The 144,179-nt window shown below is 42.6% G+C and overlaps 2 protein-coding genes, 1 long non-coding RNA gene and 3 pseudogenes across 3 annotated transcripts in view; 4 read left to right on the top strand and 2 right to left on the bottom strand.

Moving 5' to 3' along the window:
- The first annotated feature begins 16,061 nt into the window (after positions 1–16,061).
- Positions 16,062–85,113, top strand: si:dkey-220o5.5 (actin filament-associated protein 1-like 2). The gene is made up of 22 exons (XM_034169622.1): positions 16,062–16,110; positions 22,114–22,299; positions 23,087–23,161; positions 23,311–23,372; positions 35,861–35,966; positions 36,049–36,275; positions 43,328–43,504; positions 43,580–43,665; positions 44,435–44,588; positions 50,790–50,894; positions 50,981–51,035; positions 51,085–51,206; positions 58,278–58,457; positions 58,533–58,619; positions 64,471–64,543; positions 67,979–68,217; positions 74,675–74,772; positions 74,901–75,006; positions 80,095–80,152; positions 80,575–80,720; positions 81,904–82,014; positions 84,413–85,113. Exons 1-22 carry the CDS (start codon positions 16,095–16,097, stop codon positions 84,437–84,439), a joined length of 2,496 nt encoding a protein of 831 aa, XP_034025513.1. The 5' UTR covers positions 16,062–16,094; the 3' UTR covers positions 84,440–85,113.
- A 1,141-nt stretch (positions 85,114–86,254) lies between these two features.
- Positions 86,255–98,569, top strand: LOC117511332 (annotated as a pseudogene).
- A 1,590-nt stretch (positions 98,570–100,159) lies between these two features.
- On the top strand, positions 100,160–100,809 carry LOC117511334. Its single transcript, XR_004560932.1, has 3 exons — positions 100,160–100,236; positions 100,373–100,378; positions 100,786–100,809. It is a non-coding gene; the product is annotated as an uncharacterized LOC117511334 (long non-coding RNA).
- A 1,665-nt stretch (positions 100,810–102,474) lies between these two features.
- LOC117510016 lies at positions 102,475–109,994 on the bottom strand (annotated as a pseudogene).
- Positions 109,995–112,727: 2,733 nt separating this feature from the next.
- Positions 112,728–120,680, top strand: LOC117511333 (annotated as a pseudogene).
- A 4,095-nt stretch (positions 120,681–124,775) lies between these two features.
- The window catches only part of mak16 (MAK16 homolog (S. cerevisiae)), a 19,817-nt gene continuing 413 nt past the window's right edge, over positions 124,776–144,179 (bottom strand). The window contains 11 exon segments of the mRNA XM_034171360.1: positions 124,776–124,964; positions 125,013–125,317; positions 125,662–125,727; positions 125,814–125,906; positions 126,955–127,029; positions 127,106–127,135; positions 127,137–127,161; positions 130,653–130,804; positions 130,884–130,948; positions 131,496–131,605; positions 143,594–143,643. Of these exon segments, the coding sequence (XP_034027251.1) occupies positions 125,102–125,317; positions 125,662–125,727; positions 125,814–125,906; positions 126,955–127,029; positions 127,106–127,135; positions 127,137–127,161; positions 130,653–130,804; positions 130,884–130,948; positions 131,496–131,605; positions 143,594–143,643 (882 nt within the window). The 3' untranslated portion in view covers positions 124,776–124,964; positions 125,013–125,101.

Raw genomic sequence — 144,179 nt, forward strand, 5'->3', positions numbered from 1 at the left:
CACATTCACCCCGATGTCAGGGTGCTGCCATACAAGGCGCTCACTACACACTGGGAGCAATAGGGGATAAAAGGTGTTGCCCAAGGGCCCTTAGTGATTTTCCAGTCAGCCGGGGATTTGAACCCATGATCTTCTGGACTCAAGCCCAACATGTTAACCAGTAAACCATCACCTCTGTTGGGGAAAGTGTAGTGACACGGACCCACAACAGGGGGCGCAAATGAACGGTCAATAGATAATTTAATTTTTAATTTATTAATTTATATAGCGCCAAATCACGACAAAGTCGCACCAAGGCGCTTCACATAATTCACAACACAAATTAATCTAAATTCAAAATTAAAAGCAAGAAAAGCACAGTTAAAAGATAAAACACAGTAGAATAAAAAGAAATTACAAAGCAAACACAAACAGATTAAAAAATTAATGATAAGACAGTCTAAAAAAGTGGGTCTTCAGTCTTGATTTAAAAATCTCCACCGTGTCAGACTGCCGAATAACAGCAGGTAGATCATTCCAAAGAGCCGGACCACGGTAGGAAAAGGTTCTATAGATGAGCCAAAAGGTAACAATTTAATGTTGTGAATGTGCACAACGAACATACAGACAATCACAGAATCTGATAACAGTCAATACACAAAGGTGACGTGTGGGCAGGCTCGAGGATAGAAGACGTCTGTCCTGAGAAGAGCCGGAACCATACGACTTCCACCGCCACAGAACCCGGTGAATACTGGAGCCGCCAAGTCCCGAATTCCCAGGTGATCACCGTCCCTGACTGTCGGATCTGGTACTGCTGGCGAGGAGCACAAACAGTGAGATGTGGGTGTGTGCACACCCAGTAACCAAAACAGTCAGAAGGTGGAAAGTCACCTCCACCTCTAATCACACATTCGTGCAGCTCCTGTTAAACCACTTATCTGAATTGGGTGTGAAGCGTAGCCGTCGCTGTTCACACCAAACGCCAATCCCGCAGATAAGGCACACCACAGGAAAACGGCTGCAAAAGAAGTTCAGACTATTACACAAGGTTTTGTTCAGCAGAGAAAATTACCTTCACAGGTAGATGATATCTCGGCAGCGAGGTGGAGATGACGTCCGGCTTTTATGGAGTGGATTGATGAAGTGGAGATGGGTGACAGCTGTCAACCCCGGCTGTGTCCGTGGCGGCAGCGCCCTCTCGTGCCTCTCGTGTTTCTTTGAGGAAAAAGGGTTAGGGGTTAGGGTTAGGGTTAGGGTTAGATTCCAGTTCCACTCTTCGTGCTTTTTCGGAATTTATCCGGACATTTGAAACAGCTGACATCTCCAGAGTTTAGATTTGTGCTCAGAAAATAAAGAAAAATTCACTGTTTGGAATGAAACAGTCCTTTAAAAAAAAATCTATTTCAAAAGGCCTGGAAATGATCCTTCCCCCAAACTCAATTCAGTTTAAAAACACTCAAAAATATCCAGTGTTTTGAAAGGCTCAAAACACTAAATGAAACAAATCAGAAATGATTTGTTTCAAACACTAAATGAAACAATTCCTTCAAAATAATAATAACAGTAAAAATCATTGTTTCAAAAACACCCCAAAATGCTGAGTGAAACAATTCTTTTAAAAAATGGTTTAAAAACACCCCAAAATGCTGAAACATTTTTTCCTAGAAAATGGACCAGTTTTAAAACACTTAAAAGTGCTGAGTGACACATTACTTCAAAAAAAAAAGGAAAAAAAAGACAAAATTCAGTCAGAATTGAGTTGTTTCAAAATGCTGAGTGAAACAATTCTTTTAAAAAATGGTTTAAAAACACACCAAAATGCTGAAACATTTTTTCCTAGAAAATGGACCAGTTTTAAAACACTTAAAAGTGCTGAGTAACACATTACTTAAAAAAAAAGGAAAAAAAAGACAAAATTCAGTCAGAATTGAGTTGTTTCAAAATGCTGAGTGAAACAATTCTTTTAAAAAATGGTTTAAAAACACCCCAAAATGCTGAAACATTTTTTCCTAGAAAATGGACCAGTTTTAAAACACTTAAAAGTGCTGAGTGACACATTACTTCAAAAAAAAAAAAAAAAGACAAAATTCAATCAGAATTGAGTTGTTTCAAAATGCTGAGTGAAACAATTCTTTAAAAAAAAATGGTTTAAAAACACCCCAAAATGCTGAAACATTTTTTCCTAGAAAATGGACCAGTTTTAAAACACTTAAAAGTGCTGAGTGACACATTACTTCAAAAAAAAAAAAAAAAAAAGACAAAATTCAATCAGAATTGAGTTGTTTCAAAATGCTGAGTGAAACAATTCTTTTAAAAAATGGTTTAAAACACCCCAAAATGCTGAAACATTTTTTCCTAGAAATGGACCAGTTTTAAAACACTTAAAAGTGCTGAGTGACACATTACTTCAAAAAAAAAAAAAAAGACAAAATTCAATCAGAATTGAGTTGTTTCAAAATGCTGAGTGAAACAATTCTTTAAAAAAAATGGTTTAAAAACACCCCAAAATGCTGAAACATTTTTTCCTAGAAAATGGACCAGTTTTAAAACACTTAAAAGTGCTGAGTGACACATTACTTCAAAAAAAAAAAAAAAAAGAAAAATTCAATCAGAATTGAGTGTTTCAAAATGCTGAGTGAAACAATTCTTTTAAAAAATGGTTTAAAACACCCCAAAATGCTGAAACATTTTTTCCTAGAAAATGGACCAGTTTTTAAAACACTTAAAAGTGCTGAGTGACACATTACTTCAAAAAAAAAAAAAAAAAAAAACAAAATTCAATCAGAATTGAGTTGTTTCAAAATGCTGAGTGAAACAATTCTTTTAAAAAATGGTTTAAAAACACCCCAAAATGCTGAAACATTTTTTCCTAGAAAATGGACCAGTTTTAAAACACTTAAAAGTGCTGAGTGACACATTACTTCAAAAAAAAAAAAAAGACAAAATTCAATCAGAATTGAGTTGTTTCAAAATGCTGAGTGAAACAATTCTTTAAAAAAATGGTTTAAAAACACCCCAAAATGCTGAAACATTTTTTCCTAGAAAATGGACCAGTTTTAAAACACTTAAAAGTGCTGAGTGACACATTACTTCAAAAAAAAAAAAAAAGACAAAATTCAATCAGAATTGAGTTGTTTCAAAATGCTGAGTGAAACAATTCTTTAAAAAAAAAATGGTTTAAAAACACCCCAAAATGCTGAAACATTTTTTCCTAGAAATGGACCAGTTTTAAAACACTTAAAAGTGCTGAGTGACACATTACTTCAAAAAAAAAAAAAAAAAAAAGACAAAATTCAATCAGAATTGAGTTGTTTCAAAATGCTGAGTGAAACAATTCTTTTAAAAAATGGTTTAAAAACACCCCAAAATGCTGAAACATTTTTTCCTAGAAAATGGACCAGTTTTAAAACACTTAAAAGTGCTGAGTGACACATTACTTCAAAAAAAAAAAAAAAAAAAAAAGACAAAATTCAATCAGAATTGAGTTGTTTCAAAATGCTGAGTGAAACAATTTTTAAAAAATGGTTTAAAAACACCCCAAAATGCTGAAACATTTTTTCCTAGAAAATGGACCAGTTTTAAAACACTTAAAAGTGCTGAGTGACACATTACTTCAAAAAAAAAAAAGACAAAATTCAATCAGAATTGAGTTGTTTCAAAATGCTGAGTGAAACAATTCTTTTAAAAAATGGTTTAAAAACACCCCAAAATGCTGAAACATTTTTTCCTAGAAAATGGACCAGTTTTAAAACACTTAAAAGTGCTGAGTGACACATTACTTCAAAAAAAAAAAAAAAAAAGACAAAATTCAATCAGAATTGAGTTGTTTCAAAATGCTGAGTGAAACAATTCTTTTAAAAAATGGTTTAAAAACACCCCAAAATGCTGAAACATTTTTTCCTAGAAAATGGACCAGTTTTAAAACACTTAAAGTGCTGAGTGACACATTACTTCAAAAAAAAAAAAAAAAAAAGACAAAATTCAATCAGAATTGAGTTGTTTCAAAATGCTGAGTGAAACAATTCTTTTAAAAAATGGTTTAAAACACCCCAAAATGCTGAAACATTTTTTCCTAGAAAATGGACCAGTTTTTAAAACACTTAAAAGTGCTGAGTGACACATTACTTCAAAAAAAAAAAAAAGACAAAATTCAATCAGAATTGAGTTGTTTCAAAATGCTGAGTGAAACAATTCTTTAAAAAAAATGGTTTAAAAACACCCCAAATGCTGAAACATTTTTTCCTAGAAAATGGACCAGTTTTAAAACACTTAAAAGTGCTGAGTGACACATTACTTCAAAAAAAAAAAAAAGACAAAATTCAATCAGAATTGAGTTGTTTCAAAATGCTGAGTGAAACAATTCTTTAAAAAAAAAATGGTTTAAAAACACCCCAAAATGCTGAAACATTTTTTCCTAGAAAATGGACCAGTTTTAAAACACTTAAAAGTGCTGAGTGACACATTACTTCAAAAAAAAAAAAAAAAAAAAAGACAAAATTCAATCAGAATTGAGTTGTTTCAAAATGCTGAGTGAAACAATTCTTTTAAAAAAATGGTTTAAAAACACCCCAAAATGCTGAAACATTTTTTTCCTAGAAAATGGACCAGTTTTAAAACACTTAAAAGTGCTGAGTGACACATTACTTCAAAAAAAAAAAAAAAAAAAAGACAAAATTCAATCAGAATTGAGTTGTTTCAAAATGCTGAGTGAAACAATTTTTAAAAAATGGTTTAAAAACACCCCAAAATGCTGAAACATTTTTTCCTAGAAAATGGACCAGTTTTAAAACACTTAAAAGTGCTGAGTGACACATTACTTCAAAAAAAAAAAGACAAAATTCAATCAGAATTGAGTTGTTTCAAAATGCTGAGTGAAACAATTCTTTTAAAAAATGGTTTAAAAACACCCCAAAATGCTGAAACATTTTTTCCTAGAAAATGGACCAGTTTTAAAACACTTAAAAGTGCTGAGTGACACATTACTTCAAAAAAAAAAAAAAAAAAAGACAAATTCAATCAGAATTGAGTTGTTTCAAAATGCTGAGTGAAACAATTCTTTTAAAAAATGGTTTAAAACACCCCAAAATGCTGAAACATTTTTTCCTAGAAAATGGACCAGTTTTAAAACACTTAAAAGTGCTGAGTGACACATTACTTAAAAAAAAAAAAAAAAGACAAAATTCAATCAGAATTGAGTTGTTTCAAAATGCTGAGTGAAACAATTCTTTTAAAAATGGTTTAAAAACACCCCAAAATGCTGAAACATTTTTTCCTAGAAAATGGACCAGTTTTAAAACACTTAAAAGTGCTGAGTGACACATTACTTCAAAAAAAAAAAAAAAAAAAGACAAAATTCAATCAGAAATGAGTTGTTTCAAAATGCTGAATGAAACACATGATTTATGAAGCGATTCAATGTCTCGGAATGTTCAATACACAAAATGAAGGAATTCCTTAAGAAAAAGATTCTCTGATTTGATACATCAAGAACACACGCAATGAGCACAGCCGGACACACCCACATGGATCCGTGGCCACACCCCTGACTTTATTGCATCATGTCACTGGCTATTGGTCTCAGCTCTCGTTGGCTGAGATCAAAGTGTTCAGCCAAGTCCACTGCCGTGTTTTATCCACAGGACACCCCCCCACCCACCTCCACCCCTGGCATCACCTGGTGTTGCTTAGTGACCAAATGATGTGCAGCTATTTTTAAAGTAATGTGTTTGTTATTCAAATATAAACATTATTATGACATGAATGTGAGAAAACAACGAAAGACTGAAAATGACAAAATGGATTTTTTTAAAGCTTTTAATTTTCTTTATTTCCGAGTGATGCTAAAGTTTACAACATTCAAATAAACCACGTGAGGACAGAGGGATGATGGGAAAATTACTCAGCACAGATATTCAAATTTCACAAACCATCTCCACTGTATCACGGCGGTACGTCGATACTTTCTAATGATTTGCTTATTAAACGGTAATTCTAGCAACACCAATAATCAATCACCTGATCGCCAAACGATGCAAAAACTCTGCTGATTCTTATTTCAGGGAGCAGTTTGTAGTTCGAGTGTCACTTTAATAGTCGTCACTATGCAGCACAGTGTGGGATTAGGTTTGTGTCAGATGGGGAAATAGTTTGTGGGGTGTTAAATGAAATAAAACAAATTGTAAAATGTTTTACAGAGTTGACCTGAAAGATCACTGTGTCCTGGTACATTTTAATTAGCCGACACAAAAACTGAGCAAAATCCACGAGTGTCAAAACTACTGTGAGCACTGCATGCTAGCCTTAGCTGCGAATGCTAACTGCGAAATTGTCCAAAATCAAACTGAGAGCATTAATACAAAGTATTATGTATAATGTGATTCAAGTTACCCGTTGGTTTCTTCTTGTTTGGTTCATGTTTGTTTCGTTTAATGCCCCCAAAATGTGTTCAGATCTAACACCTTCTTTCTTTGTTGGACCTCTTGTCCTGTGGAGACGAACTGGAATCACATCAGGAACAACATCTCTTTGTTTATTTGGAGATTTTGTTATTTCCCTGTTTCATTCATTCCTAGGTAACACACAACGTAAATGCAACGTTGCTGGAAGGTTGCTGACAACGTAACAACGTGAATTTGTAGACTCCCCACAACATTGTTACAGCGTTGCAGCACAATGTCGTTGCAACTTCTGTGCAACGTTCCGGCAACATTGTGGCAACGTCAGATTGTTAGCTGGGTTGTGACTAATCTAATCCCATTCAGGTGACTCGCCTTCATCTTTGCTTCATAAAACCCACCAATCATTTTGTGTCAGAACTGAAAAAAAAAGTCTGATCAGAAGAAACTTTTCATCAATTAAAACAAAACGAAAAATGCTGAAATCAATTCAGGATTAAGAAAATTATTTTCTTCATTTGACATTATAAGCAGTGCAGTCTTTGACACAGATCTAATCCCATATCGCTGCCTGACCACGACTGTAAACAAACGACAGCTTTAGGATTTAAATCCACACCCATAGTTTTACAAAAAAAGTCATGAAAAATCAGAACATTTTAAAGTTACAATTTGAAATTTATGAAGAAACTGCAGAAAGTTTGCCAACCATCAATGTTAACTTTTTCATTAAAACTTGAGTTTCTTTTGGAAAGGTATTTTTGATTCAAGAAATATTTCATTCTCAGAACATAAATTACTTTATTTTTTAATAGTTTTGTTCAGTTTTCATCTACTACACCTACTAAATTTTGTTGGTTATTTTTAAACTTGTCTGAGGCTTTATTTAGCTGTGTAATGTCTGACTACACAGTTATTATAATAAGTAAATTTAATTTCTAAAGCACATTGAAACACAGCTTCCACTGACCAAAGTGCTGAACAAAAAGTAGATGAAATAGTAAAACAACTAAAAACATAAAAATAATTATTAATTAATATTAATAATGAAGATTTTCAGATAATTTGGAATTGTGATGTGTAACTTCTAAAGATTCATAAAGCAGAATTCTCTGCAGATTCACTTTAACAGCTTATTCCGATATTCACAGTCACTGTATTCCAGGAGTGACCACTAGGGGCTGCTGTTGGACAGAAATATTGATTTTCAAAGCACATACTGTTAAGAGAACATCGAGAAACCATCTTTATTTAAATTTTTACAGTACTATGAAGAAAATATTGGGGGGGTTTTTTTCAAGGAAAAAAGAAAATGCTAAAAACAGAAAATTACAAAAGAAATATTGGAATGTGTGATTCCACAAAAAGCTGACAGTTTATATTAAGAATGAGCTTTATTCTGGTAATATGTTTTTTTTTTCTTATGGTTTCTGTTTTTATTCTTATGCTGTTCTTTTTTCTCACAAAAGTTTGACATTCTTTTATTTGAATTATTTTTCTCCTTAAAACACGATGACACCATTCTGTGAAATCTGATCTGACCATACAAGAGGTTTTTCATTTATATCTTTTTTTTAAAGTTGTTTTATAAGATTATTGTTTCTCAAATTGTAACTGTTTTGTTTGTTGGTGTTTCAATGAGTCTCGTGGTGCGTTAAGGGGAATCAGTTTTTGTCAGCGCTTCCTGTGAGGCGTAACGGCCTTGGATTCACTGATGTCACTTCCTGTGTCTGGAAAATAACCTGGTATTTTTTAGTTTTAGTGTTTGATCACTTTCTGATGAGATAATCTCCTTTTTATTCTCTTTACTTGAGGAGAGACTGTGAGGCTGTTTCAGTGTGAGACGTGTGCTTAGTTCTGATTGGTCCTGTACAGTTGCTATGACTACTAACTCCATGACAACACAAAGATTGTTCTCTCTTTACTTTCTTTTGTACATCTTGAAGGTATTTTCTTTTTCTTTCTGATTTAGTTTTGACGCGCAGGTTGTCTTCGTGGAAACGCTCCGCTGCCAACACGTCTCATATTTTAGATTTTTTTTTTTTTTTAACTTGAAGTATGATGTCATCACGCAGTCACATTTGATTGGCCTGTGTTCCTGCGTTGGCACCAGTAGGTTCAGGTTCAGGCTCAGCGGCTCTGGGGAATCGAACCTGTGACGCGTTTAGCGCTGAGTGACGATCTTTGTATGTTTTAATATGACGTGACAGATGAATGCTGAAGTGATTAACGAGCTACAATAAAAACAAACTCTTTTCATTTGCTTGGATGCTGCAGATGTGTTTTATTTTATGATCATGTTTGCAATCAGTTGTACCCCAATCAAAGCTGAGGGGGCGTGGCTTCATTCATGTGCAGGAAAAAAATGCCATTTTTACTGATTGATATTTATTTCATATTTATTTACTGTCAAAGTCAAGAACTAAATTAGCAGTGTTTAATTAATTAATTAATGATTAAATTAATTGTTGACCCTTGACAAAAAAAAGTCATTCTTGTATCTTAAAAGTCAAATGTTTTGGTTGTGTCACAGATCCAAGCAACCACATGTTTGTGTTTGTTTTTCGTGAGTGCAGTCGGAGCGGGGCAGCGGTCAGCCCAGGGTCGGACTGGGAACAAATTTTGGCCCTGGCATTTTTCCTCTCGACCAGCCCACTATTGGCCTGACGAATCCACCCCAAAACACGCACACCCACCCGTCCATACCGAACCCCCAATGAACAAATACTATACACCTAAACACCATGAACACACACCTAAACACACACTTTCACTGTCATTTCACCTTGATCATAGTACAAAACGTGTTCCCGGCGCCATGAGGGGGCGTCCTGATAACATTAAAGGCAATTACATGTTTTGACGAAATTACAAGTTTAAATGACTATATATAAATATATATGTATATATATATATATATATGTATGTATATATATATATATATATATATATGTGTGTGTGTAAAACATCATGAGGTTTATGTCACAGAAATCCTACTTTACAATCACACTGCAGTCAGTTAAATTATTTCCTTTTGCATTTATAATAAACATTTGTATTTATTTAGTGTTTTCTGGTTGAAATAAGATATAACTAATCTACCAGACTTCAAAAAATATACAAGTTTCCATGTTATTTTATTTGTCTAAAAATAAATGTCTGAGGTTCCTTATGTTAAGAAATTATCTAATCTGCAATAACAGGTGGTTTTAATACAGATGAAAGGTTTCTAAATAACCATTTATTGATTTATTTACCTATTTTAATTACAAGTGTTCTAAACTTTTTTTAACAGTAATCAGAAATTTTGAGGTAACAACAACAGAAAAATTTCCAATGATTTCTTCAGAAAACTACTCTATAAATGAGCAGTCCTGTCACACGTTAATGTTTTGTAGAGATCAGTGGTTTCTGCCACGAGTCTTCCGTGTTTTGGCCCGACGCGTCGTTCCTATTGGACAATGCGAAGGTACGTCACAGCTCAGATTGTCGAAAGTTGGCGCACCTCATCTCGACAGAACACCGGTTCTGTGGAATGCAGGAGATCACTTGACCGAGCGTCTATACGTTCAAATAATAATAAAAAAAATACTGTCATCACTCTTCACTCTTAGTCAGTCTCTTACAACGCTGCAGCGTAAATACACGAGCTTTCCAGGAGCGCACGTCTCCTCCGGTGCGCCCTTTTTTTGGGGGGGGCTGATGATAAACTCATTGCCCCCTTAATATTTTTTTTTTCTCCGGGTCCGACAAAACGGAAGCAAAAGCAGCACACAAGGGGAAAAAAGTTTTTGTGTCTCCAAAGTGTGTGTGTGTGTGTGTGAGAGAGAGAGAGAGAGGTAATGTGTAACCACTGCTAGGATTCACACAGCAGCAAATTAAGGAGCTGAAGTCCGTAGCTGTTGCATTTAAAGATTAACAAAAGTAAAGCACATTTAATTAGGATAAAACAAACGATTCCGACCTTGTAATCAGTAGGAGAGTGGAGAGAAGTCCAGTCCATTCACAGGGACGGGACTAGCCGCCTGCTCTTCTTGCAATCTGATTGGCCACCCGGTATGCTTCCCCAATTGTCATTGGCTGTTGATCATGTCAATCATTGTGCTCGACGTATCTCTCCGTTGTGTGATCAAACGGAAAGAAAACTGAAACCTAGAATATGACTGCGCCGTGTATGAAACACTACAGAACTTTTATTTTGACACAAATTCAGGAAGTGGTTCTGCAGCTGCGCCGATAAAATGCTGTAGCTTCACCGATCACGGATTTTCCTCGTGTTGACAGCAGCGCGCGGTTCGAGAACACTGTATATTTCCATAATCTCTATAAATATGGGACGGCCGGCCCACGCACGTGTAAACGTGCAGCGGCCCACCGGGCAAATGCCCAAAATCACAGATTATCAGTCCGAGCCTGGGTCAGCCTGAACTCAAAAAGACGTGGGTTTGATCCTCTGTGTGCACATTTCCTCAGACATACAAACGGGCACAACAGGTTCATTTCTAGCATTACTGGAACTCAAATCACCATGACAACGGTCTCCGGGTTCCAAACTACATGAAGGTGGAGTTTGATGACTGATTCGGACAGTTTTAGCCGACTGGTCAAAACTTGGGTTTTAGCCACTCAGACCAGAACCCAGGTTTTAGCCCACTGGTCATAAGTGGGAAGAGTCAAAACAACAACACAATGTAGAAGCAGAGAAAATACAAGACATGATCCAATAGCTCCCCCTGGTGGTCTTTTTTTTTAACTCATCACCAATCCATTTTTGGAAACAAAAAACTAAATGATTTGCCTTTTGTTTGTTCTTCGATGTTTCTATGTAGGCTCTCAGTTGTCCAGGTGGTTTCCATAGTAGAGAAGCTTGAATCTTCGACTGGACTGGGTTGCTTGACGCGAGGACGCTTCGCTTCAAATCGCAGAAGCTTCCTCAGCTAAAATTCTTGCTCTGGTGTTCTGACTTCTGTCTTGACTCTTGTAGAGAAGAATAATCAAGAAGTCACAAAAGCTGGAGTTTTAAACCTAACCAGACCCCTCCTACCGAGAGGCAGACTGCTATAGGCTAGTGACTAAACAATAGCTCTAATTAGCACCTATTGTGCTCTAGTTCGCACCCTCCTAATGACAGGGCAGCTGTCCCTCTCCTGATAGCTCCCTTGACGACTCTCCTGATGACGTGAATGACTCATTATCATGACCAAAAGACTGAAACTGCTTTGACCTGAGTACCCCATTGTAAACAGGGGATAAAGCGTGTCTCAGACCCCCTCCCGTCGTGGGTACCCACATACTGTGAGGGCTTTCCGGACAAGTTGGTTGCGTGAGGATGCCAGAAACAACCATTTAGCCTTCTTGGACTGTGATGTTACGATTGGAGAGAACAGGCAGCTCCGGACAGGGGTTTACAGAAAACCAACTCACACTGACCAATATCTGTTCTTTGGCTCAAACCACCCCCTTGAACACAAGCTCGGGGTGATCAGGACGCTTCAACACAGAGCCCTACAGGTGACCACAACTGCAGAGGGACGGGCTAAAGAACAACAACTTGTCCGGAAAGCCCTCACAGTACGTGGGTACCCACGATGGTCCCTGGACAAAGTGCAGAAGTCCCAGAGAACAAAGAGACCAGATAGACAGGAGATGGAGACAAGAAGAAGAGGAGTGTCTCTCCCTTATTTAGCAGGAGTAGGGGAAAAACTACAGAAGATCTTCAGACAGCACAAAATCCCAGTTTACTTTAAACCGGTTAACACCTTGAGACAGAAATTAGTTCACCCTAAGGACAGGATCCCTAGTTACAAACAGAGCAATGTAGTGTATTCTATCAGATGTCAGGAAAACTGTAACGAACACTACATAGGTGAGACTAAGCAACCTTTACACAAAAGGCTATACCAGCACCGCAGAGAGGACGCCAGTGGACCTCAGTCTGCAGTTCATCTCCACCTTAAAGACACTAACCACACGTTTGAGGACAAGGAAGTTAAAATATTAGCCAGAGAGAAGAAATGGTTTGAAAGAGGTGTCAAGGAAGCATTCTTTGTGAAATGTCTGAAACCCAGCCTTAACCGGGGAGGGGGTCTGAGACACACTTTATCCCCTGTTTACAATGGGGTACTCAGGTCAAAGCAGTTTCAGTCTTTTGTTCATGGTAATGAGTCATTCACGTCATCAGCAGAGTCGTGAAGGGAGCCATCAGGAGAGGGACAGCTGCCCTGTCATTAGGAGGGTGCGAACTAGAGCACAATAGGTGCTAATTAGAGCTATTGTTTAGTCACTAGCCTATAGCAGTCAGCCTCTCGGTAGGAGGGGTCTGGTTAGGTTTAAAACTCCAGCTTTTGTGACTTCTTGATTATTCTTCTCTACAAGAGTCAAGACAGAAGTCAGAACACCAGAGCAAGAATTTTAGCTGAGGAAGCTTCTGCGATTTGAAGCGAAACGTCCTCGCGTCAAGCAACCCAGTCCAGTCGAAGATTCAAGCTTCTCTACTTTGTTCTTCGATGCTGAAAGTTCAAGTAAAACACGAGTTTGAGCGTCTTTGATGTGACTAAAACATGACGTCTGCACGATGCTGAAGTCAGCAGTGATTTGATTGATGGTTGTAAAGTGGGTGTGGCTTAGACAGCACAACAGGGACGTTATCCTCAGGGGTCTAAGTTATGGTCTGTGGTCCAAACATGTTCCTGATGACTTTAGATCTAACAGAACCAATCAAAAGCTCACTGTTTGTTTGTTTGCACACAAACAAGTCAATTTGCAAACTGTTGTAAAATCTCTTCTTTGTGTTGCCTGAGGATCTGTTTTAGGTTGTGGCTGAACTCTGCACTCTAATGACATTTCCCATCACTTCCTGCTGCACCACAGCGAGGTCACAGTCAATCTCAAAACATTTAGCAACGTTTTCAGGCCAGTCAGTACCAAAGTGTGCATAAGGTGGAATCAAACCCCAGACTTTCTTATGGTGAGTCCACAATGGTAACCGCTGAACCATCATGATCAGCTTTAATGAGTGCAGGACAGAGGACGTCTTCCAACCATTTTCTAAACCCAGTCGTTCCAGTTCAGGGCCGTGAGGTGCTGGGGTCGATCCCACTGGACGCCATGTTTATATCAAATAAAAATTCTTTAAGCGTTTTCAGATAAATATGCAGCATTTATTAAATCAGCTGGTCTGGACTGTGCACCAGGTGTGCAGAGGTGGAGGTGTCGGTCTCTTTTCTGTGGTTTTATATTTCTGTTTGCAGGGTCATCTGTCACAGGACACATCATTTATCCAAAAATGATTACAAATGAACCTCAGTGTAAGTTTATATTGTCCATCATCTGCTGACAGACTGTGGTCAATTAATAAGATTTACTTTTAAACTGCAAGAAACAAGAAGACAAAAACATTGTCCTCTTAATTAAAATCAGTTCTTTGTCCTAAACTGATGCTTTTGTTGAACTGACTGTATATTGAAAAAGCCTGTTTCTTAACATTATTTTATATAATATTCCCCTGATTGCCATGACAACCATTTTATAACCTGCACTATACATTACACTAACTATGGTTCAAATCAAAGAAATCTTTATTTACAGTTTACAATGTCACATTTTGTGTGTATATGTACACAAATTCATCTGAAATTCAAATGTATGTGCACATGTGACACAGATGTCAACAAGATTTTGAAGAAAACTAATTGTGTTAATTTGGTGTGCAGCTTTGACAAGAACCAGCAGCACTGCTTATCATATATATATATGTATATATATATATATATATATATATATATATATATATATATATACACGAGGTCTGTCAAAAAAGTATCAGACCTTGTGATATGGATTTGAATCATGTGTGCTTGCATAAGCCAACCTTGAACCTTCATGCACATGCGTGATTTTTTTCACGCCTGTCGGTTGCGTCATTCGCCTGTGAGCAGGCTTTGAGTGAGCACTGGTCCTCCCCCCTCGTTGGATTTTCATTGCGAGGAAAATGTCTGAACGATTTGGAGCTTTGCTGCATCAAATTTTCCCAGAAACTGTGAGAGACAGCCAGGTGGAAACCATTCGGAAGATTCAGACAGCTTTCGGTGACGATCCTATGGGCATCACACACATTAAGGAGTGTTACAACCGGTTTAAAGACAGCGCACAATGGCAGAGGGTGCGCCGTGCTCCGAGTGGCGATCGACAGGCTGAAACGACCAGATCATTTCCAAAGTGAACGCTGTGTTGATCCGGGATGTCGTCTGACTACCAGAGAAATTGCAGAAGAGGTGGACATCAGCACTTTTTCGACACATTCCACTGTTACAGGAGATTTTGTAATGAAAGACGTGCGGAAGTTGGAAGTCTCACAGGACATGTTGTGACATGTCCAGCTCTTACACAATTCCTCGGATACTCACTCGACTGAAAAGCCACCAAAAGCCGTCTGAATCTTCTGAATGGTTTCCACCTGGCTGTTTCTCACAGTTTCTGGAAAAATTTGATTCAGCGCTGCTCCAATCGTTCAGATATTTTCCTCGCAATGAAAATCCAACGAGGGGGGAGGACCAGTGCTCACTCAAAGCCTGCTCACAGGCGAATGACGCAACCGACAGGCGTGAAAAAAATCATGCATGCGCATTAAGGTTCAAGGTTGGCTCATGCAAGCACACGTGATTCAAATCCATAAGGTTTTTGAAAAAATAAAAAGGTCTGATACTTTTTGGACAGACCTCGTATGTATGTATTGATTTTATTTCATGGTAATTTTATGAAAAGATTTAAGAATCAAGGAAACTCTTCCCAACTGGGGTAATTTCAAGACGTTATTCATTGTTCACGCCTTGGGGCAACTGTTGTTGTGATTTGGCACTATATAAATAAAATTGATTTGATTTGATTTTGATTTGATGTTGTATTTAAACTGTTGCTTAAATAAATTTATTATATCCTGCATGGTGTTTTTGGTCCTTTTGTAAACTATAACTATTACTATTATTATTGTTGTAAATGTCTCTCAACAGCCAGAACGATGTTTCAAAGTGTAATTTGTCTGTTGGTAGTTTTATCAAATAATGTTCTGGTCATTAATTAAGGCTTCCAGAAGGGAGGATTTTACTATTGAATAGACATTTAAAAAATGGTTATAGTGAAAATACACTGAAACTGGTTTAAAAGTGAACATTTATTCAGCATCATTGAATAAATGTTGAATATCTGATGTTGAATATTTACTCATTGTACAAGTTGAAAAGTAACACTATTTAAAATCACAGTGAAAACAGTCTGAACAGTGGAAAAAAAAAACATTAAAATTTTTCAACAGAAAACTGCTGACTGAGATATTTGGAGACGTGAGGTTTTTATTTAAACGTGACCTCGAGTGCTGACCTTTTTTGTGACCTTTTGTAACTGCAGCACGTGAACAATTAAATAATTAATGTTCGTGACATTTTTGAACGTAGCGCTGAATATCTAACGCGGGTCTCCCTCAGCTCCTGATTGGTTATGATAAGAGGCTATGGGCGGAGCTAATCGGCTGTGGGCGGGTCTGAGGACCAGCACTCTAACAAGTGTCTCTGTAGTTTGACTGCTGTCTCATGTGTGTCTCCTCCCCTGATGATGTCACAGTGAACAGAGGCAGGACTGCGAGCCAGGGGGCGGAGCTGAGGAGAAAATCAGTTTCTGTCTTCTGTGTTTTTCACACAGACTGAAGCGGATCAGAGGACAGACATGGACAAACACAAAGGTACTGTCTCAAAATAAATATATATATATATAAAATCACAGTTTGTTTGTTTGTTTCAGCAACACTAAATGTGTTTGCTCAAACCAAACGCAGGAATAACAAAAAATTGCCGACTCCAAAAACATCAAGAAGCTTATTTTCAAAAGTATGTGGACAGGAGACGATGAACAGTCAGATTTTACTTTAACAAACCCAAAGTGTTAATTTACTGACAGATAAAAAGCTGCTGACACCAGCTAAGACGAGTGAGGGAAGCCACCAAACTCCCATTACAAGCCTCAGTGGCTGTGATTGGAGAGACTTTTATCAGGTGCTTCTCCAGTCAGAGACAGAAACATTGTTAAACAGAAGAAGAAGAAACTTCAGCTTCAGGTTTCCATACAGTAGACGGTCCTGAGCCTAGATTCAGCAGGTGCAATTGGAGAGACTTTTATCAGGTGCTTCTCCAGTCAGAGACAGAAATGCTGTCAGTGTTCAGTGTATATTTCTACCTGCCGCAGCTCAAACCGAAGTCAAATTCCTTGTATTCTGTGGATACTTGGCAAATAAAAGCTATTCTGATTCTGTTCAAAAGAAGAAGAAGAATCTTCAGCTTTGGGTTTCCATACAGCACGTGGTCCTGAGCCGAGATTCAGCAGCTGTGATTGGAGAGACTTTTGTGCTGCTTCTGCAGTCACAGCTTCATGACGGAGCTTAACATGTTGCTGATTAGAAGATGTGAACTGTAAGTTCATCTTTCATGTAGATTTCATATGTTTTCTTTAAAGCTGTGACTGGTGAACCATCAGGGGGACAAAAGTCTCTCCAATCACAGCCACTGGAACCTGGACAAAAGTCTCTCCAATCACATCCACTGAAGCCTGGACAAAAGTCTCTCCAATCACAGCCACTGGAGCGTGGACAAACGTCTCTCCAATCACATCCACTGGAGCCTGGACAAAAGTCTCTCCAGTCACATCCACTGGAGCCTGGATAAAAGTCTCTCCAGTCACATCCACTGGAGCCTGGATAAAAGTCTCTCCAATCACATCCACTGGAGCCTGGATAAAAGTCTCTCCAATCACATCCACTGGAGCCTGGACAAAAGTCTCTCCAGTCACATCCACTGGAGCCTGGATAAAAGTCTCTCCAATCACATCCACTGGAGCCTTGACAAAAGTCTCTCCAGTCACATCCACTGGAGCCTTGACAAAAGTCTCTCCAGTCACAGTTTGTGACTCCTTCAGAGCTGTCCTGAGTGTCTTGGTGGCTTCCCTCACCAGTGTCACTCTTCACACTGAGATGTAATTGATGGACTGACACCACTAAAGAGAAACGTTTCCAGTCGCGGTCCGTGATGGTTACCTGCACTGAGACGGCGGCTCGTTATCTCCCCGGTGGAATGTTAACGACAGGAAGCTCCTCTTCATCATCCTGTTTGTGTGCTGGATGAGTTAATGCAGCGTGAAGACGTGTTTGACTCCATCATGTTGTTGGCTTGTTCTCAGATGGACACTGTGTCCACCAAAGGACATTTTAAAAGGTCAACGACTTTCTTCATGACTTTTTATGAGAGTTAATTTGTGTTAATTTGTTCCCTTCGTGCCAGGACGCCATTCAAATCAGATTCATGAAACTTTAATCTGTTACAGAGAGCCTGTTTGTTTGTTTGTTTGCTTTTATCTCTTTGCTGTATATTTGCTTTTGGCCCTGTGGTGGCAGCTCTGTAGTGCTGGGCCTGTGTTGGTGGCCTTGTGGTGCTGGCTCTGTGTTGGTGGCCCTGTAGTGACAGCTCTGTAGTGCTGGGCCTGTGTTGGTGGCCCTGTGGTGCTGGCTCTGTGTTGGTGGCCCTGTAGTGACAGCTCTGTAGTGCTGGGCCTGTGTTGGTGGCCTTGTGGTGCTGGCTCTGTGTTGGTGGCCCTGTAGTGACAGCTCTGTAGTGCTGGGCCTGTGTTGGTGGCCCTGTGGTGCTGGCTCTGTGTTGGTGGCCCTGTAGTGACAGCTCTGTAGTGCTGGGCCTGTGTTGGTGGCCCTGTGGTGCTGGCTCTGTGTTGGTGGCCCTGTAGTGACAGCTCTGTAGTGCTGGGCCTGTGTTGGTGGCCCTGTGGTGCTGGCTCTGTGTTGGTGGCCCTGTAGTGACAGCTCTGTAGTGCTGGGCCTGTGTTGGTGGCCCTGTGGTGCTGGCTCTGTGTTGGTGGCCCTGTAGTGACAGCTCTGTAGTGCTGGGCCTGTGTGGTGGCCCTGTGGTGCTGGCTCTGTGTTGGTGGCCCTGTAGTGACAGCTCTGTAGTGCTGGGCCTGTGTTGGTGGCCCTGTGGTGCTGGCTCTGTGTTGGTGGCCCTGTAGTGACAGCTCTGTAGTGCTGGGCCTGTGTTGGTGGCCCTGTGGTGCTGGCTCTGTGTTGGTGGCCCTGTAGTGACAGCTCTGTAGTGCTGGGCCTGTGTTGGTGGCCCTGTGGTGCTGGGCCTGTGTTGGTGGCCCTGCGGTGCTGGCTCTGTGTTGGTGGCCCTGTAGTGACAGCTCTGTAGTGCTGGGCCTGTGTTGGTGGCCCTGTGGTGCTGGGCCTGTGTTGGTGGCCCTGTGGTGCTGGGCCTGTGTTGGTGGCCCTGCGGTGCTGGCTCTGTGTTCGTGGCCCTGTGGTGCTGGCTCTCTGTTGGTGGCCCTGTGGCGCTGGCTCTGTGTTGGTGGCCCTGCAATGCTGGCTCTGTGTTGGTGACCCTGTGGTGACAGTTCTGTGGTGCTGGCTCTCTGTTGGTTGACCCTGTGGTGACAGTTCTGTGGTGATGGGCCTGTGTTGGTGGCCTTGCGGTGCTGGCTCTGTGTTGGTGGCTCTGCTGTGCTGGCTCTGTGTTGGTGGCCCTGTGGTGACAGTTCTGTGGTGCTGGGCCTGTGTTGGTGGTTCTGCGGTGCTGGATCTGTGTTGGTGGCCCTATGGTGCTGGCTCTGTGTTGGTGGCTCTGTGGTGACAGCTCTGTGGTGCTGGCTCTGTGTTAGGGGCCCTGTATTGGCAGTATTACATTGATGGTCCATGTCTAACTCCTGTGGATGAAGTTGCTCAGCCTCAGGGCGGGTCTAACTCCCCTGGAGGAGGTCTTTTCAGAACAGGGCAGGTCTAACTCCCCTGGAGGAGGTCTTTCAGAACAGGGGGTGGGCCTAACTCATGGAGACGGTCTATGAGACTGGGTCTAATGATGACCTGAACCCACTGATTGGAATGAATGAATGACTGAAGAACATGGGGGGGGCTCCAGTAGGACTTCGTGGTTGGTGAGCGATGAGCTTGCAGCCGGCTTGTGATTGGAGGAGACGGCAGCCGAGTAACTGTAACTGTTTCTGTAGTTCTATGTTTGGCCTGCAGGGGCTGACAGTGATTGCTGCTCCACGCCCTGCAGTGTGGGCCAGAGTTCAGGACACGTGCACGAACCCTTCAGATATTTTCAAGATTTTGTTTTTTTGTTTTTTTTGTTGTTTTTTTTTGGTCTTTTTCATTCACAACTGTTTGGGCCAAAAGTCACAAAAGATTCAGAGATATAGATTATTGATTATTACAGTATTTGTGGGTTTGTTGGTGTTTTTTTGTGGGGGGGGGGGTATATTTTACCCTGGTGATAAAATTCAGATGTTTCAGTCGATTTGCCGGATATAAACTGTTGTGTATCAGTTTTAGGTTTTGGGTAAAGTTAGTGTTTGAAGGTCTTGAGGGTCCAAAGCGGCACAGCAAGTGTTTGTTCATCTTCAGTCTGGAGACAGGAAACAGCGTCTGATGGTCCGATAAGATGTTTGACTGTGTTTCTGTCTCTGTGAAGTCGGGTTCTGGGTTTTTGTTTTAGTTTCTGAGTTGCGTTGTTGTGCTGTTGTGGGTGTGCTCGGCATGCGGTGGTATGTGTTTAAAACAGCAGCCGTCAGATAAGCAGAACCTTAAAACCAGCAGAGATGAGTTAATCAGGAACTTTTAACCTCGAGCTCCCACTCGCCGCTCCGTCAATGGAGCCTGTGTCATCGCGACACACAATCCACGCCTGTGTTTTAGTCATTTACAGCAACACGGCAGATTAAAAGCTCTGTCTCAAAAACACAAATTCAACTCTGGATTTATTGATTTTAATCAATAAGTCATTGACTGATTGATAAAACATGTCGGCCGTTTATCGTTTTCAAAACACTGAACCGTTTGTTTTATCCTGACAAATATTCGACCTTCACAGGTTTGTGATGTCAGCGTCTGAATAATGATTAACTCCAACTAAACACTGTTTATTTCTCTTTTCATCCAGTTAAACTCAGTAAAACATCTGCATTATCTGTTACCGTTAAATTCTGTCACCATCTTTCTGTAAATCATCTTCGTTTTCTGTCTTTATTTTATGTAATTAAAATAAAAATCACACCACTAGTAAAGAATTACCGGCAACATCCCAAACTTTAATCTGCGGGAAATAAAAGTAAATCCATGATACCGCGTGTTAGCGTGACTGCACACATTTATTTATTTTTCTAAAACATTCAGATGTTGCTTTTATAGCTCAGATTGTCAAATGCATTGTTGATTAATTTTACTAATTTACAAACTAATAGTCTAATATTCCATGATGATCACATAGTAGGAGAAAATTGTTTTTATTTTTGAGCTGTGATTCAAGTTAGCCAAATGCTAGATGCTAGGCTAGCTGTACTAGCTGTTGAAGTACAAACAGCTCAGCTAGTTAAACTTTATGAAATATCACTTTTCTCCTCTTTTTTTAAACAAACTGCACCAAGTCAGATTAAAGTGTTGTTTGCCCCCTGGTGGTCGGGAGTATAAATAGGTGGTGTGTGTTCAGAGTGGTGATCATTGAATGGAACATTCCATCTTTCACCTCATGAAATATTCATTCCATTGAAAGAACAGACAACAGAAAAGGGACTTACATTTTGGTGTTCGTCACTGGTGCTTAACAGTCCAACACGAACTTTAAAACTGGAGTTCAAAATTGTGATCATGTAGTTAAAAAAAAAGGCTTTGTGTAGTTCCTCACTCCAGCAATAATCACATCAGAAATTCATCCAGCTTTTCACCCTAACAGCTCTTCATGCCTCCAGACGGCTTACAGAGTAGTAGATTTGTTTTTTTGTGTTACAAGAATAAGCTACTTCAAATCGTCATCCGCCAGCAAAGAAACTCTGCCATGTCTAGCTAAAGGCCCCCGGTAGTGTGAACACGCACGCAGTGGTCGGGGCGTGCAATAGCACATTTCATATAGCACAAAATTTGCACAGTCAAAAAACTATTGCACGGCCAATGAAACACAACGGCAAATGGTACGAATAATCCATGTCACGTGACACACAACCCACCAATCAAATGACAAGGATCCACTCAGCCGTTATATAAAGGCTGAGTTATACAAAGTGAAACTGTGGCGGGTTAGATGTAGACGGTAAATCAGAAAAAAAAAAATCACATCTTCATACTACTTGTACTAACGTATCCGTATTTTTATAAAAGTGATGTGTTCACATTATTTCACTGATGTTTTCAGTTCAAATCTCAGTAAATCAACACATTTCTTTCCCTTTTTTAAGGCAAAGAATTTAAAATATTTAAAGTTTATACATGTTAAGTTCACAGTCTGTGTCTTCCCACAGCGCACAGTAAAACACAAGTTGTCCTTTTTATGCCACATACACACATTCTTTAAATAGTGAATCTGCTCATGCTAATTTCATGCTAATTTCTGCAGCCTGTGTGTTTTTTTGTGAACATGAGGCGTGTATTAACAGGACTAAACTCCAGAGCTGTCCACCGCAGCACTCAGATGTGTCTTACATCAGCAGGTTCATCTCATACACACACACACACACACACACTGAGCACATAAAGCAAAAGTACATTACAGACACTGTTCACACACAGAACAGAAGAAGTAGAAAGAATTTAGCACATTTAGCTTTTGCATCCACCCTCAAGCTGGAGCCTTCAACGCCTCGATTTAGTTTTCTGATTTTGATGTTTTTTTGGTTTCAGTCTCTGTGTGTCTGTTTTCAGCGCTGTCCAGGCTCATGTGGGATCTGCAGTCCTTTCTGTCTGTTCTGGACTCGGAAAACTTGAGTTACATCGCTCAGGCTCAGAAGAAATCCATCTCAGAACTGCTGACCAAGTTACACCCGCTCCACCCGCCGAGTAATCAAACCACTGCCAACAGTACCGCCGCTACTACTACTACAGCTAAAGGTATTCTGACTGGTGATGCTAATCCCGTCGTTAGTGCTAGTATTTGTAATACTTTTCTACTGATAGAACTAGTTACACTTGTAATACTTCTGCTCATAATGTTTGTAGTACGCCTACTACAGTGTTAGAGTTTAACATGACCAATACTACTTTTACCGCTATAACAACTCCTACTCCTCCACTTACTCCAGTTAAGGGTCACGGGGGGCTGGAGCCTATCCCAGCAGTCATAGGGCATGGGGCGGGGCTCACCCTGGACAGGACGCCGGTCTGTCACAGGGACACATACAGACAAATGAAGACATTCCCACCTACAGACAGTTTAAAGTTCCCAGTCCACCTGCGTGTCTTTAGATGTGGGAGGAAGCCGGAGCACCCGGAAGGAACCCACACCAACATGAGGAGAACACGCAAACACGCAAAATAACTATATAGAAATAAAAATACTGTACTTCTGAGACTTGCGGCAACAAATACTCTGAATATTTTATGCATCAGTGACATCTGACGGTCACTGAGCAGGTTTGAGGCCAAATGTGAAGCAGCTGGGATGAGGATCAGCTACAGGGCTTGTTCTGCTGCCACCGTGACCCGGATAAACAGCTGAAAATGAATGAATGAATGAATTTTTGCAATTACTGTTATGATTATTAGAAACTGCTGTTGCCAATGGTTAAGGCTACTACTACCTTTACTACTTGTGTACATAGATTGTGTGAAGTGTGTAACTTACCTGGTGATGGTACTGCAGTGGTTCCTTCACAGTACTATGTTGTTGTGGTTCTAGTGGAGGATGCTGAATACATGATAATGAGCTGTCCATCCTCATCTCCTAAGGACATGACAGAAGCACCTGACTCAGGTACTCTGACAACTATTTGATTCTCTTTTAATAACATGTTGAGGATCAAATGACGACTGTTTTGAAAACCACCCTGTTTCTAGATTATTATTTTTTGTGTGTTCTGATTCTTTTTATGATTCTTTTTGTGTATTGTGATTTGTTTCCAGAAGGCGCCCAGCCCTGTGAGTTGGACTTAAAGCAGGACTCCGCTGCGTGGCTGAAAAATGTGGTGAGTTACCAAAGACCTGCAGGTGATGATAAGTTTTTCTTGCAGGTTTCTGTTCTTCCTTCGAACGAACACAAACAAGGGTTTTTTTTGTTGGTCCATCACTATGATGTATTTATTTTCCAACCACACAGTGTAACATTTGTTACTATGCAGACGATATGATGCACTTTAATAATAACCATCATTATAATTTTTGAATATTAGAGGCCACGTTTAGATGATGTATTTTAGGACACTGTCACTCATTTTCACTGAAAATAAACTAAAACACCTTGTGGGATGAACCTATGTCATCAAAATTCACAAGACTGAAGTGTAATATTATTATTTTTTCAGGGGGTTTTAGAAACCGTGTGCACAGAAGAGAACTGAAAAATTCAAACTTGGTCCACAAAAAATGAAAGACAATATATCTATAGTTTTAGTTTTATTAGATGCAGAGTCACTAGGAACATGTGGTGGTGGTGGTGGTGGTGGTGGTGGTGGGGGGGGGGGGGGGGGTTTGCTGTTGCGTCCTCCTGAGGTTTGGATGGAGGTGGTGAGGAGGTTACTTCCTGTGTGTGTGTGTGAGTCCACAGGATGTACAGTGTTTATGCATGTGGCCATCTGCCATCTGATTGGCTGAGAGCCCTGCAGGGGGAGGATGTGGTCACTGATGGCAGCTGATTAGCGGCAGGTCTACGTGACGGACACGCACACGTCGATGTGTCCTGGGAGTCTGGGCTCCACCTCCGAGTCTTTTATGCAGCATTAAACAGAACTGGAAATGTCTTATGTGCACATTTGAGGGACACATGCACGTTAGTGCGGGTGGTTGCGGGTGGGTTAGGGGTCAGTTACACATTTACAGGCTTTTTCCACCAACAGGGACCCGGTTCTTGAACCAGTACAGTTCAGAGTTACTTGGACTTTGGTGTCTTGGTTCCACCAGTTTTAATCACAAAAACCGATCAAGAAACAGTCAAGAAACAGTTTATCTGAACTTTAAAGACTCCAAGTGGTTTTATGTTTGTGGTGTGACCCAAAATGGAGCTGGTTCCCTGTTTAGACCGTTAGCCAGCGGGGTTGGTTGTTACTGAAAAAGTGACAAAGGCTGTCGTACGTCTTCTGAAAGGCTGGAATATGACATGAAGAGCAGCTGTTATCTCACAGAATGTAATGAACCAAAGAATAACACGGAGACCACTGAAAATCTAACAAGTGACACATGAATTCCTGTGTTTTTGGGTGTGAAAATCCCAATTATGACATTGGCATTGCTGTAAGAGGTCAAGGTCATGACCTTTTGGCATGGTCAATGACATTTTTGACATTTTTCCCAGTAATCATTTTGGGATTACTGGGAGTGCCCTTGCATGGTTTATGTCATACTTGACCAGTCGTTCTCACTGTGTTTTGTACAATAACTGTCATGTATCATGTTAATGTTGGGGTTCTTGTTTGTTCCCTTTTGTGGCTGGGTGGTTTGTGTTTGGGTTTTTTGAGTCTGTATGTCTCTTGGCTGCCTTCACTGTGCTTGGTGGGGGGCGGTGCTCGGTGAGTGGGTCACGCCCTGTTCTGGGTCTTTCTACACTTGTTCCGGGAGTATTTAGACGCCACTAGTTGCACCGGGTGTTGCCTGATCGTTGTGCCCTGTGCCAATGCTTCAAGAAGCTCAGTACCACGTTTTGTTAAGCTGTCTCTTGGTGTTTGACTGCCCTGCCTGTGTTTTTTGTCTACGCCTCTGCCTGATGTTTCGGTTTTGGTTGCTCTTCTTGGACTGTCTGCTTGTGTACCGAACCTTGCTAAGCACCTCAGTAAAAGCCTCTCTGAACCAGAACTGTTCCAGTGAGTCCTGCATTTGTCTCCTGCCTTCCTCGTCTGACAAGCGTGATAGTAACACTACCTCTAACCTTAGTGACATGAAATTTGGGGTTCCACAGGGGTCCGTCTTAGGCCCCCTGCTTTTCTTCCTTTATATAGCACCCCTTGGGCACATATTGTGGCGTTTTGGGATTACCTTTCATTGCTATGCTCATGATACTCAGTTATACATGCCGATAACTGCTGGTAATCTTGTTCACATAAAATCCTTAGAAGATTGCCTTGCATCAGTGAGAAGCTGGATGTCTAGAAACTTCCTACTTTTAAACTTTGATAAGACTGAAATGATGGTTCTTGGTCCAGTGAGACATCACCATCAATTTGACCAGTTAACGCTCAGCCTAGGCTCGTGTGTCATACATCACACTGACAAAGTGAGGAACCTTGGTGTAATTTTTGATCCTTCGTTGTCCTTTGGCCTCCACATTAGAAATATTATGAGCCTGCTTTCTTCCACCTGTGAAATATAGCGAAGATTCGTCCCATCCTGTCTATGGCTGATGTTGAGACCCTGATCCATGCCTTTGTCTCTTCTAGATTGGACTACTGCAATGTTCTATTTTCTGGTTTACCGCAGTCTAGCATTAGGGGTCTCCAATTGGTTCAAAATGCTGCTGCCAGACTTTTGACACAAAGCAGAAAGTTTGACCACATTACACCCATTTTGGCGTCTCTTCACTGGCTTCCTGTCCCAGCGAGATCAGATTTTAAGGTTCTGCTACTAGCCTATAAAATTATTCATGGACTGGCACCTCCCTACCTAGCTGACTTAATTAAACCTTACATACCAGCCTAGGCTGTGCATTCTCAGGGTGCAGGACTACTTTGTGTCCCTAGGGTGAATAAAAAGTCTGCAGGTCATAGAGCTGTCTCTTATCGTGCCCCTGTTCTGTGGAATGATCTCCCTGCATCAATAAAACAGTCAGATTCTGTGGAGACTTTCAAGTCCAGACTTAAGACGCACTTATTTTCCCTTTCATATGGCTAGCATACTGGTATAGTATGTTTCTATGGTTTATTCATTTTATTAGTAAACTGAGCATGTCACAGCCTCAACTTTATCTAAATTCTGAGGCTTTTAGTGAAGTTTAGGGCTAGTGGCCGGTGATCACCTTAGTATTTCTTCTGTTTTTCTTGTTGTTTAATGCTGACAAATTATACAGTATTTCTTGTCTTTCTGATGCCTGATTGTTTTTTTTTTTTCTCTCTGTTTGAGGTGCAGCTCCATCCAGAGATGGGTGTGGTGTCTGTTCTGTAACCCTCCTGTCCTGTGCAAAGGCAACATTTCCTGCATATTCTTTTTGTGAATTGTTTTGTAAATTGTGTCTGTAGCATGGCCCAAGCAGAGGGTCACCCCTTTGAGTCTGGTCTGCTTGAGGTTTCTTCCCAAAATCATAGGGGGAGTTTTTCCTTACCACTGTCGCCTGTGTGCTTTCCCCTTGGGTTAGTAAGGCTAGACCTTACTTGTGTGAAGCGCCTTGAAGCAACTTTGTTGTGATTTGGTGCTATATAAATGAAAATAAATTGAAATTGAAATTGCTGAGTCCAGCCTGGAGAGGTGGAGATATGCTCTGGAGAGAAGGGGAATGAAAGTCAGTCGAAGCAAGACTGAGTTCATGTGTGTGAATGAGAGGGAGCCCAGTGGAATAGTGCAGTTACAAGGAGTAGAAGTGGTGAAAGTAGATATGGAGAGTGTGGTAGAGGGGTGAAGAATAGAGTCCAGGCAGGGTGGAGTGGGTGGAGAAAGGTGACAGGAGTGATTTTTGACTGAAGAATATCTGCTGTAGTAGCGTAGTATGAGTTTCCTACCTGTAGTAGCGTAGTGTGAGTTTACTAGCTGTAGTAGCGTAGTGTGAGTGTACTAGCTGTAGTAGCATAGTATGAGTTTACCAACTGTAGTAGTGTAGTGGCAGTTTACTAGCTGTAGTACCGTACTATGAGTTTACTAGCTGTAGTAGCGTAGTGTGAGTTTACTCTGTAGCAGCATAGTATGAGTTTACTTGCTAGTAGCGTAGTATGAGTTTACTAGCTGTAGTAGCATAGTGTGAGTTTACTAGTTGTAGTAGCATAGTTTGAATTTACTAACTGTAGTAGTGTTGTGTGTGTTTACTAGCTGTGGTAGCATACTATGAATTTACAAACTGTAGTAGCGTAGTGTGAGTTTACTAGCTGAAGCAGCGTAGTGTGAGTTTACCAGCTTTAGTAGTGTAGTGTGAGTTTGCTAACTGTAGTCGCATAGTATGAATTTACTAACTGTAGTAGTGTTGTGTGTGTCTACTAACTGTAGAAGCATAGTTTCAATTTACTAACTGTAGCAGTGTAGTGTGAGTTTACTAGCTGTGGTAGCATAGTATGAATTTACGAACTGTAGTAGCATAGTGTGAGTTTACTAGCTGTAGTAGCGTAGTGTGTTTACTAGCTGTAGTAGTGTAGTGTGAGTTTTCTAACTGTAGTAGCATAGTATGAATTTACTAACTGTAGTAGCGTAGTGTGAGTTTACTAGCTGTAGTAGCATAGTATGAATTTACTAACTGTAGTAGCGTAGTGTGAGTTTACTAGCTGTAGTAGCATAATATGAGTTTACTAACTGTGGTAGCGTAGTGTGAGTTTACCAACTGTATTTGTGTAGTGTTAGTTTGCTAACTGTAGTCGCATAGTATGAATTTACTAACTGTAGTAGCGTAGTGTGAATTTATTAGCTGTAGCAGCATAGCATGAATTTACTAACTGTAGTAGCGTAGTGTGAATTTATTAGCTGTAGCAGCATAGCATGAATTTACTAACTGTAGTAGCGTAGTGTGAGTTTATTAGCTGTAGCAGCACAGCATGAATTTACTAACTGTAGTAGCGTAGTGTGAGTTTATTAGCTGTAGCAGCACAGCATGAATTTACTAACTGTAGTAGCGTAGTGTGAATTTATTAGCTGTAGCAGCATAGCATGAATTTACTAACTGTAGTAGCGTAGTGTGAATTTATTAGCTGTAGCAGCACAGCATGAATTTACTAACTGTAGTAGCGTAGTGTGAGTTTATTAGCTGTAGCAGCATAGCATGAATTTACTAACTGTAGTAGCGTAGTGTGAGTTTATTAGCTGTAGCAGCATAGCATGAATTTACTAACTATAGTAGCGTAGTGTGAGTTTATTAGCTGTAGCAGCATAGCATGAATTTACTAACTGTAGTAGCGTAGTGTGAGTTTATTAGCTGTAGCAGCATAGCATGAATTTACTAACTGTAGTAGCGTAGTGTGAGTTTATTAGCTGTAGCAGCATAGCATGAATTTACTAACTGTAGTAGCGTAGTGTGAGTTATTAGCTGTAGCAGCATAGCATGAATTTACTAACTGTAGTAGCGTAGTGTGAGTTTATAGCTGTAGCAGCATAGCATGAATTTACTAACTATAGTAGCGTAGTGTGAGTTTATTAGCTGTAGCAGCATAGCATGAATTTACTAACTGTAGTAGCGTAGTGTGAGTTTATTAGCTGTAGCAGCATAGCATGAATTTACTAACTGTAGTAGCGTAGTGTGAGTTTATTAGCTGTAGCAGCATAGCATGAATTTACTAACTGTAGTAGCGTAGTGTGAGTTTATTAGCTGTAGCAGCATAGCATGAATTTACTAACTGTAGTAGCGTAGTGTGAGTTTATTAGCTGTAGCAGCATAGCATGAATTTACTAACTGTAGTAGCGTAGTGTGAGTTTACTAGCTGTAGTAGCATAGTATGAATTTACTGCAGTAGCTAGTGATGGGTTTATGAGGCCTCATGAAGCGTTTCAACACATTGCCAAACTGTATTGATACTGTGTCACTGAATACTGACACCTGCTGGACCTAAAAAATCCCTACAGGCACCCGAGTTGATAGACTCAACTGACACTGATTTCATGGCCTCGTATATACAATTATATAATCTAAGTCATTGTATTTCATTTTATCATTTCCTATCTTCAGTTAAATTTAAAATCTTTAACAATAAATAATGTGAACATGTATCATTACGTGAAAAATCTAGTGAACATGTTGTGAATGAGGATGCTTGTGGTCTGGGATTTCTTCTTCTTTTTTTTTTTTTTTTTTACAAATTTTTATTTAAAAAAAAGAAGTTGTTCCAAAGTCTTGAATTTGAGTCTGTTATGCTTGTTTGATGCAACGTCTCCAGCTTTATAAAACACCTGCTCACAGGGCACAGATGAGGCTGAGTGCAGAGAAACTGGAATGACAGTTGGAAGAGGTTTGGATATACTGTCTTCTGGTTGTCCCAGTATCTCAGAGGCTCCTGGGACCCTCTGCCAGGTACCTCTGCACCTCCTGGATGGAATCAAATGTGGCACCTTTGGTCTGCCTGCCCCCTTCGATGTTGAGATGTTGCCAAAGGTCATCTAAAAACAACAATGTGGCATTTCAGGACATGATTTCCAAACAACAACAAACAAATAGTGCTGAATATGAGGGCTGAAGGACCTGAACCAGTTCCCTGAACCCATCACTCTCCACAGTGCTGAGGGGCTGGCAGACCTTCAGGATGAACCTCAGCAGAGCCTCATCCAGCATCTGCTTCCTGGAAGCTTGATGGTTAAAAATGAGGTACAGAATAAATTAATAGGAATTAATTATCAATAAATGAACTGTGAGTAAGTTGTAGACTGGCTGTGTACCTGAGTTCATCCTGGGTGTATCTGGGACTTCATTCTCATGTCTGGTCCTATAATGTCTCAGCATTGAGGAGGTGGTTTTGTTTAAATAGGAAAGTTCTACTGAACAAATGCGACATTTAACCTGTAGAAAATAATATAAATGGTAAATTAAGTTACTTTGAAATTAATACGAATTCAAATAGCTCATGTGAAAACTCTGAGAGGAGCTGGATGAAGCAAAATTAAAACATACCTTATTTTCCGATATGACATCAAAATTATCCCACACGGCGGAAACGTTCCTTTTTGTTTGCTGCTGCTCCATGACGTTTGGTGAATTTGATGATATCATCAATTTCATCAATCATCAATTTTATTTATATAGCGCCAAATCACAACAAACAGTTGCCCCAAGGTGCTTTATATTGTAAGGCAAGGCCATACAATAATTACGTAAAAACCCCAACGGTCAAAACGACCCCCTGTGAGCAAGCACTTGGCTACAGTGGGAAGGAAAAACTCCCTTTAACAGGAAGAAACCTCCAGCAGAACCAGGTTCAGGGTACACCGCAAAAGATCTGAGATTCTTTTGACAGATCCCGTTGACAGATACTTTTCCTTATAAACACAGTTTGGCCACTTTGGCACGTCAGTGTCAGTTTGAAACAGTTACTGTATCGGTCACGTGACTTTCACAAAGCGATACGCCCACCGACACGGGGTTTCACTTTATGAGCTTGACGCATGCGCCAACGCATCGGTGTTGCCGGACCCATCACTAGTAGTAGCATAGTGTGAGTTTACTAACTAGTAGCGTAGTGTGAGTTTACTAGCTGTAGTAGCATAGTTTGAATTTACTAACTGTAGTAGCGTAGTGTGAGTTTACTAGCTGTAGTAGCATAGTTTGAATTTACTAACTGTAGTAGTGTAGTGTGAGTGTACTAGCTGTAGTAGCATAGTTTGAATTTTCTAACTGTAGTAGTGTAGTGTGAGTTTACTAGCTGAGTTTACTACAGCTAGTAAACTCATAGTACGGTACTACAGCTAGTAAACTGCCACTACACTACTACAGCTGGTAAACTCATACTATGCTACTACAGCTAGTAAACTCACACTACGCTACTACAGGTATGAAACTCATACTACGCTACTACAGCAGATATTCTTCAGTCAGAAATCACTCCTGTCACCTTTCTCCACCCACTCCACCCTGCATGGACTCTATTCTTCACCCCTCTACCACACTCTCCATATCTACTTTCACCACTTCTACTCCTTGTAACTGCACTATTCCACTGGGCTCCCTCTCATTCACACACGTGAACTCAGTCTTGCTTCGTCTGACTTTCATTCCTCTTCTCTCCAGAGCATGTAGTAGCATAGTGTGAGTTTACTAACTGTAGTAGCATAGTGTGAGTTTACTAACTGTAGTAGTGTAGTATGAGTTTACTAACTGTAGTAGCGCAGTGTGAGTTTACTAACTGTATAGTAGCGTAGTGTGAGCTTACTAACTGTAGTAGTGTAGTATGAGTTTACTAACTGTAGTAGTGTAGTATGAGTTTACTAACTGTAGTAGCGTAGTGTGAGTTTACTAACTGTAGTAGCGTAGTGTGAGCTTACTAACTGTAGTAGCGTAGTATGAGTTTACTAACTGTAGTAGCGTAGTGTGAGTTTACTAACTGTAGTAGCGTAGTGTGAGCTTACTAACTGTAGTAGCGTAGTATGAGTTTACTAACTGTAGTAGTGTAGTATGAGTTTACTAACTGTAGTAGCGTAGTGTGAGCTTACTAACTGTAGTAGCGTAGTATGAGTTTACTAACTGTAGTAGTGTAGTGTGAGCTTACTAACTGTAGTAGCGTAGTATGAGCTTACTAACTGTAGTAGTGTAGTATGAGTTTACTAACTGTAGTAGTGTAGTGTGAGTTTACTAACTGTAGTAGCGTAGTGTGAGCTTACTAACTGTAGTAGCGTAGTATGAGCTTACTAACTGTAGTAGTGTAGTATGAGTTTACTAACTGTAGTAGTGTAGTATGAGTTTACTAACTGTAGTAGCGTAGTGTGAGTTTACTAACTGTAGTAGCGTAGTGTGAGCTTACTAACTGTAGTAGCGTAGTATGAGTTTACTAACTGTAGTAGCGTAGTATGAGTTTACTAACTGTAGTAGCGTAGTGTGAGCTTACTAACTGTAGTAGCGTAGTATGAGTTTACTAACTGTAGTAGTGTAGTGTGAGCTTACTAACTGTAGTAGCGTAGTATGAGCTTACTAACTGTAGTAGTGTAGTGTGAGCTTACTAACTGTAGTAGCGTAGTATGAGCTTACTAACTGTAGTAGTGTAGTGTGAGCTTACTAACTGTAGTAGTGTAGTGTGAGCTTACTAACTGTAGTAGCGTAGTATGAGCTTACTAACTGTAGTAGTGTAGTGTGAGCTTACTAACTGTAGTAGCGTAGTGTGAGCTTACTAACTGTAGTAGCGTAGTATGAGCTTACTAACTGTAGTAGCGTAGTATGAGTTTACTAACTGTAGTAGTGTAGTGTGAGCTTACTAACTGTAGTAGCGTAGTGTGAGCTTACTAACTGTAGTAGCGTAGTATGAGTTTACTAACTGTAGTAGTGTAGTGTGAGCTTACTAACTGTAGTAGTGTAGTGTGAGCTTACTAACTGTAGTAGCGTAGTATGAGCTTACTAACTGTAGTAGCGTAGTATGAGCTTACTAACTGTAGTAGTGTAGTGTGAGCTTACTAACTGTAGTAGCGTAGTGTGAGCTTACTAACTGTAGTAGCGTAGTATGAGTTTACTAACTGTAGTAGTGTAGTGTGAGCTTACTAACTGTAGTAGCGTAGTGTGAGCTTACTAACTGTAGTAGCGTAGTATGAGTTTACTAACTGTAGTAGCGTAGTGTGAGCTTACTAACTGTAGTAGTGTAGTGTGAGTTTACTAACTGTAGTAGCGTAGTGTGAGTTTACTAACTGTAGTAGCGTAGTGTCAGGTTTGACCTCGCCTAGACATACAAGAATTGACACTTGAGACAAGACCTCAGACAGAGAGTTGAGATATCTTTTGTGAGTTTTGCAAAAGGGAGACACAGCAGAGCTGGCAGCTTGTAAGTGTAGTTCTTCAACTGTGTCATTCTCTGCGAGGCCCTTTTATTGTGTGTAAAAAACAAAGATAAGGGTGGGGGCTACATGAGTCCACGGTTACAACATGTCAATAGTCAATCAATCAATTTATATAGCGCCAAATCACAACAAACAGTTGCCCCAAGGTGCTTTATATTGTAAGGCAAGGCCATACAATAATTACGTAAAAACCCCAACGGTCAAAACGACCCCCTGTGAGCAAGCACTTGGCGACAGTGGGAAGGAAAAACTCCCTTTTAACAGGAAGAAACCTCCAGCAGAACCAGGCTCAGCGAGGGGCAGTCTTCTGCTGGGACTGGTTGGGGCTGAGGGAGAGAACCAGGAAAAAGACATGCTGTGGAGGGGAGCAGAGATCGATCACTAATGATTAAATGCAGAGTGGTGCATACAGAGCAAAAAGAGAAAGAAACAGTGCATCATGGGAACCCCCCAGCAGTCTACGTCTATAGCAGCATAACTAAGGGATGGTTCAGGGTCACCTGATCCAGCCCTAACTATAAGCTTTAGCAAAAAGGAAAGTTTTAAGCCTAATCTGAAAAGTAGAGAGGGTGTCTGTCTCCCTGATCTGAATTGGGAGCTGGTTCCACAGGAGAGGAGCCTGAAAGCTGAAGGTTCTGCCTCCCATTCTACTCTTACAAACCCTAGGAACTACAAGTAAGCCTGCAGTCTGAGAGCGAAGCGCTCTATTGGGGTGATATGGTACTACGAGGTCCCTAAGATAAGATGGGACCTGATTATTCAAAACCTTATAAGTAAGAAGAAGAATTTTAAATTCTATTCTAGAATTAACAGGAAGCCAATGAAGAGAGGCCAATATGGGTGAGATATGCTCTCTCCTTCTAGTCCCCGTCAGTACTCTAGCTGCAGCATTTTGAATTAACTGAAGGCTTTTCAGGGAACTTTTAGGACAACCTGATAATAATGAATTACAATAGTCCAGCCTAGAGGAAATAAATGCATGAATTAGTTTTTCAGCATCACTCTGAGACAAGACCTTTCTGATTTTAGAGATATTGCGTAAATGCAAAAAAGCAGTCCTACATATTTGTTTAATATGCGCTTTGAATGACATATCCTGATCAAAAATGACTCCAAGATTTCTCACAGTATTACTAGAGGTCAGGGTAATGCCATCCAGAGTAAAGATCTGGTTAGACACCATATTTCTAAGATTTGTGGGGCCAAGTACAATAACTTCAGTTTTATCTGAGTTAAAAAGCAGGAAATTAGAGGTCATCCATGTCTTTATGTCTGTAAGACAATCCTGCAGTTTAGCTAATTGGTGTGTGTCCTCTGGCTTCATGGATAGATAAAGCTGGGTATCATCTGCGTAACAATGAAAATTTAAGCAATGCCGTCTAATAATACTGCCTAAGGGAAGCATGTATAAAGTGAATAAAATTGGTCCTAGCACAGAACCTTGTGGAACTCCATAATTAACTTTAGTCTGTGAAGAAGATTCCCCATTTACATGAACAAATTGTAATCTATTAAACAAATATGATTCAAACCACCGCAGCGCAGTGCCTTTAATACCTATGGCATGCTCTAATCTCTGTAATAAAATTTTATGGTCAACAGTATCAAAAGCAGCACTGAGGTCTAACAGAACAAGCACAGAGATGAGTCCACTGTCCGAGGCCATAAGAAGATCATTTGTAACCTTCACTAATGCTGTTTCTGTACTATGATGAATTCTAAAACCTGACTGAAACTCTTCAAATAGACCATTCCTCTGCAGATGATCAGTTAGCTGTTTTACAACTACCCTTTCAAGAATTTTTGAGAGAAAAGGAAGGTTGGAGATTGGCCTATAATTAGCTAAGATAGCTGGGTCAAGTGATGGCTTTTTAAGTAATGGTTTAATTACTTATAACTAATGAAAATAACTCAGACAGAACAATCGGAGAGAAAGAGTCTAACCAAATACCGGCATCACTGAAAGCAGCCAAAGATAACGATACGTCTTTGGGATGGTTATGAGTAATTTTTTCTCTAATAGTTAAAATTTTGTTAGCAAAGAAAGTCATGAAGTCATTACTAGTTAAAGTTAATGGAATATTCAGTATGTGTTTACTAACTGTAGTAGCGTAATATGAGTTTACTAACTGTAGTAGCATAGTATGTGTTTACTAACTGTATAGTAGCGTAGTATGAGTTTACTAACTGTACTAGCGTAGTATGTGTTTACTAGCTGTAGTAGCGTAGTATGTGTTTACTAACTGTATAGTAGCGTAGTATGAGTTTACTAACTGTAGTAGCGTAGTATGTGTTTACTAACTGTATAGTAGCGTAGTATGTGTTTACTAACTGTATAGTAGTGTAGTCTGTGTTTACTAACTGTAGTAGCGTAGTATGTGTTTACTAACTGTATAGTAGCGTAGTATGTGTTTACTAACTGTATAGTAGCGTAGTATGTGTTTACTAACTGTATAGTAGTGTAGTCTGTGTTTACTAGCTGTAGTAGCGTAGTATGTGTTTACTAACTGTATAGTAGCGTAGTCTGAGTTTACTAACTGTATAGTAGCGTAGTATGTGTTTACTAACTGTATAGTAGCGTAGTATGTGTTTACTAGCTGTAGTAGCGTAGTATGTTTACTAGCTGTAGTAGCGTAGTATGTGTTTACTAACTGTAGTAGCGTAGTGTGAGTTTACTAACTGTATAGTAGCGTAGTATGTGTTTACTAACTGTATAGTAGCGTAGTATGTGTTTACTAACTGTATAGTAGCGTAGTATGAGTTTACTAACTGTAGTAGCGTATTGTGAGTTTACTAACTGTAGTAGCGTATTGTGAGTTTCCACAAAAGCATTTTCTTTGTCATGGCTTCCCTTTTCCTGTGATGTCATTTTCAGGGCCCTACAGTGGCCCTCCCACCAGGAGGTCTTGGAAGTGACGATGATGAAGATACATATGAGGAGGCGGAGCCTTTCATACCTGACACAGCCACTACAAACACAGGTGTGAACATTCTCACAAACTTACGTTTTTACTTTCCAGTTCCAGATTTTCAGAATAAAATCATGAAAACCTCTTCGTGCAGAGAAAGGCGAGTCGGACAGCAGCCACTATGAGTCGTACGGGGAGGATGATGAGGATGGCGAGGGGGAGGAGCTTGTGAAGGACAGAGCTCACTATATCCAATGGAGTGCCTCTCAGCCCTGCCTAAGACCCGCCCTGGAGTCCCGCCTCTGTGGCTACCTGTGGAGGAGGAAGTGGCTCGGACAGTGGACCAAGCAGCTGTTCATCATCAGGAACGACGTCCTGCTGGTCCGTTACCTCAGAAAGTACTGCAGTGTTTATTACACATGTAACTACTGTTTCCAGATTAAAGGGGTCACATGTTGACCAGAGTGACATGCCCCCACCGAGGTACAGGAAGACGCTAAACTACGCTAACGCCAAAAACAACTGTTGACCAAACAAAGCATTATTCATATTATTTAAAAAAGTGTTTGACTGTTTATTTACCTCACTGATGTTGTAAACAAAGCTGTAAATATGTGGTATTGGTAACATTAACTTAGGTGTGCAGTTGAGGTGGACATTTGATGACCTTGATGTGAATTCAAGTAGGGGACTGCCTGATGGGGTGACATATGGTGTGCCTCGTGGTTGCTACGGTATCCAGGAAGACCCAACAGGAACCTTGAACATTTGACATCTAACAGAACACGTGACAGCTATCAGGACACATGACAGCTAACAGATCACTAGGGTAGAATCCACGCAGGGTCCCGCTGGCAGACATCAATTTGCGTATCCCACAGGGGCACTGACGGAATTACACAGGAAACTCAGTATGCACGGTTCTGCGTGGTAACATATGCAGGACATGAGACACTGTGTTTCATGTCCTGCATGTGTTAACAGACAGGGGATCACTTGGTTATGGTGAATTTTGTGCAAAATGTGATGAAAGATCACTACAAGAATTCATTCACCATAACGAAAATAATAAATGTTATGGAGGGGCGGGCGAGTAATCCGGCCACACTGAGTCATCCGTACCGGGGTGTCAGAGGCATGGTGGTGTAATAGAGCGGTAGACCTCCACTGTGGGGGCACCTGTTGAGTCGGGCACACCCCCGTGGAGGAGAATGGGTACACTCCATGAGTCTGTTGAGCTTGAGGCGGTCAGCTGAAGAGCGCCCAGCTTCGCCGCCTGTGTTGACCACAAAGTCTTTGTCCACCATTTCAATATGTGAAACAGGCCGTCACAGGGAGGCTGTTGTGGTCCTCCGTGAGCATCACGGTGGTATAAAGCCTATTCCGCTGGGGCGCGGCAGTTGGGGCAGTGCGAGCAGGCATGAGAGTCAGGGGAACTTTGGAGTGGCAGTGGATCTTAGAGTGCTGACAGTCACCACGGGAGTCCATCAACGATGAACAGGTGTGGCTGTCTTGTGGAGGCATCGTGGAACAGCCTGTCATGTCTGTGAGGTGAGGACGAAGCGAGGCAGCTGTCCAGTGCAAATGATGTGGAGCAGTCTGTGTGGCATGAACATTTTTGTTTTGCTGTCTTTGTGGTGTTTGGGGGGTTCTTGTTGCGTGTTTTGGGTTTGTTTTTGTTTTTTTTGCTGTCTTTGTAGTGTTTGGGGGGTTGTTTTGCTGTCTTTGCAGTGTTTGGGGGGTTGTTGTTGCATGTTTTGGGGGGTTGTTTTGCTGTCTTTGCAGTGTTTGGGGGTTGTTGTTGCGTGTTTTGGGTTTGTTTTTGTTTTTTTGCTGTCTTTGTAGTGTTTGGGGGGTTGTTACGTGTTTTGGGCAGGTTGTTTTGCTGTCTTTGCAGTGTTTGGGGGGTTGTTGTTGCATGTTTTGGTGGGGTTGTTTTGGTGTCTTTGCAGTGTTTGGGGGGTTGTTGTGTGTTTTGGGGGAGTTGTTTTGGTGTCTTTGCAGTGTTTTGGGGGTTGTTGTGTGTTTTGGGGGGTTGTTTTGCTGTCTTTGCAGTGTTTTATGGGTTGTTGCATGTTTTGGGGGTTGTTTTGTTGTCTTTGCAGTGTTTGGGGGGTGAGTGCACCAGTCAAGTGCACCTGCTTGACTGGTGCACTTGACTCTTGCTTGCCTCTACTGGTGGTTGGCTCTCACTGCGGTATTGTATCACTTCCTGTTCCGGAGCACAGCGGTGTTTTTCTGTATCTGTTAGCTGTTTAATCTGCGCAGTTAGATTGATCTAGTTATCTAGATTACGATTTGTTTCCCAGTGTAATCTTTACGTGCCTTAACTAAAGCACTCCTTCTGCTGAATCACCTCTAAATTATTTACACATTATTCACTTTGCGTGTTTTTAGGAATCCGCTAGCTTAGCGTAGCTACTAGCTCTTAGCCGATTTAGCATGGCGGCTTCTCCTGTCTCTCCCGCACTTTTCTGCTCTGGGTGTGAAATGTTTAGTTATTCCTCGGCCTCCTTTAGCAGTAACGGTACTTGTAATAAGTGTAGCTTATTCGTAGCTTTGGATGCCAGGCTGGGCGAACTGGAGACTCGGCTCCGCACCGTGGAAAATTCTACAGCTAGCCAGGCCCCTGTAGTCGGTGCACACCAAGGTAGCTTAGACGCCGTTAGTTACCCCCTGGCAGATCCCGAGCAGCCGGGAAAGCAGGCCGACTGGGTGACTGTGAGGAGGAAGAGTAGTTCTAAACAGAAGCCCCGTGTACACCGCCAACCCGTTCACATCTCTAACCGTTTTTCCCCACTCGGCGACACACCCGCCGAGGATCAAACTCTGGTTATTGGCGACTCTGTTTTGCGAAATGTGAAGTTAGCGACACCAGCAACCATAGTCAATTGTCTTCCGGGGGCCAGAGCAGGTGACATTGAAGGAAATTTGAAACTGCTGGCTAAGGCTAAGCGTAAATTTGGTAAGATTGTAATTCACGTCGGCAGTAATGACACCCGGTTACGCCAATCGGAGGTCATTAAAATTAACATTAAATCGGTGTGTAACTTTGCAAAAACAATGTCGGACTCTGTACTTTTCTCTGGGCCCCTCCCCAATCAGACCGGGAGTGACATGTTTAGCCGCATGTTCTCCTTGAATTGCTGGCTGTCTGAGTGGTGTCCAAAAAATGAGGTGGGCTTCATAGATAATTGGCAAAGCTTCTGGGGAAAACCTGGTCTTGTTAGGAGAGACGGCATCCATCCCACTTTGGATGGAGCAGCTCCCATTTCTAGAAATCTGGCCAATTTTCTTAAATCCTCCAAACCGTGACTATCCAGGGTTGGGACCAGGAAGCAGAGTTGTAGTCTTACACACCTCTCTGCAGCTTCTCTCCCCCTGCCATCCCCTCATTACCCCATCCCCGTAGAGACGGAGCCTGCTCCCAGACTACCAATAACCAGCAAAAATCTATTTAAGCATAAAAATTCAAAAAGAAAAAATAATATAGCACCTTCAACTGCACCACAGACTAAAACAGTTAAATGTGGTCAATTAAACATTAGGTCTCTCTCTTCTAAGTCCCTGTTGGTTTCTTTATGTTCTCTAATGCCATATACCAACACAGTGCAGAGTAGCTACCTAAACTCTGTAAGTGAGATAGAGTATCTCATCAATAGTTTTACATCCTCATTGAAGACAACTTTGGATGCTGTAGCTCCTCTAAAAAGAGAGCTTTAAATCAGAAGTGCCTGACTCCGTGGTATAACTCACAAACTCGTAGCTTAAAGCAGATAACCCGTAAGTTGGAGAGGAAATGGCGTCTCACTAATTTAGAAGATCTTCACTTAGCCTGGAAAAAGAGTCTGTTGCTCTATAAAAAAGCCCTCCGTAAAGCTAGGACATCTTTCTACTCATCACTAATTGAAGAAAATAAGAACAACCCCAGGTTTCTTTTCAGCACTGTAGCCAGGCTGACAAAGAGTCAGAGCTCTATTGAGCTGAGTATTCCATTAACTTTAACTAGTAATGACTTCATGACTTTCTTTGCTAACAAAATTTTAACTATTAGAGAAAAAATTACTCATAACCATCCAAAGACGTATCGTTATCTTTGGCTGCTTTCAGTGATGCCGGTATTTGGTTAGACTCTTTCTCTCCGATTGTTCTGTCTGAGTTATTTTCATTAGTTACTTCATCCAAACCATCAACATGTTTATTAGACCCCATTCCTACCAGGCTGCTCAAGGAAGCCCTACCATTATTTAATGCTTCAATCTTAAATATGATCAATCTATCTTATTAGTTGGCTATGTACCACAGGCTTTTAAGGTGGCAGTAATTAAACCATTACTTAAAAAGCCATCACTTGACCCAGCTATCTTAGCTAATTATAGGCCAATCTCCAACCTTCCTTTTCTCTCAAAAATTCTTGAAAGGGTAGTTGTAAAACAGCTAACTGATCATCTGCAGAGGAACGGTCTATTTGAAGAGTTTCAGTCAGGTTTTAGAATTCATCATAGTACAGAAACAGCATTAGTGAAGGTTACAAATGATCTTCTTATGGCCTCGGACAGTGGACTCATCTCTGTGCTTGTTCTGTTAGACCTCAGTGCTGCTTTTGATACAGTTGACCATAAAATTTTATTACAGAGATTAGAGCATGCCATAGGTATTAAAGGCACTGCGCTGCGGTGGTTTGAATCATATTTGTCTAATAGATTACAATTTGTTCATGTAAATGGGGAATCTTCTTCACAGACTAAAGTTAATTATGGAGTTCCACAAGGTTCTGTGCTAGGACCAATTTTATTCACTTTATACATGCTTCCCTTAGGCAGTATTATTAGACGGCATTGCTTAAATTTTCATTGTTACGCAGATGATACCCAGCTTTATCTATCCATGAAGCCAGAGGACACACACCAATTAGCTAAACTGCAGGATTGTCTTACAGACATAAAGACATGGATGACCTCTAATTTCCTGCTTTTAAACTCAGATAAACTGAAGTTATTGTACTTGGCCCCACAAATCTTAGAAACATGGTGTCTAACCAGATCCTTACTCTGGATGGCATTACCCTGACCTCTAGTAATACTGTGAGAAATCTTGGAGTCATTTTTGATCAGGATATGTCATTCAAAGCGCATATTAAACAAATATGTAGGACTGCTTTTTTGCATTTACGCAATATCTCTAAAATCAGAAAGGTCTTGTCTCAGAGTGATGCTGAAAAACTAATTCATCATTTATTTCCTCTAGGCTGGACTATTGTAATTCATTATTATCAGGTTGTCCTAAAAGTTCCCTAAAAAGACTTCAGTTAATTCAAAATGCTGCAGCTAGAGTACTGACGGGGACTAGAAGGAGAGAGCATATCTCACCCATATTGGCCTCTCTTCATTGGCTTCCTGTTAATTCTAGAATAGAATTTAAAATTCTTCTTCTTACTTATAAGGTTTTGAATAATCAGGTCCCATCTTATCTTAGGGACCTCGTAGTACCATATCACCCCAATAGAGCGCTTCGCTCTCAGACTGCAGGCTTACTTGTAGTTTCCTAGGGTTTGTAAGAGTAGAATGGGAGCAGAGCCTTCAGCTTTCAGGCTCCTCTCCTGTGGAACCAGCTCCCAATTCAGATCAGGGAGACAGACACCCTCTCTACTTTTAAGATTAGGCTTAAAACTTTCCTTTTTGCTAAAGCTTATAGTTAGGGCTGGATCAGGTGGACCCTGAACCATCCCTTAGTTATGCTGCTATAGACGTAGACTGCTGGGGGGTTCCCATGATGCACTGTTTCTTTCTCTTTTGCTCTGTATGCACCACTCTGCATTTAATCATTAGTGATCGATCTTGCTCCCCTCACAGCATGTCTTTTTCCTGGTTCTCTCCCTCAGCCTCAACCAGTCCCAGCAGAAGACTGCCCCTCCCTGAGCCTGGTTCTGCTGGAGGTTTCTTCCTGTTAAAAGGGAGTTTTTCCTTCCCACTGTAGCCAAGTGCTTGCTCACAGGGGGTCGTTTTGACCGTTGGGGTTTTACATAATTATGTATGGCCTTGCCTTACAATATAAAGCGCCTTGGGGCAACTGTTTGTTGTGATTTGGCGCTATATAAAAAAATTGATTGATTGATTGTTGTTGCGTGTTTTGGGCGCATTGTTTTGCTGTCTTTGCAGTGTTTGGGGGGTTGTTGTGTGTTTTGGGGGTTGTTTTGCTGTCTTTGCAGTGTTTTATGGGTTGTTGCATGTTTTGGGGGTTGTTTTGTTGTCTTTTGCAGTGTTTGGGGGTTGTTGTGTGTTTTGGGCGCATTGTTTTGCTGTCTTGCAGTGTTTGGGGGTTGTTGTTGCATGTTTTGGGGGGGTTGTTTTGGTGTCATTGCAGTGTTTTGGGGGTTGTTGTGTGTTTTGGGGGGTTGTTTGCTGTCGTTACAGTGTTTTGGGGTTGTTGCATGTGGTTGGGGGTTGTTTTGCTGTCGTTGCAGTGTTTGGGGGTTGTTGTGTGTATGGGGGGGGTTGTTTCGCTGTCTTTGCAGTGTTTGGGAGGGTTGTTGTTGCTTGTTTTGGGGGGGTTGCTGTCTTTGCAGTGTTTGGGGTTGTTACGTGTTTTGGGGTTGTTTTGCTGTCTTTGCAGTGTTTGGGGGTTGATGTTGTGTGTTTTTGGGGGTTGTTTTGCTGTCTTTGCAGTGTTTGGGGGTTGATGTTGTGTGTTTGGGGGGTTGTTTTTGCTGTCTTTGCAGTGTTTGGGGGTTGTTGTTGTGTGTTTTGGGGGGTTATTTTGCTGTCTTTGGGGTTGATGTTGTGTGTTTTGGGGGTTGTTTTGCTGTCTTTGCAGTGTTTGGGGGGGTTGATGTTGTGTGTTTTGGGGGTTGTTTTGCTGTCTTTGCAGTGTTTGGGGGTTGATGTTTTTGGGGGGTTGTTTTGCTGTCTTTGCAGTGTTTGGGGGTTGTTGTGTGTTTTGGGGGGTTATTTTGCTGTCTTTGCAGTGTTTGGGGGGTTTTGTGTGTTTTGGGGGGTTGTTTTGCTGTCTTTGCAGTGTTTGGGGGTTGATGTGTGCTTTGGGGGGTTGTTTTGCTGTCTTTGCAATGTTTGGGGGTTGTTGTTGTGTGTTTTGGGGCGTTGGTTTGCTGTTTTTGCAATGTTTGGGGGTTGTTGTGTGTTTTGGGGCGTTGTTTTACTGTCTTTGCAGTGTTTGGGGGGTTGATGTTGTGTGTTTTGGGGCATTGTTTTGCTGTCTTTGCAGTGTTTGGGGGTTGTTGGTGTTTTGGGGCGTTGTTTTGCTGTCTTTGCAATGTTTGGGGGTTGATGTTGTGTATTTTGGGGCGTTGTTTTGCTGTCTTTGCAGTGTTTGGGGGGTTGATGTTGTGTGTTTTGGGGGTTGTTTTGCTGTCTTGGCAGTGTGGTTCTGGTCCTGGTCTATGTGTGGTTCAGTGTGTTGTGTTGTGTGTCTGTCAGTGTTATAAATGTGCTCAGGACCTGTTGCCTCAGCTGGAACTGAACCTGCTCTGTCAGCTGGTCTACAAGGCCAAGAACAACAGGAAGATCCAGCACCAACTCAAACTGCTGCTGCTGGGCGCTGACACTCTGGTTCTGGGCTACGGCAGCTTCCAGCAGGCCGAGGAGTGGAGGAGGGTCAGCATCAACTCAGCTCACTTATTTCTGGTTGTTTTACTCATTCTTTGTGTTCATTATGCACTGTGTGTCCAGGTGATTGAGGAGGGAGTGCCGGAGGGGACGTGGTTCACGCCGGTGGTTCGTGTCCAGTCAGGGCGGAACAGTCGCTGTCCTGCGTGGTGAGGCTGGAGCAAACACTCTGTGTCCATTCTCACTGACACATTCCTGAGAGTCCTTCATGTGACCTAAACCCAAATGACTATGTGACAGGAAGTCCCCCCCGATTATGTTCCCTCAGGCTGACGCTGGAGTTAGCGTAGCATCAGACTGATTAAGTTACTTTTCCTGATAATGGTTTTCAGACTTCAGATGTTTAACACCATACAGTTTGTATGGTACATTCACACTCCGATGGAGCCCAGTGTTTGCCGACAGATAGTGAAAAATTAATTAACGTCAACCAGCGGTGAAGTCTTCCAGACTGCACAGGAGCTAAGTCAATGTCAGTCGAGCAATGCTGACATTCATCACGGTCCTGGAAAAATTTTCTACATGCTTAAAATTTTTGACGTTCAAGCTAAAATGCAGGCAAGAGTTGAGCTCCGCTTCAACTACGTCACCTCCGCTAGTCACATGTGATAGAATGTGCACCTAAAGGACTTCTGAAAACACACACTGAAGATGTTTATATATATTTCTGAAAACCTTGATGTCAGCTAAGTCCTGTTTTCTTGTTAATGATAGTGATGCAAATGAGACTATGAATTTCTTAAAAAAAATGATGATGTCGAAAAGCTTTTATTGTGAAATACTTTCAGGAAAATGTGGGTTACAAGTAGCAGCTTTACACATTTCCCCTGAAAAGGAAAACAACAGCAAACTGTCTGCAGCTGTTCTTTGCTTACTCGGGTTACTAACTGTAATTTCTGAGTATTTCGGGTTCACTAGGACACTAAACCCTGAAAAGACTCGAGAGTTTTTACTCGATGTCACCGAAACTGTAGAAAAACAGGAATTGACCAAACTAACCTGGGAGCAGTTCCACCTTCATACTTCTCCCTCAGCTGCCAGAGAAATTGAAGTTAATTGTCGCCCCCTACTGGTGATTGTTGAACACCGGATCCAGAAAAGCCAGATTTGGATTCTGTTGATGTCAGTTTTGTTGGGGAAGTGTAATGACACGGACCCACAACAGGGGGCGCAAATGAACGGTCAATGGGTAGTCAAATAAATACAATTTATTGTGGCAAATGTGCACAACAGGTCGAATACTATTTTTAGACAGTCAATTACAAATATCAACAGGTGACGTGTGGGCAGGTCCGAGGGTAGGAGACGCCTATCCAGAGAAGAGCCGGGGCCCACAAGGTTCCGCCGCCAACGAAGACCTGCAGCAAATCGAAGCCGCCATGTCCCGAGTCCCCAGGTGGCCTCTACTTCAGCTGTCAGATCCGGTACTGCTGGCAGTGTTGTGGCTGGCGTGCCTGGCTGGCTTTTGTGTGTCTTCTGTTTCTGTCTTTTGGTTTTCCTCCCAGGTGGTGCGCATTTGGGACTGAGTGGCTGTGTAGCTGAGTTTATCAGGACCTCACCCTGATCACCTGAGGCTGATCACGTGCAGCTCGTCAGGACTCACAGCTGTGGTGCATCTACACGGATTGGAACATGGTGGCATTTAAGTCTGGAGTGCACAGTGTGTTTGCCAGAGACTCGACCTTGTGACCAGACGGTGAGATCGTCGTCTCTAGAGCCATCTCCCATCAGTGGATGCAGAGAACGTCCAGGTTTGATGCATGGTCTGTGAAAGAGGAGGGGGTGAGGTCTCACGCTCGTCAGCACACTTCCTGAGGTACGTTTGGTTTTGTGACTAACATTTATACAGTCAGTAAATGTGTGTCCCTCACACCTTATATATTGAGCTGTATGTTAGTCGTTTAAATCAGCTTCCACTGCAGTGGAGTTTTGTGAACGGGGTGTTCTATGCCTGCAGGGTGGGAAGCTGATTTGCAATTAAGCCAGGAAGTGTTTGCTGTTTGTACACCTTTGAGCGGTCTCTCTGTGTGTGGAGTGTGGACTCACATAATGATTTCTTCTTTCACAGACTCGGTTTGTCGCGGCCACCTGGGGGGTGTCGGCGGGGTCCTTGGGTCAGAACAGTTTTCTGGCTCCGGACCGTTAGCGCTGCTGGGAGCGCACTGTAATCCACCACGCCAGACCGCACACTCTTTTGTTGTTTCGTATCACTTCACTGTTATGTTTATTAAACTCAGTTATCCTTTGTACCGTGCTCTGCTTATTTCATACTGGGTCCTTCAAACGCTGGTCGGTTCTCGGGCTGCGTCCGACACATAACAGTAGTCTTTGGCCAAACATCACGGACCCAGCGGTAGCAGAGACGGTAACGCGCCGGGAAGGCGCAGCAGACGTTCAGAAGTTATCCGGATCAGTTGCGGGTGCTCTCCGCCCGGATGGTGCGCGTTGGAGAACCCATTACTGAATACTGATTTGAGCGCTCATGCAGCCGTGTTCCTGTGTGTGCCTTATCCGTGGGTCGTGGTGGAGTGTGACTGGCGACGGCTTCGCGTCACACTTCGACCGGATAAGAGGTTTAAACGGGAGCTGCAGGAGTGGGTCTGTAATGGGTGAACACGCACGGCGGAGCTCTGTGGCACGGGTCGCGGTGCTTCCTGTGTTACAGTCGTAGCCCCTTTCCCCGGGTAATGATAGCTACTGCGTCTGTTGTGTCAGCTCTGGTGTATTTAGTTGAATCACATTTTTGGTTGTGTGTTGCACACAGCTGCGCACAGAAAAGCAGCTCGTTTGTTTTCTCTGTCACCAAAGGGGGTTTTTCATTTTTAGCACTCTGGCTCCCTCTGTTGGTGACTGAGTCACATTACCGTCAAGCTCTTAAGTTGGAACAGGTGTGTTCCATTTGTTTGAGCTTGACGGTATAAATCACTTATTAGTTTTGTGTTAGTTCATTTTGTGTGGGTGTTTTTTGAGTTGGTTTTTGTGTGGGATTATTTTTTACACTATTTAGTGTCTGGGGTCGTGACCCTGCAGTTCTGTTTGGAGCATGAAAAGGACCCGCAACTTTATGTTAGTCTGTTGGTCTTTCTTTTTGTTTCTTTTGGTTTCGCCTCCCGGGGTTTGATGGGACGGTCCCCTGGGGGTGATGGGGGGGGTAATTGGGTTGTTTTTTCTTTTTTTTTGTTTGTTTTTTGTTATGCCCTCTCTTCTCCTCTGACTCCAGCCGGGTGAGCCGTAGAGTCGGCGTTGCTGGAGTGGTGCAGTTTGGTTATGCTGGACGTTTCCCAGGTAACCTCTGCACCCGGGAGGGGAGGGGGGGGGTTTGGGGTATTTTCTTGTTATTCCCTCTCTTCTCCTCTGGCTCCAGCCGTGTGAGCCGTAGGTTGTCGGCGTTGCTGGAGTGGTGCAGTTTGGTTATGCTGGGCATTTCCAGGTAACCTCTGCACGTGGGGGGGGGGGGTGTTTTTGTTTGTTGATTCCCTGTTCCACCTCCGGCTTCACGCGCCTTTGAGCCGTCTGCCATCGGCGTGGCTGAGGTTTGGGGCAGTGGGATATACCCGCAGCTGGTGGCTGGTTTGGAAGTCGGAGGAGTGGCGCCGTTTTGTGCCGTCTGCCATAACCGCTGTTCCACTCCTCCCGGTTGGCTTCTGGGGTATAGTCATGGTTGGTGACGCTGGACGTGCTTCCAGTTTCCACTGCGCCAAGGGGGTGGGGTTGGGGTTGTTTTGTTTGTATGTTTTTTTTCTTTCCTTTTGTTTTTACCCCCAGTTTCCGCCCTCAGGGTGTGACTGTGGTGTCCTCTGGGGGGGAAAGGGCTGTGGGTCCATCTAGCCATAGACGGCCCGGGCTGGGTCCGTTGGTCATGAGGGGAGGCATCTCCTGGGTTGATGGAATGGTCCTCTGGGAGGCGCTGGGAGTCCCCGTGAGTGACGTTGGATCCCAGAGGGAGCTCGGCTGTGGTTATTACTCCTGGAGCTGGCAGGATGTCCTCTGGGGGGGTTGGTCCCTACATGTCGTTGGGGGGGGGGGGGTGTTAGTATTTTATTTGCAAGCTTAAGTTTGGGTTGTTTTTCTTTTCTCCCCTTCCCCGGGGTTTGATGGAACGGTCCTCTGGGGAGGGGGGGGGGGTATTAGCATTGTTATTTGCAAGCTTAAGTTTGGGTTGTTTTTCTTTCTCCCCTTCCGGGGTTTGATGGGACGGTCCTCTGGGAGGGGGGGGGTTTGGTTTTGTGTTTGTCTTTTTTGTTTTATGACTAATCAGACTGAACATGGTTGGACAAAGGCTGACGCACAGGTTTAAGAACTCCTGGCCACACCTGTGCTAAGTGACTGACAGAAACAAAGGCAAAGATGCAGCCAGAGGAGAAGACATCAACCGTTCTGTTAAATGAAGATTCTGTTGGAAGACGAATGCAGATACGGTTTCCAGCCATGGTCCCTGGAGGGGGTGTTTCTCCTGGGCCAGGTTTGTGTGGTCGCGGGAGGCTTCCCGTGAGGGTGGGGTGCTGTTGTGGCTGGCGTGCCTGGCTGGCTTTTGTGTGTCTTCTGTTTCTGTCTTTTGGTTTTCCTCCAGGTGGTGCGCATTGGGACTGAGTGGCTGTGTAGCTGAGTTATCAGGACCTCACCCTGATCACCTGAGGCTGATCACGTGCAGCTCGTCAGGACTCACAGCTGTGGTGCATCTACAGGATTGGAACATGGTGGCATTTAAGTCTGGAGTGCACAGTGTGTTGTTTGCCAGAGACTCGACCTTGTGACCAGACAGGTGAGATCGTCGTCTCTAGCGCCATCTCCCATCAGTGGATGCAGAGAACGTCCAGGTTTGATGCATGGTCTGTGAAAGAGGAGGGGGTGAGGTCTCACGCTCGTCAGCACACTTCCTGAGGTACGTTTGGTTTTGTGACTAACATTTATACAGTCAGTAAATGTGGTGTCCCTCAAGCAAAAAGGAAAGTTTTAAGCCTAATCTGAAAAGTAGAGAGGGTGTCTGTCTCCCTGATCTGAATTGGGAGCTGGTTCCACAGGAGAGGAGCCTGAAAGCTGAAGGTTCTGCCTCCCATTCTACTCTTACAAACCCTAGGAACTACAAGTAAGCCTGCAGTCTGAGAGCGAAGCGCTCTATTGGGGTGATATGGTACTGTGAGGTCCCTAAGATAAGATGGGACCTGATTATTCAAAACCTTATAAGTAAGAAGAAGAATTTTAAATTCTATTCTAGAATTAACAGGAAGCCAATGAAGAGAGGCCAATATGGGTGAGATATGCTCTCTCCTTCTAGTCCCCGTCAGTACTCTAGCTGCAGCATTTTGAATTAACTGAAGGCTTTTCAGGGAACTTTTAGGACAACCTGATAATAATGAATTACAATAGTCCAGCCTAGAGGAAATAAATGCATGAATTAGTTTTTCAGCATCACTCTGAGACAAGACCTTTCTGATTTTAGAGATATTGCGTAAATGCAAAAAAGCAGTCCTACATATTTGTTTTATGCGCTTTGAATGAATATCCTGATCAAAAATGACTCCAAGATTTCTCACAGTTACTAGAGGTCAGGGTAATGCCATCCAGAGTAAAGATCTGGTTAGACACCATATTTCTAAGATTTGTGGGGCCAAGTACAATAACTTCAGTTTTATCTGAGTTAAAAAGCAGGAAATTAGAGGTCATCCATGTCTTTATGTCTGTAAGACAATCCTGCAGTTTAGCTAATTGGTGTGTGTCCTCTGGCTTCATGGATAGATAAGCTGGGATCATCTGCGTAACAATGAAAATTTAAGCAATGCCGTCTAATAATACTGCCTAAGGGAAGCATGTATAAAGTGAATAAAATTGGTCCTAGCACAGAACCTTGTGGAACTCCATAATTAACTTTAGTCTGTGAAGAAGATTCCCCTTTACATGAACAAATTGTATTAAACAAATATGATTCAAACCACCGCAGCGCAGTGCCTTTAATACCTATGGCATGCTCTAATCTCTGTAATAAAATTTTATGGTCAACAGTATCAAAAGCAGCACTGAGGTCTAACAGAACAAGCACAGAGATGAGTCCACTGTCCGAGGCCATAAGAAGATCATTTGTAACCTTCACTAATGCTGTTTCTGTACTATGATGAATTCTAAAACCTGACTGAAACTCTTCAAATAGACCATTCCTCTGCAGATGATCAGTTAGCTGTTTTACAACTACCCTTTCAAGAATTTTTGAGAGAAAAGGAAGGTTGGAGATTGGCCTATAATTAGCTAAGATAGCTGGGTCAAGTGATGGCTTTTAAGTAATGGTTTAATTACTTATAACTAATGAAAATAACTCAGACAGAACAATCGGAGAGAAAGAGTCTAACCAAATACCGGCATCACTGAAAGCAGCCAAAGATAACGATACGTCTTTGGGATGGTTATGAGTAATTTTTTCTCTAATAGTTAAAATTTTGTTAGCAAAGAAAGTCATGAAGTCATTACTAGTTAAAGTTAATGGAATATTCAGTATGTGTTTACTAACTGTAGTAGCGTAATATGAGTTTACTAACTGTAGTAGCATAGTATGTGTTTACTAACTGTATAGTAGCGTAGTATGAGTTTACTAACTGTACTAGCGTAGTATGTGTTTACTAGCTGTAGTAGCGTAGTATGTGTTTACTAACTGTATAGTAGCGTAGTATGAGTTTACTAACTGTAGTAGCGTAGTATGTGTTTACTAACTGTATAGTAGCGTAGTATGTGTTTACTAACTGTATAGTAGTGTAGTCTGTGTTTACTAACTGTAGTAGCGTAAGTATGTGTTTACTAACTGTATAGTAGCGTAGTATGTGTTTACTAACTGTATAGTAGCGTAGTATGTGTTTACTAACTGTATAGTATGGTAGTCTGTGTTTACTAGCTGTAGTAGCGTAGTATGTGTTTACTAACTGTATAGTAGCGTAGTCTGAGTTTACTAACTGTATAGTAGCGTAGTATGTGTTTACTAACTGTATAGTAGCGTAGTATGTGTTTACTAGCTGTAGTAGCGTAGTATGTTTACTAGCTGTAGTAGCGTAGTATGTGTTTACTAACTGTAGTAGCGTAGTGTGAGTTTACTAACTGTATAGTAGCGTAGTATGTGTTTACTAACTGTATAGTAGCGTAGTATGTGTTTACTAACTGTATAGTAGCGTAGTATGAGTTTACTAACTGTAGTAGCGTATTGTGAGTTTACTAACTGTAGTAGCGTATTGTGAGTTTCCACAAAAGCATTTTCTTTGTCATGGCTTCCCTTTTCCTGTGATGTCATTTTCAGGGCCCTACAGTGGCCCTCCCACCAGGAGGTCTTGGAAGTGACGATGATGAAGATACATATGAGGAGGCGGAGCCTTTCATACCTGACACAGCACTACAAACACAGGTGTGAACATTCTCACAAACTTACGTTTTTTACTTTCCAGTTCCAGATTTTCAGAATAAAATCATGAAAACCTCTTTCGTGCAGAGAAAGGCGAGTCGGACAGCAGCCACTATGAGTCGTACGGGGAGGATGATGAGGATGGCGAGGGGGAGGAGCTTGTGAAGGACAGAGCTCACTATATCCAATGGAGTGCCCTCTCAGCCCTGCCTAAGACCCGCCCTGGAGTCCCGCCTCTGTGGCTACCTGTGGAGGAGGAAGTGGCTCGGACAGTGGACCAAGCAGCTGTTCATCATCAGGAACGACGTCCTGCTGGTCCGTTACCTCAGAAAGTACTGCAGTGTTTATTACACATGTAACTACTGTTTCCAGATTAAAGGGGTCACATGTTGACCAGAGTGACATGCCCCCACCGAGGTACAGGAAGACGCTAAACTACGCTAACGCCAAAAACAACTGTTGACCAAACAAAGCATTATTCATATTATTTAAAAAAGTGTTTGACTGTTTATTTACCTCACTGATGTTTGTAAACAAAGCTGTAAATATGTGGTATTGGTAACATTAACTTAGGTGTGCAGTTGAGGTGGACATTTGATGACCTTGATGTGAATTCAAGTAGGGGACTGCCTGATGGGGTGACATATGGTGTGCCTCGTGGTTGCTACGGTATCCAGGAAGACCCAACAGGAACCTTGAACATTTGACATCTAACAGAACACGTGACAGCTATCAGGACACATGACAGCTAACAGATCACTAGGGTAGAATCCACGCAGGGGTCCCGCTGGCAGACATCAATTTGCGTATCCCACAGGGGCACTGACGGAATTACACAGGAAACTCAGTATGCACGGTTCTGCGTGGTAACATATGCAGGACATGAGACACTGTGTTTCATGTCCTGCATGTGTTAACAGACAGGGGATCACTTGGTTATGGTGAATTTTGTGCAAAATGTGATGAAAGATCACTACAAGAATTCATTCACCATAACGAAAATAATAAATGTTATGGAGGGGCGGGCGAGTAATCCGGCCACACTGAGTCATCCGTACCGGGGTGTCAGAGGCATGGTGGTGTAATAGAGCGGTAGACCTCCACTGTGGGGGCACCTGTTGAGTCGGGCACACCCCCGTGGAGGAGAATTGGTACACCTCCATGAGTCTGTTGAGCTTGAGGCGGTCAGCTGAAGAGCGCCCAGCTTCGCCGCCTGTGTTGACCACAAAGTCTTTGTCCACCATTTCAATATGTGAAAACAGGCCGTCACAGGGAGGCTGTTGTGGTCCTCCGTGAGCATCACGGTGGTATAAAGCCTATTCCGCTGGGGCGCGGCAGTTGGGGCAGTGCGAGCAGGCATGAGAGTCAGGGGAACTTGGAGTGGCAGTGGATCTTAGAGTGCTGACAGTCACCACGGGAGTCCATCAACGATGAACAGTGTGGCTGTCTTGTGGAGGCATCGTGGAACAGCCTGTCATGTCTGTGAGGTGAGGACGAAGCGAGGCAGCTGTCCAGTGCAAATGATGTGGAGCAGTCTGTGTGGCATGAACATTTTTGTTTTGCTGTCTTTGTGGTGTTTGGGGGGTTCTTGTTGCGTGTTTTGGGTTTGTTTTTGTTTTTTTTTGCTGTCTTTGTAGTGTTTGGGGGGTTGTTTTGCTGTCTTTGCAGTGTTTGGGGGGTTGTTGTTGCATGTTTTTGGGGGGGTTGTTTTGCTGTCTTTGCAGTGTTTGGGGGTGTTGTTGCGTGTTTGGGTTTGTTTTTGTTTTTTTGCTGTCTTTGTAGTGTTTGGGGGGTTGTTACGTGTTTTGGGCAGGTTGTTTTGCTGTCTTTGCAGTGTTTGGGGGGTTGTTGTTGCATGTTTTGGTGGGGTTGTTTTGGTGTCTTTGCAGTGTTTGGGGGGTTGTTGTGTGTTTTGGGGGAGTTGTTTTGGTGTCTTTGCAGTGTTTTGGGGGTTGTTGTGTGTTTTGGGGGTTGTTTTGCTGTCTTTGCAGTGTTTATGGGTTGTTGCATGTTTGGGGGTTGTTTTGTTGTCTTTGCAGTGTTTGGGGGGTGAGTGCACCAGTCAAGTGCACCTGCTTGACTGGTGCACTTGACTCTTGCTTGCCTCTACTGGTGGTTGGCTCTCACTGCGGTATTGTATCACTTCCTGTTCCGGAGCACAGCGGTGTTTTTCTGTATCTGTTAGCTGTTTAATCTGCGCAGTTAGATTGATCTAGTTATCTAGATTACGATTTGTTTCCCAGTGTAATCTTTACGTGCCTTAACTAAAGCACTCCTTCTGCTGAATCACCTCTAAATTATTTACACATTATTCACTTTGCGTGTTTTTAGAATCCGCTAGCTTAGCGTAGCTACTAGCTCTTAGCCGATTTAGCATGGCGGCTTCTCCTGTCTCTCCCGCACTTTTCTGCTCTGGGTGTGAAATGTTTAGTTATTCCTCGGCCTCCTTTAGCAGTAACGGTACTTGTAATAAGTGTAGCTTATTCGTAGCTTTGGATGCCAGGCTGGGCGAACTGGAGACTCGGCTCCGCACCGTGGAAAATTCTACAGCTAGCCAGGCCCCTGTAGTCGGTGCAGACCAAGGTAGCTTAGACGCCGTTAGTTACCCCCTGGCAGATCCCGAGCAGCCGGGAAAGCAGGCCGACTGGGTGACTGTGAGGAGGAAGAGTAGTTCTAAACAGAAGCCCCGTGTACACCGCCAACCCGTTCACATCTCTAACCGTTTTTCCCCACTCGGCGACACACCCGCCGAGGATCAAACTCTGGTTATTGGCGACTCTGTTTTGCGAAATGTGAAGTTAGCGACACCAGCAACCATAGTCAATTGTCTTCCGGGGGCCAGAGCAGGTGACATTGAAGGAAATTTGAAACTGCTGGCTAAGGCTAAGCGTAAATTTGGTAAGATTGTAATTCACGTCGGCAGTAATGACACCCGGTTACGCCAATCGGAGGTCATTAAAATTAACATTAAATCGGTGTGTAACTTTGCAAAAACAATGTCGGACTCTGTACTTTTCTCTGGGCCCCTCCCCAATCAGACCGGGAGTGACATGTTTAGCCGCATGTTCTCCTTGAATTGCTGGCTGTCTGAGTGGTGTCCAAAAAATGAGGTGGGCTTCATAGATAATTGGCAAAGCTTCTGGGGAAAACCTGGTCTTGTTAGGAGAGACGGCATCCATCCCACTTTGGATGGAGCAGCTCCCATTTCTAGAAATCTGGCCAATTTCTTAAATCCTCCAAACCGTGACTATCCAGGGTTGGGACCAGGAAGCAGAGTTGTAGTCTTACACACCTCTCTGCAGCTTCTCTCCCCCTGCCATCCCCTCATTACCCCATCCCCGTAGAGACGGAGCCTGCTCCCAGACTACCAATAACCAGCAAAAATCTATTTAAGCATAAAAATTCAAAAAGAAAAAATAATATAGCACCTTCAACTGCACCACAGACTAAAACAGTTAAATGTGGTCAATTAAACATTAGGTCTCTCTCTTCTAAGTCCCTGTTGGTTTCTTTATGTTCTCTAATGCCATATACCAACACAGTGCAGAGTAGCTACCTAAACTCTGTAAGTGAGATAGAGTATCTCATCAATAGTTTTACATCCTCATTGAAGACAACTTTGGATGCTGTAGCTCCTCTAAAAAAGAGAGCTTTAAATCAGAAGTGCCTGACTCCGTGGTATAACTCACAAACTCGTAGCTTAAAGCAGATAACCCGTAAGTTGGAGAGGAAATGGCGTCTCACTAATTTAGAAGATCTTCACTTAGCCTGGAAAAAGAGTCTGTTGCTCTATAAAAAAGCCCTCCGTAAAGCTAGGACATCTTTCTACTCATCACTAATTGAAGAAAATAAGAACAACCCCAGGTTTCTTTTCAGCACTGTAGCCAGGCTGACAAAGAGTCAGAGCTCTATTGAGCTGAGTATTCCATTAACTTTAACTAGTAATGACTTCATGACTTTCTTTGCTAACAAAATTTTAACTATTAGAGAAAAAATTACTCATAACCATCCCAAAGACGTATCGTTATCTTTGGCTGCTTTCAGTGATGCCGGTATTTGGTTAGACTCTTTCTCTCCGATTGTTCTGTCTGAGTTATTTTCATTAGTTACTTCATCCAAACCATCAACATGTTTATTAGACCCCATTCCTACCAGGCTGCTCAAGGAAGCCCTACCATTATTTAATGCTTCAATCTTAAATATGATCAATCTATCTTTATTAGTTGGCTATGTACCACAGGCTTTTAAGGTGGCAGTAATTAAACCATTACTTAAAAAGCCATCACTTGACCCAGCTATCTTAGCTAATTATAGGCCAATCTCCAACCTTCCTTTTCTCTCAAAAATTCTTGAAAGGGTAGTTGTAAAACAGCTAACTGATCATCTGCAGAGGAACGGTCTATTTGAAGAGTTTCAGTCAGGTTTTAGAATTCATCATAGTACAGAAACAGCATTAGTGAAGGTTACAAATGATCTTCTTATGGCCTCGGACAGTGGACTCATCTCTGTGCTTGTTCTGTTAGACCTCAGTGCTGCTTTTGATACAGTTGACCATAAAATTTTATTACAGAGATTAGAGCATGCCATAGGTATTAAAGGCACTGCGCTGCGGTGGTTTGAATCATATTTGTCTAATAGATTACAATTTGTTCATGTAAATGGGGAATCTTCTTCACAGACTAAAGTTAATTATGGAGTTCCACAAGGTTCTGTGCTAGGACCAATTTTATTCACTTTATACATGCTTCCCTTAGGCAGTATTATTAGACGGCATTGCTTAAATTTTCATTGTTACGCAGATGATACCCAGCTTTATCTATCCATGAAGCCAGAGGACACACACCAATTAGCTAAACTGCAGGATTGTCTTACAGACATAAAGACATGGATGACCTCTAATTTCCTGCTTTTAAACTCAGATAAAACTGAAGTTATTGTACTTGGCCCCACAAATCTTAGAAACATGGTGTCTAACCAGATCCTTACTCTGGATGGCATTACCCTGACCTCTAGTAATACTGTGAGAAATCTTGGAGTCATTTTTGATCAGGATATGTCATTCAAAGCGCATATTAAACAAATATGTAGGACTGCTTTTTTGCATTTACGCAATATCTCTAAAATCAGAAAGGTCTTGTCTCAGAGTGATGCTGAAAAACTAATTCATCCATTTATTTCCTCTAGGCTGGACTATTGTAATTCATTATTATCAGGTTGTCCTAAAAGTTCCCTAAAAAGACTTCAGTTAATTCAAAATGCTGCAGCTAGAGTACTGACGGGGACTAGAAGGAGAGAGCATATCTCACCCATATTGGCCTCTCTTCATTGGCTTCCTGTTAATTCTAGAATAGAATTTAAAATTCTTCTTCTTACTTATAAGGTTTTGAATAATCAGGTCCCATCTTATCTTAGGGACCTCGTAGTACCATATCACCCCAATAGAGCGCTTCGCTCTCAGACTGCAGGCTTACTTGTAGTTCCTAGGGTTTGTAAGAGTAGAATGGGAGGCAGAGCCTTCAGCTTTCAGGCTCCTCTCCTGTGGAACCAGCTCCCAATTCAGATCAGGGAGACAGACACCCTCTCTACTTTTAAGATTAGGCTTAAAACTTTCCTTTTTGCTAAAGCTTATAGTTAGGGCTGGATCAGGTGACCCTGAACCATCCCTTAGTTATGCTGCTATAGACGTAGACTGCTGGGGGGTTCCCATGATGCACTGTTTCTTTCTCTTTTTGCTCTGTATGCACCACTCTGCATTTAATCATTAGTGATCGATCTCTGCTCCCCTCCACAGCATGTCTTTTTCCTGGTTCTCTCCCTCAGCCTCAACCAGTCCCAGCAGAAGACTGCCCCTCCCTGAGCCTGGTTCTGCTGGAGGTTTCTTCCTGTTAAAAGGGAGTTTTTCCTTCCCACTGTAGCCAAGTGCTTGCTCACAGGGGGTCGTTTTGACCGTTGGGGTTTTACATAATTATTGTATGGCCTTGCCTTACAATATAAAGCGCCTTGGGGCAACTGTTTGTTGTGATTTGGCGCTATATAAAAAAATTGATTGATTGATTGTTGTTGCGTGTTTTGGGCGCATTGTTTTGCTGTCTTTGCAGTGTTTGGGGGGTTGTTGTGTGTTTTGGGGGGTTGTTTTGCTGTCTTTGCAGTGTTTTATGGGTTGTTGCATGTTTTGGGGGGTTGTTTTGTTGTCTTTGCAGTGTTTGGGGGGTTGTTGTGTGTTTTGGGCGCATTGTTTTGCTGTCTTTGCAGTGTTTGGGGGTTGTTGTTGCATGTTTTGGGGGGGGTTGTTTTGGTGTCATTGCAGTGTTTTGGGGGTTGTTGTGTGGTTTGGGGGGTTGTTTTGCTGTCTTTACAGTGTTTTGGGGGTTGTTGCATGTGTTGGGGGTTGTTTTGCTGTCTTTGCAGTGTTTGGGGGTTGTTGTGTGTATTGGGGGGGTTGTTTCGCTGTCTTTGCAGTGTTTGGAGGGTTGTTGTTGCTTGTTTTGGGGGGGTTGCTGTCTTTGCAGTGTTTGGGGTTGTTACGTGTTTTGGGGGTTGTTTTGCTGTCTTTGCAGTGTTTGGGGGTTGATGTTGTGTGTTTTTGGGGGTTGTTTTGCTGTCTTTGCAGTGTTTGGGGGTTGATGTTGTGTGTTTGGGGGGTTGTTTTTGCTGTCTTTGCAGTGTTTGGGGGGTTGTTGTTGTGTGTTTTGGGGGGTTATTTTGCTGTCTTTGGGGGTTGATGTTGTGTGTTTTGGGGGTTGTTTTGCTGTCTTTGCAGTGTTTGGGGGGGTTGATGTTGTGTGTTTTGGGGGTTGTTTTGCTGTCTTTGCAGTGTTTGGGGGTTGATGTGTTTTGGGGGGTTGTTTTGCTGTCTTTGCAGTGTTTGGGGGGTTGTTGTGTGTTTTGGGGGGTTATTTTGCTGTCTTTGCAGTGTTTGGGGGGTTGTTGTGTGTTTTGGGGGGTTGTTTTGCTGTCTTTGCAGTGTTTGGGGGGTTGATGTGTGCTTTGGGGGGTTGTTTTGCTGTCTTTGCAATGTTTGGGGGTTGTTGTTGTGTGTTTTGGGGCGTTGGTTTGCTGTTTTTGCAATGTTTGGGGGTTGTTGTGTGTTTTGGGGCGTTGTTTTACTGTCTTTGCAGTGTTTGGGGGGTTGATGTTGTGTGTTTTGGGGCATTGTTTTGCTGTCTTTGCAATGTTTGGGGGTTGTTGTGTGTTTTGGGGCGTTGTTTTGCTGTCTTTGCAATGTTTGGGGGTTGATGTTGTGTATTTTGGGGCGTTGTTTTGCTGTCTTTGCAGTGTTTGGGGGGTTGATGTTGTGTGTTTTGGGGGGTTGTTTTGCTGTCTTGGCAGTGTGGTTCTGGTCCTGGTCTATGTGTGGTTCAGTGTGTTGTGTTGTGTGTCTGTCAGTGTTATAAATGTGCTCAGGACCTGTTGCCTCAGCTGGAACTGAACCTGCTCGGCTGTCAGCTGGTCTACAAGGCCAAGAACAACAGGAAGATCCAGCACCAACTCAAACTGCTGCTGCTGGGCGCTGACACTCTGGTTCTGGGCTACGGCAGCTTCCAGCAGGCCGAGGAGTGGAGGAGGGTCAGCATCAACTCAGCTCACTTATTTCTGGTTGTTTTACTCATTCTTTGTGTTCATTATGCACTGTGTGTCCAGGTGATTGAGGAGGTGAGTGCCGGAGGGGACGTGGTTCACGCCGGTGGTTCGTGTCCAGTCAGGGCGGAACAGTCGCTGTCCTGCGTGGTGAGGCTGGAGCAAACACTCTGTGTCCATTCTCACTGACACATTCCTGAGAGTCCTTCATGTGACCTAAACCCAAATGACTATGTGACAGGAAGTCCCCCCCGATTATGTTCCCTCAGGCTGACGCTGGAGTTAGCGTAGCATCAGACTGATTAAGTTACTTTTCCTGATAATGGTTTTCAGACTTCAGATGTTTAACACCATACAGTTTGTATGGTACATTCACACTCCGATGGAGAGCCCAGTGTTTGCCGACAGATAGTGAAAAATTAATTAACGTCAACCAGCGGTGAAGTCTTCCAGACTGCACAGGAGCTAAGTCAATGTCAGTCGAGCAATGCTGACATTCATCACGGTCCTGGAAAAATTTTCTACATGCTTAAAATTTTTGACGTTCAAGCTAAAATGCAGGCAAGAGTTGAGCTCCGCTTCAACTACGTCACCTCCGCTAGTCACATGTGATAGAATGTGCACCTAAAGGACTTCTGAAAACACACACTGAAGATGTTTAATTATATATTTCTGAAAACCTTGATGTCAGCTAAGTCCTGTTTTCTTGTTAATGATAGTGATGCAAATGAGACTATGAATTTCTTAAAAAAAATGATGATGTCGAAAAGCTTTTATTGTGAAATACTTTCAGGAAAATGTGGGTTACAAGTAGCAGCTTTACACATTTCCCCTGAAAAGGAAAACAACAGCAAACTGTCTGCAGCTGTTCTTTGCTTACTCGGGTTACTAACTGTAATTTCTGAGTATTTCGGGTTCACTAGGACACTAAACCCTGAAAAGACTCGAGAGTTTTTACTCGATGTCACCGAAACTGTAGAAAAACAGGAATTGACCAAACTAACCTGGGAGCAGTTCCACCTTCATACTTCTCCCTCAGCTGCCAGAGAAAATTGAAGTTAATTGTCGCCCCCTACTGGTGATTGTTGAACACCGGATCCAGAAAAGCCAGATTTGGATTCTGTTGATGTCAGTTTTGTTGGGGAAGTGTAATGACACGGACCCACAACAGGGGGCGCAAATGAACGGTCAATGGGTAGTCAAATAAATACAATTTATTGTGGCAAATGTGCACAACAGGTCGAATACTATTTTTAGACAGTCAATTACAAATATCAACAGGTGACGTGTGGGCAGGTCCGAGGGTAGGAGACGCCTATCCAGAGAAGAGCCGGGGCCCACAAGGTTCCGCCGCCAACGAAGACCTGCAGCAAATCGAAGCCGCCATGTCCCGAGTCCCCAGGTGGCCTCTACTTCAGCTGTCAGATCCGGTACTGCTGGCAGTGTTGTGGCTGGCGTGCCTGGCTGGCTTTTGTGTGTCTTCTGTTTCTGTCTTTTGGTTTTCCTCCCAGGTGGTGCGCATTTGGGACTGAGTGGCTGTGTAGCTGAGTTTATCAGGACCTCACCCTGATCACCTGAGGCTGATCACGTGCAGCTCGTCAGGACTCACAGCTGTGGTGCATCTACACGGATTGGAACATGGTGGCATTTAAGTCTGGAGTGCACAGTGTGTGTTTGCCAGAGACTCGACCTTGTGACCAGACGGGTGAGATCGTCGTCTCTAGAGCCATCTCCCATCAGTGGATGCAGAGAACGTCCAGGTTTGATGCATGGTCTGTGAAAGAGGAGGGGGTGAGGTCTCACGCTCGTCAGCACACTTCCTGAGGTACGTTTGGTTTTGTGACTAACATTTATACAGTCAGTAAATGTGGTGTCCCTCACACCTTATTATATTGAGCTGTATGTTAGTCGTTTAAATCAGCTTCCACTGCAGTGGAGTTTTGTGAACGGGGTGTTCTATGCCTGCAGGGTGGGAAGCTGATTTGCAATTAAGCCAGGAAGTGTTTGCTGTTTGTACACCTTTGAGCGGTCTCTCTGTGTGTGGAGTGTGGACTCACATAATGATTTCTTCTTTCACAGACTCGGTTTGTCGCGGCCACCTGGGGGGTGTCGGCGGGGTCCTTGGGTCAGAACAGTTTTCTGGCTCCGGACCGTTAGCGCTGCTGGGAGCGCACCGTAATCCACCACGCCAGACCGCACACTCTTTTGTTGTTTTCGTATCACTTCACTGTTATGTTTATTAAACTCAGTTATCCTTTGTACCGTGCTCTGCTTATTTCATACTGGGTCCTTCAAACGCTGGTCGGTTCTCCGGGCTGCGTCCGACACATAACAGTAGTCTTTGGCCAAACATCACGGACCCAGCGGTAGCAGAGACGGTAACGCGCCGGGAAGGCGGCAGCAGACGTTCAGAAGTTATCCGGATCAGTTGCGGGTGCTCTCCGCCCGGATGGTGCGCGTTGGAGAACCCATTACTGAATACTGATTTGAGCGCTCATGCAGCCGTGTTCCTGTGTGTGCCTTATCCGTGGGTCGTGGTGGAGTGTGACTGGCGACGGCTTCGCGTCACACTTCGACCGGATAAGAGGTTTAAACGGGAGCTGCAGGAGTGGGTCTGTAATGGGTGAACACGCACGGCGGAGCTCTGTGGCACGGGTCGCGGTGCTTCCTGTGTTACAGTCGTAGCCCCGTTTCCCCGGGTAATGATAGCTACTGCGTCTGTTGTGTCAGCTCTGGTGTTATTTAGTTGAATCACATTTTTGGTTGTGTGTTGCACACAGCTGCGCACAGAAAAGCAGCTCGTTTGTTTTCTCTGTCACCAAAGGGGGTTTTTCATTTTTAGCACTCTGGCTCCCTCTGTTGGTGACTGAGTCACATTACCGTCAAGCTCTTAAGTTGGAACAGGTGTGTTCCATTTGTTTGAGCTTGACGGTATAAATCACTTATTAGTTTTGTGTTAGTTCATTTTGTGTGGGTGTTTTTTGAGTTGGTTTTTGTGTGGGATTATTTTTTACACTATTTAGTGTCTGGGGTCGTGACCCTGCAGTTCTGTTTGGAGCATGAAAAGGACCCAAGCAACTTTATGTTAGTCTGTTGGTCTTTCTTTTTGTTTCTTTTGGTTTCGCCTCCCGGGGTTTGATGGGACGGTCCCCTGGGGGGTGATGGGGGGGGTAATTGGGTTGTTTTTTCTTTTTTTTTGTTTTGTTTTTTGTTATGCCCTCTCTTCTCCTCTGACTCCAGCCGGGTGAGCCGTAGAGTCGGCGTTGCTGGAGTGGTGCAGTTTGGTTATGCTGGACGTTTCCCAGGTAACCTCTGCACCCGGGAGGGGAGGGGGGGGGTTTGGGGTATTTTCTTGTTATTCCCTCTCTTCTCCTCTGGCTCCAGCCGTGTGAGCCGTAGGTTGTCGGCGTTGCTGGAGTGGTGCAGTTTGGTTATGCTGGGCATTTCCCAGGTAACCTCTGCACGTGGGGGGGGGGGGGTGTTTTTGTTTGTTGATTCCCTGTTCCACCTCCGGCTTCAGCGCGCCTTTGAGCCGTCTGCCATCGGCGTGGCTGAGGTTTGGGGCAGTGGGATATACCCGCAGCTGGTGGCTGGTTTGGAAGTCGGAGGAGTGGCGCCGTTTTGTGCCGTCTGCCATAACCGCTGTTCCACTCCTCCCGGTTGGCTTCTGGGGTATAGTCATGGTTGGTGACGCTGGACGTGCTTCCAGTTTCCACTGCGCCAAGGGGGTGGGGTTGGGGTTGTTTTGTTTGTATGTTTTTTTTCTTTCCTTTTGTTTTTACCCCCAGTTTCCGCCCTCAGGGTGTGACTGTGGTGTCCTCTGGGGGGGGAAAGGGCTGTGGGTCCATCTAGCCATAGACGACCGGGGCTGGGTCCGTTGGTCATGAGGGGAGGCATCTCCTGGGGTTGATGGAATGGTCCTCTGGGAGGCGCTGGGAGTCCCCGTGAGTGACGTTGGATCCCAGAGGGACCTCGGCTGTGGTTATTACTCCTGGAGCTGGCAGGATGTCCTCTGGGGGGTGTTGGTCCCTACATGTCGTTGGGGGGGGGGGGGGGTGTTAGTATTTTTATTTGCAAGCTTAAGTTTGGGTTGTTTTTCTTTTCTCCCCTTCCCCGGGGTTTGATGGAACGGTCCTCTGGGGAGGGGGGGGGGGGGGTATTAGCATTGTTATTTGCAAGCTTAAGTTTGGGTTGTTTTTCTTTTCTCCCCTTCCTGGGGTTTGATGGGACGGTCCTCTGGGAGGGGGGGGTGGTTTGGTTGTTTGTGTTTGTCTTTTTTGTTTTATGACTAATCAGACTGAACATGGTTGGACAAAGGCTGACCGCACAGGTTTAAGAACTCCTGGCCACACCTGTGCTAAGTGACTGACAGAAACAAAGGCAAAGATGCAGCCAGAGGAGAAGACATCAACCGTTCTGTTAAATGAAGATTCTGTTGGAAGACGAATGCAGATACGGTTTCCAGCCATGGTCCCTGGAGGGGGGTGTTTCTCCTGGGCCAGGTTTGTGTGGTCGCCGGGAGGCTTCCCGTGAGGGTGGGGTGCTGTTGTGGCTGGCGTGCCTGGCTGGCTTTTGTGTGTCTTCTGTTTCTGTCTTTTGGTTTTCCTCCCAGGTGGTGCGCATTTGGGACTGAGTGGCTGTGTAGCTGAGTTTATCAGGACCTCACCCTGATCACCTGAGGCTGATCACGTGCAGCTCGTCAGGACTCACAGCTGTGGTGCATCTACACGGATTGGAACATGGTGGCATTTAAGTCTGGAGTGCACAGTGTGTGTTTGCCAGAGACTCGACCTTGTGACCAGACAGGTGAGATCGTCGTCTCTAGAGCCATCTCCCATCAGTGGATGCAGAGAACGTCCAGGTTTGATGCATGGTCTGTGAAAGAGGAGGGGGTGAGGTCTCACGCTCGTCAGCACACTTCCTGAGGTACGTTTGGTTTTGTGACTAACATTTATACAGTCAGTAAATGTGGTGTCCCTCACACCTTATTATATTGAGCTGTATGTTAGTCGTTTAAATCAGCTTCCACTGCAGTGGAGTTTTGTGAACGGGGTGTTCTATGCCTGCAGGGTGGGAAGCTGATTTGCAATTAAGCCAGGAAGTGTTTGCTGTTTGTACACCTTTGAGCGGTCTCTCTGTGTGTGGAGTGTGGACTCACATAATGATTTCTTCTTTCACAGACTCGGTTTGTCGCGGCCACCTGGGGGGTGTCGGCGGGGTCCTTGGGTCCGAACAGTTTTCTGGCTCCGGACCGTTAGCGCTGCTGGGAGCGCACCGCAATCCACCACGCCAGACCGCGCACTCTTTTGTTGTTTTCGTATCACTTCACTGTTATGTTTATTAAACTCTGTTATCCTTTGTACCGTGCTCTGCTTATTTCATACTGGGTCCTTCAAACGCTGGTCGGTTCTCCGGGCTGCGTCCGACACATAACAGGCAGGAACAGAAGACAGGTTAATGGTGGGTGTGTGCACACCCAGCAGAACAATCAGCAATTCAGTTCAGTTCCTTTTGTGGGAGAATCTCCACCTCCGACACAAAAACACAGTAGTGCAGAGCCTGTGAGCTACTTATCCATTTTGGCGTGAGGGGTGAAGAACGTCACTCCTACACGGACCACAAAACTCAGCACCAGCTGAAAGCAGTCACCAGGATCTCCTGCAAACACTCAGAAAAAGATCACGTGCATACGGCACAGTCAAAAACGGCTGAGAGGTTACCTGAGTGGTAAACTGATATCTCGGCAGAGATGTGGTGTCTCCTCCAGTCTTATATGGGATGGGATGATGATGAGAGATGTCTGACAGCTGGTAGTCCTGGCTCCTGGGTGGTGACTGCGCCCTCTGGTGCCTGAAACCCGACTACAGGCAGGGCACCCTCTGGCGTTGGCCAGCAGTACCTCCTCTTTGGGCGGCCCACATAACAAGTTTGAAGCTGCTCTGTTTCAGTATCAAAGTCTGGACCGAAAGCCTGAAGTGTTTGTTGTGTCTCTTCCCGTCAGTCCAGTGTGATCCAGATGAACGAGGACGAGGACAAACCTTCAGCTGCCTGCAGCCGGAAAAAGAACCACAAAGGTGCTGAGACCATCGCAGTCAAACAGGGTCAGACCTGGTCACGTACCCAGTCTGACTCTTATGTATACAGACTCCTCCCTCCTGTGATTTCAAACTCTGTTAGTGTTTACTCAAAACCTGTGGCTGATCCTCACACCAACCCAGCAGCATGACGTCTGCAGGCTGAGGACAAAACACGTTGCAGACATGCAGGTCCCCGTCACTGACTGGACAACAGCAGGCTCCATCCACAGAGCTCCGCACTAATCAAGTAACGAGGGAAGGCCATGTAGTCCACGAGCCAGACAGTCTTGACCTCATCAGAACCGCTTAAGGGAACTAAACGGCACTTACATTCCAGCCTCAGTGAGACATGACCTACATGAAAGGTATGGTGGCCATCCAGGGTGGCATCTGTAGTCAGGTAGGGGTCAATGAAGACTTAGACAGGGGTCAACATATAAAAAAAACTCTAATCATATTGAAAAATATAACGCATTATTTGTCTGATCATAAAGATTCCAAAAAGCTATAGTTTGGACAGCCTAGTGTCACGGGTTTTTTTCATGCTCACGTGACGAAATGAGTCAAATTTTTGTGACAGGGTTTTTTTTAACTCACCCTACTACCACCCCCAACCCTAACCTTAACCACCCCGACTTCCCCGCTTTACTTTTAATTTCGTGCAGCCGTCACAAAATGAATTAGAATGAATTCATGCTGCAGTGACGAAAATGAGGCGCTTTTCGTCACAATATCATGAACCAATAGATTAATGTATATTTCGTGCTGCTGAATCAAGACTTGCTGTGAGACTAGATTGAGTTTGGACTATCTGTGACTGAACGTTGTGGAGTTACGGGGTTAAAAACAGCAAAACAAATGGTGACAAAGGTCAAATTCACTTTGCACAGGGGTCAAAAGTTAAAGTTGCTCCAATTTTGGTGAAGAGACACAAATCATTGTTTGAGCTACTATGGTTATTAATTGGCATAGTTTTGACTGTGTTCAGTGTTTAGTCTCCAAAGTAAAGGTCAAACATATCAGGCTGGATGGTCAGGAATTGTAGGACACAAATGCACGGCTCACACAAACGGCACTGGTTGTAAAAAGGTTTTACTCGGGTGCATAGCAGAGGTCGATACACAAGTAGGCAGTCCAGAAAAACCAGCAGTACAAAAATGATCAGACTTAAGGTGTGGTCGATCAAACAGGCTGGAGGTCAGGAACACACAAGGAGGCAGGGAGGACAAAGGAACACAGGAACAGCGCTGGAATGAAGGCACAAGGCACAACAAACTGGCAAAGGACTAACACACCCAGTGAGCTTATATCACCCCAGCTGATGATCAGCAAATCATGAACAGGTGTGCATGGAAAGCACCAGAACAAGGGCGTGGCCAGAGAGGGAAACACCCACCACCAAGAACCAAGAGACAGACAAGAGAGATAGAGACAGGCAGACCCAAGCAGAAAAAAACCCAGCAAGAGAATAAACAAACAAAAACCAATGACTTAGAAAAAATAACAAACAGACCAGAGAAAATAAAAAAAAGATAACTAAACAAACTCCAACCCTGACAAAACAAGGTCAATGTCCACTGGATTCTATGACATATGACATATGTTATCCTGTAATGTCATGGCTAAACAAGACAGACCTTTTTGGAATCTTTATGATCAGACAAATAATGCTTTTCAGTATGATTGGAGCATTAAATGTTGACCCCTGTGTAAGTCTTCATTGACCCCGACCTGGCTACAGCTACTACCCTGGATGGCCACCATTGTACACTGAGGCTGGATTGTAAGTGTTGTTTAGTCCCCTTAAGTGGTACCAAAACCCTGCTTGGCCCATGAACTAATGGACCTGTCTGAGGAAGAGTTCAGCTGAGAACTGTCCAGTTACTTTTGGTCCTGTGTGTGTGTGTGGGGGGGGGGGGGGGGAGTGCACCCACATACTTTAACAAAATAATTATACTTCCTAAACTGTTCACCAGTTTCGATGTAATGACCCTCAAATTACAGCTGACAGTCTGCAGAGTTTATGTGAATGATATAATTCTGTAATTGTTAAAATAAGAAAAGTAAAATAAGCTGATACAGGGGATAAAATAAGTATTCAACACGTCACCATTTTTCTCAGTAAATATATTTCTAAAGGTGCTGCTGACATGAAATTTTCACCAGATGTCAGTAACAACCCAAATAATCCACACACAGAGACACCAAAACAAATAAGTACAGAAATGAAGTTATGTGTAATAAAATGGAATGACACAGGGAAAAAGTATTGAACACACTTACTGAAATTTAATACTTGGCACAAAAGTTGGTAATGAAGTAATAGTTGTTGGTAATGAAGCTTCAAGACACCTCCTGTGTGGAGAAACTAGTCACATGCATTGATCAGGTGTGATTTTGGTCCATTTTTCCACACAATCAGTTGGAACAATTGTACCTGCTAATTCCAGGTCCTTGGCTCTTGGAAAACTCTTCTGATAATTCTTCTCCATCAGAAATCTTGTGAGGAGCACCTGGTCATGACCGGTTTATGGGTGAAATGATGTTCTTTCTACTTCCAGATTATGACACCAACAGTGCTCACTGGAACATTCAGAAGTTTAGAAATCCTTCTGTAACCAGTGACATCAGTATGTTTTGCAACAATAAGAAAGCTCTTTGGTTTTACCCATCGTGAGGTGTTTCTTGTGTGACAGTTTGTTATAGGCCATCAGTTGTGACTGAACAACTCTCATCTTCTTCATCTTCAACCACTTAGTCCAAGTAAGGGTCGCAGGGGGCTGGAGCCTATCCCAGTTGTCATAGAGCGCGAGGCGGTGTTCACCCTGGACAGGACGCCAGTCTGCCGCAGGGCCACATATAGAGAAACAAACACATACACACCCGCACACACACCTATGGACAATTTAAAGATTCCAATCCACCTAACCCGCAGGTGTTTGGACATGGGACGAAGCCAGAGCACCCGGAGAGAACCCACACAAACACGGGGAGAACACGCAAACTCCACACAAAAAGGCCACAGGTGGGAAGCGAACCCTTGACCTTCTTGCAGTGAGGCAACAGTGCAAACCACTAAGCCACCATGCTAACCATTAAGCCACCAGACTGAACCAGCTGATATTAATTTGCACTGACAAGGGTCAGGACTGCTTTATAATTACTGATAGATTTCAGCTGGTGTCTTGTCTTTCCATGCGTTTTTGCACCTCTCTTACTTCAGATGTTCAATACTTTTTCCCTGTGTCATTTCAGATTATTACACATAATTTATGGACATGTATGGTTTGACTTTTTTGTGCTACTTGTGTTGTTACTGACATCTGGTGAAAACTTCATGTCAGTAGCACATTTAGAAATATATTTACTGCTGTACTTTTGGGGCATCGGTTCCCTCAGTGACCTCTGACCTCGGGTGTTGTTGACTGACAGGGTTCCTGAACGTACTGATGAACTGCCAGTGGCAGAACCTGCTGTGTCAGGTGGAGGACGACCTCCTGAAGATGTTTGGGGATGACAGGAAGGAGGAGGAGAGCGACAAGGTGAAGAAGGACCACTCGCCTCAGTACTCCGTGCCGCTCCGAGGCTGTGAGGTCCAAGCGGGTCCGGACACTGACAGCTCCTTCAGGATCACGCTCAGCTTGCTCGGTGACCCCGTGGCTGTGCTGGAGGTGAGACACCGATTCCAGGATGCACGTGGCTGATTTGTTGGATGCTGGCTCCACCCACATAGAACCCAGAGTCCTCGTTTCTCAAACTGAAAAGCTTTTGTACAAACAAAATTTTTCATAAATATCAGCTGTTGATAAATCCCACATGTTCCTGTTCATTTGCACTTGGAAACTCCCTCAATTAACCATGTGTGATAATAAAACACCCATTTGTTGCTCGTGTTCCTCACCAGAATAACGGAAGAAGAGAGCAAAGAAAATCTGCTTTTGTGAAATTGAGACTGAGGCGTTTGTGTGACATCACAGCATTGAGATGACAAAAATAAATGCAGCAATTGGCAACACAAGTCTACAAGTATTATTGAGCCCAGCCATTGGTGACAACCGTTTAACGTGTTTCTTAACGTAGACATAATCATTCGTGGACATAATTTTAATGAGCTTTAACAAACTCACCATAAGAACCAGCATAAGACCTCCCAAATAACGGAATAAGTCGGCAATTTTTCATCGTTAGGTGGTGTCTTTATTAAGATAAAATCTCTCCCAACTAAATCTGAGCAGCAAACATAATGTGGGTCCATTTTTAGTATAAATCGCAGGCAGGAAACTACACTGAATAAAAATGTAAAGGCAGCTCTTTTGTTTTTGCTCCCATTTTTCATGAGCTGAACTCAAAGATCTAAAACATTTTCTGTATACACAAAAGAGCTGTTTCTCTCAAATATTGTTGACAAATCTGTCTGAATTTGTGTAAGTGAGCACTTCTCCTTTGCAGAGATAATGCATCCCACCTCACAGGTGTGGCAGATCAAAATGCTGATTAGACAGCATGATTATTGCACAGGTGTGCCTTAGTGTTGTTTCCTGGAGTCATTGGGTGTTTCTGGTCTTGTACAGACACCCTCCTCCAGGCAAACCAACCAACCGAAGTCTGATCAGACCTTGACCTGTGTCCAAGTGATGATTCCCACTTGCAGCTGATGCCACTCTGATGTTTCCTGGCCAGAAGACACCCTCAGACTGAACTTGCTGTAATAGTTCAAAATGAGTTCTTTTACCTTCTGGGGTATGTGATGCCGATCCAGAGCTCCTTCAACCAGTCTGTGCGGTATTGAACCGTAGGCATTGGTTGGGTCCAGCCACAGTGCAGCCAGGTCCCCTCTGCCTTCTCTTACCTCCCTGATGAGCTGGGTCACCACGCCTGTGTGTTCAAGGCAGCCAGAGACTCCAGGTTTGCCTCCCTTCTGCACCAACATGTCAATTCACCCTATTGACGTTAGAGGTGGGCGGATCGATCCTAATATCGATAATATCGATACCAACGCTGGTATTGATATTGAACGATCCTTGTGTAAAAAGATCGATACTCAAGCTTTTTTCTCTCCCGCACGCACTGACTGCTGCGCACGCAGATTCATCACAGTCTACTGTCTGTCTGTAAGAGCAGCGCTGCGCTGTGTCACATAACATGGAGCAGTGCACCCTCCCCCCTCTGGTCTTTTGTTGTTGCGCCATCACGTGGCTCAGCAGCGGCAGACAATTTTGTTGTGGTGTGTTAATTTTGTTGTTGAGAACTGCATTGAGACGCTCTGATCACGCTGCACTTTAACCTCTGCACACAGACAACACCATTAACATCGCAACATAAAACTATTTTTATATTGTGTCTAAAACTCTCATGAATATATTCTCTGGGTTTATAGACGTTGTTATTGTGTTTATTTTATGTAAACATGTGAGAATCACAGTCTGTCTCTCAGTTATTTTCAGTGGGAGCTGCTGTGAGCTACAATCGCTTCCTGATCATGTCGTTCTGAGGGAAAGTGAAGTTTGCTCTTTAACATCTTGATTATTGTTCTTTACAACACTGTTTGTCCTCTTTGTTCCAGACTAATATATATAATATGTCTGAAATTCGGTTTGCGTTTATTAAATTCCACGCAGATTAAACGTAGCAGACACGGATTATTTGTTATATTTGTTTTAGCAAGTTTTCAGGGTGTCATGCAGCAGTCTCTTATTAACGTGATGAAAAGCATAAAAAATGACATTTTTGTAGATTAATATTCATTTACAATTGTCATCATGTGGATTCTCTATGTTGTTTGACTGCAGCGACTCTCTGGCGCGCAAGGGATTATGGGATACGTCATTAGGGTGAATGTAGTTGTTACTCAACAAGAATTTGGAGAGTCACTTGTCCACAACACTGAGGAGGATTTTACTCTCCACACTGAGCAAAGAGATGATCTGAAATAAGCTGATGTTCTCACATTCCTCCTTGACTTCCTCCTCTCCCTTTAGGCTGAGCTCCCTTTAATTACCTTTTTAAGTTGCACATCGTTCAGACGTCACTGTACAAAATAACAACAACAGCAGTAATAAGAGCAGTCCAGGAATTTCTACTTTTGTTGTTCTCTTCCACTGTTGTGTTTTGTAGTACATTCGATCATGGAAGTTGGACCATATTGGACATTTTTGTGCTCCTGAATCTGGTGCTGTGTTCTTCTGGAATTGGAACATGGGGCTCTAAGATGACGTCTGAGCTGCATGACGACCTTTAAGATCACTTCCTTTTAAAGGGATTAGAGATAGGTTTAGGATTCGGGCTCACATTAGGGTTGGGGTTCAACCTGGGGTTCTAAGATCTAAAGTGGGCTCTAACCGAACAGTAACAGGCCTGTAATTACTCAGTTAACAGCAGAACAAGCCGGGAGCTTACAGCGGCTAACTGTATAACCGCTCATTTTAGGAAAGTTATTTACAGTATTTTCTGAACTATAGCTCATGGTTTTTTACTTGTTTGGGAGGTCCTGTGACTTATACTCCAACACAACTTATACACTGAAAAATCACACATTTGTTAGGAAGGGCATCCGGCATAAAACTTACAGGTCCACCTTGGATCCACCACGGCAACCTCGAAGGAGAAGCTGAAATGACTCACTGACTATTTACATTTAGCGAGGTTAGCATGTGCACGGTTTCCGCCACAGGGATCCCGCCTGTGCCACAGACATGTTTGATGCAACCTCAATCAATCAATCAATCAATCAATTTTTTTATATAGCGCCAAATCACAACAAACAGTTGCCCCAAGGCGCTTTATATTGTAAGGCAAGGCCATACAATAATTATGTAAAACCCCAACGGTCAAAACGACCCCCTGTGAGCAAGCACTTGGCTACAGTGGGAAGGAAGAGAAAGAAACAGTTCATCATGGGAACCCCCCAGCAGTCTACGTCTATAGCAGCATAACTAAGGGATGGTTCAGGGTCACCTGATCCAGCCCTAACTATAAGCTTTAGCAAAAAGGAAAGTTTTAAGCCTAATCTTAAAAGTAGAGAGGGTGTCTGTCTCCCTGATCTGAATTGGGAGCTGGTTCCACAGGAGAGGAGCCTGAAAGCTGAAGGCTCTGCCTCCCATTCTACTCTTACAAACCCTAGGAACTACAAGTAAGCCTGCAGTCTGAGAGCGAAGCGCTCTGTTGGGGTGATATGGTACTATGAGGTCCCCAAGTTAAGATGGGACCTGATTATTCAAATCCTTATAAGTAAGAAGAAAAAATTTAAATTCTATTCTAGAATTAACAGGAAGCCAATGAAGAGAGGCCAATATGGGTGAGATATGCTCTCTCCTTCTAGTCCCCGTCAGTACTCTAGCTGCAGCATTTTGAATTAACTGAAGGCTTTTTAGGGAACTTTTAGGACAACCTGATAATAATGAATTACAATAGTCCAGCCTAGAGGAAATAAATGCATGAATTAGTTTTTCAGCATCACTCTGAGACAAGACCTTTCTGATTTTAGAGATATTGCGTAAATGCAAAAAAGCAGTCCTACATATTTGTTTAATATGCGCTTTGAATGACATATCCTGATCAAAAATGACTCCAAGATTTCTCACAGTATTACTAGAGGTCAGGGTAATGCCATCCAGAGTAAGGATCTGGTTAGACACCATGTTTCTAAGATTTGTGGGGCCAAGTACAATAACTTCAGTTTTATCTGAGTTTAAAAGCAGGAAATTAGAGGTCATCCATGTCTTTATGTCTGTAAGACAATCCTGCAGTTTAGCTAATTGGTGTGTGTCCTCTGGCTTCATGGATAGATAAAGCTGGGTATCATCTGCGTAACAATGAAAATTTAAGCAATACCGTCTAATAATACTGCCTAAGGGAAGCATGTATAAAGTGAATAAAATTGGTCCTAGCACAGAACCTTGTGGAACTCCATAATTAACTTTAGTCTGTGAAGAAGATTCCCCATTTACATGAACAAATTGTAATCTATTAGACAAATATGATTCAAACCACCGCAGCGCAGTGCCTTTAATACCTATGGCATGCTCTAATCTCTGTAATAAAATTTTATGGTCAACAGTATCAAAAGCAGCACTGAGGTCTAACAGAACAAGCACAGAGATGAGTCCACTGTCCGAGGCCATAAGAAGATCATTTGTAACCTTCACTAATGCTGTTTCTGTACTATGATGAATTCTAAAACCTGACTGAAACTCTTCAAATAGACCGTTCCTCTGCAGATGATCAGTTAGCTGTTTTACAACTACCCTTTCAAGAATTTTTGAGAGAAAAGGAAGGTTGGAGATTGGCCTATAATTAGCTAAGATAGCTGGGTCAAGTGATGGCTTTTTAAGTAATGGTTTAATTACTGCCACCTTAAAAGCCTGTGGTACATAGCCAACTAACAAAGATAGATTGATCATATTTAAGATCGAAGCATTAAATAATGGTAGGGCTTCCTTGAGCAGCCTGGTAGGAATGGGGTCTAATAAACATGTTGATGGTTTGGATGAAGTAACTAATGAAAATACTCAGACAGAACAATCGGAGAGAAAGAGTCTAACCAAATACCGGCATCACTGAAGCAGCCAAAGATAACGATACGTCTTTGGGATGGTTATGAGTAATTTTTTCTCTAATAGTTAAAATTTTGTTAGCAAAGAAAGTCATGAAGTCATTACTAGTTAAAGTTAATGGAATACTCAGCTCAATAGAGCTCTGACTCTTTGTCATCCTGGCTACAGTGCTGAAAAGAAACCTGGGGTTGTTCTTATTTCTTCAATTAGTGATGAGTAGAAAGATGTCCTAGCTTTACGGAGGGCTTTTTTATAGAGCAACAGACTCTTTTTCCAGGCTAAGTGAAGATCTTCTAAATTAGTGAGACGCCATTTCCTCTCCAACTTACGGGTTATCTGCTTTAAGCTACGAGTTTGTGAGTTATACCACGGAGTCAGGCACTTCTGATTTAAAGCTCTCTTTTTTAGAGGAGCTACAGCATCCAAAGTTGTCTTCAATGAGGATGTAAAACTATTGATGAGATACTCTATCTCACTTACAGAGTTTAGGTAGCTACTCTGCACTGTGTTGGTATATGGCATTAGAGAACATAAAGAAGGAATCATATCCTTAAACCTAGTTACAGCGCTTTCTGAAAGACTTCTAGTGTAATGAAACTTATTCCCCACTGCTGGGTAGTCCATCAGAGTAAATGTAAATGTTATTAAGAAATGATCAGACAGAAGGGAGTTTTCAGGGAATACTGTTAAGTCTTCTATTTCCATACCATAAGTCAGAACAAGATCTAAGATATGATTAAAGTGGTGGGTGGACTCATTTACTTTTGAGCAAAGCCAATAGAGTCTAATAATAGATTAAATGCAGTGTTGAGGCTGTCATTCTCAGCATCTGTGTGGATGTTAAAATCGCCCACTATAATTATCTTATCTGAGCTAAGCACTAAGTCAGACAAAAGGTCTGAAAATTCACAGAGAAACTCACAGTAACGACCAGGTGGACGATAGATAATAACAAATAAAACTGGTTTTTGGACTTCCAATTTGGATGGACAAGACTAAGAGACAAGCTTTCAAATGAATTAAAGCTCTGTCTGGGTTTTTGATTAATTATAAGCTGGAATGGAAGATTGCTGCTAATCCTCCTCCTCGGCCCGTGCTACGAGCATTCTGACAGTTAGTGTGACTCGGGGGTGTTGACTCATTTAAACTAACATATTCATCCTGCTGTAACCAGGTTTCTGTAAGGCAGAATAAATCAATATGTTGATCAATTATTATATCATTTACCAACAGGGACTTAGAAGAGAGAGACCTAATGTTTAATAGACCACATTTAACTGTTTTAGTCTGTGGTGCAGTTGAAGGTGCTATATTATTTCTTCTTTTTGAATTTTTATGCTTAAATAGATTTTTGCTGGTTATTGGTAGTCTGGGAGCAGGCACCGTCTCTACGGGGATGGGGTAATGAGGGGATGGCAGGGGGAGAGAAGCTGCAGAGAGGTGTATAACTCTGGAACTTTCACTCACAGCTTTACTGAATCTTTGTTATGACTGTGATCTGACGTCTGTCGATGTTTTCTGTCTCACTCCTTTGTTTCCTTCCTTTCTTCTTTCCTTCCTTCCTTGATTCCTGCAGACGAGCACTTCGGAAGAGAAGCAGCGTTGGCTCCAGCTGCTGCAGGATGAAGCTGCCAATCACGGTCACTGTGATGACACCACAGGTGGAGCGCTCAGGTAAAGGGGCGTGTCTGTTTATCCGTTATTCAGTCAAACCAACCTGCAGGTTGCCATGGAGACAGACCATATTTTATTTGTTTTTACTGTGATGATGTTGGTGTTTCGTTGATGTAAATCTTCAGTAGGCTACAGACACGGCGATTTCCCGCCGACAACACCTACATGGACGACCCGTTTCACCTGGTCCAGAACCAGCCCATCTACTCCAACATGTCCATCCTGGACCACATGGTACGGCTCAACCACAACCCAAAGAACCAACCCACAAATGCCTGTTCTTCATTACATCCAGCCCACTTTCAATCAGTCAAATCAGGGCCAAACTAAGGTTCATGAAAAATCTTGCTACATTTGAAAAATGATGTCGTAAAATTTAGAAACACTCAAACCCCCCCCCCCCCCCCCCCCCCCCCCCCCACCACCACCACCACCAACCAGCCATGCTTTAAAAAGTAGTTTCATATTTTTTTATGAAAACCGCAGGGAGGCCTTCTTTATTTTTGTCCCTTTTCAGCTTCCATCCCTCTGGCAGATTCTGAGTATTGATGCTTAATTACATTTAGTAGCATTTTTCACAGTAGAGTGTCCAGTTCAAACAAATCAGATCGAATCACGTAAAATGTCACAATTTTATGATAGTTTTTGTTTGTCTATAAAACACTCTGACATCATTTATCCCAAAATTTAGAATTTGCAAGAAAACATTTCATTTGTAAAACATGAGAACTAAATTAAAGTTTGCAATAAAGAAGGTAAAAATTTTGAGTTGTGACCTCATCAGTTTGTTATTCAGAAAAATATTCATAATCAACTACAGAAATACAAACAGTAAGTTATGGATATGGCAGTGCCACGCTCCTTATTCTCTGCTTACGTTTGTTAGGGCCCCTTCACACATAACACAAAGACGCAGAAACCGGAAGAAAATCCACAAACCAAACACAAAACGGGGAAAAACAAACAATTGTGTGCGTGCACGAACACAGTGCAAGCAGCTGGGACGTGTTGCACCACATCACACCACTGAAGTGGAGAAAAATAAAATAAAAACCAGCTGTATATTTAGTGAATATCACTGTGTTGATATAAATAATAAATAAAAGGGGACACAATACAGAACCCTGTGGTTAAATAAAAAATAAATGCCACTTACGGTGTTATGGGTAGAGATCTGGACAGGACCGGGCCAGTACAGGCTATGGACCCAAACGCTGGGAGCAAGAAAACAGTGCTGGTTGTGAATGAAAAGATATTTATTTACAATAAATAAATAATACTGTTGTGCTGGGGTGCCTGCAGAGTAGAGAGTCAGTCCTCGCGTAGTGGTGGAAAATAGGGAGCTGCAGGTTCCTGAGCCAGGCTTGAAAGTGAACTGAGATCTTGAAGTGCATGGATTCTGGGGCAGGGACCACGTGGGACGTACAGAGCCAAGAATAGGAACTAAGAGAACGGAGGAGAGAGGAGGTGAGTGATTTCACTTGTAACACTGGAAGCCTTTAACAACAGACAGTTCACTGAAGGCTTAAAACAGAAATGTTCACAGTTCTGGAATTAATGTTCTCTGTTTAGGAAATAAGGTTTGCTGTTCAGGAATCATTCACAGTTCATGAATCATCTTCAGAGGTCAGAGGTCATGTGCTGCACGTCTGTGACGCATTTCCAATTTAAGCAGGACTTGACTTTAGAAACGACTTGGAAAGTTCTTAGTAGTTCAGTATCAGAGTTCATACAGTTCTTAGAAAACAGCTCTTGGATATAGTTCTTGGTCATGTACAGTCACATACAGGAGATGGGTGAGAGCAGAATCTCACCGAACATGAGGGAACTTAACTGAAGACTTAGGAACTTAACTCTCAGAGCTACGCGCTCTGAGAGCCGGAGATTTCTAAAGTGTTGTAGAGCCACATTCCTGACACTCTTAGTTGTCTCCCTGCTCCAACACACCTGAATCCAATGAAAGACTCGTTAGCAGACTTTTAATGAGCCTTTCATTGGATTCAGGTGTGTTGGAGCAGGGAGACAACTGAGTGTCAGGAATGTGGCTCTTGAGGACCGAACTTGGCCACCCCTGAACTAGGGGATTAAGGACCTTGCCCAAGGGCCCTTAGTGATTTTGCAGTCAGGCTGGGATTTGAACCAAGGATCTTCTGGTGTCAAGGCAAAAGCCTTAACCACTAGACCATCGCCTCCCCTTACCCTGAGATGAGCTGTGGAAAGCTCAGATGTCAGAGCGCATGGAAGCATCAGTGTAGACAAGGTCATGGATTTCTCATGGAGCGTCAACATGTAGAATCCGACAGTCACTGAGCTCACTGAGTAAGGTTTAAGTAACGCACTTCTGATGAGACACAGATGAGCCTCAGGTGCTAGTAGCTGGAGCAGTAAGTGTTCCTCAGCTCTACAGTGCGCCACCTGGAGGGAAAACAGATAAACTACACACAAGAAGTTAAAAAGGAGAGAGAGGCACCCAAAAGGCTGGCCACAACACATGGAATTCAAACCTGCAAATTACAAAAGTTCTGATTACCAGATGGAAACTTTACCACTGTGCTACAATCACTGTCTTGTAGCAGGAGTGTAAAATGGCTAAAATCAACAAGGAGATAAACATATTTAAAAAAAAAGAGAAAAAAGTGCCGTGATAACTGACTAAACAGTGTTTGTTACGGCGTATTTCTGCTGATATATAATAATAATAATAATAATAACAATACATTTTCTTTATAATGCACTTTACATTTATGCAGTCTCAGAGTGCTCCAGTACAGACTTAATTAAAAAGAGACACAAGGCAAAATTAATTAAAAAAATAATAACAAAAAAAAAACAGTAGAAGGTGTACTAAAATTTAACAGAAAGCTTTCTTAAATAAATACAGTGAGGAAAATAAGTATTTGAACACCCTACGATTTTGCCAGTTTTCCCACTTAGAAATCATGGAGGGGTCTGAAATTTTCATCTTTGGTGCATGTCCACTGTGAGAGACATAATCTAAAAAGAAAAATCTGGAAATCACAATGTGTGATTTTTAAATAATTGATTTGTATGTTACTGCTGCAAATAAGTGTATGAACACCTACCAACCAGCAAGAATTCTGTCTCTGACAGACCTGTTAATTTTTCTTTAAGAAGCCCTCTTATTCTGCACTCTTTACCTGTATTAATTGCACCTGTTTGAACTTGTTACCTGTATAAAAAACACCTGTTCACACACTCAGTCAATCACACTCCAACCTGTCCACCATAGCCAAGACCAAAGAGCTGTCTAAGGACACCAGGGACAAAACTGTAGACCTGCACAAGGCTGGGATGGACTACAGGACAACAGGCAAGCAGCTTGGTAGAAGCCAACAACTGTTATGATTATTTATTAGAAGGTGGAAGAAATATAAGATGACTGTCAATCTCCCTCAGTCTGGGATTCCATGCAAGATCTCACTTTGTGGGGTAAGGATGATTCTGAGAAAGCTCAGAACTACACAGGAGGACCTGGTCAATGACCTGAAGAGAGCTGGGACCACAGTCACAAAGATTACATTAGTAACACATGATGCTGTCATGGTTTAAAATCCTGCAGGGCAGCAAGGTCCCCCTGCTCAAGCCAGCACATGTCCAGGCCCGTTCGAAGTTCACCAGTGACCATCTGGATGATCCAGAGGAGGCATGGGAGAAGGTCATGTGGTCAGATGAGACCAGAATAGAGCTTTTTGGAATCAACTCCACTTACCATGTTTAGAGGATGAGAACAACCCCAAGAAAACCATCCCAACCGTGAAGCATGGGGGTGGAAACATCATACTCTGGGGGTGCTCTTCTGCAAAGGGGACAGGATGACTGCACCGTATTGAATGGAGGATGGATGGGATCATGTATTGTGAGATTTTTGCAAACAACCTCCTTCCCTCAGTAAGAGCATTGAAGATGGGTCATGGCTGGGTCTTCAGCATGACAATGACCCCAAACACACAGCCAGGGCAACTAAGGAGGGGCTCCGTAAGAAGCATTTCAAGGTCCTGGAGTGGCCTGGCCAGTCTCCAGACCTTGAACTCAATACAAAATCTTTGGAGGGAGCTGAAACTCCAAACCTGAATTATTTGGAGAAGATCTGTATGGAGGAGTGGACCAAAATCCCTGCTGCAGTGTGTGCAAACCTCGTGAAAAACTACAGGAAACGTCTGACCTCTGTAATTGCAAACAAAAGCTACTGTTCCAAATATTAACATTGATTTTCACAGGTGTTCAAATACTTATTTGCAGCAGTAACATACAAATAAATTATTAAAAAAAATCATACATTGTGATTTCTGGATTTTTCTTTTTAGATTATGTCTCTCACAGTGGACACGCAGCTAAGATGAAAATTTCAGACCCCTTCATGATTTCTAAGTGGGAGAATTTGCAAAACCGCAGGGTGTTCAAATACTTATTTTCCTCACTATATGTCTTTAAGTTTTGGTCACAGGACACATGTGTCGGGCCGGGCCTGCATGCGTGTCTAGCCCGACACACGTGTCCTGTCAGACAGACGTGACATTCAGATCGCATGCTGCGTGTCCACATGAACTGACAGTCCATTTCTCCAGCCCGTCACAAAAGCGATATATGTTTTTATGTATTTCCACATGAGGACAGCAAGCACACACATGCGCGTGTCCGTCAAAACACGGTACATGTTCTGCAGCTGTGACATCCACAACCAGAGATGTCAACAGCTGCTGCTGTTAGCAGCCAGCCACGCCCCCTGTCCAGTCAGCACACAGACCAAGGTGTCAGATGAGAGGTGCCTTGTCTCTCATGGTTCGGTTGCGAACCATACGCACACCATGTGCTGCGGGGGGGGACACACGCATAGACCCATACTTGTTGTGGGGAGAGCTGACACTCTGGCACACCACACTTGTGGGGCACATAGACAAATTTCACAGCCAACTCAAAAGTGATTGCCTGCTCACCATTTTAGTGCTAACAGTGCGTATAGTTACACATTTCCTAAGTGCTCCGCGAGCAGTATTAGATATTTATGTGTATCACCTGGAATTTGGCCGACGCCTGCCGTGAGAGGGATCGAATCGGCTCTCACAGGGCACACTCTGTCTTTCAGCCGCTTGTGCGCACGAATGGTTGTAGCGACAGGTGTATGACGCGTTGGAGGCAGTTCCGATTATTCGTGACTGGCATGCAGTTCCTCCTTTGTGCGCTAGTCGACTTCAGTCATGTTATGTGTGAAGGGGCCCTTAAGTATGTTCTTATGTTATTATTAGAAAACATGACGTCTGATTGTTTTGGTGAGTTTGAACCCATTTGTGTTGAACTCCACAGATCCACGGCACTCAGGATCCAGACGTGACGTATGGGAACACCGTCTTCAGCAGCCGCAGTGAGTCACACGTTACACCCGACCACTGTGAATGCACCACGAAAAAAATACAGTTATTATTCTGTTGAGTCATTTAAATTTAAAGATCAAACGTCTTTTCACAATCAACCATCAGGAATAAACTGTCTTATTTTATTTTACTTCATTTGTGGTTCTATAATTATGCCTTATATTTAAATCATCAATGCTAATATTTTTGCTTTTCTTAGTCACATGACCATTTATTAATACATTTCTTGATTAATTATATATATAAACATATGTGTGTGTTAATTATTTGTATGGATGTTTGAAAAGTGCTGTGCAAATATAATAATCCTAATTGTTATTATTGTTGTTGTTGTTTTTCATGTTCACAGTTGGTTCCTGACAGGTTTTGTGGTGTGTTTGTGTGTTTGTGGTTGCGACGTCGGGTTCGGCAGAACAAGGAGTTCAGAAGCTGGAACTGACCGGAAAGGAGAGGGTTCCCCTCAGGGCGGGGTCAGAGGTCAACCTGGCATCAGCAGGGAAGCCAAACAAGCGCATGTCTTTCCGGCAGTCGCTGGCCGTGTGCACGGAGCGAGCTCAGGTGGGACAAACAGCCGCTGATGATTGACAGTAACCGTAGCAACATTAGAAATCACGACTTTAGGGATGTGAGGCGTCGTGCATGCCTACTGTGCACGCTGAGGCCATGCCTCTTTTTTCTAATTAGAGTTGAAACAATCAGTTACTTAATCAATTAGCAACACAAACAGCAACTAGTCTCATAATTACTTATTTAATATGATTTGATCTGTATTTTTAATGGGAGAATATAATTTTTCTTAAAAGTGATTTGAATCCAAAAAAATAGAAAAAACAGGATAAAGTGTAAATTTGTGTGAAACTTCATGTGTGTTTTAATCAGGTCTGAATTTCTTTTTTTTCCAAACTGTAAATGAAAGATAAACAAACACTGAAATATGTCGAAATAACTCAAATCCAGTTTAATTCCAGAAAAAAAAATTTCTGCATCAACAAAGCACCTCAAAGTGCTTTTATATTATTCCACATCTGTTTTTTTAAATGGTTTGGTTCACTTTACAACTGTGTTCTCAATCTTTTTCAGAACTCTTAAGCAATAATAAAAGATAATATAACAATCTCACAGATCGCTGAACTCCCCAAATATAAAAAACCTCCTCCAACAGTATTTTACAAATTACCAGCTAAAAGCTGTGCTCGCGTCACAAAACGAGGAAATTCACATTAAAATGTTTGGATTTACAAAGAATTTGAGTTAATAATGAAAATAATACATGTTAATATCAATTAGACTTTGGAGATGTTCCTAAACAGTTTGAGAAACACTTTAAATTCGAAAACATCAGTTTAAAATGTGACATTTCACCAGTATACTTACCGACCACTAGAGGTCACTGACAATCCACCAGTGGTCTGCAGAACGCTGATTAAGAACCAAAATGTTCTTAAACCAAATTTTTTTTAACCCTGGCAGAGGTGATACAATTCAAATAATGTTAAATCTGGAGTGAAATAATTCGCTCTCATGGCTGTCATGACTTTTATTTATGCAAACAGAGTGATGAGACGTAAAGAAAAATTCAGATTTCTAAACAAAACAAAACAAAACAGGAAGCAGTTTGATGAATACAGAAGAAGACATAGATTTTTTTTCCAGTTGATTCTTATTGCGTCTGAGATGTTGCTGAGAGTCTTTAAGTGGCTGCAGGAGGAATCATGTTCTGTCCTGGTCTCTTCTGGTCCAGGCTGGTTTCCTGAACCCGCTGCTGCGACGGACGGCCTCAGCTAAAACCTCACTGAGGAAAGCTCCTTCAGCGCTCTTCATCGAAAATGGAAAGGTTTTCCAGAGCAGGAAGGTCAGATTTTCCCAGAAACACAACGGGCCAGATTACAGATTATTTCACAGTTCATACAGACATTTGTAGTTTCACTCTTCATCTGTAAATATGATCCACCAGCCAGTGACCCAGATCCACGTAACACACTGACAAAGTGCTCAGAAACAGAAAGCAGATTTAACACATTTTAAATTTGAAATCTCAAACTCGTCTTTCTCATCAAACTGAAGTTTAGTTTCCAGCCGTCCTGCTCCCCTGAATTAGAAATACAGAATTTAAAACACTTTCAGAAATCATCAGCTCAGGGAGGACGCGCTGGTACCGTCTCATCCTTACAACTGGTCCATTCCCACCTCTCCAAAGGAATCAGTGAAATGTGGGCGTGTCCTTCTCTAGGTAAAATGTGCATGTGTCCTTGTCCAGATGAAATATGGGCATCTCCTTGTCCAGGTGAAATGTGGACGTGTCCTTTTTGAGGTGAAATATGGGCATCTCCTTGTCCAGGTGAAATGTGGGCGTGTCCTTGTCCAGATGAAATATGGGCGTCTCCTTGTCCAGGTGAAATGTGGGCGTGTCCTTTTTGAGGTGAAATATGGACATCTCCTTGTCCAGGTGAAATGTGGGTGTGTCCTTTTTGAGGTGAAATATGGGCATCTCCTTGTCCAGGTGAAATGTGGGCGTGACCTTGTCCAGGTGAAATATGGTCATCTCCTTGTCCAGATGAAATATGGGCGTGTCCTTTTTCAGGTGAAATATGGTGGGGTCTCCTTGTCCAGGTGAAATGTGAGTGTACCCTTGTCCAGGTGAAATGTGGGTGTGTCCTTGTCTAGATGGTAATGTGGGTGTGTCCTTGTCCAGATGAAATATGGGCGTGTCCTTTTTCAGGTGAAATATGGGGGTCTCCTTGTCCAGGTGAAATGTGGGCATGTCCTTGTCCAGATGGAAATGTGAATGTGTCTGTGTCCAGGTAAAATGTGGGCATGTCCTTGTCCAGGTGAAATATGGTCATCTCCTTTTCCAGGTGAAATATGGTCATCTCCTTGTCCAGGTGAAATATGGGTGTACCCTTGTCCAGGTGAAATGTGGGCGTGTCCTTGTCCAGGTGAAATATGGTCATCTCCTTGTCCAGATGAAATATGGGCGTGTCCTTTTTCAGGTGAAATATGGGGGGTCTCCTTGTCCAGGTGAAATGTGGGTGTGTCCTTGTCTAGATGGTAATATGGGTGTGTCCTTGTCCAGATGAAATATGGGCGTGTCCTTTTTCAGGTGAAATATGGGGGTCTCCTTGTCCAGGTGAAATGTGGGCATGTCCTTGTCCAGATGGAAATGTGAATGTGTCTGTGTCCAGGTAAAATGTGGGCATGTCCTTGTCCAGGTGAAATATGGTCATCTCCTTTTCCAGGTGAAATATGGTCATCTCCTTGTCCAGGTGAAATATGGGTGTACCCTTGTCCAGGTGAAATATGGTCATCTCCTTGTCCAGGTGAAATATGGGTGTACCCTTGTCCAGGTGAAATATGGGTGTACCCTTGTCCAGGTGAAATGTGGGCATGTCCTTGTCCAGGTGAAATATGGTCATCTCCTTGTCCAGATGAAATATGGGCGTGTCCTTTTTCAGGTGAAATATGGGGGGTCTCCTTGTCCAGGTGAAATGTGGGTGTGTCCTTGTCTAGATGGTAATGTGGGTGTGTCCTTGTCTAGATGAAATATGGGCGTGTCCTTGTCCAGGTGAAATGTGGGCATGTTCTTGTCCAGGTGAAAAGTGTTTCCTTGTTCAAATAAAATGTGGGTGTGTCCTTGTCTGCATAAAATGTGGGTGTATTTGTGTCCATGTAAAATGTGGGTGTGTCTATGTTTAGGTAAAATGTGGGTGTGTCTATGTTTAGGTAAAATGTGGGTGTGATATTGAACCCAGGTCTACATATTGGCAGGCCAGCTCCTTATCCACTGAGCTACCTGCTCTATGCTGTAAAATTGATGAATGACAGCAAATTCACCAAAGGGGCCCAAAAACGGTCACTGACTCTGACTATTTTTTTTTTTTAATTTCATGACATCAAATTGTTTGTTGTTGTTCAGTAACTCGGAACATTTTATGAAATATTTTGATGATATAAAATGACTTAGTTTAATTTCTGAACATATTTAAAATTCTGTACTTGAAGCTGACGGTGGCAGTGATGATAATAATAATAATATTAATAATAATAATAATTCTGATAGTGATTCTGAGTAAAAGTTTAACCTCTGTAATTTTGTCCCTGACTCGGCCGACACGTTGATCTCTCCAGTCACAGACGAAATCAGCGTAACACCAACCTCACACACATCGACCTGACCCCAGTGTGTGCATGTCAGCCTGACAGATGTGAAATAAAGTTGTAAATATATATATATTTGTCCTCTGTTTTCACAGGAATGGGAGACAAAAGCTGCTTTTTGATTCTGGTTCCTCCAGTCACAGACCACAGAGTCACCGCAGTCCTCAGAACTGAATTCACTTCAAATTCACAGACTGTAACATGTTTCTGAGTTTGGTTGTAGTGTTTTATTTGTAATTGTGTGATGCTCTGAACAGAAATCTACAACAAACCAGGAAAGACTGAGTTCTCTCTATTTTGAGAATAATTGTGTAATTTTGACAATAAAGTCATAATGTTCCAAAAATATCTTCAAATGAAACTTTTAATTATGAAATGTTGTGCTACTAAGTAAAGAAATGACAATATTATGAATCTTATATATAAAAGTCAGATATATGTGGGTATGTACGTCCTCCTATGACTGGCCTGTTGCTGAGGAACCAACCAACCAACCCCCCCCACACACACACACACACACACACACACACACACACACACACACACATACACATACAGACACAAAACCCCCTGTACATGGGTATGTGTATGACTGGCCTGTTGCAGTAATCACGGCAACTGATTCATTATGAAGAAAGCTATGGTTCAGGAAATGTCCAAGTACTTGTCCCCATCAATACGTCACATGACCCCATCAATGTGTCATGTCATGACCTTATAAAGACAAATTACTGAGGAAAGCAGCTGCAAACATTACAAAAAAAAAAAACAACAAATCAGATTGTTAAAATTTGTGTTGCTGTCCGTTCATTTGGAATCACCACAGTGGCTCCAGCACAGATCCTCACTGGATTTGGCAGAAGTTTACACCGGATGCTCTTCGTGACTTAACTCCAGTTTCACCTGTACAAACCATTGGTTTGAATAACATGCTTTTATTGTACGTGTGTCATAAGAATCAGTTTTGTCATTGTTGTGTTTGTATCAGCAAAATGTAATACTTTTTGTGTCATGACTTCATATGTATTGTTGAATTTCTATGTTTGTTAGGCTCCAGCCCTCTGTGACCCTTAACTGGAGTAAGCGGGTTTAGAAAAAGGATGGATGGGTGGATTTCCATGTTTGTATAATTTTTGTATCTTTTTTTTTGTAATCTCTGGAGATTTTTGTTTTCCTTTCAGATTCAACACTGATCTTTAACATGATTCTATAAATAAACTTTTTTTTACTTTCACATATTTTGCTTTTATTTGGAGGTTATTTTGGTAATTTGTTGTTGCATACATAAAGTTATTAAGGATACAACATAAACCTCAATTATTATTTTTAAATTTTAAATTCCAAATTCCATTCTTTCAAAACTCATAAATATGATGTTCACAATATGAACACAAACCATAAAACAGGAAGATTAATGTTTCTAGGCTGAATAAATAAATAACAGCGGCAGCAATAACAGTTAAATGTTTGAAAAAAAATGTCCTGATGTAAAATTAACAAGAAGAAAAGGTCAAATAATGAACTACTTTTAAATGTTCAAGTCACTTGTATTTATATTGTTTAATTTACAAATAACAGCTGGAAAATTATGTTGAACAATAAGAAATATTATATTATTATTCTAAATAAGAAGTATGTATTATTTAGAGTTTATAAAACTTTAATAATTTATCTATTTTAAATTTTCATTTCATTTCTGTTCATTTTAAATGCCAATAAATACAGAAACATAAAACAAAATTCTTCAAAATGTCCCTAGTTACAGCTTTTTATATTTAATGTATCTTGTTTGCACAATTACACAAAAACGTTAATACAAATACTCCGTTTTTGTTGTCCTGTTCCATTCTTTGATTGCGATAGATCCCTACACCGTACCAGGTGGTGGCAGTAATGCACATGTCTGTTGTTTTCAAACCGCCATAAACATCAAGAGGAAGAAGAAAAATGCGGAAGTGAGGAAGGCTTCCTGACAGGTCAGCAGCAGGCTAACAAGCTAATCTGGATCTGAATTTGTCTGAACAACACGATTTTAGTTTAAATCCGAGTTTGATCGACACTTGGAGTGAAGGTAAATCAAAACTCCATCAGCTTAAGTTTGTGCTTTGATTATTTTTGAGAAAAATTGGGTGTTATCTTACCGGTTAGCTACACGGCTAATGTATCTTTAAAGATTATTAATGTTATTAAAACATTTGACTTGACGTCATAAAGTCAGATTTTTAAAGTCTGTTAGTCCGTTAAACTGGTACCGAGAGAATTAAATCCATTTTCAGGTGTGAGACACAGGGTGTGGACACTAAATCAGTGTTCACACTTCAGATCAGGATTAAATCAGGGTTCACACTTCAAATCAGGATTAAATCAGGGTTCACACTTCAAATCAGGATTAAATCAGGGTTCACACTTCAAATCCGGATTGAGTCAGGGTTCATACTTCAGATCAGGATTAAATCAGGGTTCACACTTCAAATCCGGATTGAGTCAGGGTTCACACTTCAGATCAGGATTAAATCAGGGTTCACACTTCAAATCCGGATTGAGTCAGGGTTCATACTTCACATCAGGATTAAATCAGGGTTCACACTTCAAATCCGGATTGAGTCAGGGTTCATACTTCACATCAGGATTAAATCAGGGTTCACACTTCAAATCCGGATTGAGTCAGGGTTCATACTTCACATCAGGATTAAATCAGGGTTCACACTTCAAATCCGGATTGAGTCAGGGTTCATACTTCACATCAGGATTAAATCAGGGTTCACACTTCAAATCCGGATTGAGTCAGGGTTCATACTTCACATCAGGATTAAATCAGGGTTCACACTTCAAATCCGGATTGAGTCAGGGTTCATACTTCACATCAGGATTAAATCAGGGTTCACACTTCAAATCCGGATTGAGTCAGGGTTCATACTTCACATCAGGATTAAATCAGGGTTCACACTTCACATCAGGATTGAGTCAGGGTTCATACTTCACATCAGGATTAAATCAGGGTTCACACTTCAAATCCGGATTGAGTCAGGGTTCATACTTCACATCAGGATTAAATCAGGGTTCACACTTCACATCAGGATTGAGTCAGGGTTCATACTTCACATCAGGATTAAATCAGGGTTCACACTTCAAATCCGGATTGAGTCAGGGTTCATACTTCACATCAGGATTAAATCAGGGTTCACACTTCACATCAGGATTAAATCAGGGTTCACACTTCAAATCCAGATTAAGTCAGTGTTCACACTTCACATCAGGATTGAGTCAGGGTTCATACTTCAAATCAGGATTAAATCAGGGTTCACACTTCAAATCTGGATTGAGTCAGGGTTCATACTTCACATCAGGATTAAATCAGGGTTCACACTTCAAATCCGGATTGAGTCAGGGTTCATACTTCACATCAGGATTAAATCAGGGTTCACACTTCAAATCCGGATTGAGTCAGGGTTCATACTTCACATCAGGATTAAATCAGGGTTCACCACTTCAAATCCGGATTGAGTCAGGGTTCATACTTCACATCAGGATTAAATCAGGGTTCACACTTCACATCAGGATTGAGTCAGGGTTCATACTTCACATCAGGATTAAATCAGGGTTCACACTTCAAATCCGGATTGAGTCAGGGTTCATACTTCACATCAGGATTAAATCAGGGTTCACACTTCACATCCGGATTGAGTCAGGGTTCATACTTCACATCAGGATTAAATCAGGGTTCACACTTCAAATCTGGATTGAGTCAGGGTTCATACTTCACATCAGGATTAAATCAGGGTTCACACTTCAAATCCGGATTGAGTCAGGGTTCATACTTCACATCAGGATTAAATCAGGGTTCACACTTCAAATCCGGATTGAGTCAGGGTTCATACTTCACATCAGGATTAAATCAGGGTTCACACTTCACATCAGGATTAAATCAGGGTTCACACTTCAAATCCAGATTAAGTCAGTGTTCACACTTCAAATCAGGATTAAATCAGGGTTCATAATTCAAATCAGGATTAAATCAGGGTTCACACTTCAAATCCAGATTGAGTCAGGGTTCACACTTCACATCAGGATTAAATCAGGGTTCACACTTCAAATCTGGATTGAGTCAGGATTAAGTCAGGGTTTGGACTTCAAATCAGGATTACATCGGGGTTCACACTTCAAATCCAGATTAAACCGGGGTTCAAACATCAAATCTGCATTAAGTCGGGGTTCACACTTCAAATCAGGATTAAATCAGGGCTCATACTTCAAATCTGGATTAAGTCAGGGTTCACACTTCACATCTGGATTGAGTCAGGGTTCACACTTCAAATCCGGATTGAGTCAGGGTTCACACCAAATCAGGATTAAATCAGGGTTCATACTTCAAATCAGGATTAAGTCAGGGTTCATACTTCAAATCGGGATTAAATCAGTAGTCACGTTACGGCTATACTAAAATACGAAATGTAAGGAAATGGGGACAGTAAACGTTAATTTCATGAAATGCGTACCTGAATCGCCCGTCCAAACCCAGGTAAAGCCATAAGACTTTATCAGACTATAATACTCCTTTAAAGACACAAGACAGTGCTGCCACCTGACGTAAATAGCAGCTGTCTCTGCTTAAAGCAGGGAACCCACGATAACCTGATGATCGGCGACAACATGCTAAATAGGATTAAATGTGCTGCCACCACCTAGTGACAGTTACCAGTAATCTGTGGGAAATGGGTTGATATGTTTATAAATTAAATGATTTGATATAAAGAATGGACGTGAAGAGACCCAAAGAATCGTTTTTAGTGGCAGTCCTGTAAATTGTGTTTTTAATGACTAGTGTCATTTGAAAACATCATGCTGGGATTCTGAAAACTAAAAGGAACTGTAGTATTCACTGTAGTATTCACAGCGCTTCACTTTTCCACATTTTATGTTACAGCCTGATTCCAAAATGGATGAAATTCTTTTTTTTTCTTTCTTAAAATTGTACACATAATACCCCATAATGACATTGTGGAAAAATATTTTAAGATTTTTGCACATTTAATAAATAAATAAATAAACTAAGAAATCACATGTACTTAAGTATTCACAGTCTTTGCCATGAAGCTCAGCATTGGGCTCAGGTGCCTCCTGTTTTCACTGATCATTCTTGAGATGTTTCTGCAACTTAATTGGAGTGCACCTGGGGTACATTCAGTTGATTAGACATAATTTGGAAAGACACACACCTGTCTACATATAAGGTCCCACAGTTGACAGTCAGAGCACAAACCAAGCATGAATTCAAAGGAATTGTTGTAGACCTCTGAGACAGGATTGTCTGGAGGCACAAATCTGAGGAAGGGAACAAACATTTCTGCTGCTTTGAAGGTCCCAATGAGCACAGTGGCCTCCATCATCTGTAAATGGAAGAAGTTCAGCTCCACCAGGACTCTTCCTAGAGCTGGTCCCCCGTCTAAACTGAGCGATTGGGGAGAAGGACCTTAGTCAGGAAGGTGACCAAGAACCTGATGGTCACTCTGTCAGAGCTCTAGCATTCCTCTGTGGAGAGAGAAGAACCTTCCAGAAGGACAACCATCTCTGCAGCAATCCACCAATCAGGCCTGTGTGGTAGAGTGTCCAGACAGAAGTCACTCCTTAGTAAAAAGCACATGGCAGCCCACCTGGAGTTTGACAAAAGGCACCTGAAGGACTCTCAGACTCTCTTTGTATATTTAACTTAATGGGAGTTTAAAAGTGTGTTTTCATTTTAATGTAAAGAGCTTTTAAATCCAAAAAAAGTGGCGAGTAGAATGATTGAATTGATTCAGGTTTTATTTTGGTTTCTTGTCCAACAGGAAGATGACAGCTGCTCCGTACAACTACTCCTACATCTTCAAGTACATCATCATTGGTGAGTCTTGAACCTGGACCCTGGAGTTCCCGCTGTGAGTGTGTTGGACTGTGGCAGAGGTCTGAGTGTGGCTTTGTCTTCCCGCAGGTGACATGGGAGTGGGGAAGTCCTGTCTGCTGCACCAGTTCACTGAGAAGAAGTGTGAGTACTTCACTCTCACGTCTTTTCTTCTCCCTCAGAGTATTTTTTTTTCTTGCCGAAGTAGAACGATGGTCCACTGTCACGCAGTGTGTCCCTGCTGCTGACCACGTGTCCTGGGACCTGTTGAACTTCTGCAGATCCTTTCATGAGCTGCTCGTTTGAACGTTTTTAAGACTGTGGCTGCTGGCTTTGATCTTTGCCGTGTGTCGCCGTGCGTTGTCGATGGTGTGTGTGTACTTTGTGTGCGTTTGTCTCACAGTCATGGCCGACTGCCCTCACACCATCGGCGTGGAGTTTGGGACCCGGATCATGGAGGTCCACGGTCAGAAGGTGAAGCTGCAGATCTGGGACACAGCGGGTCAGGAGCGGTTCAGGGCTGTCACTCGATCGTACTACAGGGGGGCCGCCGGGGCCCTCATGGTCTATGACATCACCAGGTACCGCCGCCCACAGGCCTGCTCAGAGTTATGGACTCCGGAAAATTATAATGACATGACATGAATTTATTAAACAACAACAAAAGCGCTTTTATGTAGTGGAGCCCTGAGGAAGGTCTGTCGACCGAAAGTTTGTCCTTTAAATAAATATATAAAGGATTTAAGTGTGCAGACATTTTTCTTTCTTATGTAGTGGAAATAAAAAAAATGATATAAAATTAATTTACAGCAAATCATCATTTTATAGCCAGTTTAATTTAGACAGTCAAGGGATGAAGACATGAACATTTCCATCACCCCGTCATTAACACAGACAGTAGACCTGTTCAAAATGTCAAATGTTACAAAATCTTTTGGGCCACGTTGTTCTTGTTCCACTAATAAAATAAAAGATCTGTGCCAAATTTTATTGTAATGGGACATTGTTTAGGGTCCCCCACAAAGCAACAACTTTCTCTAAACAAACAATGTAGTAATCCAGTAATTCCAGTAATGTTCTCCTCTAGGTGACCAGTCAATCACCACTTTTTGTGATTAGAAGCCATCAGATGTACCTGTAAGTGAAAAATAATACCATCAGAGTCTTCTCCTGTTAGGGTGACGTTGTCTTGCCAGTGGAGGCAGAAGAACATGTGTCACTCTGGGGGACCTTTAAATCTTATCTGATTGAGTTCAGATTTGGTCTGAACCTACAAAACCCCAAGTGGAACCAAAACAACATGTGGCCCAAAGTCTCTCACAACTTCTATTTTTCACTATATAACATGAACAGCCCTAACAGACAGTACGGTAAACCTAAGAGTGAGTGACTGTGCAGGGAGGAGACTGATGAGGGAAGCCACCAAGAAGCCCCAGCGGCTCTGAAGGAGATACAGTCATCTGTGGCTGTGATTGGATGAACTGTGCAAAGTTTGTCTGTTGCATCAGCAGTTAACGGCTTCATGGTGGGACAGACACGGATTTTCATCCAAGGGGAAAAGACATTTTGGGTTTACTTGTTTTGCTATAAATAATTATATATTTGCAGTAAAATCCCTTCAGGTTCTCCCTTGTGATCCCTTGTGGGTTTGTCGCAGCAGATCCGATCTGCATGTAATTAAATTAGTGGGATCTAAAAAAAAAAATACAATAAAATTAAATTAGTGAGATTTAAAAAAAAATACAATAAAATTAAATTAGTGACATATGAAAAAAATACAATAAAATTACTCACTCATCTTCAACAGCTTATCTGGGATCAGGTTGCAGGGGCTCCAGCAGGGGACCCCGGACTTCCCTTTCCCAGGCGACATTGACCACCTCTGTCTGGGGGATCCAGAGGTGTTTCCAGGCCAGTGTGGAGATATAATCTCGACACCTAGTCCTGGGTCTTCTCCGGGGTCTCCTCCCAGATGGACGTGCCTGGAACACCTCCCTAGGGAGGTGCCCAGGAGGCATCCTTACCAGATGCCCGAACCACCTCAGCTGGCTCCTTTCAACGTGAAGGAGCAGCGGCTCAAGAGTTGGTCGGTTGTTCCATGACCAGGACGGAACCCACATTGTTCCTCTTCAATCAGAGGTTCGACTATTGGCCGAACCCTCCTTTCCAGCATCTTGGAATAGACTTTACCAGGGAGGCTGAGTAATGTGATGCCGCTGTAGTTGGCAAACACTCTCTGGTCCCCCTTTTTAAATATGGAGACCACCACCCCAGTTTGCATCTCATCCAAGACAGTCCCTCCACTCCCAAAGCCTTCAACATTTCTGGACAGATCTCATCAATCCCCGGGGCCTTGCCACTGCGGAGTTGTTTGACTACCTCAGTGACTTCCACCAGGTAAATTGATGAGAATCCTCCATCAGCTTCCAGTTGTGCCCCTACTACAGAGGGCGCTCTAGTCTGATGCAGGAGATCCTCAAAGTGTTCCTTCCAGCAGCCGATTACCTCCTCAGTTGACATCAACAGAGTCCCATCCTTACTGTAGACAGCTTGGATGGTTCCCTGTTTCCCCTCCTGAGGTGCCTCACAGTTTGCCAGAAGCACCTTGGTGCTGACTGAAAGTCCTTCTCCATGGTTGCTCTGAACTCCTCCCACACCTGCTGCTTTGCCTCCCTCTTTGCCTGTAGGTACCTTGCAACTGCCTCAGGAGTCCTCTGAGATAACATATCCCGGAAGGACTCCTTCTTCAGTCGGATGGCTTCCCTGACCACCGGTGTCCACCACGGTGTTCGAGGGTTGCTGCCCCTTGAGGCATCTAAGACCTTCAGCTCCCCACTGCAGCTTCAGCAGTGGAAGCTTTGAGCATTGCCCATTCTGGTTCAATGACCCCAACCTCCACAGGGATGCTAGAAAAGCTCCACTGGAGGTGTAAGTAGAAGATCTGTTGGACAGTGGGCTCCTCCAGAGGCTCCCAGTTCACCCGCACTATCTGTTTGGGCTTACCAGGTCTGTCTAAAGTCCTCCCCCCACCCTCTGATCAAACTCACCAACAGATGGTGATCAGCTGACAGCTCTGCCCCTCTCTTCACCCAAGTGTCCAGAACATGCAGCCTCATATCAGATGATATGATCACAAAGTCAATCATTGATCTTCTGTCTAGGGTGCTCTGGTACCATGTACACTTATGAGCATCCTTTTATGTTGGAACATGGTGTTCGTTATGGACAGTCCAGGACTAGCACAAAGGTCAAATAACAGACGACCTCTTGGGTTGCGATCAGGTAGAACGTTCCCCCCAATCACGCCTCTCCAGGTGTCTACTGTCATTGCCCTGGTGTGCGTTGAAGTCCCCCAGTAGAACAATGGAGTCCCCCACTGGAGCCCCATACAGGACTCCAGTCAGAGACTCCCAGAAGGCCGAATACTCCAAACTGCTGTACGGTGCATTCGCACAAACAACAGTCAGTTTCTCCCCCGCTACCCGAAGGCACAGGGAGATGACCCTCTCATCTAACTCCAACGTAGCGGCGCTCAGCCGGGTACTCGTGAGTTTCCCCACACCCGCCCAGCTCCTCACACCCTGGACAACCCCAGAGAAGAATTCATTCCAACCCATCAAGGAGAGTGGTTCTGGAGCCGAGGATGTGCGTAGAGCCGAGACCCAGCAGATCTAACTGGCAACGCTCCACCTCCTGCACAAGCTCCTGCTCCTTACCCCACAGTGTGGTGACGTTCCACACCCGAGAGCTAGCCCCTGCAGCCCGGGTCTGGTCCACCGAGGCCCTTGACTTTCACTGCCACCCATGGGACAGCGCACCCGACACCAGCGGCTCCCTGTGCAGGTGGTGAGCCCACAGTGTGGGAGATGGAAGGTCCATGTTGCCTTTTTGGGTTGTGCCCGACTGGGCTCTGTGGCAAGCCCAGCCACCAGGGGTTCAGTGACGGGCCCCACATCCAGGCCTGGCTCCATAAAGGGACCCTGGGCTTCCTCCGGGCTGGGTCACATTTCCTGTACCTCGTTCTGTCATGGTGTCTTATGAACCACTGTTAGTCTGGACTCTCGCCTGAGACCAATTTGCCATAGGAGACCCTACCAGGAGCACAAAGGCTCCAGACAACACAGCTCTCAGGTTCATAGAGGCACACAAACCTCTCCACCACGATAAGGTGATGGTTCCCGGAGAAGACACCAAAATTAGTGAGATTAAATAATAATAATAATTTTAATTGTGAGATAAAAAAATACAATTAAATTAATGACATAAAATGAAATTAGTGACATAAAAAATACAGTAAAACTAAGACAATCAAATAATTGTACAAGAAAAAATGCTGTAAAAAAGGAATAGTACAAAGTTATCAGGAGAACGTGGCACATTTATTTCCACAGTGGACATTTGGAACAAAGTTCTAACTTAACAGATATACACAACGTGATATTAAACACACATTACTATGAAAACTTAAATTATATCACAAAGTCACTAATCTCTGTCAGTTTCATCCTGTCCTGTTAATAATGCTGATATTTCTCTTTAAATGAATCCGTTTATATCAACATTGTGTTGTCTTGTGCTGCAGGAGTTTAGAACTATTTTTGAGTTTTGGCATGAGTGATTTAGATTTTTTTTTTAAGGACAAAAAAAATTTCCAGGAGCATCAGCAATTTTTTACCAAAATATCGGACATTCTTTATTAATAAATAATCATTATAATGAATATTTAAACAGAAATCTCACAGGAATGAAATCACTAAGCAAAATTAACTCTAATTTTTCTGCATTGTTGTAGTGCTTTTTATTACTGACATTTATTATTAAACTGCTGATAATAACAGAAAAATGTGCAATTTACACCCTCACAATATTTAAAATAAAAGTCTCCTCTTGCTGAGGTGTAGTTTTTGTTATATATATTTTTAGCCAGTGTTCTGATGTTGATGATCTTCAACAATTTCAGAGGATAAAGTCTTTAAATCAACATGTTATCAGTGTTTGTCTGAATATGATGGTTGTGGTTGTAATTGTATTTTTCTGTATTGTTGAACGCTGTGTTTCCTTAAGTGTTTTTATTGTGTTGTCTTCATGTGTGTAGGAGGAGTACATACAATCACCTGAGCAGCTGGCTGACAGACGCCCGAAATCTGACCAACCCAAACACCGTGAGTAAAATGCTCAACTTAGAGGGCGATAATACACACTCCAGCCACTGGGAGGAACCAATGATAGCAAGCTGACTGCAACAATAACGGGGTCATTTGAACAGTTTGGAGGCGGAGTCTCTGATTTCTTTCCTCTGAATTCTGTGGCCCGTCAGCAACGCGTTCTGGTTCCGGCGTTGGGTGAGGCCATGAAGTCTTTGCGAGGTTCAGTCTCCTTCACTTTGCAGATGATGCTGTGGTGTTTGTAGAACCCAGGACTATGATTGGATAACATCCCCATGGAGGATGTAGAGGACATCAGGACTACCTGACAACCTGCTGCCATTGTGACCAAACCCTGAATTTACAGGATTAAAATGGGTGGACAGAAGGAAACAGGCAGTTCTTTGCACTTTTCCATGAAGGATCATGGCGTGGGACACGTGCAGTCTGCTGGTTTGGTTGATGCAGTCAGATTAGGGTTGTTGGAGTCAGTTGGACTCGGCCCCTGATCTGGATGTTGAAGCAGCCTCAGCTGATCTGGTCGGCGACAATGTTCTGTTCTATGTGTCTGTGGAAACCTCGTCTTCCCACGAATTTCACAGACTTCAGCTGCAGTCACGGAGTTTTTGGGAATGTTTAAAGCTCCAGACAAAATCCACTGTGACTAATGTGGTGTGCTAGTGTTTCCTGGATGTTCTGTATTAAGCTAAACTCCTCGATGTGGTTTGGCAGGAAGCCGTACTCCTGATATCTCTGTTTCTGATCTGTTGATGTTCAGTGTAAACAGAAGATAAAAGTTTCATATCATCAATAAACAGCAATAGTTAAAGTCTGAAAAAATGTCTCAGATTTGGTCAAAAAGAAGGCTGTAAAGAAATCGTGTGATAATCGTAATCGAGGTCAAAGGTTGACATAACGGTGATGTTGATTTGGAGCCGTAGTCCAAATCGAGGATGGCACCTGCAGTCTGGGTTTCTACCACATCTGTTTTTTTTATCGCCGGATCATCGTCTTGTGTAAGTAGTACGTTGGCGCGTGCCATTCTGACTGCCGCCGGCTCGCCGGAGCTGTGGCCGCCGTGAGTTTAGTCTCTGTCTTTGTGTTGGCAGGTGATCATTCTGATCGGTAACAAGGCGGACCTGGAGGCTCAGAGAGACGTGACATACGAGGAGGCCAAACAGTTCGCTGACGAGAACGGTGAGGCATGTAGACTTGACACACTTCCCATGATGCACTGCTGTTATCACACAACCTTCACACATCTACGACACGCAGACGCTTAAAGGAGTCACTGTGGAAAAAATCGAATATAATCAACAGATGGTTAAAAAGTAGAGTTCTGATGACAGCAAATCATTTATTTATCTACTTTTAGTTCTTGTTTTCTTTTGTTGTCTTTTTTGTTTTTTTCTCACTGTAGGTTTGTTGTAAACGTTTATAATTAGCTCAGATAAACAACACTAACGTGACGTGTACTTCCTGTTTTTGATCAGGTTTGCTGTTTCTAGAGGCCAGCGCTAAGACGTAAGTATGTTCACTCAGTACAGCCCCCTGGTGGCCAGAACACTGACATTAACTTTGTTGTTTTAATGGAAACTGTTGAACTGTTTGTGTTATTACTGATGACGTGTGAGTGTCACCTGTTACGCTGCCTGTTCAGCAGGTATCCAGCAAGACCTCCATGTGAAATTTGTCCAGATTTCCGCTTCAGTTTTTTTCCCAACTGGATCTTGGAGTTCTGGTTTATTGATGTCTTTTTGTTTCTATGTTGCACCTTTTTTTTTTTTTTTTTGTCATGCTGTCGCAAATGTAAGGATTCTCTGTTTGTTTGGCTCTGTGAAGCTAATGCTAGCATTTGGCTGTCAAAGTCCAACCCCTTGTCTGGGAGGTGACACCTGGGTATCGGATCAAGTAGGGGATTGTCTGTTGGAGTGAAATCTGGTTGGAACCTTGTGAACCCCATGGTAACTACACTAACCTCAGTGGCAGATCAGATGATGGTTTGTAACCCAACGGCTGTGAAGGCTGATGCAGCAGATCTTCAGACCCTGATCCTCCGGGTTTCCCCAGCCGTTTGACCAGAGGTCTGTCAAGGACCATGTGTCTTGTCAACAGGCAACGACATTCCCACCATTCACGAACTCAGGCACAGGTGTCTCTGAATCCACTCTGTCTCTGTATTCTGTCCCGAAGTGTTCCAAGAGACGATTTTCCTCACTGTCAAGGGGTTGCCACAACTACGGGCCATATTAAATGGAGCAGTGCCATTTGAGGCTTGAACAGCATACTGGCCTACTGAGTTCCGCACTGTTAAGGTCCAAACCTGTAGCTCTGGTTAGCAAGATAATCAAAACACACCAGCATCTCGCTCGGCGCTACGTTAGTTTTGCGAACAGTCATTAGTTGGTGTTTTTCTTTTATATCTGCTTATGTGGGCGTGTCCTTTGTTTATTTTTCTTGTTGTTTGTCCTTTGTTTTTAAATTTGCATTTAGCCTGTTTTGCTAAAATTGTAACGTTTACAAGACGGTATTAATGAATTTGTATTTTCCTTCTCTGATAAATAAACAAGTTAAATTGTTCCTCGTATCTTCTTTCTCCTCGTCTGCCATCCTGTTTGTCTCCTGAAGAGGGGAAAATGTTGAGGAGGCGTTCCTGGAGGCAGCAAAGAGGATCTACCAGAACATCCAAGATGGGAGTCTGGATCTGAAACGCGGCCGAGTCAGGGGTCCAGCACAAACCGTCGGCGCCGCAGGGAGGCCACCTGAACGCCGACAGTCAGCCGGTGAAGGAGGGATGCAGCTGCTAACCGCAGATGCCACGGCTCGCTAAGAGACATAGACGGTTTTACTGGCATGGATCCTTTTCCACCGGCACTAAGAAGCCTCCAGAGTCTGTCAACTGGATTAAGGCCGCAGTGGTCCATCCCAAACACCCGTATCAGATCCAGACCTAAATTCAGTCCAGACCACTTAAAGGCAGATCCAGCCAGATTCTCCACGTAGTTAAAGTTGTAACTTTTTTATTCAGGAAACCTTCGACCAAATCAAGAACCCACAAAGACCCAGTCAGAGCTCCAGGCCAGTCACTGAGTTGGACCAAACGCAGATCTGGTACATTGTAGACCTAAATTTGGTTATTGTTGACACAAAAGGAATCTGCGCACACCTGGATCAGGCTGAGGGTCATTCAGCCTCAGTCTGACCCTGTCAGCCCTGCCCAGTCAGAACCAGACAGAACACTAACACAGACCGGACTTGGACCTCAGATCAGGTCTCCAAAGGCTTTTCTTTGCTGCATTCCTGCGTTTGTTAAATTTGCTTATTTTACGTGATGTTCCTTCACGTTTAATGAAGGAAACATTTTTCCCTTCTCATAGCGAGTTCTCACCAAAGCAAAAACTGCATTAAACGTACACAGTATCATCAAAGCCTTCGTAACCTCGTGCTGTTGTTTTAGCCCCGTAGAACACGTCAGTGTGGACTGTTTGCTGACAACAGGCGTACTTGTGCCCATTCGCTAGTATGAAGCTGATTGGCATAAATTATTGAATGAAATTGCGCACTGGAATGCCCCCTGACGTTACCCAGTTAAAGAATTTTATTGCAGTACGTCATCACGAACAGGCTCAGGAAGCCAGTACAGGCTAAATAAGCTAGTTAGCTTTATGCGGCAGTAGCGTAACAGCTAGCTACATTTTGTAAACATCTGTCACCACAAACGTCTTTAAACATCGACAAAAATGTACATGTAAAAGTTAAAATATAACCAAAATATTTCACTTCTGTGAATAAAGACACTAATGGCGACAAAACAGCAAAATAATTGAGATAGTCTCTGAAACATGTTGACGTTAGCAGATTTTAAGTAATAAATACAAATGTTACTGTTTGGTCCTACTAAGTAAAGTACCTGTTTTATAAATCTGAATCAAGATTTGACTCGTGAATCCACAGTCCGTGTAAATGCTAAAATACATTTTCTAGGCTCAAATTGCAGTCCACTGGTCCAGATTTGGACAGAAGTATAGTCCAGCTGAAGACCACAACTTTCTGGTACCCGGTCCACACCAGAGATCTAAAATACCTTCTGCTAAAAATCAGGTTGTTTCACCATAAATCCGGTCGGTCTGTATTTAGCGACATGTCTGTTTTGCTAAACGTCCTCGTGTTCTCTAATGACACAAGCACAGTGAAGGCAGGGCGGACTGATTCCTTAGGGGGGGACCGTTCGGTCACCGACACGTGTTTTTGAATCAGGTTTCTCTCTCAGAAAAGTCCAGAAAGTCTTCATTTAGTAACAAACATGTTACAAACAAAGTATCGTTTGACAAAGAAACTCCACCTTTTCACCTCAATGACACACTTGTACTCATTAGAGGTGACACTCCAACCTGAGGTTCTTCTGTGGGCTCAGTGGACTCGGGTTTTATTTTTAGTTTTTGTGGTGCTGTTTACTGATTATTGGAGCTCCCCCCGGTGGTCCCCCTGTGTCAGAGAAACAGGAACCGAGATTCTTGTTTGCTTGTGCCTTTTTTGTTTGAATCATAATTTATGACTTCAGTTTGTTGTTTGTAACTTGTAATCTTTGTTAAACTGGGTGTTTAAGTGCACAAAAAAAATTTGAAACCAAATTTTTTGTGTCATTGTGTAGAAATACTTTATTTATCCTCAGGAAATGTCTGACATTTTGTTAAATATGAAACGGAACGACTTGCTAATACAGCTGTTGTCATAATTTGGCTACTCTGTTCCTGGTTTAGATATAGCGGTCATATACTTTGAGCTAACCTAGGCTCAGTCATTGACCCTGATTGTGTGTCGAATCTTTGAACTACCATAGGCTTGGTCATCTATTTGTCCATGGAATCTTTACTGTAACCTAGGTTCAGTCTTGGCTGTTGTCTGTACTGGAGTTTTGAGCTAACCTAGGCTCAGTCATTGACCCCAACTGTGTTCTAGAATCTTTGACCTACCACTTAGTCTCATCGTCCATTTGTCCATTGACATAATCTTAATTCTAACCTAGGGGCCAGTCTTTGGTTCTTACCTGTACTGGAGTATTTGGGGTGTGGGAATTGCAGTAACTGCATGCCAATTTACTTCTTTATCACAAGTCACCAGACCTTTTGTAACAGCTCGGCCCGGCCCATTAACCTCACAGGATTCTAACGGAAAAACACCACAAGGGTCGAAACAGAAAACATTATCCGAGACAGCTCGTTATATGCAAACAGATACACACTGGCAATTAATCACACAGGGGGTCGAGACAGGAAACCAATATGTGCACCTCAGCGTGCTAGCACCTACAGAACAGGAGACCCACTCTAAGCACCGGCGACACTTTGGTATGTGCGTTCGCAGATCTGGATTGTTACCACATACCCAACAGGAAACACATGCGCTATGGTGAATTATGTCCATGGGTGTTGAATGTCTGCCACAGTGGTATCCTAGGCTCAGTCTTTGACCTGTCATGTCCCCGCTGGAGGACATGGCACATTTTTCACAAAATGTCGGACTTTTCTTCTCTAATTTTTGAAGCGAGTTCTGATGTATTTTTACATTTTCTAGCCAAAATTGCTAAATGTTCCATTTTAAAGGTAGTCGGCGCTCCTGAAACCATTCTCATGTTCCCCAGGTCATTGGCTCGGTTCTGTTTTGACAGAATACTTCCAGTGCTTTCAACATGTTTTAGGACTTTTCCTGAAAACTGGCTCTAAAGAAATATTCTGGTCTGAACCAGACCAGAAATGTTCTGCAGAATCTGGATCAGGCTGAAACTCTTCGTAAGTTTTTTTTTTTTTTTAAGTCATAAGTCAATAATTGAAAACTGATCACTTCCATGTGAATTCCAATCCAGACTCTGGTCTGGTTCAGAATCCAGTTCTAAAGTTTTTGTCTCAAATGCAAAATTTGCTTTTTGTTTTAAAATTGGCTCACAATTCAACTGTTTAAAATAACTTCAGAAAATTATACTTTGCTGTTTTTTTAAAATGTAGATTTCTTTCAAAGTTCAAATTTAACTTTAATTTTGTGTTAATTTACTTTGTTCATTTACTTTCTCGTACAATCAAGAATAAACATTTTTGTAAGATTACTTTGTTTCTTGTATATTGACGTATACCTTTTCACTCAACCACTCTGTTACCAAGAGTTCCTACGGTGCCAGAAGGGGCAGTATTACTGTATGTAATTATAGTTTTTTTGGGTTTTTTTATGTTCTGACTCAGTTTTATAATGCAAAAAATAAATAAATAAAACCCTGAAATTTTCAGTTTGTACTTTACAAAAATGCTGAAATTGTTACTATAATTGGCCAGATGGGGGCGCTGTTCTCAGGTCAAAGCAGTTCTGTGCGTGCTGGCTGTAAATCTGTTTTGCATCTTATTTTCACAGATTTTTCTTAAAGTGTGTAGTCAACAGCGTGCACGGGCTCACTGATCTGTAAATAAACAGTCGTTTACTCTGCAGGTGGAAAAACTGATATTAACCAACTTGATGACCAAGTCTGAAGCGAAAACAAACATTCAGCCTTCACAGACAACCTCTGGCTCGTTGCTGTATTGCGCTCGGGACCAACCGCTGTTCTGATCACAACTCCAGCTATAGTGGCCTTGATAATCAAAATCAGTTTCAGAGCCAATTATCCTCATTTAGAAGTAAATCCTCGTGTTCCCTGAATACTTGCCCAGGTTTTTGTGCGTGCACAGCCTTTGTACATGAGGCCCCTGGACTCTCCTGGATATCTGGAACTGAGGTGGAGAAATAAAACCACACCAGCTCATAAATCAAATAAACACAAACTACCAATCAACTACATGGAAACCAACAGAAAACTACAAATTTCGAGTAAAAGTCCTTTGATTTAAAACTAAAGTCAAATCATTTGAATCACACCATCAATTTACAAAGTCAATCAAGTTTATCCTTTTATTCCCAAAATATTACTTTGTGATGTTTCACTTTGAGCAAAATGACATGAAGCAAAGATTTTTCTTGCAATCTGAAGGGAAATGCAAAGTTTTATAACAGATTTGTAAAAGAAAATGTATGTTGGGTTTTTTTGTTTCTTGAGTGTGTGTGTGGGGGGGGGGGGGGAGTCAATTTAATCCTAAATTCATCTTTAATTTTGTAAATAAATCTGTGAAACTGCCAGTGGCTGAAGCTGCGTTTCAGCTCTGAACAGACTTCAATACCATTGCATTTATGGTGATTTGCTCCACACAACAATCGCAGAACAAAACGCCACAGTGTGAACGAGCACTCAGCCACACCCACTGTGCACAGAAAGTAAATTCCAAACATGAGCATGATGACAGCATGAAAGAAACACTTCATAAAAAAAACAAAAAAAAAAACAGGTCCTTTGCAAAAGGCGGCGTATGACAGATGGCCCCGTGTCGGAGTGCGCCCTCTGCTGGAGAGTCTCATAATGCTGGCATTCAGTTTGACAGCTCTACGTGGCTCTGCTCTTGGGGGCGGGTTCTGTTTCATGTTCGTATTCAATCTTTACGTAGGCCCGCTTCTTCCTGGGCAGCGAACCGTTAGCCAGCAATTTGCCTTTTGATTTGGAGGCTGTCGTCTCCACCTCCATCTCCTCCTCGCTGGACTCCTCACCGTCTTCCTGCTCCTCCTCGTCACTGCTCGTCTTCAGTTTGTTCATCTCCTGAAAACACAGTTTGTTTCATTGGATTACTGAAAAACTAACAAACAGCTTTACCGCAGCTAACTGCCGAGTTAACCGTGAATTGATGCCATCAGGTCTGTAAGAATGGCAGAGCCAGTAAACTAAGACGATTGGTGAGGTGGACTGTTTTTGGTCATTTTGACCACGTTTTGAGGGCTACAGCTACCACTGACACTGACAGCTAGTTTAGTGCAAAATCTCAGCGTCTATAATGACGTGCTGAACATTAGCCTGTCCTGTTAATGCTAAAGTGGAGCATCATGGACAAAGCATTGAACAAGATTCTAATGGCCGCCATCAAAAAGACGTGGGAGAAGAAAATTGACCTCAAATTCACTGAGGTCCACTCCCTCCAGCTCTTCTCTGCAACAAACTCTCTCGTCTCGACGTCCTGCAGAAAGACGGGCAGTCAGAATCCAAAAATCCAAAAGCAGAAGCTTCAGGTTCCTCTCAGTCCAGCTGAAGAAAGTTCATCACCTCCTCGTCCTCCTCCTCGACTCCGACTCTTCGTCCTGCTGTTCCAGAGCTTTTGTCGAAGGCATGTAGCGGGAAGTTGTAGATGTCACCGTACTGAAACATGAAACAGGTTCGCATTAAAGGAAACATCTGCTTCACTGTGAAACCACCTTAAAGACAGTTTTTCGGGAAAACCAACAATCGATGCTTTATGACTAACCAGGGTTTAACTGCATGCTAACAACACCAACATAAAAATAAATGCTGATGTCTGCCAAATTATTAATGACGTATCATAACGTGTCTTGAAAACTCACTCATTACATGATGTGAAGCTACTGGGCTAGCAGTAGCATGAAAACACTCTAGCATTGTAACATGATGCTAATGGGCTAACTTTAGCATTAAATCATGCTAACGTGACATAATGCAACGCTAATGGGCCAACGTTGGCATGAAACCTCACTAGGGACAGATAATGTGATGCTAAAAGGCATCAGATAATGCTATGCTATGGGGCTAACACTAGCCTTGATTCATGCTAGCATGACATAACGTGATGCTACTATGTCAACGTTGGCATGAAACCTCAGTGGCAGATAATGTGATGCTAAAAAGCATCAGGCAATGCTATGCTATGGTGCAAGTGTTAAACATTAAATTGAGCTAGCATCACATACTGCAATGCTAACCGGCTGATGTTTGCATGAAACCTCACTAGTGTCAGATCTGATGCTAAAAGGTGGCGGATAATGCTATGCTGCGGGGATAACATGAGCACCAAATCTCACTAGTGTTAACTAGTTCTGAACCTGGTTATAAACTTAACCAGAACTATAAAGGGTTTTTTTTTTTTCCCCACCATGCGTTTCACTGCTTCAGCTAATTTACTGATACTTGAAACCTTTTGATGTCAAATGTCAGCGTAAACAGACCCACGTTTGTGGTTGATCACTATGTTTTACATCTTTCCGTAGAATAACTTGCACTAATGTAAGACGCGGTGTTAACTTCACATCCTGGATCCTGTATTTAAACTGGAGTCACAAGATTTGTCATTTTGGTCCAACTCATATGAGCTTCAAATCAGACCCGAGTGATACTTCTACATGACACCACCTAGTGGACAGACACTGCAGCTGCAGCTCAGCCTGGCGTACCGTTCCCTGCTTGAGTCGCTCCAGCAGCTCCTTCTCGATAGCGTTATCCAGCTGAGCCGCGATCAGAGCCTTCTCCTAAACACACCAGGAGACAAACGAGTTAGCGTGGTGAGCTAGCATTACGGGCTAGTCAGTTAGCACGCCACTTCACCTCGTGCCTCTTCAGCCGCTGCTCCACCTTCCTGCTGAGGGGAACCAGCTTCCTCCTGTAATCAGAGAAGCAGACGTCTGCTAACTGTGCAGGATGCAGTAGTACCAGGGCTGTGAAATGGAAATTGTGAAATCCGAGGAAAATTTGCAGGGAGTCTGGGGGAGCAGCGTCCAGGAGCTGGGGTCTAGGGCCCTGTGGGGCCACAGAATTAAATTTTTATCTAATGATACTTTTTCAGCATCTCCTGGAAGAACAAATCTCAAAATTAGTGGATATTTAAATGATCCTACATTCAACCTTTCATTTGACCTGTCAATGATGATGTTGAAATAACAGAATATGATGTGGAAGTAGGACCTGGAATGATTTTCCTTTTAATTGTAAACCAAATTATACATTAACTCAGAACAATTAAACTACATGAAATTCATGAAGACTGAAAAGACTGTTACAGCATTTCAAAAACCACAGCTAAAGCTTGTAGAATATTTGGAAAAATCACGGTAAAATATCAATAACATACCTTATAGCAGGGGTAGGCAACCTGTTCCAGAAAGAGCCATGAGGGTGCAGGTTTTCTTTGCAGCCACTGACTCCACCAGGTGATTTTACTGATTAATATCACTTTGAGCACATGGAATCAGTTAATCAGTGAAATCACCTGGTGGAGTCAGTGGCTGCAAAGAAAACCTGCACCCTCATGGCTCTTTCTGGAACAGGTTGCCTACCCCTGCCTTATAGCAAAAAGTCAAAAAAGTAAAAAAAAGCAGATCACAGACATGACACAAAACTAAAGTCATTTCAAATGGCAACTTTCTGGCTTTAAGAAACACTATAAGAAATCAGGAAAAAAAAATTGTGGCAGTCAGTAACGGTTACTTTTTAGACCAAGCAGAGGGAAAAAAATATGGAATCACTCAATTCTGAGGAATAAATTATGGAATCACCCTGTAAATTTTAATCCCCAAAACTAACACCTACATCAAAAGATCTGCTCATTAGTCTGCATCTAAAAAGGAGTGATCACACCTTGGAGAGCTGTTGCACCAAGTGGACTGACATGAATCATGGCTCCAACACGAGAGATGTCAATTGAAACAAAGGAGAGGATTATCAAACTCTTAAAAGAGGGTAAATCATCACGCAATGTTGCAAAAGATGTTGGTTGTTCACAGTCAGTTGTGTCTAAACTCTGGACCAAATACAAACAACATGGGAAGGTTGCTAAAGGCAAACATACTGGTAGACCAAGGAAGACATCAAAGTGTCAAGACAGAAAACTTAAAGCAATATGTCTCAAAAATCGAAAATGCACAACAAAACAAATGAGGAACGAATGGGAGGAAACTGGAGTCAACGTCTGTGACCGAACTGTAAGAAACTGCCTAAAGAAAATGGGATTTACATACAGAAAAGCTAAACAAAAGCCATCATTAACACCTAAACAGAAAAAAACAAGGTTACAATGGGCTAAGGAAAAGCAATCATGGACTGTGGATGACTGGATGAAAGTCATATTCAGTGATGAATCTCGAATCTGCATTGGGCAAGGTGATGATGCTGGAACTTTTGTTTGGTGCTGTTCCAATGAGATTTAAAGATGACTGCCTGAAGAGAACATGTAAATTTCCACAGTCATTGATGATATGGGGCTGCATGTCAGGTAAAGGCACTGGGGAGATGGCTGTCATTACATCATCAATAAATGCACAAGTTTACGTTGATATTTTGGACAATTGAAAGGATGTTTGGGATGATGAAATCATTTTTCAAGATGATAATGCATCTTGCCATAGAGCAAAAACTGTGAAAACATTCCTTGCAAAAAGACACATAGGGTCAATGTCATGGCCTGCAAATAGTCTGGATCTTAATCCAACTGAAAATCTTTGGTGGAAGTTGAAGAAAATGGTCCATGACAAGGCTCCAACCTGCAAAGCTGATCTGGCAACAGCAATCAGAGAAAGCTGGAGCCAGATTGATGAAGAGTACTGTTTGTCACTCATTAAGTCCATGCCTCAGAGACTGCAAGCTGTTATAAAAGCCAGAGGTGGTGCAACAAAATACTAGTGATGTGTTGGGAGCGTTCTTTTGTTTTTCATGATTCCATCATTTTTTCCTCAGAATTGAGTGATTCCATATTTTTTCTCTCTGCTTGATCTAAAAAAGTAACCGTTACTGACTGCCACAATTTTTTTTTCCTGATTTCTTATAGTGTTTCTTAAAGCCAGAAAGTTGCCATTTGAAATGACTTTAGTTTTGTGTCATGTCTGTGATCTGCTTTTTTTCTACAAAATTAAACAACTGAATGAACATCCTCCGAGGCTGGTAATTCCATAATTTTTGCCAGGGGTTGTATTCTTGTGTAAATTCATGCAGCCTAAATCCATTCAAAGCCACAATGTCTTTTTTTACAATAAAAGAAAGATTAGTGAAAAAAGTCACATAATCTTGTCTAAAATCCTGTTTGAACAGCAGAATGTTTATTTTCCAGGGAGAGAAAAGTTCTTACCGTGTTTCCTGAGAGGTCACAGTTCACAGACACCCTCTCTACTTTTAAGATTAGGCTTAAAACTTTCCTTTTTGCTAAAGCTTATAGTTAGGGCTGGATCAGGTGACCCTGAACCATCCCTTAGTTATTCTGCTATAGACTTAGACTGCTGGGGGTTCCCATGATGCACCGAGTGTTTCTTTCTCTTTTTGCTCTGTATGCACCACTCTGCATTTAATCATTAGTGATCGATCTCTGCTCCCCTCCACAGCATGTCTTTTTCCTGGTTCTCTCCCAGCCCAACCAGTCCCAGCAGAAGACTGCCCCTCCCTGAGCCTGGTTCTGCTGGAGGTTTCTTCCTGTTAAAAGGGAGTTTTTCCTTCCCACTGTCGCCAAGTGCTTGCTCACAGGGGGTCGTTTTGACCGTTGGGGTTTTACATAATTATTGTATGGCCTTGCCTTACAATATAAAGCGCCTTGGGGCAACTGTTTGTTGTGATTTGGCGCTATATAAAAAATTGATTGTTGATTGATTGATTGACTTTTCCCGTTTCTTTTATCTTTCAGGTGTGTCGATGAAGCCAGTGACGATTCCATGGATTCTTGTCCTTATAAGACTTTTTCAAACTTTTTCAGACATGCTGCACAAATCTTCTTTTAAAAACTTGAAAGCTCTAAAAGTTTGGGATGTCCACATGCTAAGTTTAGCTTACGCGCCGCACAGGAGCCACACAGCGTCGCCGCAGCAACCAACCAGTCCTGCTTTACGACAACTGTCATACAGCTAACAGCTACGCTTTGAGTGGCATTTTTCTTCCACGAAACTCCGCGGATCCGAGGAAACTGATTTGTATCTGTAAATATGGATCAGTGTCTGCGGACTTATAAAACTTACACAATGTTGTAAAAAAAGAGAACGTTTTGCGATGAGCATTTTAAAAACTGAGTGATGTTCATGATTAAAGAGTACATCACTAACACCCCCCCCCCCCCCCGTAGTACTAGTAGTACTGCAGTACTCACTGCCTCTTCAGGACCAGTTTGCGCATGCGGATCAGGTACTGCGTGATCTTGGTGAACCTCTGCTTGCACTTGTGTCTGATGAAGCGGGGCCAGTAGATCAGGTTCTCGTCGATCTGCTCCAGGGCCTTTTCGTAGTTCTTACTCAGCTTCACCTGCAGACACACACGACCTTTGACCTCTCAGAAACCCACAACACGGCGGTGGGCGGGTTAACGTGAGCGGTGTGTTCACCTTCTCCCACATTCTCGCAGGAAACGCCGCCCTCTCGATCACCTTCATGTACAGGAAGCACTGACCTGGAAGACAAAACGGCACAGCGGCTCGTCCATGCACTCACACAGACGTTGGTTCGATTCCTGTAGCTTCAGAGTGTCAAAGTGTTGAACGGAACACTGAACCCTTCAAAGGTGCAGCCCGCAAACACAAACAACCCGATCAAACAGATAAAACTCTCAGTGTTTTGGTTAATTTCTTTAAGGGGGGGGGGGGGCATAAAACCCGCAGAATCTCATTTTTCTTTTTTACAACAATAAAAACGCCGTTCCCAAATGTTTAGGTGGAGGGAGGCTTGTCCCGGGGGGGGATTTCTGATGAGTCCAAAATAATAATTTATTTTTGTTTTGCAGCTTTAATGTCAAAGTTGTCAACAGTCTGACTTTAAATAATATAATAATTTTGCAGTTGACCACTGGACACCGACTTTGCAGTTTGAGTTTTGTTCTGGTGCAGACAGTCTCCTGTTGGTCCTCATAGGCCAAAAATTAATAACGTCATTTAAAAACCCCCACCAGGACACTTTGACACGAGAAGCTGGGTTTCGAACCACATACACGTGGGTTACCTTTCTCCTCTCTGATGGTGGCATACTGGCTGTTGGCCAGCGGGCACGATGAGCGGTTACACAGACCAGTGATGTTGAACTCATTACGACAGAAGTTTTGAGTTTTCGTCCTGAAGACAAAAAGAGAAAACAAGACGTCTGCGTCAAACTGCCGGCTCCATTTATCTTCTAGAACTAAAAGCAATCCAACGATCACTGGACGAACATTTGAGCGGTTCCACACGTGGTTCTGTAGGCGGTACCACCCAGAGTGCTGACCATCAACATCAAAACACAACAAATTAAGTTTAAACACCAGAATAAAAACGTTCCATCATCCTCATTTAAACACACAACATCCTGGTTCCCGTCTACTGCACCTAACGGCAGCTTTGTACTGTCTGTACGTGTGTGTTGCTCAGGTGATGTTTAAAGTTACTTTTTTTTTACTGGTTCCTGATTTTCAGCATTTTAGAGAATGTGATCTTTTTCTGATTTATACAAGAAAAAAATGTAAACAGTTTTTAAGACGCCTCAAACATTCTATTTCATTAAAAAAAAAGTATTTACTAATACAGCAGCCTGGACACAAGGCTCTGGAAATGAAGCAACATCACCACCTAGTGGACATTTACAATTAATGCAGGGACAACTGAATGGATGATTTTCAAGTTGCGATCTGGTTGTTAAGCGCTGACGTAACGCATCACGTGATAAATCTGTTTCCGGGTCCAAAGACCTCCAAGTTTACAATTAAAGTTACGTCTGTTTGATCCTTTTAAAGGATTTACAGTTTAAGTTTAGTTTGTGTTTACAATGTGCGCAAACCTCCGTCCCTCCCTTCTCCGTCTCCGTTAAACGCATTCGTCTGGCTCTATGGTCACAACACTTAATAAAAAATGTTTTTCTTTTACTTTACATATTTTATTATGCACAGGTAAAATATACATGTCTGTTTAATAAAAACTTATTTATTAAAATAAACAGGACGTTAAAGTGCAAACTTCACTTTCTCCCCAAACGACATGAACAGGAAGCGATCACAGCTCACAGCAACTCCCACTGAAAAAAACGGAGAAACAACCTGAGCGTCTGACATTTTTACATAAAACAAACGCAGTTAATAACATCTAAAAACCCAGTTAATATATCCAGGAGAGTTTTAGGCACAATATACAAAGAGTTTTACGTTGCGATGTTAATGCTGTTGTCCGTGTGCAGCGGTGTTAAGTGCAGCGTCAGAGTGTCTCAGTGCAGTTCTCAATGTTAATGACAGCGCGCCTTTTTTGTTTGGAGCCGGAGGTTGAAAATTACATGATGCGTTACGTCACACTTAACCAGATAGAGCAGCGCCTACCGCATGCATGAAGACATCACAACTCTGTCCAGTTAGTGAGACGCGGGTTCATTCAACAACAAGAACTGTCAAGAAACTTTCTCGTGTGTGGTTGGAGTTGTGTGGAGGTAGGAATAGCCTTTTGAATGTCAGTTGCACAAAGAAATCAAATAATAGTGAAAAATGTTCACGGTGCCCAGAATGTAGGTATTTTGGTGGTTGAACTTTCCTAGCAACAAATGTAAAGCCCCGGGCACACGGCACTAACAGTCAGCCGCTCCGTGAGGCGTCGTAACATCGGATCGGTCAGCCGCTCCGTGAGGCGTCATAACATCCAATCGGTCAGCCGCTCCGTGAGGAGTCATAACATCCAATCGTCAGCCGCTCCGTGAGACATAAGGGAGAGAGTGCCAAGACGGTACGTTCTTGTGTCTGGCTGCGTCTCTGCTGCTCTCCAGTTTTGTTTGTTATTTTATTGTTTTTAACTTTTGCCGTTTTTTTATTATTTTATCGATTAATCAAGTAATCGGATAAAAAGTACCTTTGTGTTTTTAAACAATATCAGTAGTGACAGGGCTCTCCCTAAGTAGTGGCACAATGTTTCTGTGCCATCATTCAGATTTTTAAAGTAGACCTGCATTGAAATTGAAATTAATGCAGTCAGATCTTTGGACCAAAAAATGACTTATATTTACACGTAAGATCCTTCTGAATGTAGTAAAGTAAATCTGGAAGCCCAGATCTGTCATTCAACAGAGAATCTTCATTTAAAAATTACAAATTTACAACTAACATTTAACCCTCCGCGCAAAACTGTCCCTCTCATCATGGACGCTGCCGAGACGTCACGGAGAAGATCCTCTCTCCCAGCATGCATTGCGCGCCAACTATAATTTGGGATTTACGTCAGTTTGCATCTGCACCTTTTTCTTGTGGTATACGGAAGGATCTACTTTTTTTAAAACTTCATATTGTCTTGCGGCATGTTTGGCGAGTACACATTTCTTTTATTTGTGCTTGAAAATTATTTGGGGGACTTTTTCATACGCCCGTTTGATTGAGTGGTGTTGCATTGAAAATCTACTGTCTTTCACCTCGGTACCATCGCGGGATATGGAGGCGAGACCCGCAAAGAATCCCAGTCATTAAAATATATAACCTCTCTCAGCTCCATGGAGCTCTGGGGCTCCGATTGCCGAGACGTGCGGTGCTGCGGATTTGCAGCAAGAAGTCTGTCCTTGCAGCAACAGGTGTACCGGCCGCTTCGCATTAAAACAGCGAGCGTAGCGGAGGCAGAGAGCGGGAGAGGAAGAACGCGCCCCGCTGTCGATGCTGATCTGAGCACACAGATCTGTATCTCACATTCATTGCAGCTTACTTTTGGATGTTGAAACCAGGATGTGTATAGTAACATTACTAACAGATAAAATCAATTTCAATGCGGGATCGACTGAAGGCGGGAGCGCGTCGTCTTGTCCCTGACGTCATGGAAATGATACGGCTGTACAAACTGTTTTCACAGAGGGCTAAATTTTAGCTGCAAATTTGTCATTTTTAAACGAAGATCTCTCCACGGAATTACAAATTTGGGCTTACAGATTTACTTTACTGCATTCACAAGGGTCTTATAAATACATATCACTATTTCTTTCTGAAATCTGACCACATTTTTTTCAATGCAGGTCTACTTTAAGTTTAGAGTGTTCCCTCTCTCTGTTTTGCCAGGTTATTAATTTTTCATATTAAGAGTTTTAAAGCTTTGCCAAACCATAAGCCCAGGCAGTCTGTGAAATCTTCAGTGTGCATTCTTTTTTTTCCTTCTTATTGCATATTTCATTTGCACTTTTTATTACTGTGTATACTCATACGTGCCGTACAGAGCAGCTCAAACCAAAGTCAAATTCTTTGTTTTCTGTGGATACTTGGTGAATAACACGGCCTTTGAAAAACGGCTGTGGATTGCTGCGTTTCCACAAAAGCTGCCTGTTGATAAAAACTCTTACCAAATCTGAATTAAAGCTTTTTTTAATCATTAAACATGACTCATTTAAAGTGCGCGTCCTTTCGCTTCATCTGTGGAGGTGGAGAACGGCTAGTGGAGCAAAACGGGTTTTTTTTTTAAATATTACAAACACACTGCTTCACTTAAAATGCGCAATAAGTCCGTTTCAGACGATCGGCGTGGACCCTTTCTCTTAAAAGGCTTCCCTCAGAGTATTTTTTTTTCTTGCCGAAGTAGAACGATGGTCCACTGTCACGCAGTGTGTCCCTGCTGCTGACCACGTGTCCTGGGACCTGTTGAACTTCTGCAGATCCTTTCATGAGCTGCTCGTTTGAACGTTTTTAAGACTGTGGCTGCTGGCTTTGATCTTTGCCGTGTGTCGCCGTGCGTTGTCGATGGTGTGTGTGTACTTTGTGTGCGTTTGTCTCACAGTCATGGCCGACTGCCCTCACACCATCGGCGTGGAGTTTGGGACCCGGATCATGGAGGTCCACGGTCAGAAGGTGAAGCTGCAGATCTGGGACACAGCGGGTCAGGAGCGGTTCAGGGCTGTCACTCGATCGTACTACAGGGGGGCCGCCGGGGCCCTCATGGTCTATGACATCACCAGGTACCGCCGCCCACAGGCCTGCTCAGAGTTATGGACTCCGGAAAATTATAATGACATGACATGAATTTATTAAACAACAACAAAAGCGCTTTTATGTAGTGGAGCCCTGAGGAAGGTCTGTCGACCGAAAGTTTGTCCTTTAAATAAATATTAAAGGATTTAAGTGTGCAGACATTTTTCTTTCTTATGTAGTGGAAATAAAAAAATGATATAAAATTAATTTACAGCAAATCATCATTTTATAGCCAGTTTAATTTAGACAGTCAAGGGATGAAGACATGAACATTTCCATCACCCCGTCATTAACACAGACAGTAGACCTGTTCAAAATGTCAAATGTTACAAAATCTTTTGGGCCACGTTGTTCTTGTTCCACTAATAAAATAAAAGATCTGTGCCAAATTTTATTGTAATGGGACATTGTTTAGGGTCCCCCACAAAGCAACAACTTTCTCTAAACAAACAATGTAGTAATCCAGTAATTCCAGTAATGTTCTCCTCTAGGTGACCAGTCAATCACCACTTTTTGTGATTAGAAGCCATCAGATGTACCTGTAAGTGAAAAATAATACCATCAGAGTCTTCTCCTGTTAGGGTGACGTTGTCTTGCCAGTGGAGGCAGAAGAACATGTGTCACTCTGGGGGACCTTTAAATCTTATCTGATTGAGTTCAGATTTGGTCTGAACCTACAAAACCCCAAGTGGAACCAAAACAACATGTGGCCCAAAGTCTCTCACAACTTCTATTTTTCACTATATAACATGAACAGCCCTAACAGACAGTACGGTAAACCTAAGAGTGAGTGACTGTGCAGGGAGGAGACTGATGAGGGAAGCCACCAAGAAGCCCCAGCGGCTCTGAAGGAGATACAGTCATCTGTGGCTGTGATTGGATGAACTGTGCAAAGTTTGTCTGTTGCATCAGCAGTTAACGGCTTCATGGTGGGACAGACACGGATTTTCATCCAAGGGGAAAAGACATTTTGGGTTTACTTGTTTTGCTATAAATAATTATATTTGCAGTAAAATCCCTTCAGGTTCTCCCTTGTGATCCCTTGTGGGTTTGTCGCAGCAGATCCGATCTGCATGTAATTAAATTAGTGGGATCTAAAAAAAAAAATACAATAAAATTAAATTAGTGAGATTTAAAAAAAATACAATAAAATTAAATTAGTGACATATGAAAAAAATACAATAAAATTACTCACTCATCTTCAACAGCTTATCTGGGATCAGGTTGCAGGGGCTCCAGCAGGGGACCCCGGACTTCCCTTTCCCAGGCGACATTGACCACCTCTGTCTGGGGGATCCAGAGGTGTTTCCAGGCCAGTGTGGAGATATAATCTCGACACCTAGTCCTGGGTCTTCTCCGGGGTCTCCTCCCAGATGGACGTGCCTGGAACACCTCCCTAGGGAGGTGCCCAGGAGGCATCCTTACCAGATGCCCGAACCACCTCAGCTGGCTCCTTTCAACGTGAAGGAGCAGCGGCTCAAGAGTTGGTCGGTTGTTCCATGACCAGGACGGAACCCACATTGTTCCTCTTCAATCAGAGGTTCGACTATTGGCCGAACCCTCCTTTCCAGCATCTTGGAATAGACTTTACCAGGGAGGCTGAGTAATGTGATGCCGCTGTAGTTGGCAAACACTCTCTGGTCCCCCTTTTTAAATATGGAGACCACCACCCCAGTTTGCATCTCATCCAAGACAGTCCCTCCACTCCCAAAGCCTTCAACATTTCTGGACAGATCTCATCAATCCCCGGGGCCTTGCCACTGCGGAGTTGTTTGACTACCTCAGTGACTTCCACCAGGTAAATTGATGAGAATCCTCCATCAGCTTCCAGTTGTGCCCCTACTACAGAGGGCGCTCTAGTCTGATGCAGGAGATCCTCAAAGTGTTCCTTCCAGCAGCCGATTACCTCCTCAGTTGACATCAACAGAGTCCCATCCTTACTGTAGACAGCTTGGATGGTTCCCTGTTTCCCCTCCTGAGGTGCCTCACAGTTTGCCAGAAGCACCTTGGTGCTGACTGAAAGTCCTTCTCCATGGTTGCTCTGACTCCTCCCACACCTGCTGCTTTGCCTCCCTCTTTGCCTGTAGGTACCTTGCAACTGCCTCAGGAGTCCTCTGAGATAACATATCCCGGAAGGACTCCTTCTTCAGTCGGATGGCTTCCCTGACCACCGGTGTCCACCACGGTGTTCGAGGGTTGCTGCCCCTTGAGGCATCTAAGACCTTCAGCTCCCCACTGCAGCTTCAGCAGTGGAAGCTTTGAGCATTGCCCATTCTGGTTCAATGACCCCAACCTCCACAGGGATGCTAGAAAAGCTCCACTGGAGGTGTAAGTAGAAGATCTGTTGGACAGTGGGCTCCTCCAGAGGCTCCCAGTTCACCCGCACTATCTGTTTGGGCTTACCAGGTCTGTCTAAAGTCCTCCCCCCACCCTCTGATCAAACTCACCAACAGATGGTGATCAGCTGACAGCTCTGCCCCTCTCTTCACCCAAGTGTCCAGAACATGCAGCCTCATATCAGCTGATATGATCACAAAGTCAATCATTGATCTTCTGTCTAGGGTGCTCTGGTAACCATGTACACTTATGAGCATCCTTTTATGTTGGAACATGGTGTTCGTTATGGACAGTCCAGGACTAGCACAAAGGTCAAATAACAGACGACCTCTTGGGTTGCGATCAGGTAGAACGTTCCCCCCAATCAACGCCTCTCCAGGTGTCTACTGTCATTGCCCTGGTGTGCGTTGAAGTCCCCCAGTAGAACAATGGAGTCCCCCACTGGAGCCCCATACAGGACTCCAGTCAGAGACTCCCAGAAGGCCGAATACTCCAAACTGCTGTACGGTGCATTCGCACAAAACAACAGTCAGTTTCTCCCCCGCTACCCGAAGGCACAGGGAGATGACCCTCTCATCTAACTCCAACGTAGCGGCGCTCAGCCGGGTACTCGTGAGTTTCCCCACACCCGCCCAGCTCCTCACACCCTGGACAACCCCAGAGAAGAATTCATTCCAACCCATCAAGGAGAGTGGTTCTGGAGCCGAGGATGTGCGTAGAGCCGAGACCCAGCAGATCTAACTGGCAACGCTCCACCTCCTGCACAAGCTCCTGCTCCTTACCCCACAGTGTGGTGACGTTCCACACCCGAGAGCTAGCCCCTGCAGCCCGGTCTGGTCCACGAGGCCCTTGACTTTCACTGCCACCCATGGGACAGCGCACCCGACACCAGCGGCTCCCTGTGCAGGTGGTGAGCCCACAGTGTGGGAGATGGAAGGTCCATGTTGCCTTTTTTGGGTTGTGCCCGACTGGGCTCTGTGGCAAGCCCAGCCACCAGGGGTTCAGTGACGGGCCCCACATCCAGGCCTGGCTCCATAAAGGGACCCTGGGCTTCCTCCGGGCTGGGTCACATTTCCTGTACCCATCGTTCTGTCATGGTGTCTTATGAACCACTGTTAGTCTGGACTCTCGCCTGAGACCAATTTGCCATAGGAGACCCTACCAGGAGCACAAAAAAGGCTCCAGACAACACAGCTCTCAGGTTCATAGAGGCACACAAACCTCTCCACCACGATAAGGTGATGGTTCCCGGAGAAGACACCAAAATTAGTGAGATTAAATAATAATAATATTTTAATTGTGAGATAAAAAAAATACAATTAAATTAATGACATAAAATGAAATTAGTGACATAAAAAATACAGTAAAACTAAGACAATCAATAATTGTACAAGAAAAAATGCTGTAAAAAAGGAATAGTACAAAGTTATCAGGAGAACGTGGCACATTTATTTCCACAGTGGACATTTGGAACAAAGTTCTAACTTAACAGATATACACAACGTGATATTAAACACACATTACTATGAAACTTAAATTATATCACAAAGTCACTAATCTCTGTCAGTGTCATCCTGTCCTGTTAAATGCTGATATTCTCTTTAAATGAATCCGTTTATATCAACATTGTTTGTCTTTGTGCTGCAGGAGTTTAGAACTATTTTTGAGTTTTGGCATGAGTGATTTAGATTTTTTTTTTAAGGACAAAAAAAATTTCCAGGAGCATCAGCAATTTTTTACCAAAATATCGGACATTCTTTATTAATAAATAATCATTATAATGAATATTTAAACAGAAATCTCACAGGAATGAAATCACTAAGCAAAATTAACTCTAATTTTTCTGCATTGTTGTAGTGCTTTTTATTACTGACATTTATTATTAAACTGCTGATAATAACAGAAAAATGTGCAATTTACACCCTCACAATATTTAAAATAAAAGTCTCCTCTTGCTGAGGTGTAGTTTTTGTTATATATATTTTTAGCCAGTGTTCTGATGTTGATGATCTTCAACAATTTCAGAGGATAAAGTCTTTAAATCAACATGTTATCAGTGTTTGTCTGAATATGATGGTGTGGTTGTAATTGTATTTTTCTGTATTGTTGAACGCTGTGTTTCCTTAAGTGTTTTTATTGTGTTGTCTTCATGTGTGTAGGAGGAGTACATACAATCACCTGAGCAGCCTGGCTGACAGACGCCCGAAATCTGACCAACCCAAACACCGGGAGTAAATGCTCAACTTAGAGGGCGATAATACACACTCCAGCCACTGGGGAGGAACCAATGATAGCAAGCTGACTGCAACAATAACGGGGGTCATTTGAACAGTTTGGAGGCGGAGTCTCTGATTTCTTTCCTCTGAATTCTGGGGCCCGTCAGCAACGCGTTCTGGTTCCGGCGTTGGGTGAGGCCATGAAGTCTTTGCGAGGTTCAGTCTCCTTCACTTTGCAGATGATGCTGTGGTGTTTGTAGAACCCAGGACTATGATTGGATAACATCCCCATGGAGGATGTAGAGGACATCAGGACTACCTGACAACCTGCTGCCATTGTGACCAAACCCTGAATTTACAGGATTAAAATGGGTGGACAGAAGGAAACAGGCAGTTCTTTGCACTTTCCATGAAGGATCATGGCGTGGGACACGTGCAGTCTGCTGGTTTGGGTTGATGCAGTCAGATTAGGGTTGTTGGAGTCAGTTTGGACGCGGCCCCCTGATCTGGATGTTGAAGCAGCCTCAGCTGATCTGGTCGGCGACAATGTTCTGTTCTATTGTCTGTGGAAACCATCGTCTTCCCACGAATTTCACAGACTTCAGCTGCAGTCACGGAGTTTTTGGGAATGTTTAAAGCTCCAGACAAATCCACTGTGACTAATGTGGTGTGCTAGTGTTTCCTGGATGTTCTGTATTAAGCTAAACTCCTCGATGTGGTTTGGCAGGAAGCCGTACTCCTGATATCTCTGTTCTGATCTGTGATGTTCAGTGTAAACAGAAAGATAAAAGTTTCATATCATCAATAAACAGCAATAGTTAAAGTCTGAAAAAATGTCTCAGATTGGTCAAAAGAAGGCTGTAAAGAAATCGTGTGATAATCGTAATCGAGGTCAAAGGTTGACATAACGGGATGTTGATTTGGAGCCGTAGTCCAAATCGAGGATGGCACCTGCAGTCTGGGTTTCTACCACATCTGTTTTTTTATCGCCGGATCATCGTCTTGTGTAAGTAGTACGTTGGCGCGTGCCATTCTGACTGCCGCCGGCTCGCCGGAGCTGTGGCCGCCGTGAGTTTAGTCTCTGTCTTTGTGTTGGCAGGTGATCATTCTGATCGGTAACAAGGCGGACCTGGAGGCTCAGAGAGACGTGACATACGAGGAGGCCAAACAGTTCGCTGACGAGAACGGTGAGGCATGTAGACTTGACACACTTCCCATGATGCACTGCTGTTATCACACAACCTTCACACATCTACGACACGCAGACGCTTAAAGGAGTCACTGTGGAAAAAATCGAATATAATCAACAGATGGTTAAAAAGTAGAGTTCTGATGACAGCAAATCATTTATTTATCTACTTTTAGTTCTTGTTCTTTTGTTGTCTTTTTTGTTTTTTTCTCACTGTAGGTTTGTTGTAAACGTTTATAATTAGCTCAGATAAACAACACTAACGTGACGTGTACTTCCTGTTTTTGATCAGGTTTGCTGTTTCTAGAGGCCAGCGCTAAGACGTAAGTATGTGTCCCTCAGTACAGCCCCTGGTGGCCAGAACACTGACATTAACTTTGTTGTTTAATGGAAACTGTTGAACTGTTTGTGTTATTACTGCATGACTTGTGAGTGTCACCTGTTACGCTTGCCTGTTCAGCAGGTATCCAGCAGACCTCCATGTGAAATTTGTTCCAGATTTCCGCTTCAGTTTTTTCCCAACTGGATCTTGGAGTTCTGGTTTATTGATGTCTTTTGTTTCTATGTTGCACCTTTTTTTTTTTTTTTTGTCATGCTGTCGCAAATGTAAGGATTCTCTGTTTGTTTGGCTCTGTGAAGCTAATGCTAGCATTTGGCTGTCAAAGTCCAACCCCGTTGTCTGGGAGGTGACACCTGGGTATCGGATCAAGTAGGGGATTGTCTGTTGGAGTGAAATCTGGTTGGAACCTTGTGAACCCCATGGTAACTACACTAACCTCAGTGGCAGATCAGATGATGGTTTGTAACCCAACGGCTGTGAAGGCTGATGCAGCAGATCTTCAGACCCTGATCCTCCGGGTTTCCCCAGCCGTTTGACCAGAGGTCTGTCAAGGACCATGTGTCTTGTCAACAGGCAACGACATTCCCACATTCAACGAACTCAGGCACAGGTGTCTCTGAATCCACTCTGTCTCTGTATTCTGTCCCAGAATTGTTCAAGAGACGATTTTCCTCACTGTCAAGGGGTTGCCACAACTACGGCCATATTAAATGGAGCAGTGCCATTTGAGGCTTGAACAGCATACTGGCCTACTGAGTTCCGCACTGTTAAGTCCAAACCTGTAGCTCTGGTAGCAGATAATCAAACACACCAGCATCTCGCTCGGCGCTACGTAGTTTTGCGAACAGTCATTAGTTTGGTGTTTTCTTTTATATCTGCTTATGTGGGCGGGTCCGTTGTTTATTTTTCTTGTTGTTTGTCCTTTGTTTTAAAATTTGCATTTAGCCTGTTTTGCTAAAATTGTAACGTTTACAAGACGTATTAATGAATTTGTATTTTTCCTTCTCTGATAAATAAACAAGTTTAAATTGTTCCTCGTATCTTCTTTCTCCTCGTCTGCCATCTGTTTGTCTCCTGAAGAGGGAAAATGTTGAGGAGGCGTTCCTGGAGGCAGCAAAGAGGATCTACCAGAACATCCAAGATGGGAGTCTGGATCTGAAGCGCGGCCGAGTCAGGGGTCCAGCACAAACCCGTCGGCGCCGCAGGGAGGCCACCTGAACGCCGACAGTCAGCCGGTGAAGGAGGGATGCAGCTGCTAACCGCAGATGCCACGGCTCGCTAAGAGACATAGACGGTTTTACTGGCATGGATCCTTTTCCACCGGCACTAAGAAGCCTCCAGAGTCTGTCAAACTGGATTAAGGCCGCAGTGGTCCATCCCAAACACCCGTATCAGATCCAGACCTAAATTCAGTCCAGACCACTTAAAGGCAGATCCAGCCAGATTCTCCACGTAGTTAAAGTTGTAACTTTTTTATTCAGGAAACCTTCGACCAAATCAAGAACCCACAAAGGACCCAGTCAGGCTCCAGGCCAGTCACTGAGTTGGACCAAACGCAGATCTGGTACATTGTAGACCTAAATTTGGTTATTGTTGACACAAAAGGAATCTGCGCACACCTGGATCAGGCTGAGGGTCATTCAGCCTCAGTCTGACCCTGTCAGCCCTGCCCAGTCAGAACCAGACAGAACACTAACACAGACCGGACTTGGACCTCAGATCAGGTCTCCAAGGCTTTTCTTTGCTGCATTCCTGCGTTTGTTAAATTTGCTTATTTACGTGATGTTCCTTCACGTTTAATGAAGGAAACATTTTTTCCTTCTCATAGCGAGTTCTCACCAAAGCAAAAACTGCATTAAAACGTACACAGTATCATTCAAAGCCTTCGTAACCCTCGTGCTGTTGTTTTAGCCCCGTAGAACACGTCAGTGTGGGACTGTTTGCTGACAACAGGCGTACTTGTGCCATTCGCTAGTATGAAGCTGATTGGCATAAATTATTGAATGAAATTGCGCACTGGAATGCCCCCTGACGTTACCCAGTTAAAGAATTTTATTGCAGTACGTCATCACGAACAGGCTCAGGAAGCCAGTACAGGCTTAAATAAGCTAGTTAGCTTTATGCGGCAGTAGCGTAACAGCTAGCTACATTTGTAAACATCTGTCACCAACAAACGTCTTTAAACATCGACAAAATGTACATGTAAAAGTAAAATATAACCAAAATATTTCACTTCTGTGAATAAAGACACTAATGGCGACAAACAGCAAAATAATTGAGATAGTCTCTGAAACATGTTGACGTTAGCAGATTTTAAGTAATAAATACAAATGTTACTGTTTGGTCCTACTAAGTAAAGTACCTGTTTATAAATCTGAATCAAGATTTGACTCGTGAATCCACAGTCCGTGTAAATGCTAAAATACATTTTCTAGGCTCAAATTGCAGTCCACTGGTCCAGATTTGGACAGAAGTATAGTCCAGCTGAAGACCACAACTTCTGGTACCCGGTCCACACCAGAGATCTAAAATACCTTCTGCTAAAATCAGGTTTGTTTCACCATAAATCCGGTCGGTCTGTATTTAGCGACATGTCTGTTTGCTAAACGTCCTCGTGTTCTCTAATGACACAAGCACAGTGAAGGCAGGGCGGACTGATTCTTAGGGGGGACCGTTCGGTCACCGACACGTGTTTTGAATCAGGTTTCTCTCTCAGAAAAGTCCAGAAAGTCTTCATTAGTAACAAACATGTTTACAAACAAAGTATCGTTTGACAAAGAAACTCCACCTTTTCCCTCAATGACACACTTGTACTCATTAGAGGTGACACTCCAACCTGAGGTTCTTCTGTGGGCTCAGTGGACTCGGGTTTTATTTTTAGTTTTTTGTGGTCTGTTACTGATTATTGGAGCTCCCCCCGGTGGTCCCCCTGTGTCAGAGAAACAGGAACCGAGATTCTTGTTTGCTTGTTGCCTTTTTTGTTTGAATCATAATTTATGACATTCTGTTTGTTTGTTTGTAACTTGTAATCTTTGTTAAACTGGGTGTTTAAGTGCACAAAAAATTTGAAACCAAATTTTTTGTGTTATTGTGTAGAAATACTTTATTTATCCTCAAGGAAATGTCTGACATTTTGTTAAATATGAACGGAACGACTTTGCTAATACAGCTGGTTGTCATAATTTGGCTACTCTGTTCCTGGTTTAGATAATAGCGGTCATATACTTTGAGCTAACCTAGGCTCAGTCATTGACCCTGATTGTGTTGTCGAATCTTTGAACTACCATAGGCTTGGTCATCTATTTGTCCATGGAATCTTTACTGTAACCTAGGTTCAGTCTTTGGCTGTTGTCTGTACTGGAGTTTTTGAGCTAACCTAGGCTCAGTCATTGACCCCAACTGTGTTCTAGAATCTTTGACCTACCACGTAGTCTCATCGTCCATTTGTCCATTGACATAATCTTAATTCTAACCTAGGGGCCAGTCTTTGGTTCTTACCTGTACTGGAGTATTTGGGGTGTGGGAATTGCAGTAACTGCATGCCAATTTACTTCTTTATCACACAAGTCACAGACCTTTTGTAACAGCTCGGCCCGGCCCATTAACCTCACAGGAATTCTAACAGGAAAAACACCACAAGGGGTCGAAACAGAAAACATTATCCGAGACAGCTCGTTATATGCAAAACAGGAATACACACTGGCAATTACTCACACAGGGGTCGAGACAGGAAACCAATATGTGCACCTCAGCGTGCTAGCACCTACAGAACAGGAGACCCACTCTAAGCACCGGCGACACTTTGGTATGTGCTTCGCAGATCTGGATGTGTTACCACATACCAAACAGGAAACACATGCGCTATGGTGAATTATGTCCATTGGGTGTTGAATGTCTGCCACAGTGGTATCCTAGGCTCAGTCTTTGACCTGTCATGTCCCCGCTGGAGGACATGGCACATTTTTCACAAAATGTCGGACTTTTCTTCTCTAAATTTTTGAGCGAGTTCTGATGTATTTTTACATTTTCTAGCCAAAATTGCTAAATGTTCCATTTTAAAGGTAGTCGGCGCTCCTGAAACCAGTTCTCATGTTCCCCAGGTCATTGGCTCGGTTCTGTTTTGACAGAATACTTCCAGTGCTTTCAAACATGTTTTAGGACTTTTCCTGAAAACTGGCTCTAAAGAAATATTCTGGTCTGAACCAGACCAGAAATGTTCTGCAGAATCTGGATCAGGCTGAAACTCTTCGTAAGTTTTTTTTTTTTTTTTAAGTCATAAGTCAATAATTGAAAACTGATCACTTCCATGTGAATTCCAATCCAGACTCTGGTCTGGTTCAGAATCCAGTTCTAAAGTTTTGTCTCAAATGCAAAATTTGCTTTTTGTTTTAAAATTGGCTCACAATTCAACTGTTTAAAATAACTTCAGAAAATTATACTTTGCTGTTTTTTAAAATGTAGATTTCTTTCAAAGTTCAAATTTAACTTTAATTTTTGTGTTAATTTACTTTGTTCATTTACTTTCTCGTACAATCAAGAATAAACATTTTTTGTAAGATTACTTTGTTCTTGTATATTGACTTTATCCTTTTCACTCAACCACTCTGTTACCAAGAGTTCCTACGGTGCCAGAAGGGGGCAGTATTACTGTATTGTAATTATAGTTTTTTTGGGGTTTTTTTTATGTTCTGCTCAGTTTTATAATGCAAAAAATAAATAAATAAAACCCTGAAATTTTCAGTTTGTACTTTACAAAAATGCTGAAATTGTTACTATAATTGGCCAGATGGGGGCGCTGTTCTCAGGTCAAAGCAGTTCTGTGCGTGCTGGCTGTAAATCTGTTTTGTATCTTATTTTCACAGATTTTTCTTAAAGTGTGTAGTCAACAGCGTGCACGGGCTCACTGATCTGTAAATAAACAGTCGTTTACTCTGCAGGTGGAAAAACTGATATTAACCAACTTGATGACCAAGTCTGAAGCGAAAACAAACATTCAGCCTTCACAGACAACCTCTGGCTCGTTGCTGTATTGCGCTCGGGACCAACCGCTGTTCTGATCACAACTCCAGCTATAGTGGCCTTGATAATCAAAATCAGTTTCAGAGCCAATTATCCTCATTTAGAAGTAAAATCCTCGTGTTCCCTGAATACTTGCCCAGGTTTTTGTGCGTGCACAGCTTTGTACATGAGGCCCCTGGACTCTCCTGGATATCTGGAACTGAGGTGGAAGAATAAAACCACACCAGCTCATAAATCAAATAAACACAACCTACCAATCAACTACATGGAAACCAACAGAAAACTACAAATTTCGAGGTAAAAGGTCCTTTGATTTAAAACTAAAGTCAAATCATTTGAATCACACCCATCAATTTACAAAGTCAATCAAGTTTTATCCTTTTATTCCCAAAATATTACTTTGTGAGTTTCACTTTGAGCAAAATGACATGAAGCAAAGATTTTTCTTGCAATCTGAAGGGAAATGCAAAGTTTTTATAACAGATTTGTAAAAGAAATGTATGTTGGGTTTTTTTGTTTCTTGAGTGTGTGTGTGGGGGGGGGGGGGGGAGTCAATTTAATCCTAAATTCATCTTTAATTTTGTAAATAAATCTGTGAAACTGCCAGTGGCTGAAGCTGCGTTTCAGCTCTGAACAGACTTCAATACCATTGCATTTATGGTGATTTGCTCCACACAACAATCGCAGAACAAAACGCCACAGTGTGAACGAGCACTCAGCCACACCCACTGTGCACAGAAAGTAAATTCCAAACATGAGCATGATGACAGCATGAAAGAAACACTTCATAAAAAAAACAAAAAAAAAAAAACAGGTCCTTTGCAAAAGGCGGCGTATGACAGATGGCCCCGTGTCGGAGTGCGCCCTCTGCTGGAGAGTCTCATAATGCTGGCATTCAGTTTGACAGCTCTACGTGGCTCTGCTCTTGGGGGCGGGTTCTGTTTCATGTTCGTATTCAATCTTTACGTAGGCCCGCTTCTTCCTGGGCAGCGAACCGTTAGCCAGCAATTTGCCTTTTGATTTGGAGGCTGTCGTCTCCACCTCCACTTCCATCTCCTCCTCGCTGGACTCCTCACCGTCTTCCTGCTCCTCCTCGTCACTGCTCGTCTTCAGTTTGTTCATCTCCTGAAAACACAGTTTGTTTCATTGGATTACTGAAAAACTAACAAACAGCTTTACCGCAGCTAACTGCCGAGTTAACCGTGAATTGATGCCATCAGGTCTGTAAGAATGGCAGAGCCAGTAAACTAAGACGATTGGTGAGGTGACTGTTTTGGTCATTTTGACACGTTTTGAGGGCTACAGCTACCACTGACACTGACAGCTCGTTAGGGCAAAATCTCAGCTTCTATAATGACGTGCTGAACATTAGCCTGTCCTGTTAATGCTAAAGTGGAGCATCATGGGACAAAGCATTGAACAAGATTCTAATGGCCGCCATCAAAAAGACGTGGAGAAGAAAAATTGACCTCAAAGTCACTGAGGTCACTCTCCTCCAGCTCTTCTTCTGCAACAAACTCTCTCGTCTCGACGTCCTGCAGAAAGAGCGGCAGTCAGAATCCAAAAATCCAAAAGCAGAAGCTTCAGGTTCCTCTCAGTCAGCTGAAGAAAGGTTCATCACCTCCTCGTCCTCCTCCTCGGACTCCGACTCTTCGTCCTGCTGTTCCAGAGCTTTGTCGAAGGCATGTAGCGGGAAGTTGTAGATGTCACCGTACTGAAACATGAAACAGGTTTCGCATTAAAGGAAACATCTGCTTCACTGTGAAACCACCTTAAAGACAGTTTTCGGGAAAACCAAACAAATCGATGCTTTATGACTAACCAGGGTTTAACTGCATGCTAACAACACCAACATAAAAATAAAATGCTGATTCTGCCAAATTATTAATGACGTATTCATCAACGTGTCTTGAAAACTCACTCATTACATGATGTGAAGCTACTGGGCTAGCAGTAGCATGAAAACACTCTAGCATTGTAACATGATGCTAATGGGCTAACTTTAGCATTAAATCATGCTAACGTGACATAATGCAACGCTAATGGGCCAACGTTGGCATGAAACCTCACTAGGGACAGATAATGTGATGCTAAAAGGCATCAGATAATGCTATGCTATGGGGCTAACACTAGCCTTGATTCATGCTAGCATGACATAACGTGATGCTACTATGTCAACGTTGGCATGAAACCTCAGTGGCAGATAATGTGATGCTAAAAAGCATCAGGCAATGCTATGCTATGGTGCAAGTGTTAAACATTAAATTGAGCTAGCATCACGTACTGCAATGCTAACCGGCTGATGTTTGCATGAAACCTCACTAGTGTCAGATCTGATGCTAAAAGGTGGCGGATAATGCTATGCTGCGGGGATAACATGAGCACCAAATCTCACTAGTGTTAACTAGTTCTGAACCTGGTTATAACTTAACCAGAACTATAAAGGGTTTTTTTTTTTTCCCCACCATGCGTTTCACTGCTTCAGCTAATTTACTGATACTTGAAACCTTTTGATGTCAAATGTCAGCGTAAACAGACCCACGTTTGTGGTTGATCACTATGTTTTACATCTTTCCGTAGAATAACTTGCACTAATGTAAGACGCGGTGTTAACTTCACATCCTGGATCCTGTATTTAACTGGAGTCACAAGATTTGTCATTTTGGTTCAACTCATATGAGCTTCAAATCAGACCCGAGTGATACTTCTACATGACACCACCTAGTGGACAGACACTGCAGCTGCAGCTCAGCCTGGCGTACCGTTCCCTGCTTGAGTCGCTCCAGCAGCTCCTTCTCGATAGCGTTATCCAGCTGAGCCGCGATCAGAGCCTTCTCCTAAACACACCAGGAGACAAACGAGTTAGCGTGGTGAGCTAGCATTACGGGCTAGTCAGTTAGCACGCCACTTCACCTCGTGCCTCTTCAGCCGCTGCTCCACCTTCCCTGCTGAGGGGAACCAGCTTCCTCCTGTAATCAGAGAAGCAGACGTCTGCTAACTGTGCAGGATGCAGTAGTACCAGGGCTGTGAAATGGAAATTGTGAAATCCGAGGAAAATTGCAGGGAGTCTGGGGGAGCAGCGTCCAGGAGCTGGGGTCTAGGGCCCTGGGGGCCACAGAATTAAATTTTTATCTAATGATACTTTTTCAGCATCTCCTGGAAGAACAAATCTCAAAATTAGTGGATATTTAAATGATCCTACATTCAACCTTTCATTTGACCTGTCAATGATGATGTTGAAATAACAGAATATGATGTGGAAGTAGGACCTGGAATGATTTTCCTTTTAATTGTAAACCAAATTATACATTAACTCAGAACAATTAAACTACATGAAATTCATGAAGACTGAAAAGACTGTTACAGCATTTCAAAAACCACAGCTAAAGCTTGTAGAATATTTGGAAAAATCACGGTAAAATATCAATAACATACCTTATAGCAGGGGTAGGCAACCTGTTCCAGAAAGAGCCATGAGGGTGCAGGTTTTCTTTGCAGCCACTGACTCCACCAGGTGATTTTACTGATTAATATCACTTTGAGCACATGGAATCAGTTAATCAGTGAAATCACCTGGTGGAGTCAGTGGCTGCAAAGAAAACCTGCACCCTCATGGCTCTTTCTGGAACAGGTTGCCTACCCCTGCCTTATAGCAAAAAGTCAAAAAAGTAAAAAAAAGCAGATCACAGACATGACACAAAACTAAAGTCATTTCAAATGGCAACTTTCTGGCTTTAAGAAACACTATAAGAAATCAGGAAAAAAAAAAATTGTGGCAGTCAGTAACGGTTACTTTTTTAGACCAAGCAGAGGGAAAAAAATATGGAATCACTCAATTCTGAGGAATAAATTATGGAATCACCCTGTAAATTTTAATCCCCAAAACTAACACCTACATCAAAACAGATCTGCTCATTAGTCTGCATCTAAAAAGGAGTGATCACACCTTGGAGAGCTGTTGCACCAAGTGGACTGACATGAATCATGGCTCCAACACGAGAGATGTCAATTGAAACAAAGGAGAGGATTATCAAACTCTTAAAAGAGGGTAAATCATCACGCAATGTTGCAAAAGATGTTGGTTGTTCACAGTCAGTTGTGTCTAAACTCTGGACCAAATACAAACAACATGGGAAGGTTGCTAAAGGCAAACATACTGGTAGACCAAGGAAGACATCAAAGTGTCAAGACAGAAAACTTAAAGCAATATGTCTCAAAAATCGAAAATGCACAACAAAACAAATGAGGAACGAATGGGAGGAAACTGGAGTCAACGTCTGTGACCGAACTGTAAGAAACTGCCTAAAGAAAATGGGATTTACATACAGAAAAGCTAAACAAAAGCCATCATTAACACCTAAACAGAAAAAAACAAGGTTACAATGGGCTAAGGAAAAGCAATCATGGACTGTGGATGACTGGATGAAAGTCATATTCAGTGATGAATCTCGAATCTGCATTGGGCAAGGTGATGATGCTGGAACTTTTGTTTTGTGCCATTCCAATGAGATTTATAAAGATGACTGCCTGAAGAGAACATGTAAATTTCCACAGTCATTGATGATATGGGGCTGCATGTCAGGTAAAGGCACTGGGGAGATGGCTGTCATTACATCATCAATAAATGCACAAGTTTACGTTGATATTTTGGACACTTTTCTTATCCCATCAATTGAAAGGATGTTTGAGGATGATGAAATCATTTTTCAAGATGATAATGCATCTTGCCATAGAGCAAAAACTGTGAAAACATTCCTTGCAAAAAGACACATAGGGTCAATGTCATGGCCTGCAAATAGTCTGGATCTTAATCCAACTGAAAATCTTTGGTGGAAGTTGAAGAAAATGGTCCATGACAAGGCTCCAACCTGCAAAGCTGATCTGGCAACAGCAATCAGAGAAAGCTGGAGCCAGATTGATGAAGAGTACTGTTTGTCACTCATTAAGTCCATGCCTCAGAGACTGCAAGCTGTTATAAAAGCCAGAGGTGGTGCAACAAAATACTAGTGATGTGTTGGGAGCGTTCTTTTGTTTTTCATGATTCCATCATTTTTTCCTCAGAATTGAGTGATTCCATATTTTTTCTCTCTGCTTGATCTAAAAAAGTAACCGTTACTGACTGCCACAATTTTTTTTTCCTGATTTCTTATAGTGTTTCTTAAAGCCAGAAAGTTGCCATTTGAAATGACTTTAGTTTTGTGTCATGTCTGTGATCTGCTTTTTTTCTACAAAATTAAACAACTGAATGAACATCCTCCGAGGCTGGTAATTCCATAATTTTTGCCAGGGGTTGTATTCTTGTGTAAATTCATGCAGCCTAAATCCATTCAAAGCCACAATGTCTTTTTTTTACAATAAAAGAAAGATTAGTGAAAAAAGTCACATAATCTTGTCTAAAATCCTGTTTGAACAGCAGAATGTTTATTTTCCAGGGAGAGAAAAGTTCTTACCGTGTTTCCTGAGAGGTCACAGTTCACAGACACCCTCTCTACTTTTAAGATTAGGCTTAAAACTTTCCTTTTTGCTAAAGCTTATAGTTAGGGCTGGATCAGGTGACCCTGAACCATCTCTTAGTTATTCTGCTATAGACTTAGACTGCTGGGGGTTTCCCATGATGCACCGAGTGTTTCTTTCTCTTTTTGCTCTGTATGCACCACTCTGCATTTAATCATTAGTGATTGATCTCTGCTCCCCTCCACAGCATGTCTTTTTCCTGGTTCTCTCCCTCAGCCCCAACCAGTCCCAGCAGAAGACTGCCCCTCCCTGAGCCTGGTTCTGCTGGAGGTTTCTTCCTGTTAAAAGGGAGTTTTTCCTTCCCACTGTCGCCAAGTGCTTGCTCACAGGGGGTCGTTTTGACCGTTGGGGTTTTACATAATTATTGTATGGCCTTGCCTTACAATATAAAGCGCCTTGGGGCAACTGTTTGTTGTGATTTGGCGCTATATAAAAAATTGATTGATTGATTGATTGATTGACTTTTCCCGTTTCTTTTATCTTTCAGGTGTGTCGATGAAGCCAGTGACGATTCCATGGATTCTTGTCCTTATAAGACTTTTTCAAACTTTTTCAGACATGCTGCACAAATCTTCTTTTAAAAACTTGAAAGCTCTAAAAGTTTGGGATGTCCACATGCTAAGTTTAGCTTACGCGCCGCACAGGAGCCACACAGCGTCGCCGCAGCAACCAACCAGTCCTGCTTTACGACAACTGTCATACAGCTAACAGCTACGCTTTGAGTGGCATTTTTCTTCCACGAAACTCCGCGGATCCGAGGAAACTGATTTGTATCTGTAAATATGGATCAGTGTCTGCGGACTTATAAAACTTACACAATGTTGTAAAAAAAGAGAACGTTTTGCGATGAGCATTTTAAAAACTGAGTGATGTTCATGATTAAAGAGTACATCACTAACACCCCCCCCCCCCCCCCGTAGTACTAGTGTAGTACTGCAGTACTCACTGCCTCTTCAGGACCAGTTTGCGCATGCGGATCAGGTACTGCGTGATCTTGGTGAACCTCTGCTTGCACTTGTGTCTGATGAAGCGGGGCCAGTAGATCAGGTTCTCGTCGATCTGCTCCAGGGCCTTTTCGTAGTTCTTACTCAGCTTCACCTGCAGACACACACGACCTTTGACCTCTCAGAAACCCACAACACGGCGGTGGGCGGGTTAACGTGAGCGGTGTGTTCACCTTCTCCCACATTCTCGCAGGAAACGCCGCCCTCTCGATCACCTTCATGTACAGGAAGCACTGACCTGGAAGACAAAACGGCACAGCGGCTCGTCCATGCACTCACACAGACGTTGGTTCGATTCCTGTAGCTTCAGAGTGTCAAAGTGTTGAACGGAACACTGAACCCTTCAAAGGTGCAGCCCGCAAACACAAACAACCCGATCAAACAGATAAAACTCTCAGTGTTTTGGTTAATTTCTTTAAGGGGGGGGGGCATAAAACCCGCAGAATCTCATTTTTCTTTTTTACAACAATAAATAACGCCGTTCCCAAATGTTTAGGTGGAGGGAGGCTTGTCCCGGGGGGGGATTTCTGATGAGTCCAAAATAATAATTTAGTATTTTTGTTTTGCAGCTTTAATGTCAAAGTTGTCAACAGTCTGACTTTAAATAATAATAATAATTTTGCAGTTGACCACTGGACACCGACTTTGCAGTTTGAGTTTTGTTCTGGTGCAGACAGTCTCCTGTTGGTCCTCATAGGCCAAAAATTAATAACGTCATTTAAAAACCCCCACCAGGACACTTTGACACGAGAAGCTGGGTTTCGAACCACATACACGTGGGTTACCTTTCTCCTCTCTGATGGTGGCATACTGGCTGTTGGCCAGCGGGCACGATGAGCGGTTACACAGACCAGTGATGTTGAACTCATTACGACAGAAGTTTTGAGTTTTCGTCCTGAAGACAAAAAGAGAAAACAAGACGTCTGCGTCAAACTGCCGGCTCCATTTATCTTCTAGAACTAAAAGCAATCCAACGATCACTGGACGAAACATTTGAGCGGTTCCACACGTGGTTCTGTAGGCGGGTACCACCCAGAGTGCTGACCATCAACATCAAAACACAACAAATTAAGTTTAAACACCAGAATAAAAACGTTCCATCATCCTCATTTAAACACACAACATCCTGGTTCCCGTCTACTGCACCTAACGGCAGCTTTGTACTGTCTGTACGTGTGTGTTGCTCAGGTGATGTTTAAAGTTACTTTTTTTTTACTGGTTCCTGATTTTCAGCATTTTAGAGAATGTGATCTTTTTCTGATTTATACAAGAAAAAAATGTAAACAGTTTTTAAGACGCCTCAAACATTCTATTTCATTAAAAAAAAAGTATTTACTAATACAGCAGCCTGGACACAAGGCTCTGGAAATTAAGCAACATCACCACCTAGTGGACATTTACAATTAATGCAGGGACAACTGAATGGATGATTTTCAAGTTGCGATCTGGTTGTTAAGCGCTGACGTAACGCATCACGTGATAAATCTGTTTCCGGGTCCAAAGACCTCCAAGTTTACAATTAAAGTTACGTCTGTTTGATCCTTTTAAAGGATTTACAGTTTAAGTTTAGTTTGTGTTTACAATGTGCGCAAACCTCCGTCCCTCCCTTCTCCGTCTCCGTTAAACGCATTCGTCTGGCTCTATGGTCACAACACTTAATAAAAAATGTTTTTCTTTTACTTTACATATTTTATTATGCACAGGTAAAATATACATGTCTGTTTAATAAAAACTTATTTATTAAAATAAACAGGACGTTAAAGTGCAAACTTCACTTTCTCCCCAAACGACATGAACAGGAAGCGATCACAGCTCACAGCAACTCCCACTGAAAAAAAACGGAGAAACAACCTGAGCGTCTGACATTTTTACATAAAACAAACGCAGTTAATAACATCTAAAAACCCAGTTAATATATCCAGGAGAGTTTTAGGCACAATATACAAAGAGTTTTACGTTGCGATGTTAATGCTGTTGTCCGTGTGCAGCGGTGTTAAGTGCAGCGTCAGAGTGTCTCAGTGCAGTTCTCAATGTTAATGACAGCGCGCCTTTTTTGTTTGGAGCCGGAGGTTGAAAATTACATGATGCGTTACGTCACACTTAACCAGATAGAGCAGCGCCTACGCGCATGCATGAAGACATCACAACTCTGTCCAGTTAGTGAGACGCGGGTTCATTCAACAACAAGAACTGTCAAGAAACTTTCTCGTGTGTGGTTGGAGTTGTGTGGAGGTAGGAATAGCCTTTTGAATGTCAGTTGCACAAAGAAATCAAATAATAGTGAAAAAATGTTCACGGTGCCCAGAATGTAGGTATTTTGGTGGTTGAACTTTCCTAGCAACAAATGTAAAGCCCCGGGCACACGGCACTAACAGTCAGCCGCTCCGTGAGGCGTCGTAACATCGGATCGGTCAGCCGCTCCGTGAGGCGTCATAACATCCAATCGGTCAGCCGCTCCGTGAGGCGTCATAACATCCAATCGGTCAGCCGCTCCGTGAGACATAAGGGAGAGAGTGCCAAGACGGTACCGTTGTGTCTGGCTGCTCGTCTGCTGCTCTCCAGTTTTGTTTGTTATTTTATTGTTTTTAACTTTTGCCGTTTTTGTTATTATTTTATCGATTAATCAAGTAATCGGATAAAAAGTACCTTTGTGTTTTTAAACAATATCAGTAGTGACAGGGCTCTCCCTAAGTAGTGGCACAATGTTTCTGTGCCATCATTCAGATTTTTAAAGTAGACCTGCATTGAAATTGAAATTAATGCAGTCAGATCTTTGGACCAAAAAATGACTTATATTTACACGTAAGATCCTTCTGAATGTAGTAAAGTAAATCTGGAAGCCCAGATCTGTCATTCAACAGAGAAATCTTCATTTAAAAATTACAAATTTACAACTAACATTTAGCCCTCCGCAAAACTGTCCCTCTCATCATGGACGCTGCCGAGACGTCACGGAGAAGATCCTCTCTCCCAGCATGCATTGCGCGCCAACTATAATTTGTGGATTTACGTCAGTTTGCATCTGCACCTTTTTCTTGTGGTATACGGAAGGATCTACTTTTTTTAAAACTTCATATTGTCTTGCGGCATGTTTGGCGAGTACACATTTCTTTTATTTGTGCTTGAAAATTATTTTGGGGGACTTTTTCATACGCCCGTTTGATTGAGTGGTGTTACATTGAAAATCTACTGTCTTTCACCTCCGGTACCATCGCGGGATATGGAGGTGAGACCCGCAAAGAATCCCAGTCATTAAAAATATATAAACCTCTCTCAGCATCCATGGAGCTCTGGGGCTCCGATTGCCGAGACGTGCGGTGCTGCGGATTTTGCAGCAAGAAGTCTGTCCTTGCAGCAACAGGTGTACCGGCCGCTTCGCATTAAAACAGCGAGCGTAGCGGAGGCAGAGAGCGGGAGAGGAAGAACGGCGCCCGCTGTCGATGCTGATCTGAGCACACAGATCTGTATCTCACATTCATTGCAGCTTACTTTTGGATGTTGAAACCAGGATGTGTATAAGTAACATTACTAACAGATAAAATCAATTTCAATGCGGGATCGGACTGAAGGCGGGAGCGCGTCGTCTTGTCCCTGACGTCATGGAAATGATACGGCTGTACAAACTGTTTTCACAGAGGGCTAAATTTTAGCTGCAAATTTGTCATTTTTAAACGAAGATCTCTCCACGGAATTACAAATTTGGGCTTACAGATTTACTTTACTGCATTCACAAGGGTCTTATAAATACATATCAGCTATTTCTTTCTGAAATCTGACCACATTTTTTTCAATGCAGGTCTACTTTAAGTTTAGAGTGTTCCCTCTCTGTTTTGCCAGGTTATTAATTTTTTCATATTAAGAGTTTTAAAGCTTTGCCAAACCATAAGCCCAGGCAGTCTGTGAAATCTTCAGTGTGCATTCTTTTTTTTCCTTCTTATTGCATATTTCATTTGCACTTTTTATTACTGTGTATACTCATACGTGCCGTACAGAGCAGCTCAAACCAAAGTCAAATTCTTTGTTTTCTGTGGATACTTGGTGAATAACACGGCCTTTGAAAAACGGCTGTGGATTGCTGCGTTTCCACAAAAGCTGCCTGTTGATAAAAACTCTTACCAAATCTGAATTAAAGCTTTTTTTAATCATTAAACATGACTCATTTAAAGTGCGCGTCCTTTCGCTTCATCTGTGGAGGTGGAGAACGGCTAGTGGAGCAAAACGGGTTTTTTTTTAAATATATACAAACACACTGCTTCACTTAAAATGCGCAATAAGTCCGTTTCAGACGATCGGCGTGGACCCTTTCTCTTAAAAGGCTTTATTTTACTTGGCGTGTGGCTTTGCAAACTTGTAGCATCACCTGCTACATTGATTAGTGATATGGTCTTCTGTGTTTTTTGTGGGACTGTTACAGCGCCACATACAGGCCTGGCATATGTACTACAGCTTTAAACGAAGCCTCGAGGCAAAGAATTTGCCTCGAACATTTTTTGTAATCGAATTATTCGAATTACTCGACGAATCGTTTCAGCCCTACTGTGCACAGAATTCTGGCGGGATCTGTGCTGCCCTGGCGCCTTGTGGATCCAGTTAAAGCCTGTGTGGTGACACTGGTCGGCTCTGAGGACTGTCGGCCTGGCCGTCCACGTCTTCGCCGGATTGATGTGCGCCAGTGGCGCTTGCGGAACCCGGGCTTGCTTCGCCGGGTTCCGAACAGTCAGACTGTCATCCCCACTGAGGTCCTTAGTCTGGGTCTCCTGAACATCAGTTCACTGTCCTCGAAATCATTGTTGATTAATGATCTAATCATGGAACATCATTTAGATATGATTGGCTTGTGTGAAACCTGGTTCAAACCCACAACTCTCCTTCCTCTGAATGAGGCCTGCCCACCAGCGTGCACATTTAGTCACGTGTCTTGTGGTGTGAAGCAAGGCGGGGGTGTGGCTTTTCTTTATAAATCTAGGTTTTCTTTATTAGGTGTTGGGGTCACAAATATAATTCCTTTGAGCATCTGACTCTCCGTTCTACCCGTGATGCTAAGTACTGTCAGGGTCATAAAACTGGAGCTCAGCTATGTTACTTTGTCACTGTTTATAGGCCCCCTGGCCCATACTCTGACTTCTTAGATGAATTTGGTGCATTCATCTCTAGTTTGTCAACTAGTGCAGATAACATTTTGATTATTGGTGACTTTAACATTCATATAAATAAGCCCTCTGATCCCCTGAGCAAATCATTTATGAAATTGTGGATGCATTGGGATTCCAGCAATACATTCAGGACCCGACACATATTAGTGGAAATACCCTGGATCTGGTTCGTGCACGTGGGTTCGCTGTCACAAATATCAACATATTGCCTCTCGCCTCTATAGTCTCAGACCATATTAAACCATATCATATTAAACCCTCAACTATGACTGAACTTGAGGCTAGGCTACCCGATAATTTAGCTTCGAATCTGGAGAATGCTAATCCAGTAGACAGCCTTGCGGAGAGTTTAAATTTACCGCTTAAAACCACACTTGATAAGATTGCGCCTCCTCTTTTAAGGCCACGCCCTGTTAAACGTTCTCCCTTTTCAGCACAGGATTTCTTGGATTATTTCAAGAAGAAAATAGAAGATATTAGGCTGAACATATCTCAGCACGCCCAACCATTAAGCCTTGCTAGATTATTTCAAGAAGAAAATAGAAGATATTAGGCTGAACATATCTCAGCACGCCCAACCATTAAGCCTTGCTATGGAGGTGGGTGCTACCATTGAGGTGTTACCTAGATTTACAGAATTTAATAGTATTTCATTAGGCGTGCTGAAGAAACTCGTGGTGTCTACAAAAAGCACAACCTGTTTGTCTGATCCCATAGTTGTATTTGTGTTGGCGATCCTCCTGTCCTGTGCGCCAATAGCATTTCTTGTATATTCATCAGTGAATTGTTCTGTAATTTATGTTTGGATGGACCTTGTGACGTTCGTTTGAGAGGAACAGAGGAAGTTGATACGTGTTCAGATACGTGTTGGCATCAGAATTTTGGCTCTCTGTTGGGACTGTTTACACAGAGACTGCTACCTGCTGCTTTGGACTTGAATTAACAGTCTTTTTCAAGACTTTTTTACTTTTTTACCTTTTTACTTTTTTTTTACTTTTTTACTGTGCTCCAACGCCTAAGGAAGACCTCTAACGGTCAAAACATCGCGACGGAGCACTTTTATCAGCTAACTTTCATCAGCATTGGCAAGCTAACTAGCTTGCTAACGCTTTCGTTTTTATTTATTTATTTATTTTTTTTTAATTTATTTTTTTTATTGTATTTTTATTTTTTTATTTTTTTTCTCTTTTAGCACTGTAGTCGTGCGTTATCTGTGCTGCTCCACAGCGTGTTTAGTTGATTTTTATTTTATTTTAGCACTGTTGTCGTGCGTTGACTGTGCTGCTTCATGGCCTGTTTGGTGCCTTGATTGGGGCACTCCTTCTGCTGAATCACCTTTAAATTATTTACACATTATTCACTTTGTGTGTTTTTAGGAATCCGCTAGGTTGCGTAGCTACTAGCTCTTAGCCGATTTAGCATGGCGGCTTCTCCTGTCTCTCCCGTACTTTCTGCTCTGGGTGTGAAATGTTTAGTTATTCCTCGGCCTCCTTTAGCAGTAACGGTACTTGTAATAAGTGCAGCTTATTCGTAGCTTTGGAGGCCAGGCTGGGTGAATTGGAGACTCGGCTCCGCACCGTGGAAAATTCTACAGCTAGCCAGGCCCCTGTAGTCGGTGCGGACCAAGGTAGCTTAGCCGCCGCTAGTTCCCCCCTGGCAGATCCCGGGCAGTCGGGAAAGCAGGCTGACTGGGTGACTGTGAGGAGGAAGCGTAGCCCTAAACAGAAGCCCCGTGTACACCGTCAACCCGTTCACATCTCTAACCGTTTTTCCCCACTCGACGATACACCCGCCGAGGATCAAACTCTGGTTATTGGCGACTCTGTTTTGAGAAATGTGAAGTTAGCGACACCAGCAACCATTGTCAATTGTCTTCCGGGGGCCAGAGCAGGCGACATTGAAGGAAATTTGAAATAAGGCTAAGCGTAAATTTGGTAAGATTGTAATTCACGTCGGCAGTAATGACACTCTGTTACGCCAATCGGAGGTCACTAAAATTAACATTAAATCGGTGTGTAACCTTGCAAAAACAATGTCGGACTCTGTAGTTTTCTCTGTGCCCCTCCCCAATCAGACCGGGAGTGACATGTTTAGCCGCATGTTCTCCTTGAATTGCTGGCTGTCTGAGTGGTGTCCAAAAAATGAGGTGGGCTTCATTGATAATTGGCAAAGCTTCTGGGGAAAACCTGGTCTTGTTAGGAGAGACGGCATCCATCCCACTTTAGATGGAGCAGCTCTCATTTCTAGAAATCTGGCCAATTTTCTTGGATCCTCCAAACTCTGACTGTCCAGGGTTGGGACCAGGAAGCAGAGTTGTAGTCTTACACACCTCTCTGCAGCTTCTCTCCCCCTGCCATCCCCTCATTACCCCATCCCCGTAGAGACGGTGCCTGCTCCCAGACTACCAATAACCAGCAAAAATCTATTTAAGCATAAAAATTCAAAAAGAAAAAATAATATAGCACCTTCAATTGCACCACAGACTAAAACAGTTAAATGTGGTCTATTAAACATTAGGTCTCTCTCTTCTAAGTCCCTGTTGGTAAATTATATAATAATTGATCAACGTATTGATTTATTCTGCCTAACAGAAACCTGGTTACAGCAGGATGAATATGTTAGTTTAAATGAGTCAACACCCCCGAGTCACACTAACTGTCAGAATGCTCGTAGCACGGGCCGAGGCGGAGGATTAGCAGCAATCTTCCATTTCAGTTTATTAATTAATCAAAAACCTAGACAGAGCTTTAATTCATTTGAAAGCTTGTCTCTTAGTCTTGTCCATCCAAATTGGAAGTCCCAAAAACCAGTTTTATTTGTTATTATCTATCGTCCACCTGGTCGTTACTGTGAGTTTCTCTGTGAATTTTCAGACCTTTTGTCTGACTTAGTGCTTAGCTCAGATAAGATAATTATAGTGGGCGATTTTAATATCCACACAGATGCTGAGAATGACAGCCTCAACACTGCATTTAATCTATTATTAGACTCTATCGGCTTTGCTCAAAAAGTAAATGAGTCCACCCACCACTTTAATCATATCTTAGATCTTGTTCTGACTTATGGTATGGAAATAGAAGACTTAACAGTATTCCCTGAAAACTCCCTTCTGTCTGATCATTTTTTAATAACATTTACATTTACCCTGATGGACTACCCTGCAGTGGGGAATAAGTTTCATTACACTAGAAGTCTTTCAGAAAGCGCTGTAACTAGGTTTAAGGATATGATTCCTTCGTTATGTTCTCTAATGTCATATACCAACACAGAGCAGAGTAGCTACCTAAACTCTGTAAGGGAGTTAGAGTATCTCGTCAATAGTTTTACATCCTCTTTGAAGACAACTTTGGATGCTGTAGCTCCTCTGAAAAAGAGAGCTTTAAATCAGAAGTGTCTGACTCCGTGGTATAACTCACAAACTCGTAGCTTAAAGCAGATAACCCGTAAGTTGGAGAGGAAATGGCGTCTCACTAATTTAGAAGATCTTCACTTAGCCTGGAAAAAGAGTTTGTTGCTCTATAAAAAAGCCCTCCGTAAAGCTAGGACATCTTTCTACTCATCACTAATTGAAGAAAATAAGAATAACCTCAGGTTTCTTTTCAGCACTGTAGCTAGGCTGACAAAGAGTCAGAGCTCTATTGAGCTGAGTATTCCATTAACTTTAACTAGTAATGACTTCATGACTTTCTTTGCTAACAAAATTTTGACTATTAGAGAAAAAATTACTCATAACCATCCCAAAGATGTATCGTTATCTTTGGCTGCTTTCAGTGATGCCGGTATTTGGTTAGACTCTTTCTCTCCGGTTGTTCTGTCTGAGTTATTTTCATTGGTTGCTTCGTCCAAACCATCGGCATGTTTATTGGACCCCATTCCTGCCAGGCTGCTCAAGGAAGTCCTACCATTATTTAATGCTTCAATCTTAAATATGATCAATCTATCTTTGTTAGTTGGTTATGTACCACAGGCCTTTAAGGTGGCAGTAATTAAACCATTACTTAAAAAGCCATCACTTGACCCAGCTATCTTAGCTAATTATAGGCCAATTTCCAACCTTCCTTTTCTCTCAAAGATTCTTGAGAGGGTAGTTGTAAAACAGTTAACTGATCACCTGCAGAGGAATGGTCTATTTGAAGAGTTTCAGTCAGGTTTTAGAATTCATCATAGTACAGAAACAGCATTAGTGAAGGTTACAAATGATCTTCTTATGGCTTCGGACAGTGGACTTATCTCTGTGCTTGTTCTGTTGGACCTCAGTGCTGCTTTTGATACTGTTGACCATAAAATTTTATTACAGAGATTAGAGCATGTCATAGGTATTAAAGGCACTGCGCTGCGGTGGTTTGAATCATATTTGTCTAATAGATTACAGTTTGTTCATGTAAATGGGGAATCTTCTTCACAGAAGATTACAGTTTGTTCATGTAAATGGGGAATCTTCTTCACAGACTAAAGTTAATTATGGAGTTCCACAAGGTTCTGTGCTAGGACCAATTTTATTCACTTTATACATGCTTCCCTTAGGCAGTATTATTAGACGGTATTGCTTAAATTTTCATTGTTACGCAGATGATACCCAGCTTTATCTATCCATGAAGCCAGAGGATACACACCAATTAGCTAAACTGCAGGATTGTCTTACAGACATAAAGACATGGATGACCTCTAATTTCCTGCTTTTAAACTCAGATAAAACTGAAGTTATTGTACTTGGCCCCACAAATCTTAGAAGCATGGTGTCTAACCAGATCGTTACTCTGGATGGCATTTCCCTGATCTCTAGTAATACTGTGAGAAATCTTGGAGTCATTTTTGATCAGGATATGTCATTCAAAGCGCATATCAAACAAATATGTAGGACTGCCTTTTTGCATTTACGCAATATCTCTAAAATCAGAAAGGTCTTGTCTCAGAGTGATGCTGAAAAACTAATTCATGCATTTATTTCCTCTAGGCTGGACTATTGTAATTCATTATTATCAGGTTGTCCTAAAAGTTCCCTAAAAAGCCTTCAGTTGGTTCAGAATGCTGCAGCTAGAGTATTGACGGGGACTAGCAGGAGAGAGCATATCTCACCCGTGTTGGCCTCTCTTCATTGGCTTCCTGTTAATTCTAGAATAGAATTTAAAATTCTTCTTCTTACTTATAAGGTTTTGAATAATCAGGTCCCATTTTATCTTAGGGACCTCATAGTACCATATTACCCCATTAGAGCGCTTCGTTCTCAGACTGCGGGCTTACTTGTAGTTCCTAGGGTTTGTAAGAGTAGAATGGGAGGCAGAGCCTTCAGCTTTCAGGCTCCTCTCCTGTGGAACCAGCTCCCAATTCAGATCAGGGAGACAGATACCCTCTCTACTTTTAAGATTAGGCTTAAAACTTTCCTTTTCGCTAAGGCTTATAGTTAGGGCTGGATCGGGTGACCCTGGACCATCCCTTGGTTATGCTGCTTTAGACGTAGATTGTGGGGGGGTTCCCATGATGCACTGTTTTTCTCTTTTTGCTCCGTATGCACCACTCTGCATTTAATCATTAGTGATCGATCTCTGCCCCCCTTCACGGCATGTCTTTTTCCTGGTTTTTTCCCTCAGCCCCAACCAGTCTCAGCAGAAGACTGCCCCTCCCTGAGCCTGGTTCTGCTGGAGGTTTCTTCCTGTTAAAAGGGAGTTTTTCCTTCCCACTGTTGCCAAGTGCTTGCTCATAGGGGGTCGTTTTGACCATTGGGGTTTTTCATAATTATTGTATGGCCTTGCCTTACAATATGGAGCGCCTTGGGGCAACTGTTTGTTGTGATTTGGCGCTATATAAGAAAAAAGTTGATTGATTGATTGATTGATACCAACAAAATTGTTTAAGGACCTGTGGCCCACTCTTGGGCCAATTGTGCTGGAAATTATCAATTTGTCATTAACCACTGGATCTGTTGCAAAATGTTTTAAATCTGCAGTGATTAAACCATTACTTAAGAAATCTAATCTCAACTCTAGTGTATTGAAAAATTACAAGCCAATATCAAATCTATATCATTCTGTTCCAAAATTTTGGAAAAGGTGGTTTCACGGCAGCTCCTAGACCACCTCAATGAGAATGATCTTTTTGAGCCACTGCAGTCTGCTTTTAGGAAATATCACTCCACAGAGACAGCACTCACTGAAGTAGTGAATGATCTTCTGCGAACAACGGACACCACTACGGTTCTGATGCCGTTGGATCTCAGTGCTGCGTTTGATACCGTGGATCATCATATTTTGCTTGATAGGTTGGAGAAGCTTTTTGGGATTACTGGAAGTGCCCTTGCCTGGTTGACGTCGTATCTGTCCCGTCGTTCTCAATGTGTTTTGTATAATAACACTACCTCTAACCTTACTGACATGAGATTTGGGGATCCACAGGGATCCATTTTAGGCCTCTTGCTTTTCTCCCTGCATGCAGTGCCCCTTGGGCGTACACTGCGGAGTTTTGGGATTGCCTTTCATTGTTACGCGGATGATACTCAGTTGTACATGCCGATAACTGCAGGAAATCTCACTCCCATAAAATCCCTGGAGGACTGTCTTCTATCAGTGAGAAGTTGGATGTCTAGTAACTTCCTACTTTTAAACTCTGATAAGACTGAAATGATGGTTCTTGGTGGTCCAGCGACACATCGGCATCAGTTTGACCAGCTGGCGCTCAGCCTGGGTTCGTGTGTCATACATCATACGGACAAAATGAGGAACCTTGGGGTAAATTTTTGATCACACGCTGTCTTTTGACCTCCACATCAGGGATGTTACTAGGACTGCTTTTTTCCATCTGCGAAATATAGTGAGGATGCGCCCCATCCTGTCTATGGCTGATGCTGAGACCCTGATTCATGCTTTTGTTTCTTCTAGTCTAGATTATTGTAATGTTTTACTTTCAGGGTTACCGCAGTCCAGCATTAGGGGTCTTCAGCTGGTTCAGAACGCTGCCGCCAGACTTTTGACACGTAGCAGAAGGTCTGAACATATCACACCCATTTTGGCATCCTTGCACTGGCTCCCTGTCTCTGTGAGAGCAGATTTTAAGGTTTTGTTATTGACCTATAAAGTTGTGGACTGGCGCCATCTTATCTGGCTGATCTGGTGGAACTTTACGTGCCGCCCCAGGCTTTGCGGTTGCACGATGCAGGACTTCTCTGCGTTCCCAAGGTGAAGAAGAAGTCAGCAGGTCAAAGAGCGCTTCCTCATCGTGCACCAACCCTGTGGAACAGTCTTCCTGCGACCGTGAGGCAGTCAGAGTCCGTGGACATTTTTAAGTCAAGACTGAAAACCAATTTTTGTTCTCTTTCTTATGAATAGTTTTTATTTTTTTAATCTGTTTTATTCTTTTACTTCTGCTTTTAATTATGTATTTGAATTTTTTATTCATTTTTAATTATTTAAATTTTATGTTGTATTGTTTAGTAGAAGACGCCTTGAGACGGCTTTTACTGTGATTTAGCGCATTATAAGCTAATTAAATTAAATTAACCACTGATCGGTCAGCTGCTCCGTGAAGCTCATAACAAGCTGTTGTTTCTACTGATGCCAAACACGTGAGTGACAGGCTCCCTAACCAGTAGTCTCTGTTTCAAGATGACGGCGCAACTTGAAAATGTCCGTTTTGCCAAAAGTGCTTGTCGGCTGAGATTTTAGACTTTTGGGGTCAAAATGAAGACTTTAAAGAACTGCCTTTTGTGAAATGTGAACTTTGTTCAGTTTCACACTCACTTGACTTTGTAGGAGCAGAAATGTTTGTTCCCAATAACGTCCCAGATAACCTGCAAGCAAGCAAACAAACAAAACACAGTTATTAACTAAAGATCGTTGACTCATAAATCGGAGCACAAATGAGAATAAAACATGGCCGGGATTTTGTATTTGATACTGTAATTTGTATAACACCCCCCAATCAAACTGCTAAAAAACAAAACAAACAACAACAAAAACCCCTCTTCTTCAGGTTCACCATCGGGAAACAGACGGACAAACAAAATGTTTGAAACGAGTCATTAAACTAACTGGACACGTTGCTCTTGTGTCCTCTTCTTGACCTGGTTTCTGATGGTCCTGATCCCGCACCCCGGTCAGGCTTTCCTCTTAAAATCTGAAACTGGCCCATAATGTTGCTTCAGTTAATCTGATTAAATTTCACAATTTTACTTAAAAATTACGTGGAAATATTTTGGTTAAAATTAAGATGAAAAGCTATTAAATTTACATTCGAATATTGAACCCGGTGCCAACTTCACACTGATTACATCAAAGTTAAGCAACTTTTTTATACATAAATTGACGTGATGACGTCCCCATCAAT

Source organism: Thalassophryne amazonica, chromosome 5, assembly GCF_902500255.1.
Source record: "Thalassophryne amazonica chromosome 5, fThaAma1.1, whole genome shotgun sequence".
In the NCBI taxonomy this organism is placed as follows: Eukaryota; Metazoa; Chordata; class Actinopteri; order Batrachoidiformes; family Batrachoididae; genus Thalassophryne; species Thalassophryne amazonica.

What these genes read in the sequence shown, in the direction of transcription:
- si:dkey-220o5.5 (XM_034169622.1), top strand. An exon ending in CACCGTCTTCAGCAGCCGCA is followed by an intron (nt 80,153 to 80,574) that starts GTGAGTCACACG and finishes CGGGTTCGGCAG; the next exon opens with AACAAGGAGTTCAGAAGCTG. An exon ending in TGTGCACGGAGCGAGCTCAG is followed by an intron (nt 80,721 to 81,903) that starts GTGGGACAAACA and finishes CTTCTGGTCCAG; the next exon opens with GCTGGTTTCCTGAACCCGCT.